Genomic DNA, 121,896 nt, shown 5'->3' with positions numbered 1-121,896 from the left:
AGCACAAATAGATACAATTCATTATGGTTTACAAAAAAAGAAGTTGTGCATCGAGTTATGTATCAAGAAGTGATTGGCTAATGGGAAAGCAAAAGAGCAAAAGAGGAAGAAAAGTGCAGAATCGTGTTTATTCTTTTAAGACTTGGGAGTCACCTGCACAGAAGCAGCCATAATTTCCCCAAGCATCTAGAAGTGATTTTCTCTTTCTCCAGCTTCTTCCAAGGAAGCGACAAGACCACGCAGGCTGTGGACCCCATGCAAACATTTAACCAGGAGCAAGTCTCGTTGGGCATCCTGGCACTCACTTCTGAACATGTTTAGGATGGTGCTGTTGGTGACAAGGGCTTCTCTCTGGCAACGCCATCCCCACCCAGATACTGCATGTGTTTATTCAGAGCTTAGTCCCAGCATATCCAATGGGGCTTCTTACACAAATGTGGAGACCTGGGATAGTCACTTTACAAACCGAAGCATGTTTACTCAGAAATAAATCCGGGTGAGCACAATGGATTTAGACTGCAATTCTATACATGGGGCATTTAACTTACTTCTCACCGGATCTGCAACCTCTGAGATGTCTCCGGGCTACTTCCAGCCCTCTGGTTTTCCTAGAAGACAATGCTGACCTTAACTTGCTTCTTACGCCCCGGGTTCTTCTTAGGGCCTTCGGGGGCATCTTGCCCTCCACTAAGCAGGAGCAGACGAAGGCAGGCCGAGCCTGGGCCCGCTCCTCCCCCCCCCCCCCCGCTCGCCGTCCCCTTGACAGACACCGCCGCGGGCTTTCCAAGCCGGAGCTGCCCGGGAAGCTGGATACGGCAGGGGGAGGATGTTCGAGGGCTGAGCTGGCCAGAGGGGAAACATGAGAAGGCGCGGCTATTCACGTTCCGGGGCCCGTCAGCTCCTGCCTGGGCAATAAAGGGCGAGCGGCGGCCGCGGTCAGAGCTTGTGGTTCAGGAGCTCTCAGGGGCTGCTGCGCGCGCTGACAACGGGCGGCGGGAGCGGGGATGGGAGAAGGAGAGGCCGGGCAAGCGAGGAAGCGAGGAAAGCGGCAGCCCGCACCCACCTCACCACCAGCGACCCTCAGCCGCAGGCGCCAGGTACGGCCACGGGACCCTGCCTCGGGCATGGGGGGGGGGAAGGTGCGCGCGCGTCATTTGTCTGACTGAACCCGACCAAACCAAAGGACGCCGGAGCCCGGGGGGGGGGTTGACCTCTCCACCTTCCCACACTCGCTCGCGCAAGGCCAACCACCACCACCACCAGTGCCCCGGCTACAGAGTCGTGCCCTCCTGCCCCCGCTCCTTGGTCGCGCTCCCTTCTACTCCCCTGCGTTTTGGGTCCTTAGTGGTTTTGCCCCTTTGTAAAAAGCGCCGCCGCGAGAGGGCAGCGTGCAGTTGCCCCGCGCGGGGGGGGGGGGCGGGAGCGGGCAAAGCGCTGTCGGCGCTGAGGAGCCCAGAGGGGACGCGCGCCCGCCCGCGTAACTGCGGCTCGCGACGCCTATGCTGGGCACGCGCGAAGGTAACTAGGGTGTTTTAAACTGGGTTGAAATGGCATAATTCGGCGGGAAGGAGGAGGTGCGGCCACTGAAAGCGATTTGAAAAGAGAGAGGGACTCTCTCCGTGGTGTGTTTTAAGCGGCCCCGGAATGGTTTTGGTTTTCGTGTGGAGCCCGTTCGAGCGCGCTGGCGTTCCCAGACGCGCATCCTTCTCATTGGATGCCTGCGCGGTGTCTTGTGAAAAGCGACCCAGGTCATTCGAGGCGAGTCCGCTTTGCGCCGCCCTGGGTTTCCGGGGCCTCTGCGACCCAAGAGAGGCGCTCGCTTGTTTGTCCCCCTTCGTGGCGCGGGCGGCGCTGCGTGGTCGGTCGCCTGCTGTCCTGCGGCGCCGGAGGAGCGGATGTGACCGGCCTGCCGATGGCGCCCCAGCGGCTTCTGCGGAGCGACGACCTTTGCGGGAAGCAGGTCTCTCTGCAGGCATCCCGGGGTCGTGGCGCTCTGCTCCTTTCCGAGTCCCCGGGAATCTGGGGCATTGGAGTTCGAGTTGTGCGCGCGCGTGAGTTTGCAAAAGCCATAAATTAGGATACGCGTTGTAGGCACCGACGTGCTGTGTGTTAACGAGGAATTAGAGACGTCTGGCTGCTGCTGCTGCTGACGCTGGTTCAAGGACCTGCTCCGCTCCCCCTTCCCGCCGCTTTTGGTTCCTATGTTTTTGTAAGAGCTCATTGAGACGCAGTTTAGTGACTGCTTTCCATCCCTCTCCTTTCCTATTATCAGCGTGGTTGAAATAGATTTCTTCCAACATCATCTGTCCAAAGAGTGGGGATTCTCCCTTTTGACAACTGTGGTCCTTGCCTCGGATTCATACGTGGTCTCTGTCTACACGGCTTGTAACGTGGGAGCCCCCCCCCGCCCCCCTCCTGAGCTAAACCTAAGCGACGGTGGTGTTGGACGGGGAGGGGCAGGGCGAGGCTTTTTCCTCGCAAAACAAGGAGGGGAAAAGGGACCACCTTCCTACAAACGTTAGCAAGGAGCCATCCTAAAGGGACAATTTCTGCGGTTGGGTGGGATCCAAAAAGGCGGGCAGAAAATCCCGCGGAGCAGGATAAAGAGGCGCTTGTAGTGGGCACGCATTCCTGTACACAAAGTCACACGTCGCTCATAGACACGCGTGTCCAGGGGGAGAGTTGGTCCTCAACACGCGCGGACTTGGACTGGAGCCCTGGCGAATCCGGCGGCGCGCGCGTGTGTTCTTAGGATCTCGGCCCTGCTCGTTTTTCATGCGCACTAGTCAAACAAGAGTCTGAACGACATCCTTGCAAATATTGACAGTGGCCCGTCGAGTTAATTTCTCTGGTTACTCGGACGAGGAAAAGCGGCCGCGCGCTGACTGCTTGGCGGAGAAAGTGGTACTTTCTCTCTCGGGGGATGGGGGGGGAGGGGGGAGCAGCCCGAGGAAGAAAAGGGCCCCGATCTTGTTTTTAAAACCACACGGAAACCGGACCCCCCTCCCGGATAAGGAGCCGTTGCTCGTGCTGCAGCGGATGGCTCGGATCCCGCCGGGCTGCGAGGTGGGAAGAAAATCCTCGGCCTAGAGGGAAAGAGAGACGCCGGGGCCAGAGCTGGGCGGCGGGCGGCCGCATCCTGCGCAAGAATCAGACAGCCCTGCGGCGTGGATTGTGCCTGGACACAATGGTCGAGGTGTGTCAGGGTGCTATGGACGCCGGCTTGAGACGGGAAGGGAGAGGCGGACGGTCCCCTCTCCAAGTGTAAGCCAGTAGAGGAGATCTTGGAGCCACCCAAATACACCGCCGCGAGAAGGGATGCTTTGGCCCCGGGGGGACGGACTGAGGAGCGAAGCAAAGAGACGCCCCTTCGGGTGGCTGCCGGTCCGGTTCTCAGGAAGATGCCCGCCAACCATCATCTTCAACTCCTGGTCACTGCGCTCTCTCCCGTTTCGGTCTCCACAGCCACCGCAGGCGCTGTAACTCGCCAAGGGTTTGACACCCCCCCCCCCAAGGCGCACTGCAGACAGACGGATGCCAACAGCTACAATTGTGTGTACACTATATGGTTATTACACTGTTTTATCCCCCTCCTTTACGTCCCAAGAGCGGGTATCTGTTGGCCCCTTTTGACAGGTCCAGTATCTTCCTCGTCTGCACTTGAGAGGGTTGTGCGCACGCCTCCATTCCTATATTTCCTTTCACTTTTGTGCGCTATCCCCCCGTTCAGTTTGATGGCCTTCCATCAAACGGGTCCCTGAAATCTAGAGGATGCTCATTTAAAGCACAAGTTGAACTGGGAGCCCGCTCTTTAAGATGTGGAAGGTGTTTTTTAAGCGTTGGCTCTGTGCGCGCACACGCGTGAAGGGTCTCAATGCATTGCAGCCTGGGTCATATGACGGAGGTTTTCGGGTCGTCCGCTGGGCTAAAGCTCCGGCACCTCGCAGTTCCTCTAAACCAGGCATAGACAAACTCAGCCCTCCATATGTTTTGGGACTACAACTCCTATGATCCCTAGCTAACAGGACCAGTGGTCAGGGATAATGGGAATTGTAGTCCCAAAACATCTGGAGGGCCGAGTTTGCCTGTGCCTGCTCTATGCGCCTATGTGTTTTTCACGAGAACGCCTTTTCACACGTTAGGCTGAAATTCTCCCTTGAGCTTCCCCTGTCAAGACGCCTGGCCCGGAGGACCTTCAGAGAGAGACAACGTTGGAGACACGTCTCGCTGTCCCAGACACACAATGCCCCTTACCAACACGTGGCGCAAACAGCAGCAGCGAGGCGCATTTGACACCGCAGATAGAAAATGCCCTCTCGATCTTTACGCATCTGCGGTTTAACAACCCGCTTTCAGACCTCTCGGCTGCTGCTTGTGACACCTGCTCCTTAATAAGGGATTGGATGGGAAAGAAAAGGGATAAAGCAGAGCCTTTTTACACCTCAGTTTTGGAAAAGTCTGAGCGCCCTCACACCTTTCCAAATGTTAAGCGTTTCCATCCTTCACCTGGAACGCCTATTATAAGATACATTCATTTGATTCCTGGCTTTCCACCCCGCTTTTTGCCCCGTTTCAACAACCCCGTTTCAATGGGTCCAGCGGTTCTGTCTGACTTTCTTCGCCCGAGAATGGCCAGAGGGGAAACGGACCGTGGCCTCTCCTCGTTTCCACCCCCCCCCACCCTTGAGTTCGCGCAAGGAGAAAGATTGGAAGCCTATGGACGCCTCAAGATCCGCGGGGAGGAAATGTTCTGCCTATGTCGTTTTTGTCGACTTCGACGTGTACGCTTGAGGCTTTGTTACAGCGGATGCTGATTCCCCGGGGAAAACGGGACACTCCGCCTGCCCTCGCCTCCACCTGCCTCTCTTCCTCCTTAAAACCAGTCTAGAGGGTGACCGGGCTGCCAGCTTCCTCCTCTGTCGTCTCAGTGTTGCCCTTCAGTAGGGAAGAGAGAAGATGGAGTCAAAGTCACTGCCTGTCATTGGCTCCGCCTCTGGGCACCAGCCATCACTGGGCTTTAAACCTCAAGCGATGCTTTTTGAAAACAAGATCCCGCCCACCCCTTCTGCATTAAAGGCAAGTGAGTGTAGTTCAGTCGTAGAGCATCTGCTTCCCATGCAAAATATCCCAGGTTCAGTTTCACGCAGGACTGGAACCCTGGAAACTGTCTGTGTGGGACCACGCAGAACGAGAGGGGCCAAAAGGTCTGACTCGATATAAGGCAGCTTTCTAGGCTGAGAGAGGAGACAAGCACGCCAACGCCAAGATCCAGGAACGCTGGAGGGTTGCAGTAAGAGACGCTCACTCCACACCTGCTAGACCAGGGCCATCACTTAAGAACGAAGTTTAAATGGCACTTTGGACTGGAAATGGAGGATTGGCTTCCCACCCACCTCGCCTTGCGTGTGAACTTGGATACGACTTAAATTTTGTGGGCTAAAGCTCCATTCAAGAAGCGGCCAAGTTCCTTTATTTTTTTGAAGAAAGATGTCATGTGTGTGTGGGCAACCTTTGAGGGTGGGTCCTGACACCCCAAGCCACCCCCCTGTGGCTTCCCAGATGTTGCCGGACTCCAGCTCCCATCTGCCGCAGGCTGCACGGTCCATGGTCAGGCATGATGGGGACTGGAGTCCAGCAAACATCTGGAGGGCCGCAGGATCCCACCCCACCCCCACCCCTTGATCTGCGGGGACCGAAATGGCTTGGGCTGTCAACTCTTCCCTTTTCTTGCGAGCAATCCTATTCGGGAATATGGGAATTTCCCTTTAAAAAAGGGAAACGTTGACAGCTATGCTCGGGACCCATCGGGCTCTTAAAAGGCCTTCGTGTGAACGCATCCTCTAAGACCGAGTTCTAACAGCAGCTCTGTGGATGGTGGGTCAAAAAGCGGCGCGCTTGGAGTCCTGCTCAGGTGGGGGGGTCAGATAGGGATGCGCCTTACTTCCCTGAGTAGGGACGAAGGGCGCCCTTGCTCCTTCTGTTGCAGCATGGGACCCTGGGCATCTACCCCAAAGCCCCCCCCCCCCGTGCCTGCTGCCCCCAAACCGTGCGCCCTGGCTCTGGCGCACTGAGAAGGGAAGCGCGCTCGTTTCCGGGCCGCTCCCCCTTCCCTTGCCAAACCCTCGATCTCCTCGGCTTTGGCGTCTCCGGCGACTTCAGCTGCTTCCCCCACCCCCTCCAGTAACCCGATGCTTCTCCTCCTCCTCCTCTTGCAGCGCCCGTCGAGTCCTCGGCGCCCCTGAAGCGCAAGAGCGCGCGCCTCCTTCGCCCCGGCTGACCAGACTCTCCTCAGCCCCGGCCGCCGGGCTGCCCGCGCGCCCGCCCCGCCACCATGAACACGATCGTCTTCAATAAGCTCAGCAGCCAAGTGCTCTTCGAAGACGCCGCCAAGGAAAGGGAGAGGAGCAGCAGCCGGCCTTACGCCGGGGTCTTGGACGTGTCCGCCCACCCGGAGGTCCTCATGCCTGACAGCCCGTCCATGAAAGACAACCTCAGCCTTCGACATAGGAGAACAGGGTAGGAGCCCCCAGGCCGATGGTTTGGAAGGCGAGGGGTGGGAGAGACGCAGCTCTGATCATGTGGGAAGCTTTGCATTGTTGGATTAATCCTAATTATGTTCCGCTTTTCAGCCGGACCTGAAAACAGTTCAGTTTCTCAAGGCAGCTCACAAATAACAATAAGCATAGGCTCTTTTTTGTTTTTTAACAATAACCAAAAAAATGTTGCCTTGTAGGAATTCAATCAAGCCCTTATTTGCCTTTGTAAAACTTTGCCCCACAAACATTCCCTTTCTGAACAGCTAGGGCACTTTAAATAGCTTTAGAGAACCCACCCTTTTATGAGGACTTGTAAACAAATCCCCATGATTTGCATTTGCCTCCATTGATGTTTGTAAGATCCTAGTCCAAAGGTTTATGTAAAATCCCGCTGTGGTGTTCAGTGAAGCTGTCTTGCAGAAAGAAAGAAAATGTTTATGGTATTGCAGATAGTGGTGTAAAAATATTGGAGTGATTACAGACAAGTGTATCAAATTTAGGGCTTCATTTAGAAACCGGTTGCTCCCTGCATATGGTGTGAGTGTGAAAGAGAGGATTAGAGAGGGTGCTGTCTGAAAGTTAAGTAATTTAAGGGTAGATTTAAATCCAAAACATGAAATCTGGAAGTAAGTAAACTCTAGTGATAAATTTAGAATTTATAGCAAAATACTAAGAGACAGGCCATGTGGTAAGCAGCAAACCACCAATGGACAGTGTAACAGACAGTAACTGAACCAACTAACGAAAGAGTTCATTGGATTGAGGACATACCAACAGTGACTGACAAGATTATTGCTGTCTATAGTTCTTGCCGGGGGGTTTTAAATATAGAAAATGTATTTTGCAATAGGATCCAACTCCTAGGAGCCGAGGTCCCTTTGCTCCCCCAATAAAATATTGGGGGGCACTCCACCCCCCAATTGATGGACATTCAAATGGTGTGTATGTGCCATGTCTTGTGATTGATGATGCAAGGTGGGGCTCAGCTGGGACCCCACCCCCAATTATTTATTCAAGTTGGCAACCCTGTATTTTGCAAAAGCATTGTTTACAGTGTATTACAAAAGTTTATTAAAAGTTGCCTTCTTCCAAAGAATGGAACACAGGAGTAAGATTGTTTTGTATTAATTGCTACAACACCTATTGCACCCTTCTTCAATGTGGTGACCTCGTGTTTTGGATTACAGTTCCCTTCAGTCCCAGCCAGCAAAAACTGACACGTTGGGATACACAACGTGCTTTTACCCAAGAATTCATCTGCTACACACTAAGGCTGGAATCCCAACTCCATTTACCTGGGAGTAAGCCACACTGAATTCAGCAGATACAGTTAGGATAGCATTGAAAATCACATGCCCCAAATAACCCAGTTTTACTCTGCTTGCTCAGGGACAGGCAGAAGGGAGAGAGGCGCCCCCATTTCATCTTTCAGCAGCATAATTCTAGACACTCTTGTTTTTGCATGCAAGTTCCACTGAACAAAAGGTGAGAAGCCTGAGGATAAACATGTGTAAGCTCAGGCTGCGCATCTGTAGTCAAGCGATAACTCGATAAATTTAATACGGTGCTTAAGAGATGTCCAGAATGCTAAAGACTGAAACAATATATTTTATAGCTGAGTTACCAATTTTAAAAGATTGCATCAGCTCATACTTCTAATAGCATTTCAGGTTGGCAAGAGGGTGATTGTGTTTCATCAAGATTTTATTTCCAGCTGATTCAGGCAGAATTAGATTTCAAATAAAGTGTTAGAAGGCAAAAAGCCCAAGAGGCTAAAAAAAAAAAAAAAGGTGAGAACTGGGAATTTTGGGGAGGGGGGGACAGATATGGAACAAGCCGCAGATGTAGCCTGAGAGCAGCACCTTCTGGAAGTGATTTGGTATTACAATCTCAAGCCGCAAGTCATTAGGGTAGCAGAATGGGAGAAGGACAGATCTGACCCGTGGAAGCTATCCTGCACAGGTCCTAGTGAAATGAATCAGAGCCATGCTGTTGAGCAGCTTGAAGATATTAAAACAGGGCTTGTGTGCAGCAGAACATCCAGGTGGATTATTCCTCAGCCTAAAGTGAGTGAGTGAGTGTGTGTGTGTGTGTGTGTGTGTGTGTGTGTGTGTGTGGTTTTTCTACTTTGGCCATCAAAATATCCTTGGCTGGTTCTCTGTCAGGAACAAACTTCCCTTTGTCTCTAATCAGGTTGTGATTAGATATGAACTTGTGCATGCGGTTGTTTAGGGCACTATGGCTGAAATCCTATGCAAACTCACGTGGGTATAAGTCCCACTGAACAATGCTCAAGACTGGGCTTGGCATTTGTTGAAATGTGCCAGAAAAACCAGCAGATGTCTAAAAAGGTTGTTAATACCTGTCATTGGATGGACTTCTGTTGGTGTAGGAATGTGCATTCATTCCATCAAGCAAAACCTTCTCCTTCACCCAGTGAAAAGTTCCAGGTACAGCTCATTATCTGGTAACAGATATCACGTCTTCCATTATGAGTGTTTTATTATCTGGAGCAGAGCTAAAATATTAATGGCCTATCATCACTGGATTGTGAGTGAAGGCCAAATTAATTCCACTTAAGATTGGCTTGATCTTGATGTGCAAATTCCTGACATGTGAGGAAGGGTGGTGCTCTCGTGGCAACTAGACCATAAACAGATGTGTGCTTGGGAGCATTGGAGAGGAGCATGGGAAACGGACTGCTGCAACATGTTGAGTAATCCGATGTTCAGACGGCTTTAATACCAAAACAAGCTGGACTTGGATCTTCCTTTCCTGTTTTTAAAAAGTCTTGTTCTAACAGTCTGTGCTGATATTAATTGTAGATAACTGGGGGGACGTGAAAGGGACAGTGGCAGAGCTTCTGTCTGGAATTTAGCTTTTCTTTTGGTAATTCATAAGCAGTCAGCAATTTTTGCAATAAGCAATCTTCTACAGGAGGAAGGCTATGGTCAGGCTGGCCCTATTTTGGCTCCTTGAAGTTTTGCAGGACCCCTGCACTAGTTACAGTTACCCCTTCTACTCCTCTGATGAGGAGTGAACAAGCCCGCATCTTGGGAATGATCAAAACCGATTCTGCAGCCCTCACTGCAGGTTTGCTTGCCCAGTCTGATGCCTTCCTGGTGGTGTGGACTGCAACTCCCATCGTGGGACCCCATCACGGTCCCAACCCTGCTGGCGAGGACTGATGGGAGTCATAGTTCAAAACATCTGGAAGACACTAGGTTGGGGAACACTGCTTTATATATCGCTCTGGAATGCATGCCTTGCTGCACACAGAACCCACCCAAGAACTTGAGCCCCAAGTGGGATGGCTTGAGGAGAATGCAAAGGACTGAATGCATCCCTGTGCTTCCACCTCTGGATTGGCACTTAACCATAACCAGTAAGCTGACTTTGCTCCCATTGCTCTACCAGAGTAGTTTGTGTGCAGCAGCCCAGTGCTAGGTTCTTCCCATGCCTCTGTTGGTACATGCTTTCTTGTGCACCACTGATGGAGAGCCTTGGTGAGTGGGAGCAGCTGCCGAGACCACATAACACCAGTCTTGAAAGACTTACATTGGCTCCCAGTACGTTTCCGAGCACGATTCAAAGTCGTTCAGCCCGGACACTGAGATCCAGAGCTGAGGGCTTTCTGGCGATTCCCTCACTGCAAGAAGTAAGGTTACAGGGAACCAGGCAGAGGGCCTTCTCAGTAGTGGCGCGTGCCCTGTGGAACGCCCTCCCATCAGATGTCAAGGATATAAACAACTATCTGACGTATGGAAGACCTCTGAAGGCAGCCCTGTTTAGGGAAGTTTTTAATGATTGATGTTTTAATGTATTTTTAATATTCCGTTGGGAGCTGCGCAGAGTGGCTGGGGAAACCCAGCCAGATGGGCAGGGTATAAATAATAATAAATAATAAGTTGTTGTTGTTCTTGTTGTCGTTATATAAGGCAGAGTTGAAGGAATGGCCTGTGTGTGAGAGAGAGTGTTCATCAGCTGTGCTGTACTCGCTTGCTCTGACTCCTGACTTACCTTCAGCTCTCTCCCCTCCCAAGGCTCACTAGGGGAATCCCCCTCAAAGTCTGCAGGCTCGCCCAACATAAAAGAAGAGGCGAAAGAGTTATTTATGTCAAATACCAAGTGTTTTCTGTTAGCAAATGCTGTTTTGTCTACCTCTTTAAGAATTATTATTTTAAATGGCTCTTCCAAGGTCAGGCAGCGTTTCAGCAGCTTCCTTACTCGGGGAAGGCTTGTTGTTTTCATAAGATGCTAAGAGACCATAGGCAGGCTCCAGAGCTGCAGTAGCAGAACAGTTCAAGTTACTGAAGCCTTCAGCTTGGCAGGTCCTCTGCCTCTGGCCCCTGAGCGACGGCCTTGAATCTCGCTTGCTTATTGCAAACAAATGCAATGCGTACGTAAATATTCCTTAATGTCATTATGGTGTTCCATGCAGGCTAGGAAAAAGAAATAGAGATGTGGCAAGTCCTTCTCCACTTATTTGTGACTAGTGAGCACCTTTGGTGGAAAAACCTGAAAAATGCATACTTATGTATAATTTGCACATCCAGATTCTCACCTATTCCTTTAATGCATGAAGCAATTTAAAAGTGGGGTGGGTTTCTTTAGACCCTTGTAGAAAGAATTCTTGTCTGCTTGTGGGCTTCTCAGAGATGTTTGGAAACATCTGGACCAGATGGAATTTGGGTCTGATCAGCCAGGTTCTTTCTGTTGCTTCCAAGGGTTGCTGGAAATAGTGTATAGTGGTAAGGATATCTGGGAGCTGCAAGTACTAACAGACACTAACTAAAAGGCACTGAAATCCTGGGAGCAAGTCCTATTGAATACAGTGGGATTCACTTCTGAATCAACAGGGAGATTCATTTAGCTAAAGTCAGATGTGCTCCACTGAGAGCTATGGAACTGAAGTCGTCCATAACTAAGGGCCCATCTGCCCTATACATTTAAAGCAGTATCATGCCGCTTCAAATAGGCCTTCAGGTGCCCTCTACCAGAGTTAAGTAAGCACAGGACTTGTACAGCATTTATCTCTTTTTCTCCAGCATCTTTTTCCATTTGGCATGGAGGATACCCCCGCCCCAAGACATTCCCCTTCACAAATCCCCAGCTTCCCCACCCTACATCTGATTTGGAGTTTGACTGCCTAGTGATTTTGTGCTATGGTGCTGAGAGTAAGGAATATAGGAGACAACAAAGCATGCTGACAGGCCCACCTGGCTATAATCCTCTCAAACCTACCTCTTTCTCCTTGCACTGTACAGCACCCGACAGAACAGTGGGAAAGTGAGGCACAAGCGCCAAGCATTGCAGGACATGGCGCGGCCACTAAAACAGTGGTTGTACAAGCACCGAGACAACCCATACCCCACTAAGACCGAGAAGATCTTGCTGGCTCTTGGCTCCCAGATGACTTTGGTGCAGGTAAGAATGAGCTATGCCCTGTTACCTGTGTGACCCACACCATCTCTGAAGATGGGCTGGCCTGGTTGCCCCACTTGTACTGAGCATCTTCGGGCTAAACTAGGTGTGATTGCAGCAGACCTGCATGTTTTTAAACCAAGGTGTGACATAATCGCATTGGAGGCATCTCCCTATATCCCACTGCCCAAACTACGTCCTCCTCAGCCAGGCTCAGATTTTGGAAGGGAGCTCAGGTGGGAGAAACAGATATTGGGTGGAGGATCAGGAAAGGTGAGTCACAGCAGCTTTCGGCTCCCTTTGCAGGATTTCGGTTTGCCGGAACAAAGGGATTTCTTGGGAAAGGAGCAGGCTCCTTCCTCCAGTGGTTTGCCTCTTCGTCCAGGCCATTTTCTCCAAACCGAGCTCCCTTCTCGTTTCAGATAAGAGAGACTGCAAGAAGGCCAGTTATATGAAGGGAAAGGCTTGTTACTGAGAGACAGCCCTGCCTTTAAGCAGAGTGAGATGACCAACTTAGATGGCAGCAAGGCCTTGGGAGGAGAAATTGGTTTGTGTGTATCACGTGGCCTTTCTGGCCTAGGCTAACCTGCTGCCTTCAGGTGCAAAGGAGGCTGCTCCCTCATCGCCAACACTGAAGGAAGATTCAAGAGAGAGGCTGTAGCTCAGTGGTGGATCACCTGCTTTTCATGCAGAAGGTCCCAGGCTCAGTCCCCAACATCTCCAGGTCGGGCTGGGAGAGACCCCTGCCTGAAATCCTGGAGAGCTGCTGCCAGTCAGTGTTGACATTACTAGACTAGATGGGACAATGTTTTTACTGTGTGTAAGACAGCTTCTTATATCACCCATGCAAACCCATGCAACTACTCCAGTCTGCAGACCTGGCATTGTTACAGGTTCCACGTAAAAACTGCTCCGCATTTGTGACAAATCAATGTTTCGGTCCTACAGTACCCATACTTTGAGACTCCCTGCTTATTGATATCAGGCCGGCAGCTTCCTCCACTCTTTTCAATGCCTGCTAAAAATATTTTTGTTTTGGCAAGCCTATCCAGACATGTAAAAGGTTGGCATATGTTTTAATCTGGGTTTTAGCCTATTGTTTGACTGTTTTTTTAAATGTTTCAAATAGTTATTTTAATCCAAATTTTATGGGTTTCTTCTTTGTGTAAACCACTTTGAGGTTTTATTACAATCAGGCTTCTGTACATGAAATGGGGAGCACCATCTTATCCTTTGCTTCAGGCAGCAAAATTTCTTGGGTCAGTCCTGACAGTGCCTGGTACCCCCACACCCCTTTTAAAGGCAAAGATCGAGGGGTTCCTGGAGGACAAAGTTGCCTTCCGCAACTAGGTAATGATAGCACAAAGTTCATGGCGGCCTTTCTGGAACACCCTTCGCAAAACACTGTCCAGCCTCCATTCATTTTAGGAGAACTTGGGTTAGAGAGCACTTAAGGGCCAAAGTTTTTTGAACCATGCCTTCTTGACTTCTCAGGGATTATGTTCTTCAGAAATGAAATGGCATGTTTGGTAAAAGAACACTTCCTTTGTTGTCTGCAGATCTGTCTTGGTTGACATGTAGTCCAAAAGCAAAAAAAACAAACACAAAAAAAACATAATAATCCAGATGCTCCTTCCACACTTTGCCCAGAAATGCTCTCACATCTGCATGAAAGCACATCATTCAAGGGAAAGGAAAGAATGAAGTTGTGGTCCAGAGCAGATTGCTGCTTACAAAGAACTGATCCTCCGAGACACACAGGCACTATCACAAATCACACCGGAGTGATTGCAGAACAGCCCCACTGCAGTCAAACTGACTCAAATTGACAGTGATGTATCTGTGAGAACTAGGTCATGTTTTCACATCTACTTGGAAAAATTCGTTTCTTGTTCCCAAAAGCTGCACACTCCAGATTATCAAATATTGCTGCATAACTGGCTTTAATCTAGCACTGTAAAGTGCCAGAACATTTCTGGAGGAGACCAAAATAAAATGTGTTTTCCTGATTTGTATTTCCTAGGCTTACATTCCTGAAGCTTAGATTGGCCTCCTCCTTTTCACATCAATCTGTCCAATTCCTTAACACTTGCTGTGTTCCTTTTATTCAGTCCTGCTGTCCTTTGTGTTTGAGCCACAGCTTTATGTTAAGTTGTTCTGTCAAGCCTTCCCTTCATCACAGTATCTTTGTTTGTTGCATGCATACCACTTCAAGAAGTGTTTGCTAACAATTAAAAGCTGGGCAGCCAACTTGTTACAAAAAATTGATTTGATGAATCATGTTAGTTTTTAGCTAATTAACTGGTTACACCTGCTCATATTTGCATATAAAGAAAAATATAGTTTTAATATTTAGAGACTGTGAGTGTGGTCTTCGGGGACATTTCCACTTCTGCCTTGCACAGGACAAAATTACTCAGATAATAGGGTGGCTGCTTAGACACTGATAATTGGCACAACAAAAAATTGCAAGAGGATGCAGATTATGTAACATCTGTATATGGTAATTTATATGGGTGGTGTGCAAATAAATAAATCTACTACTGCAAGGACCTTCAGCTGTGCAAAGGAAATTCCTCTCGTTGTGTCTGGTGACACCTAAATTGGTTACAGGGTTTCCACCAGTCCTCTGAGGCACATTTGGGGAGGGCATCTGGAAAGGGAGAAGTTAGGATGTGCACGCAGAAATCCTTGGGCTAGCGGATCTATTTAGATGCTGCCCTGCGCATAGATCCAAATTTAGAAATAATGACTGTAAATTAAATAGATATGCATCTTCCCCTAGTGGAGAATCATAGAAATGTAGAATTGGAAGGAACCCCAGAGGTCATCTAATCCAACCCCCTGCAATGCAGGAATCATAGCTAAACTGCATGTGCATGTGTTTGTTTCATGTAATACATGCATGCAGAAAATGAGATTCCCGGTGCGTACTACTGTTGTTCCAGATACAACATTGTGACCAGGTGACCTGTGTGCCTACTCAGTCTGCCATCCAGGTGTTAACCGTTGATGGTCAACTTCAAGGCCTTTCCTGCTCTCCCATCTAGTGGCACTTTATCATTAAAGCAGACATAGACTGCACAGGCCTTCAAAGTGAGCGAGGTCTTCAAACAGCGAACATTATCTGACAGCCCTTCAAACGGAGGACTTGTCATCTATCAGCTAGGATGCAAGGCCACCCTTTCTTTACAATGTAGCTTGTCTTGTTATTGCATTATGGTGGCTTTTAAAAACTACTCAACTGGGGAAATTTTTCCAGTCAAATCAAGATGTGTTGAATCAATTAAATGTAGTTAGCCTACTTAAAAGATGCGCTCTCCTCTCACCCTGCCTGTGGCCTCTCTTCTCTTCTGTGCTGAGTACTTTTGGCTGTTTCCTCTGTCCGTATTGTCCCTGCATCCCCAAGGTTTTTATTTTTTGCCTTCTGCTTTCTTAACGCTTGCTTCAGTTCTATCTACATTAACACACATACATACATACAAAACCAGTTCTCATGCACCAAGGAAAAGCCTGCAGAAAGTTAAAATAGTGTTTCGCACTTCCCTGAGTGGAGGAAGTTTTACAGTTAGGGAGGTGTGTGTGTGTGTTTATGAGGAATCATAGAGTCTTACAGTTGGGAGGGACCCTGAGGATCATCTAGCACAGCCTTTCTCAACCTGTGGGTCTCCAGTTGTTGTTGAACTACAGCTCCCATGACCCCTAGCTAGCAAGGCCAGAGTTCAGGGATGATGGGAGTTGTAGTCCAACAACATCTGGGGACCCACAGGTTGAGAACTGCTGATCTAGCACAACCCTCTGCAATGCAGGTGTTCTGTGTGGGGATCGATCCTGCAATCTTGACATTATCAGCACCACACTCCAACCAACTGAGCTATCCAGGCCCCTGAGGAAGTACTGTACTAGAGACGTATGTTTGCATGGCATGTTTGCAGTATTGATTTCTTTTAACTGTACAAGCCCAGAAAGGGGGACTAGGCAAGCACGCAGACAAGTGCTTAGCTGTAAAAATGCCATTAGTTCTCCCCAAACCAACAGTGTGCCTTTTGGAAGACCCCCTGGTTCCTTTTCACCAGTCAAATGTAAAAAATTTTTGGCTCCTGTTGGCTCTCAAATTGTTTCCCTTAGCCCCAGCCAAGTAGATGGAAGGTGTCCAGTGACCACTAGCCACCAACCGCATGACTTGGTCCACTTAGCGGGGTGTGGAAGCCTGGCCAGTGGGCGAAGGGAGAGGTGTGGGGTGGTGATGTGTCCTATTTTATATAGGGCAGTCCTCTGCTGTGCAGTCCAAGTCTGGTTTAAAGATGAAGTACTATAAGAAGCTCCTGCCAACCTAGCAGTTCGAAAGCACATCAAAGTGCAAGTAGATAAATAGGTACCGCTCTGGCGGGAAGGTAAACGGCGTTTCCGTGCGCTGCTCTGGTTCGCCAGAAGCGCTTAGTCATGCTGGAGACATGACCCGGAAGCTGTACGCCGGCTCCCTCGGGCAATAGAGCGAGATGAGCACCGCAACCCCAGAGTCATCCGTGACTGGACCTAATGGTCAGGGGTCCCTTTACCTTTACTATAAGAAGAGAGCAAGAGGGCCCTTGAAGTTGCCAATCAGTAGTTAGCACCACCTGGGCAGCCGACGGAGCAGTCGCCTGGTCAGTTTTCTCAACTATAGGGAGGTGTACTGTATTTCTATTTAAATTATAGGAATTTGCACCAACTCAATTGGCGTATGCACACAAACATCATCAATTTTGGTGATGCTCTCATTTATTCATTTTTAGGCAATGTGTTAAGTGGACACTCTAGGTGCAGACGATATGGTGGAGGACAAAACAAACGGCAAAGGCATTCTGCAGCTTCCTAATTTGTCTTCAGTGCTACAAACCTGGCTGAGAGTAGGAAAAAAAACTTTCAAGAGGGGCAAATGGCCTGTACAGAAGAGTTTGGTAGGTCCCGGGGTAGGTGGCCAATAGCATGCAGGCTGATGGGATGCCCGATGTATGTTGTCTATTCCTGTGGAAGCTGATTCTTTGGTGGAAAGGAAATTTGTAAGGGCCCCAGGCCTCTAGAGAAGACTTGGGAAAAAGAACCACTCAGCCTAAACGTAGTAGGCTGAATGCTGATTATATTCATGCAACCCTAGCAAAGCCAATGGAGCAGTATGTAGTACAAGTTATTAGCCGCCAGCCCTCCCGTTTTGCTTTAGAGTTCGAAACCTTATACTCCTGAAACTAGCAGAACTGGAACAGGAAGCCATATCCGTCTAAAAGCCACAGCCTATATTTATCTCGCCAATTAGCCTCCAATTTGGAGGCTAGCAATTTGTCCTGCTAATTTGCAATGAATATGTCATGTTTTCATTTGCCCTATTCCCGTAGGGGTGGATTTATTTTATTTTAAATTTGGGTTTAGCCATTCCTATGAATTTAAGGAGGGGGGGGATGAAGGAACATTCTTTCCAGAAGGGGAAATATGAATGGCTTTATTGTTGAATTTGAAGTTATTTGCCACAGTATGACTAATGGACTGGTTCTGGCTTGCTAAGGATCATGCAATATTCAGGTTTTCACATTCATATATAGGATGCAACTTACTCTGAAAGGGGGAGTATTTTAAGTTACAGTCCCCTTCGTGATTATTAACAATGTGTAGTATGGGATGTGGTACGATGATAATAATAATTCAACCAAAGAAGATAAAGATAGGCACATTATATTTGCTGTTTTGGAAAATGGGGCGGCCACTTTTAAATGAAACCAAGCCCAGGAAACACATCTGCTGAGTGGAAACACTTTATAGTAGTAAGTAGCAGGAACTAAGGAGTTGTAAGTAATTTCTTTTATTTCTTTTTTTACATTTTTTATTAGTTTTTACAATTTACATTTATATTCAAATAGTATTCGTAATAATCACACGCATAAAAGATTCCCTGAATCCTTGAACTTCCCTCTACGCCTCCATGGGTTCCATTTACATTCCCTTTTTCTTTCACTGCATCTTATAAGTTCTCAATTTTCTTGAAATTCCCTATTTTCCCACAGTTCTGGTTACAAGTGTTGTTACAATCCTGCCAAAGTTTTTAGTTGTTTACAGTGTTCTCCAAGATAAACTATATATATAAAAAATTCCCATTCCTTAGTAAAGTTTCTATCTTCTTGATTTCTGATCTTCCCGGACAGGAGTTGTAGGTAATTTCTATTCCCTTAGTTTAGTCACGTCTCCCTAACCTGAAAAGCACAACACACATTTCTGTGCGTGCACACCTTTATTTATATCCTGCCATTCTTCCATGATGAAACTCAAGTTGGTATTACATTGGATTCTTGGGCGGAGATCTCCCATACAGGCACTAATCGAACCCAAGGCTGCTCAGCTTCAGCAAAGTGGCTGCATCACATGCCTTTAGGCTGGGGGTAGCCAATATGGCGCCAGACCATATTGACCACCAACTTTGACCATTAGCCATTCCGGCTGCCGCTGATGGGCATTTTAGTCCAACAAACATCTGCAGGGCACCATGTTCGCTACCCCTGCATCTTGGACATATGCCTTGCTGTTTAAGAAACTGTGTGTGAAAATGGCTACTGAGTGTTTGCTTCCCAGGCCTGGAAAGCCCCGTTCTGGGAGTTAGGGCTGCATGCCCAATTATTTGTATGAGAAGAGAGCAGGCAGCTGAATCCATCCCTTTCCTCCCCAACTAGATGATTGGTGCTATAGCCAGCAATCTGACTGTGCTGCTGTGGGTCTGGAACTATATACAACAACCCACTGCTGATTTTGCATGATGCTGGGTTATGGCCAACTAATATGAGACATATTAGTCTGTCACATTATATAATAGGGATATATTTCATGCTTCAGCTGTCCTTGTTGGCCAGGGGGCTGTTGCTTTTTTCTTTGGGGGGGTTGTCAAAACTTGGCTGTTTACTAACAGTTGCTACTCTTCAGGAGATAGGTCCCTCGGGGGCTCCGGAACCTAGAGAAAAGTTTGACCCCCCAACCTAAAATGATTAATTTTTTTTCTTTTTCCCGTGGGGGCAAGTGAGAATCCAAAATACAAATCTTTGGGGATTCTTGTTTTTAACAGCTATCTTATTTTATTTTTGAGATTTTTCAGTCTCCTGGAACGCTTCAAAGAGGAGCTGTTCATATTCGCATGAATAATGCTTGCGGTTGACATGGAAATGGTGAGAGTGCGGTGTTTGCTGCTGGCCTTTTCAACCAAATAGTAGCACACGCACATAAATCACACTCGTTTTTATTGCTTGTTGTAAAGAGCTCTGTGGATAATACCCTACTTTCTGTTGTTGCACGTGGCAGTCTGATAAGGCCAAGGTATGCTTCCGTGCTGCTCTTTGGCAAGCGAATACATTGCCTTTGACAACTGCTGCAGACATTAAAAGTATCCCGCTGGGATGCTGAGCATATGAATGGTCTTAGACAGAGTCGGAAAGCTGGTCAGTCTGCCTAGTGTCAGACTGTGCTTGTGACTTCCAGATTACAGGGTCTTGTGCTAGCCTCACAATCCTCTCTGTCAGACGTATGAATTGCATGCCCTATGATATTCCTCATATGAAAATAGGGACATTTCTCACTGCCCCCCCATCCCTCCCCCACACAGAGTATTTCCTATCAGAATAAGGGCGAGTTCCACCACTGCTACATCATCATCATCATCATCATTTTTTATTTGTATGCCGCCTTTCCACAGTTAAAAAAAACAACGCTCAAGGCGGCTTACAGCATAACAAGATTTACATAATTACAAAAGTCATAAACAATAAATCACATCAAAAAAATACACAACCAAATGGGAAACAATTTCCACATAAATCAAAATCTAAAACTAAGAATACATCATTAGTATCACAGTTTAAAATGACATAGGTAAAAAATGGCAGCAATTTAAACAAAAACCAAACAATGAAGCACATCCTCCATTGAACTGAGTAAACCCCTTAATTCCAATCTTATTCTATTCTTTGGTGGATGTACAAAAAGAAAAACACACTCCAATAAACACATTTTAGAAAGGGGCAAGATCAGAATGGATGCACAAAGTATTCTTATTTTTATATCGAGACTCTTTGCGCTCCGCTCCTCCTTGCTTGCTCTCCAGCAGCCACTACAAGCTGCCCAGGGGAGGAGCCCAGCAGCAGTGGCCAAGGAGAGGTAACGGGATGCTCCTTCCCCATCGCTCAGGACAAGCGCTGGCTCATCCTCCTTCTTGAGCTTGGCGGCGGCAGCAGCACTGGCAGGCGAAATAGGGACATTCCAGGATCAAATCAGAAGCTGGGGTGACTTTCATAATCCTAGGACTGTCCCTGGAAAATCAGGACGCTTGGACGGTATGGAATTGATCAATAACCACTGCCAGCGGAAGGTCACGACTGCATGGCTGGGCTGCAGAAATTGGAAGTGTCAAACCACCACTCAGAACCCCTGAAACTGCAGCTGTGCTTCATGTTTGTATTGTCACAGGAAGTGCAACCTGTTGCATCCTCCTTGCTGAAAGAGGGATAATGCATTATTTTGTTCTTCCTTGTTCCTCTGAAACAACAGAAGTGCAAGATGATATAGACATGGTCTTGGGATGAAGGTTTAGGCATATATTTAAGCTGTTTATCTTAAAACCGTAAAGGTGGCTTCTAATAAAGTTAGATTAAGTACTAAATATTTTCAGTGTTCGTACTGCTTTCACTTCGGCTTTTGCTGAAATAAAAATGCGAACAGTCTACTTGTTTCTCTTTCACGTGTCATAAAACACACGCCAGTGAGAAAACTCTTCAGTTCTCTCTTGAAGGAGGGAGAAAACTAATGCATTTTGTCTTTTATTTAGGTGTCAAACTGGTTTGCCAATGCAAGACGTCGCCTTAAAAATACTGTCCGGCAACCAGACCTCAGCTGGGCTTTGCGAATCAAGCTGTACAACAAGTATGTTCAAGGAAATGCTGAAAGACTTAGTGTAAGCAGCGATGATTCATGTTCAGAAGGTTTGTTTTCAATATATATTTTTGTAGATGTCCAAGCAAAGCCAGTAAAATTGAAAGTGGCCGGCAATTCTCAAGGGGCTGGTGCTCTTGCAAGCTGCAACACATGTGCATGCTAAAATTTAAGAAGCATCCATTCTGGCTTTGAGGAAGTTGAAATCCTGGAAGGCATAGGGCTTAGGCGATCCCTACTTTCTGTACTTTTTATTTCATTTTACAATGTTTTTATGACTGGCTATCCAGGCAGCTGATGGCTGTAGGACTTCGGTGGAAGCAACTGCTAGGCATCAGAGCCTTGGTCCATTTTGTCTCCATTTTGGCCAAATGATGTCAGTTCAAGGAATTCTTTTGCCATCTGCTTCCACCCCTTCAGAATGAATTTAGGTAGCCACTGTGTTTTCTCTTTTGCAAGGTGGAAATTATCCCTTGACAGATTGGGCTGCAGTTTCTAGGGCTATCTTTGCTGCCACAGACACCCCAAAAAGTCAGGTCCATCTAGGCCAGGCATAGGCAAATTCGGCCCTCCAGTTGTTTTGGGACTACAACTCCCATCATCCCTAGCTAACAGGACCAGTGGCCAGGGATGATGGGAATTGTAGTCTCAAAACATCTGGAGGGCAAGTTTGCCTATGCCTGATCTAGGCTCTTGTGCTACATTACTCCCTAAAATAATGGTGGTGATCACTCTGACAAAACACCAGCAACACTCCCTCATGTCATCAATAGATGTCCTTCAGTATATAAAACATATGCTGATCATAAATCACTCCATGTAATTCTTATTGAAGATCAAAAGAGTGCTCAGGAAATACCCTACCCCTTCTTCTAGTTTGAAGAAATAATCTGAAACTGGTTTTAGATGAGGCAGGGGAAGTGACTGGTGGCATCTTAATGGATTTTCAAAATGGCTCTTCTGATCTAGTCTGATCTCACTTATCCTCTAAAAGATGAATTATGAATAAAAATATTTTTTTTTAAGAGACATAGGTAATGGTGTTCTCTGATGGGTCTTCTCTCTTCAGATGGCGAAAACCCTCCCAGAAGCCATATGAATGAAGGGGGATACAGCACGCCCGTTCATCACACCGTGATTAAGACTGAAAGCTCAGTAATTAAATCTGGAGTTAGACCAGAAGGAAGTGCCAATGAGGATTATGTATCGCCCCCCAAATACAAAAACAGCTTATTGAACCGCTACCTGAATGACTCGTTGAGGCATGTCATGGCCACAAATGCAGCCATGATGGAAAAAACAAGGCAAAGGAATCATTCAGGTTCGTTTAGCTCCAACGAATTTGAAGAGGAACTGGTGTCTCCGTCATCCTCCGAGACTGAAGGCAACTTTGTTTATCGAACAGGTAGGGTATAATTTCCAAATCGGTCGTGTTTTGTTAATTCATTCAACCTGGAAACAAATGTTATGGCTCCTTGTGGTGCTAATTGGTCTTCTCAGAGTGTTTATAATTCATGGCACTTTTAATATGGCAAGTACCATGAAAATGCAGCCATCTCATCAGACCTAGTGAGATAGGTCATTGTGGGGTTTTTTGCAGATGGATGTTTTCGGATGAGAGTGAATGACTTGGTTAGCCTCCCAAGTGTTCCTATGATAAACTGTGAAAACCAGTCAAAAGTTCCAACATGAGGACACAGCTCATTGGTCTACTTTGGCTCAGTTAAAACACAGTGGCTTTATGGGTGACCAAGACTCATCCAGAACCTCTTGGATAGCCATGATCAGTACTAGATTATGAAATACAGTCTTATTAATTTGTGTATCCAAGCATGTGTATATACACTCTCTGTACTGCTTGTTTTTTCCTTCAAGAAAGGCACAAAAGAGTTTGTGTGACCGAAAGTAGGTGCTGGTGGAAGATATCTGAGTTTAGGCCACCAGTACTGAAATGGGTACTTGAGAAATATTCCTGCACACCTTTCGACAGATAAATCCATATACAGATTGACAGCAATTACCAGTTAGCTGGGGTATTAATCATTCCAGCCATGGAAGATAGAAGTGCCTCATTCTTGAAGACCTGTGGGGAAGGGGTTGGTAAACTACAGATAACTGAAACTTTCTAAAACTGGATCAGTTCAGGGCATCCTTTGTTTGATCTTATCACATATATGGTATGCTTGGATTAATACAGTCATAACGTGGTTCTCGAACGGAATCCATTCCGGAATTCCGTTCGACTTCCAAAAATGTTTGAAAACCAAGGCACAGCTTCCGATTGGCTGCAGGAGCTTCCTGCACTCAGTCGGAAGCCAGGTTTGTGGCGTTCAGGAGCCAAAACGTTTGAGTTGCAAGGTGTTCGACAACCAAGGTACGACAGTATAGTCATCATCCCTGACCACTGGCCATGATGGTTGGAGCCAATGTCCCACAACATTTGGAGAGCAACAGTTTGGGGAAGGCTGTTCAAGGCTTTTTGTGGGGATTCTGAAGATTGCTTGGCTGGATTTTAGACATGCACGTTCTGTTTGGGTTAATCCTCAAGATTTCTAGAACTTCAGCAGGTCTTCCACTTGAAGACTAAATGATCACACCTTGAGTTGAGGGGGTTGGCTGGGTGCAGTATAACATAGTGCTCTAAAACATTTTGCGTAGAGTAGGAGCTGTGGTTGCATAGTTAGTGTATTCCAAGTGAAATCTCTTGGTTTTTCGAAAGCTATTTTTCAACATTCCAAGTGCATTTGGTCTACATTATGTGATAATCGCCTGCCAAATTTTAGTTTTAAAATGAGTGTTGTTCAAATGAGCACACGGTAACTTAAGACAAGTAAACTTCTGGTTTTCTATACTTACACAACTGGAATTTTTAAAACGGGCATAATCTTGAGTAATCAAATTGTTACTGGACTCTGTCTCTTGCCTGCCAGCATTTTAGCTTTGAGTGGGGAAAAAAGGCTCTTTTAATAGGCTGCGGCAGCTGTACGATAACCGCTGCAGCATTAACGGGCTGAGCATTTGGAAAAACAAGCTACAAATTGTTACACGATCGCTCTAATCTCCCTGTTTTTATGTGTGCAGAACCTCTCCTATTTAGCATGCAGTCACACTTACCTTTCACTGCAACACTTTTTTTATTCAAAGCGCAAAGCAACAAAGAGGTAGATTCATAGCATGTTCATAGCTGCAAACAATTCTAGTGGGTTCCCCACCCCCCACCCCGCGCATACTAAAACTGAAAGAACAAAATTTATTTTATACATGGCTTGGTGTTGTATTGAGCCCTTGCATCTACTTCTAAAATATATTATATTCCAGAATTTATTTTACTACTATCTTTTATAAACATCTTAGCCATCTTAGATCTGTTCCATAAATGCCATGAAGATAACTTGCATCTTTTTTCCCCCTCTCTCTTTTTTTTAAATCCTCAGCAACATATTATCATTTTCTGAGGTCTTCCGAAACGTCTGTATATAAAAACCCTAGTGGAACTTAACAGCGTGTGGCTATTTTGACCTCTTTCCATGCATACAGTTTGGATTACAGAACCGAAAACATTTTCCAGAGGGGGAGCCATATAAGCCTGTTGCAGCAAAAAAAGGTCTTGTGGCACCTTTTTAAAGCCTGACACATTTATTATGGCATAAGCTTGAGTGGCCTGAAGCCCACTTCATCAGATGTATGAAATGCAATCCTAAACTGGCAGGCATTTAACGGGATGGGCGGGGGAGTGAGGTCAGAAGGAAATGAAATGCAAAAAGAACAGACAGTGGCAATTATGTAAAAAGCAAAATAGTTAGCGGCCATTAACAAAGCCTATTTTCCAGAGGGCATTTGGAGGAGGAGAGACCTAATTGCCACTTAGTGGCTCCTTGTTGCACGTTCTAAATGGATTCTGTGTGTTTTTCTGGATTTTGTTGTCTGTTTGTTTCTGTTGTAAACCTCTCCTGTGGCCTGTGCAAAATGGTTCAATAGAAACCAAAGAAAGAAAGAAAGAAAGAAAGAAAGAAAGAAAGAAAGAGAGAGGTGTTGGCGATAACGTAAACTGTCTGGTATTCCAAGTCAGTTTCTGCCACGTTAATTACATCCTGCAGTGTTAGTTTGGAATGTTGGTTTGTGCAAGCTATCTTAAATCACAATTATTAGCATCCATACCAAGTATGTATATATAGACATATATTTATTTGTTATACTTTGCTGTTACATGAGACTCCCTACTGTTCTCCTACCATTCATCTTGACCCAAGTATAACATAATTGTTGCGATGAGACTGTATTGTTCGGAGTGATTGCCACTGGGGCCAGCCAATCAACATTCTGCACAGCCAGCTTCTGAACTCAGTTCTCTTAAGAGGGTTATGCCATCTCCATCTGACAACTCACCAAACAGTGTGACTATAGCACGCTCTCTACTCGTCCTAATGTCTGTGTGCAAATCAAAGTGGCAAAATTCTGTTCATCAGCACTTCTTGCGAAGAGCCAGATGATTAAAGCTTCTGAACCAACCACACTACCACCCAGCATCTCGATTTAGTGTAGTTGTCAGCATGTAACGTGGCACCCCAGGGCTATGCTGCCCATGAGGCAGAGCAAACCAGCCACTGCTGGCAGTGGAATCCTGTGGGGCAGTGCCCCTGCGGGCATCCCATCTGCCCCTGCTGCCACTGCAGTCGCATGATGTTCCACTGGAAGCTGCCATTGGAGCCACACAACCCCAGTGAGCAAGGCTTCAGTGGGCAAGGAGTGGGGCTGGGCAGCCAGCACTGTTTGGCCTCTTTGCTATGACGCTTATCCCAAATACAGTGGTACCTCAGGTTACAGATGCATCAGGTTAGAGACGCTTCAGGTTACAGACTCCACTAACCCAGAAATAGTACCTCGGGTTAAGAACTTTACCTCAGGATGAGAACAGAAATCACATGGCGGCAGTGGGAGGCCCCATTATCTAAAGTGGTACCTCAGGTTAAGAACAGTTTCAGGTTAAGAATGGACCTCCAGAATGAATTAAGTTCTTAACCCGAGGTACCACTGTAGTCTTTTGCTGGGCTGTAAGCGATAAAAATTGTGTTTGATTGCAATTTAGTGGAGGATCTGTGATTAAAACAACCAAGATGGATTGTTTGCTTAACAGCCGATTGGTACATGGAAAGGATATACTCAGAAGTTTCAAGTAGTGTTGAGTGGGAAGATTGTGGCTTTTGCCTCACTGGAATACAGAAACCAATTTTTATGTATGAATCGTGTTACCCAGATTGTGGTAACTATGGAAAATGCATTGTATTTGGGTTTGATTTGTGTTGGATCTCAGGGCCAACACTTGGTTTTGATATCAGAGGTTATTCCTGGAACATAGCAAGTAAGAATAGTTGTGAATGCACAGAGTGCATTGCCACTGGGTAGCCATAGCATGTCTGAGCTGAATTGAGCTCCTGATGGTATACATTGCCTCCTTAAAGCTCATTATTTCCCTCAAAGAATTTTGGGCACTGTAGTTTGTTAACGGTTGCTGCGAATTATTCTGTCAGGAGTGTACACTACAGTGCCATGAATTCTTTGAGGGAAATAATGTGCTCCAAAGATGTAGTGTATACACAGGCTTCGTCTTAACAGAAATTAAACTCTTAAGAATTTCAGTCCAGAGCTTATTTGAAAGCAGCAGCTCCAGATTGTATTGAGAAATTAAGAGCAGTGGACAACAGAACAAAGGAGAACTGAAAAGATGGGGCTGTCGTTGATTTTATTTGCATTTGTGTTGGTAGGGAAGCCAGAGCAATTAAAAATGAAGCAATTTAGATGGGGAGATCTTGAAAAGGCTGTTTTTGAAGACTCTTGCTTATTTTAGGTGTTTACATTGAGGGGAATTTGTGGGTTTTGGATCTCTCCTCACTTTCTTATTGACTTCCCTTTTTGCCCCTCTATTTATGGCGCTTGACCTTTAATATGTTCTGTAGCAATAGATGCAGCACCACAATTCCCAGTGGTTCTTCAGAGTGCTCTACGTCTTAACTGAAAGACTGTCCAGAAGAGGCCAGATTCATAGGTATACTGTCTTGTCTGCCTTGCCAAATTTTGTTGTTGTTTCCAGTTAACTTTTACAAAACTTAACATGTATTTTATTTTTTAAAATTTTGTTTTTTAAAAGGGCAATAAGTGCTACTCTTTTTTCCAGGACCATTCAGGGGCTTGCAAAAAAAAAAAAAAACAAAAAAAAACAAAAAAATCCAAAACCCTCCTTTGAGCCACTCCTGAACATCTGAACTGCATTTTTGTGAAATGTGTTGTAGATTTCTCTAAAGGAAAGGGGTATTGTCATCAAATGCCCACCCCTACAAAGTGCAAAACCAGACTCATGCAGCAGGAAAATGAGAATATCAAATAAAGCATGAATTCACATTACTGATATGTAAAGGACGTGTAATACTTATGGGATATTTGTAAAAAAAAAGAAAGAAGAAGTTGGCTAAAAGGCGTTTTAAAGCATTCTTGTTTTTTAAGCTCTTAGCTTTAATTGCCACTGCAAGATGAATATTACAGGCTCTGAAAACAGGTTGTATTTTGATACTACTTAATGAGACTGATGGTGGCTTCTAGGGCAAGTGACAACCAAGTAGTTTCTATTGATTTTTTATTTTGATTTTTTAAAATTCATCTATAGAGTCAGCTAAACCATTTATGACGTCAATCAGATTTATCCATTTTGGAATGGATAGGAATCTACTATCCTTGGTAATATAACCTGCTCCTTGGCAATATAAAAGATGATACATGCACGTGTAACTCCTCCCTTTATAAAACAGTATTCTGACCATGCATCCAAGATAGTGCTGAAATGCACTTGTCTTATTTGCATATCTCTCTTGCCCTGTCGCTGATGCCTGGGTTCGGACATAATAGATAACATTGGTTTTGTGCTACGTGAATACATGCTCCTCTCTCCTTTTCCTTCCCTTCCTGGGGGGGGGGGAGGATGAGAATCATCTGCTTCTGGTTTTAAACTAACCACAGTTCCCTGTGATACTGGAGCTTGGAATTGTGGATTGTTTAAACAATTATTACAGAATCAAACTGAGGTGTCTTTTTTCTTTTTTTGGTGAAAGTTATCATTTAAAGTAAAGGGTTTCAACATCACAGGGAAGTGTGGTTGGTTTGAAACAAGAAGCAGATGCTTTTAATCTCTTCCTCCTGGTGTGTGGATGGGGGAAAGCAGCAGCCAGAGGCTAGCAGCTGCTTATTAGTCATCTTATTTATTTTATTTTTATCTTGCACTTATAATCCTGCCTTTCTTCCACCGTGCAATCCAAGGAGATGTACATGTGGCTCTTAGGCAGCCTGCCACCCAGGCACTGGACCCAATGGGGGCCTCATCTGCCTTCAGACAACACTCTAGGATCATTTTCAGATCCATCCTAAATTATGCCTTGAAGAGTTCACAAGAAATAATAAACACATAGGTTCAATGGACACAATGATATATCTATTGCCGTAATACTTCATAATATAGTGTATCTATCTACATTAACATGATAACGAACACCACTATTTTTCAAAAAAATCCTAAATTTTTGCACAGGAGTGGGAAATTTGTGCTCCCCCCCCCAAGTGTTGTTAAACTTCAACAACTACAGCCTCAGCCAGCAAAGAATTGTATTCCGCAACATCTGGAAGGCTAGATTATCCCCATCCCTGTTTTAGCAGGAAACCATGGTTTCCTGTTACCCCAGAACTGGGATTAAGTCTCAAGGTGAGCAGCTACCACAATATATTGTTTTCATATTATTCACTTCCTTTTCTGTTTCTTCTCCAAATCTTTTGGACCAAAAAGGTAGCACTTAAAATAATTGTCGGGGTGCCTCTAAGAGCAAGTCGGCATTGTCACCTGGAGTTAAGCTAGAACAGGTTGTACAATTTTACCCCATCACGCCTGCTCCTTGGTCTAGTGATACATTATTTCTTCCTGCTTAATGTAAGACCCGCTGGAAGATAATTTTGCTAGTTTTTAGCTGCTGAATTTCTTCTCACAACCCCACATACATGCTCAGACTTGGCAATGGTAAGTATTTTTTCAGAAGAGCCCCCTCAATTTTTATAATCCTGTGACGTTAAACTTTTGCAGCCTGTCACTGAACACACACACCACTGTCTTCCTTACTCACCCCAGGGACAGAAAATATCAGAGGATTTCATCTCCCAACTTTCAGGATGCTCTTGAGCATAGGGAAATAGATAGCTATGGCGCCTCCAGTCCAACCGCCGTTGGCTGTGCTTTGGCGAAACAGAACAGGTGAGACACAGCAGAGATCCATGACTTTGAGGGGACCCTCTACAGCAAAGCAGCAGTGTGGGAGGTTTTATATATATAATTTTTATTTGTTTTTGCACACGTATTCCAAATATAACATCGCATCTTATACAATATAACAAACCTTTGACTATCACAGCCTAGGACTTCCATCAGCCTCAACTAATGGTTTTCTAACATTCTTTCTGATTTTGCATTTTATTTTAATAGTTATTGCTATAAAATCCAAACACTAAATAAACTCCTTCTTAGTCCTTTTTTGCAATAATTCATATAGTTCTCCTTACAAAACTTCTTGCAACCCTGCAAGCGACGTCAGTTGATTACAACTGTCTTTCAAATATATTACAAATTTCTTCCAATCTTTCAGGAAAGTCTGGTCTTGCTGGTTCCGAATTTTCCCAGTTAATTTTCCCAACTTGGCATAGTCCATCAGTTTCATCTGCCAGTCTTCCTTTGTTGGTAGTTCTTCTTGCTTCCATCGCTGGGCTAATAGTATTCTTGCTGCAGTTGTCGCGCTGTGGGAGGTTTTGTACAGGATGATGATGCAGCAGAGAAGTGGCAAGCAAAACCCCAAAGCCATTTTTCCTCCCCCTGATGGCAACACCTTGTTAAAAATCCAGGTTCACCTGTCTGCAGAAGTGCCTTCCTTTTAGTTGAGCACACTTCTGGCATCAACATTTGGCTAAGGATAAATAGCCTAGATGACTATAACGGAGAAGTGAAGCTACAGGGCGGGGAAGGGTTTGACATTCCTTGCTGTGTGACTGGGGTGAGTCCACAAATCTGTCTCCATCCCCTTCTAGTTGGCCCAACACACTTGCTCCAATGGGGCTCAGTCATGACTTCACTCTTCCTGTACTGGGGCCAAGAAGCTTTCTAATCTCCATCCAGTTAAGGTGTGTAAGGATCTGGGCGATATTAAAAAAGAAGACTTCTGTAGTCCTATGGAGCTATTCTGGCCTCCGTGAAACTCTTCCAGCACCTGGTCCCCATTTAGGATTGTGGCCAACCAAATTTTGTAAGAAAGCCACCATTTTAAAGATAGCATATTTAAAGAGTGTGAAACCTGGAAAAGAAAACGAGACCCCGAAGAAACAATAAATTGCTAGTTTAATTTTAAATCTTCTTTAAGGCCAGGTGGGTTAAAATGGTTAATTCATGTCCCACTGGATATATATGGGTCGCATATCGTATTTCTTACTGACATTACACTCACACTCACCTAGCTTGCAAAATTTTGAAAAGTTTCCTCTTAGCTTAGTGGCTTTGGTGCAATCCAGTTCAGTTTTGTTACAAGCAGATGCCACTAATTTCATAGTCCCATGGGGAGGACAATTTAAAGGCCTGGTGGGCAGCTACTTGGCTACCTCCCTATGAAAGTAAATTGGAACTGAGTGATTCAGGGGGCAGTATATGCAACCTGCTTGCTCAGTGGAAGTGGCTGCCTCTTGAAGATGCTCAGCAGAGAGGTTTCCTACCTTGCCGTGAGTTGACGCTGCAATTTATTCCAACAATTTGCATACCACTTAATCACAGTTGTCATTAAGCGGTGACCCAATAAGGCTAAAAATGAGTTTAAACTGTAAAATCAGAGTTCAATCAAAACACCTGCTGGAATAAAATAATAAGTTCCATTGTGAGGGGCCCAGTTTGACCTCAACTGGAAGGGAGCGCCATAAAATTGGGCCCACAGTACCGAACGAATGGCTCCTGGTAGATACTCTGCATCCAAGTCATGGGGCAGCGCTCCCCTGAAGATGGTAGTGATAGAGCAGGAATATAAGGGATTGGGCAGTCCTCAAGGTATCCTGGACCCAAGTTGTTAAAGGCTTTGTAAATGAAGAAGAAAGGCTTGAACTTGGCCTGGTAATGTATGGGCAGCCAATGCCTGCTTATGAGCACTGGCGTAATTATGTACAGCATCATTCACCCTGGCTGTGCATGGATGTGTAGGAAAACGTATGTGTGCAGAGAAAGCGCCATGATTCTAATTGAAGTGAAAATACAGAAGATGGAGAAAGCCACATTCTGTGGAATCTTTGCACGTGAGGTGTGAAGGGGAGATGTGCAAGCCGCCATTGGCTGGGCTTCCCAAGTATATGGCTAATGAGTGCATGGGGAATCCGCTTCATTTTGCATTGTATTTACTGTGGTGAATACTGTTTTGTTTTGGCTGCTGTGTAAAGTGTCTAGCAGCAGCATGATGGGCAAACGACATGCGATGCTAAGTGCACCACTAGAAACCACATTGGTTTTAAGAAATCTTTAATAGCTTGTGCGCTTCCCAGATTTTCATTGGAACTGACTGCAGCATGTGGTCCTCTCCCTGTCTGCTGAAGTTCCCCCCAAAATGGAGGCCCCTACACCTGCAGTGAAAGTTTTTAAAAATACTGGTGTAGTTGACATGTTCAGGGTCATGCACAGTTTGACCCTAAAGTATATGCAGGAAGGGGTCATGCCTTCACTTTGAAGAACTGCCCTTGAAATTGCACACATTAAACCCTTCCTGAAAGACTCTTTGGTTTCTAATATTGCATGCCCAAAGCTTAATGTTGAAAACGATTAAGCTATTTTTCAATTAGTGCTTTGTGTTGATCATCTACCTTCTGCCGTGCTTGGTTTGAGTGTTCCAGTTCCTCCTTGTGACCGCTGGACAGGCATTTGTGTGTGTGTACATTTTAGTACACTAAAGCCTGTGCATATGGATAAAATACAATTTTCAGGAGTAGAGCTCTCCCTTTTAACAGGATTTTTTTTCTTGCAGAAGAATGTTGTCACCCGACCATTCGCCACCCACCCTGTGTTTGAAGTAAAGCTTTAGTGCTTAGTTGAATGGAAGTGACACACATACATACTCACGAGGAAGCAAGAGTATGATTAACGGAAAGCCCAAAATGTTAATTCTACAGTAGCGTGGAGGGGGAGTTAGATTTGGGGAGACTGTAGTTCTTGGCAGTAATATGAAGGGAAAGGAGAGCCCGTAAAGACTTCATTTCTTTCTGGAAAAATGTCTGACTTGAAACCTTATACCTGGGAGGTATTTTTGTAGGTTCCAATCTATTGCCACTGCTTGATGTAAATAAGGCAATGGCGACTAACAATTTGTTAAATTCTGCCTGTGCCTCTGTCTGATCGGCCCATGCCCCTTGTGTAAAATTAGGCTATCATGGTGCTGTTCGTACCACTGCGTTTAAAGGTTGTATCAGTATTTCCACAAAATCCTTTTTTTAAATATACATAGCCAAGCTTTTATAATCCAGCTGTAAAAATTCAGTCTGGGTTGAAACTTGGCAAAGCACCGGGCTTATTCTCCCATCTGTGCTGAATGGATTTAAGCAGGTACCTCTCAATGATATCTGTCTGTGCATTAATGCACTTGCAAATCTCTTGCTCTTTGAAGGGGGAAATAAAACTGGAGGCAATTTGCAGAGAGTAGACGTACCTGAAAAAGAAATAATAGCTTCCCCGGCAGACCTGGTATAAAATGGGGGTTTTTAAAAGCTTTTTACTTTCTAAAAGTGCAGCGTTTTTCAGCCAGTTACATTTCCCCTTATTCTGGTTTTAGTCGGATTGTAGATGTTGTCTACGTGGGCCATTTCCCATTTCATCGCAGACCCTCACCTTTAGTTGTGATTTCTGCTACCAAATTATCAGATTACCATATTTGCTCTTTAAAAATACTAGACAGTGCCTGTGTGTCCCCTCCCTTCTAATAAAGCTCTCACCTGTGTTCCAGTGTCCTACCTGGATATGATGCCAGGGATTGGACATAAGACTTTCTTCGTGCAAATAGATGCACTGTGGCTCTTCCCACTGTTCAACCAAACAGTGGTCGCACATTGATGCAGGGTTCGTACTCCCGGAACAGGAGCACCCAGTCTCTCCTGGGAAGAGTAAGAGGGCATTGGGATTGAGTCCAGATACCTCACCTCTTCCCCAGTGGCAACAAGGGCCAGTACTGATCAGCTGCTGGAAGTGAGGCTACATGACTGTTGGCTTTGTCCCTTCACAGGCAGAGAAGCTGTTTGGGCTTCCAGGCTACTGGTGGTATCATTTGTTAAAATAAATTGAATCGGGTGCATTTGGAAATAAACAGCATTTTGTTTTGCAAACGTTTTGGTATCTCTGGACTTCTGCAGTTTCTTTCTAACAGCCATTTTGTCTCATTCCATTTTAAATGATTGTGACTGATGGTTAAAGTGAATTACAAGAGGGCTTTCCCTAAGAGTACCTTTCCCAAGTGGATTTTGAAAAGGGTCAAAAATGTTCTTATAAGCTAATACTCTTCACTCCTAATAACAATTTCCTAACTTACCTGTCTGAGTTAGGTTCTTTGTGACTTCATAGACTGTTTCATGCAATGCCAGAGTTGATGGACCAGTATATCCTCATGTTTGAGCAAATCCTGTGTCCCTTTATAGATCTGAGGTTTTGTGTTTTACCTACCATGATTTTAAGAACTGATTTACGTATTCTGCTGAAACTGGCCATTTGGCCATAATTGCAACAGCGGAGAGACTCCATGATGGAAGTGCTTGGCTGAGCGAAACCAGAATTTCTTTAGTATGTATCAGTGGATCTTCCAAGGAGCGCTTAGGGTAGGATCTGCATTGCAGTGAAGCAAAAAGAAAAGAAAATCTCCCTGATTTTAACACACCATAAAGCTGCGGGTCTTTTTATCCCACTCACCTTCAGTTCTATGTTCTAATTGGCAATACTTCACCAGTTCTGTGAAACCTTTCAACAGATTTGTCTTGAAAGGAGATGAGTAAAACAGAGTTACCACCACCAACCCCTTGTGCTCCAAAAGGGTATGTTCAGACTCCCAAACAAGTGTGCATAATATTGCAGGCTTTGGGTGGAAGGAGTCCAGCAGGTATTCTCTCACTCATGGAAGAATTATTGATCCAGCATAGGTGTCAGCTAACAAAAGCGGGAAGCTGTTTTATTCCCTCTACAATTCCCCCCCCCAATTCTACCTTCCACTTTATTTCAAGGGGTCCCCCAGCTCCATAGGACTTATTTTTGGGGTGGCAGAAATAGCAAAGTCACTTTCCCTCCTCATCTGTTAATGGACACCTCCACAGGGGTCAACAGCCCTTCCATAAGTGCAAGCACACCAGCTGGGTTCCAGTGAGGTCTGAGAATGTGGATAAGGTGCTAATAATAATAATAATAATAATAATAATAATAATTTATTTATACCCTGCCCATCTGGCTGAGTTTCCCCAGCCACTCTGGGTGGCTCCCAATCAAGTGTTAAAAACAATACAGCATTAAATATTAAAAACTTCCCTAAACAGGGCTGCCTTCAGATGTCTTTTAAAAATAAGATAGCTGCTTATTTCCTTGACATCTGATGGGAGGACGTTCCACAGGGTGGGCGCCACCACCGAGAAGGCCCTCTGTCTGGTTCCCTGTAGCCTCACTTCTCACAATGAGGGAACCGCCAGAAGGCCCTTGGCGCTGGATCTCAGTCTCCAGGTTGAATGATGGGTGCGGAGATGCTCCTTCAGGTATACAGGACCGAGGCCGTTTAGGGCTTTAAAGGTCAGCACCAACACTTTGAATTGTGCTCGGAAACATACACCAGTATGTGGTTTCAGCACAATATGTTCTGTTGCTTCTTGACCACCGTGGGTGGTGTAGCTAGCTTGGTGAAGCCAGATGGTTCAGGGAGTGGTTGACATGTATCTGCATGAGGGGTTGGTGCCTGATGGTTTATAGCAGGCGGTAATGTCCCTGATCACAAATACCCATTTTTTGATAAAGTGTTTAAAAGGGTATCCGTGGTACATCTGCAAACAGTTGAAGGAATTTGATGATACTGATCTTGGTGTAGGCCTGGGCTTGGGGCAGAATCTGTCTTGGTTGCCCAGGTGAATTACCTTTTTCGGGAGAAAGGAGGAGTTTGATCCTATTGGTCTCACTTGATCTCTCAGTCATTTTACTGTTGACCACACTACCATCTCAGACCAGCTCTGTGAGTTGGGAGATGGTGGCACCTGTTTACAAAGTTGGGCACAGACAGAGTGCTGTTTTGTCTCCAGTGCTCTTCAATGTCACTAGGAGATTTGGGGCATGTTATAATCAGTATTCTGATGACACTGAATGGTATTTCTTACATCTGAGTCTGGAGATCTGTGATTGTACTTAATCAGCACCTGGGTTCATTGCTGGGCTGCAGGAGGGCCAACAGACAAAGACAGAATCCTGGTAAGACAAAGACTCTGTGGCTGAGCAGCTCCCAGCTCTGGTCAACTTGGATTGGTGTCACACAGTTACACAATTTGGGTGGGGGGCTGCTCCTAGATGCATCTGTGTCACTGGCAGGCCAGGTAACCTCCTTGACTTAGGTTGATATGCCAAGTAGACTCTTTCCTGAACAGGGATAACTTGGCCACCATGATTCATCCATTGGTAAACTCATGATTAGATAACAGTGGTCCCTCGGGTTACAGATGCTTCAGGTTACATACGCTTCAGGTTACAGACTCTGCTAACCCAGAAATATTACCTCGGGTTAAGAACTTTGCTTCAGGATGAGAACAAAAATCGTGCAGCGGTGGCGCAGAGGCAGCAGGAGGCCCCATTAGCTAAAGTGGTGCTTCAGGTTAAGAACAGTTTCAGGTTAAGAACAGACCTCCAGAACAAATTAAGTTCTTAACCTGAGGTACCACTGTACTGTAATGTCCTCTGTGTGGGGCTCCCTTGAGAGTGGTGTGGAAGCTGGTGGTGGTGCAGAGTGCTACTTCTAGGTTGTGGAGCGGAACTGCAGCAGCTGCCACTGGGCCATGTTCAAGGTTTTGTTACTAGCATTTAATGCCCTGAACAACTTGGAACTAACCCTGTAAGATCACTTAGATCATCAGGAGAGAAAATTAGTTGTGGCACCTGACACTACAGAATGTCACAGCCTGGTGATCCCCTCATGGGTATTTTCTGCTATTGCCCTCACTATGGAACACCATATAAAGCATCATCCATCAGTTGCTTCAGACCTCTTAGGTCTTTTTGTTCAGGTTTTTCCTGACCTGTAAGATTGGACACCGTTGTTGCTTCTTCGCTCTTTATTGTCTCTGTATTTATTTACTTATTTACTTACTTACTTACTTACTTACTTACTTAATTAAATGCATATCTCACCCTTCCTTCCAAAGGCGTCCATGAAGCTATTTTGCTTGTGGGATTTTGGACGGGGGGTGTTTTTGGATTGTTTTCATTTTGTAAATGCTAAGAGATTTTAAATATTAAGCATTTTGGAAATTCTTTTAAATAAATATATAAACTCCTTGCGTAGATGTACTTTTTGAGGTCTTTTCATATAAACTTATATCCCACTTTTTTTTATAAATACATAAAGCTGTTGACAGTGAAAACAAGAAGATGAAGATTATAATAATGAAACACAATAAACAGAACATAATGACAACTGACATCAATCCTCAACGGAGAACCTCATTTCCAGCAGTGATAAAATGAACAGCAGCATTTTGAAAACAGAGTTGGCCTGAGTCAGAGCAGCCAAAAGAAATCTAACAACCTCACCCAAAAGCTTCCCCCCCCAAAATAGGTGGTAAAAATAACCATTTGATGTCAGTTATTTGTGGTGATAATTTTTGCAGCAGTCAATTAATCTGTTATTAAAAGGTAGCACAGGTTTTATGAAGAGTTACTCAGCTTATTCTCCAAGAGTTACAGTTATTCTCCAAATAATGAAGAAACAGGACAAACCCTCCATATAACTAGGAAGCTAGCTGACTGGTAACGATTTTGGATATCCACATTATATATTCAACTTTCTAGGGGGAAGTGCCAAATGCCTGCAATAATATTTTTTTTAATGCTTTCCCTCTAAATTCAATACAATGATTTTTTCCCCCTAGTCCTTAATTGACGAGGCTCTCATATTTCCCAGCAAAGTGTAAAAGAATTCTTTCTTTCAAATCTTTCATTGTAATGGTAATATTTTTAGGAGCAGGACTTTTGATCCTTAGTAGTCCTCATTGTTTAGATATGGATGAAGACATTCACTAACCATTTCTAATTAAAAAGCAATGCTCCATTATTGATCTTCTCACCTGACAGCCAAAGTTTTCCAGGAAGGAATACAGTTTAGATGTTGCTGTTTTGGTGGATTACGTTATTTCACTCACTGTAAGACACCTGGGCCAACTGGTAGGTTATAAGAAAAGTGAGACTGGTACTTCATCATTTGTCTCTGGAGAAGCAAATTGTCTTGTTTGTGGTGACCATAGGTCACATCCACACCATACATTTAAAGCGCATGACTTCTCCCAAGGAAGCTCGGGAGCTGTAGTTTGCTAAGGTCCTGGGAATTGTAGCTCTATGAGGGAGAAAACTACAGTTCCCAAGATTCTTTGAGGAAAGCAGTGTGCTTTAAATTTATGGTGTGGAGGTGACTTATATTGCACTAGCAGTAGTATTCTATATTCTGTACATTCCCTATGCTCCTGTGACCCCACATTAAAATCTGTGCTCAGATGCTGCTATGTTTAGAGGACGAGCTCACTCGTGGTTAAGGGGAATTGATAATAATTTGGTGGTTCAGATGTTCTCTGTGTGCTTTTTAACACCACGGTTCTCTTTCCGATTGTCCAAGGATCTAGGTTCTGTTGTAGCAGATTGCAGTAGTATTTTGGGTTGATATAAGGAGGTGCCAGGCAATATAGAAAATGTGATGGTCTCTATAGTATAAAGGGCTGTGCTCTAGTATTAAGTGGAAAGGTATGATAACTTCATATCACATAACTAGATGTTATGTGATGTGACTCATAGATTTATACAACTGGAAGGCTTGGAGTTTGAAGTGTGGAAAATTCATTTGTGTAAATTATGTGCAAAATTAGACATTCTAGAAAAATGCAAGCTTTATCCAAGTCTTGGGGTGAACATCCTTGCTTGCTTAGACATAACGGGAGGGTTTTTAATCTGTCTTGCTTCTACAAATTCAAAAGAGCACAGTCTGTTCTGTGATCTTGTTGTGCTACAATATGCACATGTCAAACCTTTTAGGAATCGTTCCATTTTTCTTTCAGTGACATCACTTCAGTGTAAAAATATGAACTGCAGGTTTTTACGGAAACCAAGAAAAAAGAAAACACAATATCAGAGTCCTCTGATAAACAAAATGTCATAAATCTTAGAATTGTAGAGTTGGAAGGGAACCCAAGGATCCTATAGTCCGATCCTATGCCATGCAGTTATAGTTAGAAGCACAAGAATTGAATTTGTGAAAATATGTATTTGTTATTTATAACAACATCAGTTATGACAATAACTGTATGATTGGCATCACTGACATTAATCCCATGCTTCTGAAATATGTCTGGAGTGTAAATGTATACTGCTTTTATGTTTTATTTCAGAATGGTAGATACACATTTTCTGTTTTGCCTTTCCAATAGAAACAAAATGTTTTTAGTTTAACTCATTTTAAAAATATTTTCCCTTGAATAAATACAAATAACCCTACACATTTCTGACAATTTATTTACCTTCCTTGAGCCCAAGTAATGCAAACTTGCGCAGCAAATTCCATACATGTGTTATCTTTCTCCCTTTTGAACCTAATTTTCTGTCACTCCAACAGTTTCTTTTTTAAACAGCTGTATCAAAAACAGAGACAAGAGATTGTATGCAGGGAGAAAGAGTAATTTTTTTCTAAGTCCTTTGGCATTATGAAAATAGATGTCTTTACTGTGAGAAGTAATGAAAGACAAGAGTTCTATATTTACTTCTCTCTTCGGCATTAAAGAAAACCCCTCCTATTTGCCATTCCAGCCTTCCTCACAGACCTCATTCCTTTCTCTTCTCCATTAGTTTTCTCTGTTCCCTTCACCCTATAGTTTTGCCAGCAGCATGGCCCAAAGATCGTTTGGCCCATATTTTTGTCTGGCTCTAGCTAAACAGTGATCTGACATTAGAGTACTTTTCTCTGGGTTTTCCTTCTCCCCCCAGGGAACAATACTTCAAGGGCAACCTGCTTGTCCAGCATATGAACATGTGGAAAAATCCACTGCTGTGCAGTAATGATTTTCAGATGGCCCATTGTTGCTGAAAATCTTCTCGAGAGCAGCCGCTTCTCCTACTGTCGCACCTCACCGCCTTGCCAAAGTGGGGCTCTGGAGAAAGCCCCATATTTTCATTTTGCTCAGTGGTGAAATGTGCTACGTTGCACATACCTGACGGAGAATCATTTGATTCCAGCAAAACGGAGTAAATTTTCCGGCGAGGGGCTTGCGTTTAGCGGAGCGTAATGTGTATTTCTGCCCCACCTTCTCATTCCAGCCTCGCTGCTAAAATTCTGGAAAAAGTCTGGTTGTGCCAAATATCCACAACGGCAATGGCAAAAGCATCCGAAATATTGTTCCACAAATGAATGATTTTCACATATTTTTGCTTTAAAGCATTCAGAGAGAGGGAGGGCCGGAGAGAGAGAGAGAGAGGGTAGCCTTTCTGTGGAGATTTTGAAATCCAGCTACTTTCTTTTCACTGTTCTACTTTGTGAGAAAAGCGCGTTCCTTTAAAAAGAACTTTCACTGCTTCATCTTTAATTAAAGGCAACATTTTCTTTTAATTTTAAAAGGCTTGCCTTGGACTAAAATAACATGGAACATTTTTAAAACTCGGATCCAAGCTGCTGTAGATACATTTTCTTTAAACCACGGAGACTGCAGTGAGATTCCTCGCTCTGCCAAACAGACTACAAATTGTTACTGTGGGCAATAGGGACTGACTTTCTGAATGCCAGTCAACCAGACAAGAACGCTTGTTTTTCTAGAGTTGTTCCTCCCCTTGGATCCTGTTCTTGAATGACTTAAACCCTGTATATAACAAAGTGTGGTCACCTCCATAAGATAATTATGTAGATAGTCTCTCCTCTGTGTTCCTTTCATGTTTCCTTGTCTGAGGTACTGAATAGCAATCGATATGCAAAATACGGAAGCAAAATGGAATTAAATAAAAAGCAAGAGGAAAAAAATAGAGGAAAGAGATACACAATTCCGAGGAGACCCTGGACAGATTTCACTTGCTTAAGCAATCTTGATTTAAGCTGAGAGGGAGTGAAATATGTGGTAGTAATTCTTAAATGTTTGCCCTATTAAGTTTCCAGTGTTGCATTTGTTCAGTGTGTGGGGTTTATCCTCCCCCACTTTATGTCTGAACCACAGTGGCCTCTCTAAGATTAAGCAGATAATTTTTTTCTGTTCTAAATATTTTAGTGGAGATTTCATCCTTGTTGTAAAAAGAATTCCCCAGCTCAGTTGTCATCTTAGATTTTATTTGGAAATATAAAGAAAAGTGGAAGTCTGAGTGTTTATGGTCAAAGTCTGGCTGGGAGTAGCTGCTTCTTCATGGTATTTTTTAATTTTATTTTATTTTTGAAATTTAAGGATCAAGTGTGCAAAAGAATTTTTTTACTAATTACTTCCAAAAGTGAATGGCGTTTTGGGCTAGACTGCATATTAGGTCTGATAAAATGCTGAAGGAATATTTTACTCTGTCTATTTCTATCTAGCCCATGTTGCTTATGTGTTTGCTGTCCTGTTTCCATCCTATTTTCACATGAACCTACAAAAACTTTTTTAAAACCGGCATAAAAAATGTATTTAAATATGTATTTTTAAACGTATTTTCTTTCATCATCCACATTGCTAAGCATGCCCCCCCTCCTCAAAACATGAATTTTTAAATTTCGTCTTGGTACAGTTTTTGTGCCAAGAAGTATGTCCAAACATTTGGGAAATATAATTATCTCTAAATGACTTCAGATCCACAGATTAGTTTGAGAGGTGTGGATCAGGACAGCACATAAATGAATTCACAAAGATCAAATCCCTCAAGCACCCTTAATTTTAAATTTTCCTGTGCTTTTAATTTCTTGTTTATTATTGTCAGTACAAAAATTCCTGTGACACCCAAAGGCCTGAAATTGAGAATTCCTGCCACAAACCTAGTTTACAGTTTGGATGCCTTGCAATACCTTGACTGGGGCTGTACATGTTTAGGGGGTGGTGGTGTTATATTCCACTTTTCCAAAACTGGGCAGCTGAATTTGCGTATTATGCAAAACATTTGCTGATTGTGCAAAACTCTTGTTTTGCTTGAATAATTTTGCATGTTTTTGAAAAATCTGAAAATGCAACTTGTCTGCAAGTCAGTCCAGTTAGTTGCATACGACTGAACACTGGATTTGGGCTGGAAGGACGTTGGACCTAGACTGACCCTTTGCTGCAACTTGTGCAAGTATGGGAGAAGTTTAGCTGGAAAAACCAAAGCAGTCTTTGCTTAGAATTTGCGGTGATTTTATATCTGTGGGGGCTCTTCCTGTGCTCTTTTCATTTAAATGGGTGGGGCTTGTGCTAGACTCTGTAAAGGAGGCCCAGGGGAGAGACTGAGAGGGGAAATTTTCAGCACTTACTCATCTCTGTGATGCTTATATATTGAAAGTATTGGTCTCCGTCTCTTGTAAAGTGAAAGAATGAATGATCACAACTGGAGGTCAGTAGCTACAGACATGCTAAGCAGTTGGTGAGCAGCCTATGGGTGTGGATTTTCAGCGACAGGTGAGAATGGTAAAGGTGTTGGCAGAGTGAGTGTTCAATGATGGTTTCCTGCATATGCAAAAAGGTTTGGACTGACCCTCCATATAAAACCTCAGCATGCCACATGCCTGTAGTTATACTTATTTTAATTAGTGCCTATATTATTTAAATCTGTTTAAACAAGGTAGCCAATCAATAGGTGTATTTATAGTATATAAACCTCTTTCTCCATTAATTTCATTTTAAATTTAAGCCATTCCTCAGGGACTACTTTAGAGAACAGAATGTTGAAAATTGGTGTTTATTTGTTTAATAAATTCCTAGCCTGTGTTGCCACTGTGAAAGTGATATCGAGTCAGCTTACAAACAGTACAGTAAATACTAATTTAGCTGCTAGCAGAGGGGTCCACCAGTGTTTCTTGAGTTAGACTGGGATGCAGTTGACTTTAGGGGTCTCTCCTGAATTAAACTGTTGGATAAGTTCCACTGCTTTGCTAGCTGAAACTGGTGCCCAGGTTGGCAATGGAGAAAGTTCTCCCATTGGAAAGATCCATTGGGATTAGACCTCTGATTCTGGAGTCATCTAGAGGACATCCTTTGCTCTTCGTGGAAGTGACAAAGGAGTGGAACATCTTCCATATGATGAAAAGGCTTGAGGTGTTTGATAGTTTTAGAAAAGGGGGGTGGGAGGGTGGGAGTAGAATGCATGTTTTAAAAGTTATGAATATTGTGGAGAATTGATTCCGATACAGCAAGGTGCTGTACATTCTCAAGCAAGAGTGCATACGCTCAAGATCACTTAACACCAATGAATTAACAGTTACAAGATCCTAATATTTGCCCTTGGTTTAGAAATTTAAAACACATATGAGGACCACAGGGATCTTAGTATTACACACAGAGAAAGAGAAATAGAGAACACACAAGATTGACATCAACCCACCCTTTCCTTAAATGTGCAAATTGTGATTTATGAGACTCTTCAGGTTCATCGTGCTTGGTGACTCCAGTAGCAGTCAGACTGTCGCCATGCTGACATTGCACCGCCATTTCCAGCTTCTTGTGTGTATTGATTGCCAATCCTGAGGTCTCCAGGGCTATTAGGCAAAACTTTACCTTCCTGGAAGCATATGCCATTTGTGAACCAATGTATACAAATTAACACTGGCCGGCTTCCAATTATGAGGCAGCTGGCAACTGCCTGTGCCAGTGTGCTTCAAAACAACATTTGCCTAGTGTGAGGAGAAACCTTAGTTTAGATTATATCATCCAATAGTGCAAGAAATATGTGCTATTTTTTTCTCACTGTATAAATACCTGCCAGCAGAGTAAATAAGTTTCTGCTTAAAATACATAGATTTTGTAATTAAAGCACAGCAAGGTGCATTTGCTTGGGTTTTGATCATTAACATAGGCTTCAGTCTGGGCTCCATTCTCGGGAGATAGCTGAGTAATTTATAGTTACATGAGGGTTGTTATGATACAGAGAGTTTCCTTCTGAAAGGAGTGAAAGCCATCACTCTTGTGACATTCTGTTCTGTTTGCTTTGCAGTTTTTTGGGCGGGAGCCCATGAAAGCCAGTGGGAGACACACTATTGATATTTGCTAGGCTGAAGCCCAAATCCTCCAGCCACCATCTTTCACCAATGTACTGCGATGCCCCTAAACAAAGAATTATTCTTCGTGAGTCTCGCACGTAGTGTAAACCCCATGGAGGTCAAGGAGGCCAATCCCTTTGTTCAGTAAAAATATTTATGCTCAGATCCCCAAAACGTTATGAATCATTTTTGGTGTTTTAAGGTCAGGATGTGGAGTAAATTATTCCAAAAGTTATAGTAGCCAAATATTATTCCCTCCAAAGGTTTGTGTAATATCTGTTTATCTGTGGTCAGATGACTGCCATGTATAATTAGAGGCAGACTTTGTTAAGTTACAGCTACGTCAACACAGCTGAATATAAGTTGAAGTTGTTGGTGTACTTCTTTTTTTATTAGCTACCAGAGGACCAAAAGTTTTCAAGAAGCTTCATTTAAATGGATCCAGACCAACAGACTAACAAGCCCCAGGGCTTCTAGGTCCTCTGTGGAGGCCCAAGCAATTAGCAATGGGTGACTCTTCCAAGCTCACCTCAGATTAACTTGGAAATGATGTGAGATCTTTCCTCAATATGTTGAAGATCTCAGATCATTTCCCCAAGCCAAGGCACAGAAAAATGGCCCGGCTCTCAGATTCTTATATACCCCCATTCAGTATAATGGAGCAATGTTGAACTATTAGGGAGAACATTAAAAACTGCAAGGGCTAAAGCTGCAGAGGGCAGGAAGCTCCCAGCCACCCCACTGGTCCTCTGCAGACTGAGGAGAACTTCACTCGCATCTCTACAAGCAATTACAAAAAGAGCCACAAGCTCTTTATTGATCATAGTTCTGCCTGCCCCCCTTGCACTGTGGCTCCCCACTTAAAATCTTAGCACAAGCGACACAGTTCATGTTTAGCGCAGCAATTCATAGGATTGGGTGCTACTCATAGCTCTAATGCCAGAATTTGTGCACTTTTCAAGAATCCAAGGACTTGGATGAAGGACACCTCACCAGACCAACCCAGAGGGCAGTGCTGGTTTTGAATGAGAGCCAAGCTTAGCTCTCATTGCCAGCCACCATTTTAAATTTCCCAAGATGTAATCCCTTGGTTTCTGGATCTATGAAATGTATTTCTATAATTTGGGTAGAACATGCATGACTTGGCCATACCTTGGTTGGCATGGTGGGGGATCACTGAGTCCAGGACACACACACACACACACACACACACACGTCTGACACCAGCACTGGCTGCTCAGCTGCTTTTTACATGTATTTGATTAGATGTGATAATTCACCTAAATTCTAACCATATTTCAGGCAGATTAGGAAGACAGAACTTGCATGTTTATATTAGCCAACAAGTGCTAATGGAAAACTTTTGAAGCCCCTGTATTTTCAGTAGAAGCAACCTGTTTTTGCAACAATGTTCTTCCTCAACAATTCATTGCTTGGCTTTCGGAGTGGTATTATTCAGTACTGCTAAATATATAAGTTTCGATTCTGAAAAACAAAACAGCTGCTTCTTTTCACTCTCAAAAATATTTTCTTTGAAGGACATCAAAATATGTAACCCACAAAAACTTGATTAGGCGTGTACATAGATTTTGTGTATATCTCAGTTGTGTTTCCTATCCTTTCACATTTACTGGTATTTTGCTCTTCCCCATCAGTACCTTATTTCAAACTAGCAGAATATAACCCCATTTAACACAGTAGGCTTTAAAGATTTATAGACTGCTGCCAGCATTGTTAAAAACTTATTTAGTAGCCAACTACTTAATGCAAAATCTGTACACGTGTCGGAAAGGCTAACATCCATTTTCAAATCCTCACTTTTGATGAGGAATTCAGTGCAAAAATTTGCCTAGTCAGCTTCAATGGTTCAGGACTACAATACCTCAAGGGCCACCTCTCTCTGTAGAGTGAGATCATTCTCTGAATACCTTCTTTGTGTGCCTCCTCCACAGGAGGTCCAGAGGGTGGCAATACAAGAACAGGGACTTTTCTGCAGTGGCAGCCTGTTTGCTGGCCTTCATTATAAATCTTTAGGCACCGGACAAAACATTCCTCTTCAACCAGGTCTTTGGCTGATTGACATCTGATGCCCTTTTAAATGTGGGGGGGGGGCGTTATTGGTTTGTTGTTTTTCTTATTTTTACTATGTATTTTGTGGGTTTCATATTTTAATTTTATGTTGTGAACTGCCCTGAGATCTATGGATGAAGGGTGGTATACAAATTAAATAGATGATGGTAATAATAATAATAATAATAATAATAATAATAATAATAATAATAATAGGCATTACATCCACCACCACATTCACATGTTTTGCCAAAGGAGAAAAGCCTTTGTTATATGCTTTGCCTGACTTACCATTGTCTCAAGTCCTCGCATCAATGATCAGTATTTTGTCCTTTTCGGCCAGAAACAGATTTAAAGACAGCACAACTTCCCATTCTTTAGCATTTACAATGTATGGGAGAGGGGGAAATAAGCAACATGTATATTCTCTCAGCCATTTGATAGGTCTAATAAGTCAGTGTCAGAGAAGCAAATCATTCAAGAAATTTACAACCAGTGCACTAGAACTCTGACACATGGCTGCAAAGGGGACTGTCTAGACAGCGCAATTTGGCATGAATAAAAATGGTGTAAGGAAGATGATTGGGAGCAACCAGGCCCCTTAAGCGACATTTTGGCCCCATGGAAGAAAATATGTCATGGGGTCTCTCTTTCCCCTCCTGCTCATCACTGACCTTGACTCCACTCCAGAAGGACCTCATCTGCAATGATCATTATGGTTTGAGACTTTTTTTTATTTAATGCAGCACTCTTAACTACACACAGCCCCAGACCCAGCAATTTTGCATCTGGGATGCAATCCAGCAGAGTTGAGCATGCATGAGCTGATTCATTTCAGTGGGCCTAATTACCAGAAGAATTATGGCATTAATCTTTAAATGGAGCAAGCGATCAGTTTTGAATAATCTGTTTCTTTTTATTGGAGTACATTGGTAAGAGACAAGCAGAGAATTAGAGCAATTCCCCTTACTTTGCAGCTCTTTTATGTGTGAAGAAATCTTAAAATCACCTGGTTGTGTGCATTATAGAGAATACCTGCTTCCATATCCAGCTAATATAACTAAATCATATTTTACTGCTACAATGTCAGCATTAAGGATGAAATATGGCTTTGAAATCTATCCTTTCCCCCTGCGATTTAAAGCAAAAAGCAACAGGTGTGTATATAGTAGTGCCTATCCTGGCTGTATTTTAGAATTTTAACTTCTTAACTCTTCTTAGTTCTCTTTTGCACTTTAAAAGTTTTCCGCTGCAGTTTTCTAAAACAATACAGGAGGAGAGAATGTGACTCTTGGCTCGACCACCAGGAGCTGGAGTTAAGAAATTGGCTGCTGTATTTCTTGATTTTCTTTGTTTTCGGGATGTTTTGATTGGTTTTACCATAAGCAGACTGAAGAATAGACAGGATATATAAATGTACAACCAGTCAGTGAAAAAAGAGTTTTTGACACCTTGTGTGCAATCGTATTTCTTCATGGTATGTATTCTCACACAGGGCAAGTTGCAAAGTGGGTTTCCCCTAGCAAAATAAAAATAAAGAAGAATCCCATTGAAGGGATTGGAATATATGATCCATATCAAGGATGGGAAACCTGTGGTCCTGCAGGTGTTGCTGGACAGCTTCTCCCATCACCCCTGACCATTGGCCAGGCTGTCAGGGGCTAGTGGCAGCCAGAGTCCAGCAGTGTCTGGAATGCCACAGGTCAGCCATCCCTGTTCTGATGCACATGATCAAGAGGGCTTAATGCTTCCTGCCACCTTTGTGCCAGATGTGCTGCCATTACACTTGTGTGCCTCTATCACAACCAGGTACTATGCAAATCCCTAGAAAAGTTTTAAGTGCTTGGCTGAGATGGAGTGAATGCACCGGCTTGGCTTCTAATGGAGATCCACTCTGCAACTTGCTCACACTCTTAAAACAGTGTCTGCACCAATAATAACAACAACAACAATTGTACCCCACTCTGGGTCACTTCCAGCATATAAAAAATAATTTAAAAACATTTAAAACTTCCCTATACAGGGTTACCTTGAGATATCTTCTAAAAGTCGGATACAGTGGACGCTTGAGTTGCGAATGTGATCTGTGTGGGAGGCACGTTCGCAACCCGCAGCGCTGTGTCTGCACACGCGTGGGTCGCGATTCAGTGCTTCTGTGCATGCGCAAGCACCAAAACCCAGAAGTAACCCGTTCCATTACTTCTGGGTTCGGCACAGTGCGCAACCCGAAAACACACAACCTGAAGCATCTGTAACCCAAGGTATGACTGTAGCTGTTTGTTTCCTTGACATCTGATGGGAGGGCGTTCCACAGGGTGGGCACCACTACCGAGAAGGCCCTCTGCCTGGTTCCCTGCAACCTCACCTCTTGCAATGAGATAACTGCCAGAAGGCCTTCGGAGTTGGACATCAGTGTCTGGGCTGAACGATGGGGGTGGAGATGCTCCTTCAGGTACACTATTTGTCTCAGCTTCACCTAGATGGGAGGCAGCAATGCTGCTGAATGCCAGTTGCTAGAAATGAAATGGGGTGTGTGCTTAAGGGTTTCCCACAGGCTGCCCGCTGTGAGAACAGGATGCTGGACTAGACGAGCCATTAGCCTGAAGCAGCCGGCTCATCTTATGCTCTCACAATTCTTCTTGTGGGTTTGTCAGTGGCCTACAAGTCATAGATAATAAATCCTGGTGTACTTTTCCCAGGCCTACAAACTGGCCCATAATGCCAGACGTTGCATCAGGACCAGTCCTCACTTACTTGGTTTCATTTGCTCTCGAACTGTAGCAAGACCCAAGAAAACGTCTATTTTGATATGTTCCTATCGGTAATGGACTTAAAAGCACTAAATAACTTGGCTCCATCTAGTAGCGAAGCCCCTATTTATAAGTATCTGGCTTGTATATTAGCTTCTTTAGCATATAACCTTTGACCACATTGTGAATAAGTGCAGTATCCCCATTAAAATTTGCCCAGGCTGGAAAATAATCTGAGCATGTACTTCCTGGTACCTTAAATATTGTAATGGTGCCAGGGACTGAGGGAAATGTAGTTTTTTCCTGGAGCGCCTGAGTTCTTAGCAAGCACATCAGGAACCCTCTTAATACCTGGGGTGCTGCTGAGTGCCTGGCACCGACACTAAGGACTCAAATGTCCTGGGAAATGACATATGAATGATTCACAGTGTCAAGGAGTGAGGAAAACCCCACTTATTACCAGGTAATTGGGGAGGCAGAGCAAGTTGCAGGGGCCCTGTGCTGGAGGAGGCTTCAGGGATCCATTGTGGCCCCAATGATGTCTGCAGGAACACACCAGTGTCTGAAGTTTAGAATCAGGCAGGGGGGGGGGTTCTGACGTTTCCTTATAGCTCAGTTGATTACAGCATGGTGCTGATAACACCGAGGTCATGGGTTTGATTCCCGCAAGGGACAGCTGCATTTTCCTTTATTGCAGGGGATTGAACTAGAAGTCCCTTCCAACTCTGCAATTCTATAATACTTTAAGAAATAAAAGGTAAAGGGACCCCTGACCATCAGGTCCAGTCGTGGCCGACTCTGGGGTTGCAGCGCTCATCTCGCTTTATTGGCCGAGGGAGCCAGTGCACAGCTTCCAGGTCATGTGGCCAGCATGACTAAGCCGCTTCTGGTGAGCCAGAGCAGCGCACGGAAACACCGTTTACCTTCCCGCCGGAGCGGTGCCTATTTATCTACTTGCACTGTGACGTGCTTTCGAACTGCTAGGTTGACAGGAGCAGGGACCGAGCAACGGGAGCTCACCCCGTCGCGGGGATTCGAACCGCCGACCTTCTGATCGGCAAGTCCTAGGCTCTGTCGTTTAACCCACAGCACCACCCATGCCCCTACTTTGAGAAATAGCCAAGTCCAATTTCAGATCGGGCAAGGTGAGTGGCCATCACTACCTCCATCATAACTGAACATCAGACTGTCCCATTACAATCCCAAATCAGGATAGATAATGTCTTTCATTATCATTCAGTATCAATTTAGGATCAAAAGGGAACCTGGGATGCCTTCTCCATGGCATGCCCTCCCCCTGTTAGTTACCAGGTTCCAAGTCCAATTGATACAAGAAAATATCACCAAGGCAACTATCTGTAAACAAACAATAAACACCCATAAAAATAGCAAAAGTACTGTAGTTTCTTTCCAAAATAGGTTTCATCTTGTTTAGTCGTGTCCGACTTTTCGTGACCCCATGGACCAGAGCACACCAGGCACTCCTGTCTTCCACTGCCTCCCACAGTTTGGTCAAACTCATGCTGGTAGCTTCGAGAACACTGTCCAACCATCTCACCCTCTGCCGTCCCCTTCTCCTTGTGCCCTAGGTTTTATCTTAAATAATTGTGAATGCAGTAAATAACAAACTGAAGGTCTTTGTTCTCTTTCTATGTTCCTCCCAATGGAAACATGCTGATGGGGACAGATACACCCCTGCTTTAAGTCGTTTATATATGTATATGATTTACTACAAAGCTTGATAACTAAGCCCTTTGGGGATGAAACGCCTGATTAGCAGAGTGACGTCTGAGCACGGAACAAATGATACGTCACAAGTGGACTCTTTATTTACTGCATTTGCAATTATTTAAGATAAAATCTATTTTGGAAACAAACTATCTGTTTGTTTGCAAATAGTTGCCTTGGTGATATTATCTTGTGCCTATTGCAGTAGCCATTGTATCACCAGCCTGTTTATTGTTTTATTGTAGATTCCAAGTCCAAGCATTCCCCCCAAACAGGGTGGCCTAAAACTTGAATATAACAAAAGAACGTTATTCATTCAGATGTTATTAATCTTAAACCATATTTTAGTTTTGGTAAAATTCCATGTGGACTTTGGTTTTGGAATCCATATGAGCATTTGTGACATTTCTTCTGAAACAACATGATTTTATGAACTCTGGTTCACCCAGCTTTGCCCTTTGCTGTTAACACTGTTAAACTTTATGATGCATGCAAACCTCATTTGTGCCTCTAAACTGTGGTTTGGGAGAACTGTGCATAACCTAGAAAACTACACTAAATCATAGCTGTGTGTGCTGTTGAGCCTTGCCTTGCTATTTTCTTCCTCCCACTCTTTCCTCCTTCAGGTTATCTGGAAAATCTGGGTCAACACAGTCATCTCCAAAAGTAACAAAAACCAGTTCACACGAGATTTGAAGAGAAATAGTTGAACGTGCTCATGCCATATTTGATATGAAAATCAGAATTGCTCAGTACACTGCCAAACATACACTCTGTACTTTACTTTTTCTTTACTTCTGAGCTAATGTTTGCCTTCAAGTTTTTAGAAGAAACTAATGCAGGGTTGTAGAAGGCACTGCTGTTCCAAATTTGCCCTGCCACCTTCCCATCCTTGGTGGTGTGGAGCCTTTGGTCCAACACAGCCCCGTTGATACTGTGTGCAAGGACAAGCTCCACATTTTGGCTCTTCTTCAGCCTTTGGCCTAATTGTAGTCATTCCAGCAAAGGAGGGCTAGGTTGGAGTGCAATTACTTGTTGAATGTTTTGAATAAAGTATAGCAGAGCGAACAATGAACGTGCACAGTCGCATGGCAGTAATTCTCCAAGGTGCAACTTGGGGGAGGCTGAGGAATATTGGAGTATCTGAGTGCTAGGAGAAGCCAGGTGACATGCCCTAAGACAAGGGGTGGTTAACCTGCGGTCCCCTCCAGCTGCGGTTGAGCTCCCAATTCCCTCCAGCCCCAGCCAGCATAGCCAGTGATCTGGCATGATGAAGGGCATGGTGGAAGGCCACCAATTAGCCACCCCTGCACATGAGCTGCTCTAGCCTGGTGTTGCTGATTTGGGGAAGATACCAAAGGGCTTGGGGGAGACCTGCCAGAGGAAACAGGCTGAGAAGTCTGTCCTTTGAGTCTGGAGAGGAGCAGTTCTTGGACCAGGGAACTGAAAGGTGTGGCTCCCCTCTGAAGTGTGTGTGTGTGTGTGTGTGTGTGTTTGAGAGGGAGAGAGAGTGTCATTGAAAACTGCCTTCTGACAATCACTAAATACATGGGACCTTTTCATTTGTGATGGTGAACATGCTCAGCTTTTTGTCCTCATATAAAGTGTGCATCTATTGTGGTTTTAACTTTCTGCATGTTTTAAATTATGCTTGTGATTTTTTTTTTAGTGAAGGTTTTATTGTTTATCTTTTTGTAAACTGTTTCCTACAACCAAGTGGTATATAATGTTTTAAAAAAATAAATAACTATAGTATTTTTATCATGTTCCAAATACTGGAGCAAGAGGTGTTATGTCCCCTGTATCCCGATCCCAGTATTGTCCTAAAGAGGTTTCTGATTCAGAGGACTCACACTTGGGGATGGGCAGCTCTCAGCACCCTCTTCTATACTGTCTTGCAGTCCCATGCAGAGCTTGTCTGAGGCCCAGGGCAGGAGTTTTATTAGAATAAAGTTATAAACTCCCACTAAAAAAAGCAGCCAATCCCTGGTGGGCCCCCCACCCCCCTGCCAGCTTAGACCTCCAAGGCCTGGGGCAACTGTACCCAGCTACACCCACCCATCACAGGCCTGATGTCCTGTCTTGGGGGCATGGCTCTTCCATGATCCTCAGAGTGTAAAGATGACTCCTTTATAGCTTCTCCTGCTCCACAGCCATGCAGGAGCATGGGAATGCAAAACTGGCTGTGGGCCCTTTGAGAATTGTGGAGAGATCTCCAAGGGGCATAGAGCTGTTTGAAGAGCCTTCATAAGCCTTTGGATTCCTTTGAGCCACTGAGAGAAAATCTTCCATAGGGCACCTAGGAGAGCCTGGAGCTGCCCAAGGTCCTGAACTGCCAGGCTTGTAGCAGAAGGAGCTCTGGGCACTGCTTCCTGTTCACCTGTGAGCCCCAGCAGAGCAGGACAGTAGGGTTAGATTCCATATATTATACATAGCTTTAGGTGGAGCATTAGATCTGTAAGGACAGAATGGCAGACAGCAGGAAACATTGAAGGGAGTAGCAATGGAAAGCTTTGCCTGAAAACTTTGACCCTGGTGCAGCTAAAATTAGCCACAATCAATAGAAATTAAACAAGATGTTAGTCTCAGTTCAAACAAGTGCTATTGTTTTTAAAGGTACATAGTCATGGCTAACTAACTCAACTGGAGCCTTTTGATTTTCTGATGTCATTACTGACAGAAACATCAAAATAGACATATACTTGGGTCTTGCAACAACCATCTTCATATTTTTACAGTGTCCCCCATTTCAAAGGAGTTAATGTTGTTATTTCAATTAAGCAAATCCTTATTGCGCTAAAACCTGTTCCTGTTGCAGATGTGGAGGTGGATGAGCTAAAACGGTAAAAGAACAGAAATGGGAGCCATTTTAGTGAGGAGAATCACTTCCTCCAACAGCAAACTTGGAGCATTTTCAATAACCCAATAAAAATATCAAAATTTTCAAGCAGAAGCAATACATTAAGTTAATAAAACAAATTTCCAACAATAAAAACCATAGCCATAAAATGCAGTGACAGCAGTCAAGACAGAACAATGTATCATAAAGTAGAAAGCCAAAAAAAGTAAACTGCCCTGAGGTGGTCAACAAGGTTCGCACAATGCGCATGTCTCAGAGTGGGGAAGTCCTCCACAAATGTGGGGCACTGCCACAGAAAAGAACCACCCTCTGATGCCCCCAGATATTTTGGGCCACAACTCTCTTCCGCTCCACCCCAACCAGCCTGGCAAAGTCTGATTTGAAGAGTAGGGCCTTAGTGCATGAATAGTGCAGTTGCATACAGGAGCAGCTTCCTCTCTGGGCAGCAAGATGCCAAGCTGAATAGCATGCTATACATCACTTTGATTTGTGCCTGCAAAAAATTGGAATTGTGTGTGTGTGTGTGTGTGTGTGTGCGCGCGCGCATAATAATATGTATGTATAATATTTTATTTGATGTTCTTTTCAAAAAGGGATCACAAATACAGAAATATTATCTAGCAACATAGTGTGTAAGATTACATATTCTTTAATAAGTTTATATTTCGCAAAAAGAGGAGCTGTAACAGAGGCAACCCAGCAAGCGGTATCCTGCTTTGTTAAAAGGATGGTCCTTTTCAGAGAGAAAAAACAAGCCAAGGCACATCTGGCAAGCCTAACGTACACCAAGAAATGTATAATTTTGTGGATGAGTGACTTATTTAACACTTGCATTATTTAACTCAGCTGTGGTATAATTCAAGACAGCATTATTCCATTGTTTAAATTTTTGCAAAATTCCACTGTTTCTTTGTACACCATTAGTGTTCTTTGGAGTAGTGAGCAATGCATAAAACTCTCAAAATAAGCACTGTGCTGTGTTCCCAGGAGGCGACGTGAGTGATAAGTCTTGGATTTTGGTATTTACTGAAGGAAATATATTGGAAAGTTATCCCAAAAAAAAGAACTTGCTTGCTTTCCCCTTCCCTTTCTGCTGTGCTTTGTACACATAAGAGCCTCTTTGTGTACAGAGTCGCTTCCCAATCCTCTTGTGCATCTCTCTTTGGGTGGGTCTTACACACAATATCTCAGAATAGGAGTATGTATTAAAATGGGAACTGATAAATGAAGTGTTGCAGATTTTTAGCTGGGTGCCATATAAATGAGGATGCTAACAAAATTTGGAATATCCTAGATTTCAGTGGCAGATTCTGGAATCCCTCTCAGGATATTTGGACAGGCTCCAGGGCTTACTGGACTCTGAGGAGACACAGAAAAATATTATTCCCTCCATCAGGGACTTGCCGACAATAACCGAAGCAGGTTATTGCCATGATCAACCCTTGCCAAGGTTCAGTGTCTCAGCCTTGGCCTAATAAAGCTCTGCTTTTTTAGATGATTTGCAGACACCTTGGAAAACAACACAGAAGCTTTAATTTTCCAAACCCGATAGGAATAGGAAAGGACTATCTTTAAAAATTGGGGAAGGGGGTACAAAAGAGGACACAGATTTGCATGGAATTTCAATGTGCTGGTTTGTACAAAAGGATGCAAATTTAGGAACAGTTGCTATAATGTAAATAGAAATACATTTCTCCATTGTGTGTATACATCTCCAGCATGCAGGTTGCTAGATGACTTGTGTGCCTATTCAGGGCTTGTCCGACCTAGAGCAAAATGTGGATCGTCACTGGCCTGTCTCCCCGTTACTTTAAGGGTGTCCACATGGCAACCTTCCCACTCTAGTATTGTCCTAGGGCTTTGCCCCTTTTCAATCATTGTAAAGTCCAAAGTGGCCAGGGTTTGGGGGGGGCACATTTAATGAGGTAAAGGTCTGGGACAGCACTGGGATGAGGTCCACATTTTGCTCTGGTGTGGATAAGCCCTCTATTTGCTGTCCAGATGCTAACTGCAGGGGGTTGCCATGTGTGGAGTAAGATAAATGCCCCCTTAGTTGGCACCAGAGATGATTTGCCTATCTTTATAAACTACCTCTTCCCAATAGCTGGCTGTAATAGTAGTATTGTACCTTAGTATGCATCTGCAGCACTGAGAGTGAATTTTAGCATAATAAATATATGGTACTGAAAAACAGCATGTTGCAACACAGAGCTAGTATTGACCAATGACTAATTTCTGGGCACTGAACGCTACAGAGTTAGTATTGTCACATGCTGAAAAGGTCTATTAATAGGGCGAAGAACTCGGAATGGTAGGAGATTTATAATCCTCTTGGAAGCAATAGGCAGGAGGCAAATGATGGAAACAGGATGAGGCCTTCCTAACCAACCAGAAAAATAGCACTCCCCTGGTGTTAATGAAATGATGAAGTCTTGGAGACAAGAAGGAGGGGAAAACAGCCAGCAACCAGTTACTGCATAAGAGTGTCTTTCATCCTCAAGGACTCTAGGAAGTGATCACTTCCTCCATCAATGATGAATGGTGCCACCTTTGAAAATGACCTTTCTGTCTTCCGAAGAGACTGCACTCTGAAACATGTTGGATAGTCAGAACTACAGTGCAATGAAGTCAATGAGACATGAAGGTGACCAATTCTTAGAAGCATCAGTTCATCAACTTTGTTCATAATTTGGTCTACAGCAGGCATAGGCAAATTCAGCCCTCCAGATGTTTTGGGACTACAACTCCCATCATCCCTAGCTAACAGGACCAGTGGTCAGGGATGATGGGAGTTGTAGTCCCAAAACATCTGGAGGGCCGAGTTTGCCTGTGCCTGGTCTACAGAGTGGACGGTGTCCACTGTCCTCACTGTTAGATTTCATAGCTTTTTTTGTAATGCCTAATAAAGGTTTGGCGAAGTGAAGTCATAGCTTTCATGGTGCATACTGAATAATGATTAAGAGTTTTGCAACCACAAATGCACCCTCCAGTGGCCTTACAAAACATTTCCTGTGTTGCAATATTTAGTCTGGTCTTGCTTTTTCAACTCACTTTTATTTTATAGTTCTTTCCCCCATTGAAATGAAATAGCATGCAGCTCTTATGAATTAAAAACTGCACTTACCTTGCTTTAAAAACAGATTAACAGCCCGTTCACACAGCAGATGCTAAACACATCTAGATGACCACCTTCATTGCTGAGGTTATAAGACACAAAGAGAAACGCAACCCTTGAATAAGGCTGGTACCAATTAAAAAGATAAGTTCGCAAAGTGTACAAACCAATTTGACCTCAGGCCAGCTCTAGTGGTGTATGACTAGTTGTGCAAGAATTTGGATGCAAATTCTATTGCATCCTATTTATGCCCAAAGTTCCTGATCTAGATAATGACTCTAGATGCAGTGTGACTTACCTGGATCAAGGCAAATGTGTTTCAGCAAGAATCTTCTAATGAAAGCGAATCCCAGTGGTGGCGTTTTTTCTTCCTTCTTCTGGAGGTCCAGCATAAGAACATTAATTCTCAACAGGGATGTAGTCCTGAGGGGGGAGGAATATTCCCTTGCTCTAGACTCAATATGAATGTTCTCCATTAAGCCATGCATTTTCAGTGTTGTGCAATTCAGAGAGTTGATGGGATACCTTGGGAGCAAAAATGTGTCTGAAACTATGGCTGCCATCCAAATGCTATCCAGTGCTGCTTTAAAAATGAATGAATGAAAATGGTGGATTGACCAGATTATTATCTCCTTTCAGAAACTCTGGAAAATGGACCTAGCAAGTGTGAAAGGTGAGTAAAAGTTACCTTTGCCAGTTGCCTATTTCAGAAGTGTACATAAGGTGCAAGGAGTGGGGATGGGCAAACATTGCCCTGTTCACCTCAGGTATTTGGCAAGCAAGCCTGGAGGGGCTTTGCAAAACCCACATCTTATGTGCATTTGACTTACACGATTTCAACCATACCTGGCTGAAGGTGGGCTGGTGAGGGGAAGGACCAGAGGTTCCAGGCAAGGCCTGCTTGGCACACCTGGAAGTAGGGTGACTTTGGCCAGTGGCACCATGGCTCTGGGACTGGTGGGGATTTGCCGTGAGATCATGCAAGAGCCAAAGGCAGCTCACGCACAGGGCACTTCCAGCAGGCCTTGCCCAGGAAGAAAGGTCAAGGCCTGCCACGGAAAGAGATTTTCAGCTCTCGGCCTTTTTTCCCAGGCAAGGTCTGCTCAGTTCATGGGAGCATCCCCACAACTCCCAGAGCCACTGTGCTGCTGGCCAAAGATGCGCCACTAGCAGGGTGCGCCAAGCAGGATTTTCCCCCTCACTAGCCAGCCTGTAGAAGGCAGGGTGGCTCAAAGGGTTAGTTTGGGCTGGGTGCGATTTTCGCTTGATCCTCAAAACCTAGCCGTCACATAAGAAGCGATTGCTCTGTAATAAAAGAGAACGTGTGCAGAAACCGACTCTTCCCCATTTGCAAGCTGAGGCATGGGAAAGGAGGGGAGTGGAAATCCCTTAACTTTGAGGGAATAAGTATCTTATTTCACACACACACACACACACACACACACACACACACACACACACACACCCTTATCTTAGACAGTTCATTCATCCCTGTGCATCCTGCCCTCCTTGTGTGCAAAAAAGGTGCAGGAAATGAATTTGCAACTGCTGCATGAACAGGTAGTGAAGGACAGTAAGATGGGAATTTGGAGAAACTTATTGTCTGCTCCAAGGTTCGCTTTCAAGTTGTTTTTTTTATGTGGTATGTTCTTCTCAGGAGTACTGGAAATATTAATAAAATGAATCTAAGTATTGTTTAATATAATATAATATTTATATAATTATAGTGGGCTGTGTCACTGTAGTTCAGTTTCTCCATCTCTCTCTCTCTCTCTTTGCCTTCTGCTGTTTTATCTTGGTAAAAAAAAGAAGACGACTTATTTAAAAATGAAAATGCTTTAAAATGCATTGCCTCGCTTTCTAAGTACTTGACAAGAATCATCATCAGACACGGAAACATTTTTTGTTGCTTGATTCTAGTGCAGCTAACAGAAAGAGATCAAACAAAGATGAGACCTATTGGAAGGAGATCAACGCAGCGATGGCCTTAACAAACCTTGCACAAGGAAAGGACAAACTCCAGGGAACAACCAGCTGCATCATTCAGAAATCGTCACACATATCAGAAGTCAAGACTGTCAAAGTGCCACTAGTTCCACCGTTTTAAAGAGAGTTGTTGCTTTTCTTTCCAACACATGTGGACATGTATTTTTCATGCCATTGGTTTCCCCCCCGTAAGATCAGAATGAGAGGTCTGAAGCAAGAATTGAGAACCAGGTTCCTTTTGTAGCACGGTCAGTAAAAATAAGAATGGGAAGTTCTCAAGCAGGCATGCTTGAAATCAATGGCAATCTCTCAAGAGCCTGGGCGTGTTCTCGTACGATTCCCATTCGTTTCAGTGTTGCTTGTGCAAGAGACATTCCCAATGAATTATGCACAAAGATGGCAATAAAGAAGTGCTCCCTCAGGCTAAAATATTTTGATTTCTGGAATAAAATATAAAAGCAGTTCTATAAAGGGCATGTAAATTATGGGTGGCGAAGCCTCCCAAGTTTGTTTGTTTTTTAAGTCAAAACTATTAACTTATTTTATTGTATTAATCAAACTGCACATTAAGTGCTGCATTGCTATAACAATAAGTGCCTTGCTTTCGTACAATAAGCTAGAACGTGGGCATAGCTCAATACAACTGTGCCTCAAAAGTGTGCCAACGCCACAACGCTTAACCTTTGCATGTAATTTCTAAATGCATCCTGACCAGTTCAAAGCTGACCTCAGAAAGGGTAGACGTTTCTCAAAAGCCCTGGAGCATTTGCCTTGTATGGATTAAATAAATCTTTTCGGTGAAATTGCTACATTTTACAACGGAAAAGTCCACTAGGTTAACAAGTTATGTGGGGTTTTTCTTATTCAAATGGGGGAAACGTTGCTATGCCTCTATGGGTCCGTCCCCCCCTCCTGACTGCATTTGCCATATGTTACAAAATACAAAGAATAATTCCTTTCATAAGTGCAATACTGTATGTGGGGGAAGAGTCTCATCTTTTTTCAAGGAGAATCCTGATTACGTACATTAAAGCCGTTGCTTCAGTTACAGTGGTGCCTCGCAAGACGAAAATAATCCGTTCCGCGAGTCTCTTCGTCTAGCGGTTTTTTCGTCTTGCGAAGCAACCCTATTAGCGGCTTAGCGGATTAGCGCTATTAGCGGTTTAGCGGCTATTAAAGGCTTAGCGGCTTAGTGGCTAAAAGGCTATTAGCGGCTTAGAAAAAGGGGGGGAGCGAAAAAAATTGCAAGACTCACAAGACGTTTTCGTCTTGCGAAGCAAGCCCATAGGGAAATTCGTCTTGCGAAGCGCATCGAAAAATGTAAAACCCTTTCGTCTAGCGGGTTTTTCGTCTTGCGAGACATTCGTCTTGCGGGGCACCACTGTACTTTGCAATGTGAATGTAAAAAGGAAAAAAAACCTCCAATAGCCACAGGTGGACAAAACCATTATAATGGAATTGCCCAGTCCCAGAGCTTTTTCTTTCATATGGACTAAAAGGGCTGCCTTTGAGTGTGTGTTTTATGTGAAGAAAAATGTACGTTGACCAGAATGGTCATTCACATTACTTATAATGCCTCTTCTCAGATTGCCTAGTCAGTACATTGACAGAGATTGGAGGTTAACAATAATAGAGAGTTCAAAGGGATTTAAGCCTTATATAAGAACAAGCTCTGATTCTTTTATGTAGTTCAAATGTTTAACTATAAAAAGACTCATTGTGATAGTTTAAGTCGTCATCCCAATGATGAAACCATCAGTAAATCCAGTTGGGATTCCTTCCTTTTAAGCTCTCCTTCTGACTTATTGAAACTGTTATGTAAGTAAACAAAGCAGATCACTTTTCTGGTACCAAATCAACCTATGCTTCAGTTTGTTATTTATACTGGAGCTCAATAACTTTCCACGACGGAAACTGTTATTGCCTTAATGCGTCCAAAATGTTTTTATTTTGGTACGGAATGTATCAAATGAAGAAAATCCCCATTTCAATGAAGGGGGGGGGGAAAGAAGGCATAATGAAATCTATATATTATATAAAGCAAATCATTGGAATTAAAAACATATGGGGCACACACAACACACCAAACAATTGTGGCACTGAAGCAATTTAAAGTCAAAGTAGATGCTAAATTGGGCATTAGAAACACCATTTTAAACTCCTAAATTTGACTAAAGCAAGTATACTTTGCTCCAACCATACGAAAATATTCTAATCAGGTTTACACTCTTGAATAAGCAACAGTAAAGACAAATATAGCTTATACTCGGGTCAGTAAAATAAAACTGGGAAAAGAGCTGATTGTCCAGAGTCCAGTTCAGGGGAAATGGAAACCTAGCTTATTTTCCTTAAACCAGTTTTAATGTAACATCTGAATAACAGTATATTTGTAAATCTAGTTAGAGATCCTAGTTTGGAAATGAGTTCTCAGTCCAGGAAAGCTGCTAATCCTGTTTTTATACTCAACCCAGTTTGGTACATTTAAAAAAATTGACCAAACCCTGTCTGAGGTGGGCAGAGTCACAGCAAAGATCATTAAGCAAAATGCCTAGAACCTGATCCACTTCATCTTCTATGCAGGTATTGGGTGAGTTCAATTTTTCCGGTGGAAAAAGCTATCCAGATGCAGAAAGAGGGATAGTTTCAGGACCTTACATGCATGGATCAGCGCAAAACACAGTGTGGAACTGGATGTCCTTGTAGATTTGCTAGTTTGCAATACAATAATGAGGGTCAGGCAATGCAGCCAGAGCAAAATAAACTACATTTAGATTTAAAATCTGAACTGAGTCTTTTTGTTTGGGTAACCTATTGGAATTTTACTCCGACCCCTTCTGCTTTTAATAAGACCCAGTGAACTTCTAATAAGGCCCATTCCTTCTTTACTTGACATATATGGCAAACTCCCGTATAGTGAGGAAGATCAAAACCCTTGGTGAAGCTGACTTTCAGGTATGTAACGCGTTGCTCAAGCATAGCCAGTTCCAATTGCACTAATATAATCTAGATAGCAGATATCAAACCTCGATGTAACATGTAGAACGCATCTTGATGTAACATAGCATTTTGTGGTTGTTGTTGTTTTAAAGTGTACAATTAAAATGATTTGATATGAAAAAATATTTTGTACATAAATATATATATTTTTACTTTTTTAAAATTGCTATTTTGCATTGACATAAAAAGCAGGAAATATATGTTACGACTGTATGAACAGTTGAAGGATACTTTTGGTTGACTTGCATCTTCGTGCAAAAGAGGTCTCCCCCCACAACAGTGACTTTCAGTGACCTGATCAACTAGACTTTGTCATAACAATGTGAGTTTTTAAAGAAAACAGAGTAAACACTTCACTCTAGTTCATACTATTATAAGTTATTCTGTTATTAACTATTTTGTGACAATAAACTGTCTTGCCAAACTTTTCTGTAAGACATATTCTCTCTGCTTTTTATTTGGGTGATTGGCCACAAAACGGAAGTACTAACAGCACAAAACTAACCATGCTTACTCAGAACGGCATCGGACTGAAAAGAACGAAAGCCACAGGACTTGCTAGTATTAAAGATTCTGTGTGCAAGTGTGTATAAGTTGTTTTATAAGGGGCACCTATGAAAAATCAGGTACTCTGAGAGGTGTAATGTTTCTCCAGAGTGCATGGAGCATCTTGGATTGTGTAGTGCAGCCACTTGGGGGTAGCAAGTATTTCTGGTCCATCCTTTTGGTGTTAGGGCCAGGCTGGAACTGTGAGCAGACCTGGAAAGCTCAGATTTTCAGCCATGAGTCCCTGAGTTCAGGGATCTAACCTGTTGGAGCTGAGCTTTGAGATGGGCTCTAGAGCCCAAACACCACAGACCGAAGGAGTGTTGTGGGACAGCCTGCAAATGCAGGTTTCTAACCACAGATTTTGTTCCCCAGGTCTATTTAGTATCAAGCCTAGATCCCACCAGAGCCCAAATCAAAAATGTGCCTGTTTCAGGGCAACGTCCTCCCTGGAGCCCTCCTCAATGCCAGTTTCCTTTTGCAACTGTACCTCAGTGAGGGCATCACAGGGTGAGGTTGCTGCAGGCACCATGATGGGGCTTCTTTTAGGCTATGAATGTTATTGTAAGCATGCATAGCAGTATCTAGGGCTGCCAGAAAATATGGAAAATGTGACTCCCAAGGTACTTTGATATTACTGCAAGTCATCCATTATGGTTCAACCTGGCATGGGGAGGGGGCAGTACACATGGATTCTGGGAACAATGAATACTGCATTTCACATAATATATTGTGGCCCCAAATGATATGTCTAAAGGGGGGTCCACTGCAACATCCACCAGGAGCTGTCTTTGTCACATTATCTAGGTTTGGAAGAAACCAACAGGGGCAGAGTGAGGTTGATCAGTACTGACTGAATCTAATTTTGGGCCTAGGTAATGTTGCCCAATATTTAGAGCGTTCTTCAACATGGGTTTGTAGAAGTTGGACTCCCAGCTCCTATTTTCTACAACCAGCTTAGCCAATGGTCAGGGATTATGGGAGCTGTAGCTTAACATTGGAGCCCAAGACTGAAGAACCTTGATCTAGAGCAGGGTCCCCCAAACTTGGGTCTCCAGCTGTTTTTGGACTACATCATCCCTAGCTAGCAGGACCAGTGGTCAGGGATGGTGGGGGTTTTAGCTGGAGACCCAAATTTGGGAAACACTGATCTAGAGGAAGTTCAGCAACAAAATTAGGACCTCCCAAATTATTTATGGTGTAGAATTGGGGGATCCACACATTACTCATCAGAAGGAACTGTTCTTTGTCAAAGTAAGGGCAGGAGATCAGGTGCCCAGTATTTATATGAAGCCTGGACAATCCAGTGGATTCATAATGCATTGCAAATGGACAGGCTGATGTTATTCACACGAATTCCCTTCTGTGCCAAGAGTATGCAACCACACACTCCTGAAGCCCATTAGCTGTAAACACTTGCGACTGCCAGTTGATTTCCACACATAACAAACATTCAATTAGACCCTAGAGTTTCAAACTTAAGAGACACTTGTCCTTGTTTTTTGTTACATTTTTACTTTAATTTAGTCTTCTTGTTGCTGCATAGTTTCTTGAAACACAGATTTAAAAGTTTTCTTAAAAACGCAAGAAGCATGCTCAGTGGTGAGCCAACAACTAACAGAGTTTCAGTTATTTATGATGTAGAAAACCAAGCATCATTAAAATTGCTGGTCTTTGTTTGAACATATGTAACCATTTTAATAAAATAAGTAACTTGGTTTTATTTATAATAAAAATAAAAAACAAGCTTGCCATTTTGGAAATAAATGATCATTCCTTGGGCCATAGATTTCATATGCATGTTCTGTTCGCATTAAGTTGTTGCTCAATATCTCAGGGCTACAATCCAAAAGAGTGTTAAGCACGCTTGAACCCATTGATGTCAATAGGTTTAACTTGGTACTGGACTCTTGCCCAGGAGTTTATGTGGAATGTGATACAGAAATTGTTCTAGGAGTAGGAGGCAGCGGCTCGCTGCAGAGATCTGGCACATGGTAGCTGATTGTATCGTCGTGATAACAGATGCACAGCAAGATCACATCTAATTTGTGCTCAAGTATTTAAAAGACAGGGAATAGTCTGTATTATGATATAGCAATTCTGTGCCAGGTCCTTTGGCTGCTTAAAAGGATCATAAGCACATATGCTTTGTATTCCGACCTTCGAGTTTAATGTCTTTGGTTCTGGCTCGATAACACACTGTTTGCCTTCAGAAGTTCACTGTCAGTTCAGTTTCATCACCGGGTATTTTAAAAAGCTGCCAACGAACAGCGCTGATCAGCCCCAGAGCTACCACCGCACCTGCTACACCAAACATACCCTAAAGGGAAAACATTTTCCAGAAGCCTTTTGTTGCAGGAAACGAAATGCAGTTTTGAAACATGGGCCTACAATGCGTTCCTGACCTTTCCTGGCTCTCACAGAGGGAATCAGAAAATTGCAGAGTTGGAAGGGATCTTGAGTCACCTAGTCCAACGTCCTGCAATTCAGGAATCTCACCTAAAGCATCCATGACAGATGGCCATCCAACCTCTGCTTAAAAACCTCCAGGGCAGAAGAGTCCACCACCATCTGAGGGAGTCCATTCTACTGTCAGACAGCTCTTAGTGTTGGACATTGCTGGGTTTGGGGGGCAGTTTTGATAGGTAGGGGTATGTGGAGGTGTGAGCTGAAATATTCAGATACTATGGAGTGCCTTGCCAGTCCATGATGCTTCAGGTTTGAGTCACTTCTCCATAAATCAAAGTCTGCAGATTAAGGTTGAGCATCATTGACGGTCACCTAGAAAAACTAAATGTAAACTGAATATTTGGCTTTCCCCAGACATCAGTGATTGTGAGACCGACCCTAAAATAAATAATAAAAACCAACCCTTGGGCACATTGCTAAACGCTTCCTGTTCCAGAAGAGAGCAGAAAGAGGACCACGATGAAAATACGCATTAAGAGGAAAAATTGACTAAAAGAGAAAAGAGGCCATGGACACGTAAAGCTGTAGATTCGCCGTCGCCCCCCTCCCCTTCCCCACCCTCAGTCTCCCCTCCCCAAACTCTCTTAAAGCAACTGTTATGTCAGCTTGGCTTATTGGCAGTGGATGTGGTTGTTGGCAGTGGATGTTAGGTCTGGCTCAAGACAACTATAACTCACGCACCTGACTTTTTAAGCAGCTGAGGTCTGGTTTCTTAATGGATGTTCTCTTTTATTTGTCTTGTTGGTTCCTTCTTCAGATATTTTTACTTTCCTGTTCAGACTTTTTCTGGACATGATCCCTCCACCCCACTTTAATCCTCCCCCTCCCTTTCCTGGAGAGAATATTACAATATGCTGGTTCTTTACACCAGATGATATTCTGCTCACTTTTATCACAGAACAATTAAAAGTGTTTCTTGCTGGCTGATTGTCTTTTGCACTCTCGGAGCAAAGGTAGGTACCATGTTTTAACAGATGTTCAAGATAAAACATCCTCCTTTTGCCCCAGCACACACTCTGAATTATCAGGTCTGCAAGTTTTCAGTGTGTGGATAAACTGACCCAAACTGGCTACAGACAGTGGTTTGAGCTGAAGCTGCTTCCCTCCATGATAACCATGGCAGGTTACAGCTATTTTTTAAAAAAGAATAAGCTGAAGGAGAAAATATACACATCTAACTGTGTCTATATTTTTAAAAAGCTACACAGCCCATATGTCAGTGCAGAAGCAAAACTAAACACTGAAGCAGAAGATGAACTGCTGATATGCTTGTCTATAAAGCAAACTGCAAATACAGAATCACACTACTGTGACTACTATTAAAATGTGCATCTGTCTTCACTCTCATTGTGATATACTGCCCTGTTACTTCTCTGGGAGTGCAGGGTTTTGTTTTGTTTTTTTACCTCAGTAAAGGCCACTTCCTTTTTCACTGTCATTACCTCACAGGAACAGAGACGGATGTAGCAGGTGACAGTGTTTATTTCTCCCACCTCCCACGTCAAGTTCTACATTGCTGGACTTAACAAACACAGAACAATTTTGGAGGTGCTAAGACTTCAAGAGTGTGCTGCAAAATTGCCTCGACCGGCAGACTCCCTCATCTATCGCTCTGTACTTAACTACTACTGCTTTTGGCTATCTTAAGTCCCTAAAGGACTGTCATTCTAACCATAACTACCTAAGACCTGCCAAGACTCATTTTATGAGCTGCTGCTAAGAGTTTAGCTATTTAAGGCTGATTTTTAAACAATTTTCATTGGCACTTGACGGTACATACTTGATTTACAGTGCCGTAAATAACCACAAATAAGGGACATCTCTTTCTTTTATGATATCACAACGTTACATTATTTTGAGGGGGAGGAATGACAGGTTTCTCAACAAGCTCTGGAATTTATTTCCGGTTCTGTGATTGACTTCTGAGGTGGCTGTGCAAAGTGCTTTCTCTTTCAAACAAATATAAATATGACTTTGTGATATGCAGTAGAGACTAGACTCTTCAGATGTTGAGGTTCCTAAATATAGGAAGGCTGTGAAACGCTGTGGGGTTAGTGAACCAGAGGTTCTGAAAATTTGGCCTCTTGCTATGGCTTCTTTAGCTGCCTGAGTGCTGTGAAGTTGGCCAAACAGCAAGGAATTTCCCATTCACCCATCCAGCAAATGTTCCATATTGCTGGGCCACATACATTACTATATGTAAGGAGTCATTGTCTCTCTGCAGACTTTTCAGAACTTTTCTGGTGACTAGTACCTAAAATAAAGTAAATGAAAACCAGAAAATTTCAGGACCCAGTGGATGCTAGTCGGTGCAGGACCTCTTTGGCAGCATGCAAAATGATTGAGTATCAATTAAGAGAGAACCATGCTGTGTATTCTTATCCACAGCAAATGAATTTAAAATAGACAGTTTTGGTTACAGATAATAAAATGCACCAAGTAAAAGAAGCCTTGATGCAACAAGATGCTTACAAGTGTGCAGTGGTCCCTCGCAGCAATTTGGCATCTAGCTATTTTGTCTATGATTGTCAACAACAATGCTATCTGAATCTTACTAGACTGCACTGGGGCCTAGGAAGCAGAAGATCTCAACTGTGTGCACATCTGCTGCCCAACTTCTCTCTCATTTGCAGTGCTCATAAACATGCTTGAGGGTAGTAACGTACAAGGGTGGAGCAACCCTGGCACATTTTCAAATGTTCAGTAGAGGCTACCAGTAGGATGATGAAGAGAGTTGAATGATCAAGCTTAGAACTGCTAGGAGGTTCCTAAATTTCAAAGGTCCTGCTATGGACACAGCCCAGAATAACTAAGGAGATAGTACAAGAATACTTGGCTAGTTTAGATGTATTCAAGTCTCCAGGGCCAGATGAACTGCATCCAAGAGTATTAAAAGAACTGGCAGTCATCTTTGAGAATTCCTGGAGAACAGGCGAAGTCTCGGCAGACTGGAGGAGGGCAAATGTTGTCCCTATTTTCAAAAAGGGGAAAAGAGAGGACCCAAATAATTACCGCCCAGTCAGTCTGACATCAATACCAGGGAAGATTCTGGAGCAGATCATTAAGCAAACAGTCTGTGCGCACCTAGAAAGGAATGCTGTGATCACCAATAGTCAGCATGGATTTCTGAAAAATAAGTCATGTCAGACTAACCTGATCTTGTTTTTTGACAGAATTACAAGCCTGGTAGATGAAGGGAACGCAGTGGATGTAGCCTACCTTGATTTCAGCACGGCATTCGACAAGGTGCCCCATGATATTCTTGTAAAGAAGCTGGTAAAATGCGGTCTTGACTATGCTACCACTCAGTGGATTTGTAACTGGCTGACTGACCGAACCCAAAGGGTGCTCATCAATGGTTCCTCTTCATCCTGGAGAAGAGTGACTAGTGGGGTGCCACAGGGTTCTGTCTTAGGCCCGGTCTTATTCAACATCTTTATCAACGACTTGGATGATGGACTCAAGGGCATCCTGATCAAATTTGCAGATGACACCCAACTGGGAGGGGTGGCTAACACCCCAGAGGACAGGATCACACTTCAAAACGACCTTGACAGATTAGAGAACTGGGCCAAAACAAACAAGATGAATTTTAACAGGGAGAAATGTAAAGTATTGCACTTGGGCAAAAAAAATGAGAGGCACAAATACAAGATGGGGGACACCTGGCTTGAGAGCAGTACATGTGAAAAGGATCTAGGAGTCTTGGTTGACCACAAACTTGACATGAGCCAACAGTGTGATGCGGCAGCTAAAAAAGCCAATGCAATTCTGGGCTGCAACAATAGGAGTATAGCATCTAGATCAAGGGAAGTAATAGTGCCACTGTATTCTGCTCTGGTCAGACCTCACCTGGAGTACTGTGTCCAGTTCTGGGCACCACAATTCAAGAAGGACACTGACAAACTGGAACGTGTCCAGAGGAGGGCAACCAAAATGGTCAAAGGCCTGGAAACGATGACTTATGAGGAACGGCTAAGGGAACTGGGCATGTTTAGCCTGGAGAAGAGGAGGTTAAGGGGTGATATGATAGCCATGTTCAAATATATAAAAGGATGTCATATAGAGGAGGGAGAAAGGTTGTTTTCTGCTGCTCCAGAGAAGCGGACACGGAGCAATGGATCCAAACTACAAGAAAGAAGATTCCACCTAAACATTAGGAAGAACTTCCTGACAGTAAGAGCTGTTCGACAGTGGAATTTGCTGCCAAGGAGTGTGGTGGAGTCTCTTTCTTTGGAGGTCTTTAAGCAGAGGCTTGACAACCATATGTCAGGAGTGCTCTGATGGTGTTTCCTGCTTGGCAGGGGGTTGGACTCGATGGCCCTTGTGGTCTCTTCCAACTCTATGATTCTATGATTCTATGATTCTATGATTTGAGAAATCCATAGAATTCTATGATTCTATGGATTTCTCAAATTCCTGCATTGCAGGAGGTTGGACTAGATGACCCTTGGTGTCCTTTTCCAATGGTACAATTCTATGTTTCTAGTGTGATCCTTCAAAAGAGGATCATACACATGGGGAAGGTTTGCTCATGTAGTGAACTGAACCATCTCTTGCGCTAGTGTAACTGCCCAAGTCTAAGTATGCAGACTTCACAAGCAGTTCATCTTGTCCCGTCACCTATGCCATTCTGAATGAGATGATTCTATATACTAAAATTAGACAAATTATCCATCTAGTTCAATATTAACTACATTGACTGGCAGCAGCTCTCCAGAGTTTCAGAAGGAAGGCTTTCTTGGCCCTGCCTAAAGGTGTCTGCCTCTGAGGCAGGACCCTTCCCCAAACCTAAATATTTGCGCTACAACAGAGAGAACTGAGGAGGAAGAAGCAGTACTGTTTTAATCAACTGGCAAGGAGAGGATTTATGAAGCTACAAGAAAGCATTGTTATTCTCCTTGCTTTTGTGACCTGAAGGAAATTCCTCCTTCCCTCCTCAGGTTTGCATTCTATGAGGCCTGGATAATTTGCAAATCTTCCTTGGATTATGCTGAAATGAAGATGGTTTAGGTGTAAATTCCATGTCTGCTCCAGGGATGGAAATTCAGTGTCCATGTACATTCTTGGGGATAAGTTACCCTATTGTGTTTGCTACATGGCAAACAGCTCCATGGGAGTCTGAAATATTTGTGGGAGGGTCTCCAAAAGCAGCAATGCCTGGCACGTGCTTTGATTAAGCATTGTTGCTTATTGGTGCTGTTGTTCCAAGGAAAAGGTTTAATTCCTCAGGGGCTATTACTGCACTGGCCTGGAGGGAAAAAAATTAGTGTAAGGAAACGCAAATTAGCCAAATAAGCATTGTCACTTGCACTGTTCTTCATTAAGAATCCGTAGTGGAAAAATGAACTGACATAGGTAACAGGAAAGGAAAAAAGGAAGTGTACTGTTACAATATCATTACCTCCAGTAGAACCTAATCATCTGCATGTTTATGCAGAAGTAAGTTGAGAAGGAAATTAAGCTTTTAGGGAGGAGAGGGCCATTAGTCATGAGGGCCACATTGCAAATTAAAGCAGGGAGGACTCTCAAAAGTCATTTGTAATGTGGCATTGGCAATGTGTTTGCCGTTTTAAAATCAAACATCACACACAAAAATCCTATTGGGCACAGAAATCCCTTCACTCCTGTGGGTCCTCTGCTGTGATATTGCCATGCCAAACGTGTGTGTGTGTGTGTGTGTGTGTGTGAGAGAGAGAGAGAGAGAGAGAGAGAGAGACCCTATGACACCCCTTAATGTGTCCATTAAAAATATGTATTTTACTGACTGCTCCTGCAGGTCCCTTGTTGTTGTGATGCCAAAAAGCAAGACCTGCCCCACTCCAAATTTGTCCATGTCTATATTACAGAATTTAATAATGAATGATAAAAACATAAGTTAAAACAGCAGCACCTTCTGGAAGGCAGCCTTGAGAGCTTTTACATGTTGCATCCAGAAACTTAGCCATAATGAAGCTCTCAGCCCCAAGAAGGTTAGCTACCTCTGTTCTGTCTGACAGTCCTTCAGATGTCTGAAGATGGCTGCCATATCACTTCTTCATCATCTCTTTTCCAGGCTAAACAAACCCAGCTCCTTCTACGTTTCCTCACTGGACTGAGTCTCCAGGCCCTTTGCCATCTTTGTTGCCCTCATCTGCTCATGTTTCAGAGCCAGGTAGAAACATACTTGTTCCATTTCTTCTTAGCAGGAAAGCCAACATGTCCTGGTGTTTCCAAAACACATGTTTTAAACCGTTTAAACCCTGTCTCCAAGCAGTGAGAGACTCAGGGGTTCCAGCACTTACCCAGACTTTGGTTACCCTGGAATGAAGGTCAACAGACTATGGTGACTTTACAATATATGGTTTTAGTTACCCATCTGTACAACCAGATCACAGGATGGAAGGGTTCATAGCATCACAACTCCAACAGATCTTACTGCCCATTAGGTTTCCCAAGGACAGCCCCAAGCCACAGCCTTGGGTCCAATACAGAGTAAGACAAGCCACTCTGTCTCCTTTCAGCTCCCAGCATCAACCAAATACACACAGCCCTGGCCTCTTGTTCTCCCTTCCTAGGATTACCTAGGTGAGGAAGGTGGAGAGATGCCTCCTGGAAGAACCTTCATTTGCCACTGTGGCTGGATCTCAACACATCAAAAAAGTATTTCAGGAAAACACGTTGTAAACCTCAAAGTGGGAAATCGCATTGGCAAAAGATAGAACTTCACAGCACCACCTGGTGTCACAGCGTTATAAAGCATATAAAACGCTTTTTCTTTACTAATGTAGCTGAGTCCCATGGCAACACGTTTCTTACCTAACCCATTAAGATGCTTATGTGGTCAACCAAGGCCATTATCTCAGCAAAAGAACTGGCTTGACCAGTTCAGCAGGCTTTATACAAACAGCCCCCGAAAGACTTCCTTTTATAGGAAGGCACACATGTGACCATTTTGGAATTTTCTGTTCTGCATAAATTGTTCCGAGTTCTCATCATTTCATTGAAAGGTATAACATGGTAAGCTGTTAGATGCCGATTGCTTACATGCCATGGATTGCCTTTTAAACAAAACTTTCCATTATGTTCTCAGTTTCCTAGAAAAAGCAGTTTTTCTCCACTAATGCTATCTTAACCACAACAGCTTAGAGTAAAGCATTTACCACATCATCAGTCATAAATAAAACACAACATTAGATGTACTCTTAAGCAGCATTATGCGGGGGCCCTTCAGAAACAAAAATATAGGCAGCAGTCTTCGTTTTACAGTTTCCTCGCAGGCGACAGAGGTGGGAATTTAATCTACAGCTTATATTATAAAATATACCTCAGTATCTGTTTCACCGTGACATGTACCAGCATGAAAATGGCATTTAGTGGAGCAGGGATTTACAACTGGACATTAAACATGGGCATGTGGAAACATTATTAGGTGAATTTATACTTAGCTACCCTTTGCTGCCTTCCCATTACAGCAACAAAATGGTAGTGCAGAAGAATTGTGCCAAGTACAGCATTTTAGGCCCTTTTTATGGAATAGCAAAGAAAGCAGCCTAGTGAGGAAGCTGGCTGACTAATTGCCATATATCTTAATAAGAAACATCCAAGTGGTTTACTTACATTATAGGTTAACATTCAGCTATGCTGTAATGAGTGTCAGGTAGTACAGCAGCTCTGAAGTAAGAAAGTCAGAGTAATAAATAACGTTTTGTGCTTCAAGATCCTCAGTTTGTGTTCTGGTCCTGTTCTCCTCAAATTCACTTGGTGGAAGCTTCACTGAAGATTTCCACATAACCAAGAAGAAGCCCTGTGAAATTTTACAGGTCACTGGAGGTTCATAAAACACTAATGAACTTCCTGGGTTCTTTATTTCTGCAGTTCATTTAGATTATCCAGCCATTATTTGTGAAAGAGTGTGCCAATCCTCTCATACTCTATATCCCCAAAATGCAAAACAGTGACCAGGCCTCTAATCTATACAACCTCTATACAATTTTTTCAAAATTCAAAGAATGATGGGATGGGTTAGGAATATGAACTTGAATCCCTCTTACAAAATACTGACAGTCTGGAAGCCACCTTGAACTCTTTTAGAGAAGAATTTCCACATTGATTTTGAATGTTGCTTTCAGGTAACTGTCGTGGCAGTTTTGCTATCTGGATCCAAAGCTGAAAGAAAATGTTACAGAAGCATCTTGTTGGTTGTGCTGATATAGCTATCTCATCCCTGAACCCAGTACTTATGTTGGTTCATGTAGGTCAGGTTGAAAATTGTTGACTTTTAATTAAAACATGGGTATGGTTTCCTGGTTATTTTTAAATGTTTCCCTTTTGGGAAGATGGGACAAAGAACCCATGTTACAAATGGCATACAAAATAGGTATTAACACTTTCCCAAGTATTTTTGTTTAATGAAAAGATTTAAACGCAAAGAACAAAAAATAAATAAAGAAGGGGAAGAACAAAATAAAAGTAGCACACAACCTCAAAGCCAAGAGACATAAGATCCCAGCAGAATGAAATGATTCACAACATTACTGGCAAATTCATTTTAAGTTCATATTCTGGATCCAGTAATTAAAAAAATATCGCCACTTTTGTATCAACAGAGGGAAACTCATAATTAGGACTATATCTTATTTGATTCTTTTAAAATGTTTTAGTTAGCCATTGGCTATTTAAACAATCTATGGCCTTCTAAACTGTGTGTAGGTGGCTTATTGTTCTTGTTTGTTACCATGTTATGTATTTAAATGTGTAGAATGAATGAATTAGTGGAAAGGTTTGTAAACACCCCACAAGCAAATCAAGATGAACACTCATTGGCATATAACTAATCAGAATGAATGCTTGATCAAAAAGGCACACAATCTAACTACCGTCTAAGCTTTGTGCAAGCAAATTAGGATGAAATCTGAATAAACAGGCTGTCTGGAAGAGCTCTAAGCCCTGTTGAAATGTCTCGGGCAATTTTTGTCCACTCCTAGTAGTTACATTGGCACAAACATTTAGCAGTAAGTTTACATCAACATTCATATTTGGTTAATATGGTCATTCTCCCATGTCATCCATACCAAAGGGACCCTAGAATCACCTATTAGTACGTAAATATTGGCATTCTCTGCCCCCCCCCCCGCAAGTCTCTCTCTACCCGCCACCCCACCCCCATTGGAACTTAGTGGGCAAACAGCCTAAAAAGGCATACATATCTGCCAGAGTGTGAATTTCTGACCAGCATTGCATATCCAACTCCAGCCTCAAATCATAAGTCTGGAATGCTCTCCTACTGCACCTTTCCAGTTCTCGCTCTCTCTCGTTTGCTATAATGACCATGACAGAGAAGCATGTTTCAAAAGTGCAAAAGTTAGCCTGGTGGGAAATGTACCAGAACTACTCTCTTTCCACTTACACATTTTCAGTGGTCCAAGAAACACAATTAATTAGTGTTATTGAGCCGCTTTGCTCCCTAATAAAATTATTTCAGAGTGGTTATATGACGAGCCGGGAGTGCCATAGTCTGCACGCTGAAGTAATTAGCAGGACCTTTGATTATATTACGACAAGTTGAAACACGTTGTTTGGAACACTACACACATGGAAAACACATGTTGCCTGGAATCCTGTACATAGTCGTTTAGATTAAAGGTGTTGATGAATTGTGTGGAAATTATTACACCGTCTGGTGGCATATTATGGGCAACACATCTATGCACTTCCCAGACACATCATTTGAAAAAAGCAGACCTTCCTTTTGTTTTTAAAATAGAAGGAACACAAAGAAGTGCCAGGATCTGTGTTGTTGTTGTTTTAAAAAAATCACATTTCTCCATAGTCCTTTCAAACAGACAAATGAAGAATTGCAGAGAGTGCTGCAGAGACAAATTTTAACACAAATACAAGGGATTTCTGAAGAGGAATATCCACAACATGAGTTACATCATAGTTGAAACAGTGTGTTATTAACTTGGTGTTCTTACTGCTAAACGACTGTTTTGTCTTATACTGCTGGAGGGTCAGCCATAGGGTCTGGGTCACAGCCATTGCACCATGATCAGTCTGGACTCTGGAGAGCTGTTCCAGAAAACAGTAGATCATATTTTCCTATTTCAGTTGAGGTATTTCTATGCTACGAATGGGAACACAGTAGAGCTCATGCACATTGCATTCTACTGCAGGCATGAAAAGGAGGCACACACCTGAATTTGCTTGTATGCAATTGAATTCCAGCTGAAAAGAGTGGTGGCCTGGAAGTGTCCCTTGACAAACTTTAATATTCGAATTTTAATATTTTGATCATTCCAACCAAGACTGATTATAGCTATTTTATATTTTCTGTGCCTCCGTGGCCTGCATAGTGTGTGCATGTGCATTGTAATCTTACAGTAATACAAAGTGGTTGAGGACTTTAAAACTATTTTCATCTTTATCTAGTTTCCCTAAAGATAAGAGGCTTTCCAAAAGGCTAGGAAGCATGAATCCTCCTGCCAGAAACAGGCATAGCACTACATTATCCCACAACATTGCTTCCAGGTGCTGGGTGCAGAAGGGATGGCTGCCCCTGTGTAATGATGTAGTGACAGTCATATTCCCCCCCCACACACACACACAGTCCTTGGAAATGACATTGTGTGAGCGCATGGTGCCCATTTCCAGCTGCATTTGAAAGTGTGCAGCAAGAGTCAAGTTTATTGGCCTCTTAGAGAGGCTTTTATCTTTAAGGAAGCTTAAGAAAATGATTTAAGAGCTCTTGGCCTACTCTGCGTTACTATAATTTTAAATCTGAAGATACTTTGAAATCTTGTAATAACAGGGAACTTTGGTCTGAGATTATATAGCAGAAGAAATTCATACAGACCAAGCGGGCTTTCTCCCGGGCAGACATTTGTCTGACAATACGAGGAATATAATTAATATTCTAGAAAAACTACAAGTGAATATCAATACTAAAGCAGTCTTGATATTCGTGGATGCAGAGAAAGCCTTTGACAATATTTCTTGGAGTTTTATGAAGAAGAATCTACAGGGGATGGGGGTAGGACAAGGTTTTGAAAATGGTATAGGTGCAATTTATTCAGAACAAAAGGCAAAATTAATTGTGAACAATGTGATGACAGAAGAGTTTAAGATTGAAAAGGGGACACGACAAGGTTGCCCAATTTCTCCATTGCTTTTTATATCGGTCCTCAAGGTTTTGTTAAACATGATTAGAAAGGATCAAGAGGTTAAAGGTATACAAGTGGGAGCTAAACAGTACAAACTGAAAGCATTTGCTGATGATTTAGTATTGACTCTACAGGAGCCAGAACCTAGTACTAAAAGGGTATTGGAACTGATTCAAGAATTTGGACAGGTTGCAGGTTTCAAGTTGAATAAGATGAAAACCAAGGTTTTAGAGAAAAATTTAACTATGAATGAGAGAGAGAAGTTTCAGGAGGAGACAGGACTAACATTGGTTTAAAAAGTGAAATACTTAGGGATTAACATGACTGCTAAAAATGTAAATTTATTTAAGGATAATTATGAAAAATGTTGGATTGAAGTGAAAAAGGATTTAGAAGTATGGACAAATTTGAAGTTATCATTATTAGGCCAAATTGCTGTGATAAAAATGAATGTGCTGCCAAGGATGTTAGTTTTGTTCCAAACATTGCAAATTTGGGATAAGATGGATTGTTTCAAGAAGTGGCAGAAGACTATTTCTAGATTTGTTTGGCAGGGCAAGAAGCCTCGAATAAAATTTAAGATACTAACTGATGCTAAAGAAAGAGGTGGATTTGCCCTGCCAGACCTTAAACTATGAATCAGCTGCTTTTTGCTGGCTGAGAGAATGGCTGCTTCTTGAAAACACTGAAGTGTTGGATTTGGAAGGTTTTAACAATGTATTTGGTTGGCATGCATATTTGTGATACGATAAGGTAAAAGTACATAAAGTGTTTAAAAATCATATTGTTAGAAAAGCATTGTTTAATGTTTGGATAAGATATAAGGATTTGTTAGAAAAGAAAACCCCAAGATGGTTGTCACCAATGGAAGTGAAGGCACAGAAAAAACTGAATATGGAGGCCAAATGGCCGAAATATTGGGAAATTCTGGTGCAAGATGGCGATAGAATAAAATTGCAGAGCTTTGAAAAATTGAAAAACAAAGTGCGAGATTGGCTCCATTATTATCAAATAATGGAGGCATACAAACTGGACAAAAAAGTTGGTTTCCAGGTGGAAAAATCAAAATTGGAAACAGAATTGTTAGATCCAAAAACCAAGAATTTGTCAAAGATGTATAACTTGCTGTTGAAATGGAACACTCAGGATGAGACGGTGAAATCAGCTATGATTAAATGGGCACAAGATGTTGGACATAACATAATGATGGCTGACTGGGAACGGTTATGGACCACAGGTATGAAATTTATGGCATGTAATGCCCTAAGAGAAAATTTAATGAAAATGATTTATAGGTGGTACATGACACCAGTTAAGCTTGAAAAAAATTTACCATTTGCCCGATAATAAATGTTGGAAATGTAATGAGACTGAAGGTACATTCTTTCACCTTTGGTGGACGTGCCCAAGGATTAAGACATTCTGGGAGATGATTTATAATGAAATGAAAAAGGTATTTAAATATACCTTCCTTAAGAAACCAGAGGCCTTTCTCCTGGGCATGGTCGGCCAATTGGTGCTAAAGAAGGATAGAACTTTTTTTATGTATGCAACAACAGCAGCAAGAATACTCATTGCGAAGTATTGGAAGACACAAGATTTACCCACCAGGGAAGAATGGCAGATGAAGCTGATAGACTACATGGAATTGGCGGAAATGACTGGCAGAATCCGAGACCAGGGAGAAGAGTCGGTGGAAGAAGACTGGAAAAAGTTTAAAGACTATTTACAGAAATATTGTAAAATTAAGGAATGCTAGAAGAATGTTGGAATGAAGTGATATGGCTTTAGTAGAAAGTTTATAAGGAATTAAGTACAAATAGATTAATAGAGTATTAAAAGAAAAATAAGGTTGAAATGTGTTAAGATAATTATAGGATAGGAAACAGGGGAAGATGGAAAGGAATTGCTGAAATAATTAATAGAAGTGGAATACAAAAAGGGAGGTATGAGGAGGTCGTGGAAATATGTGAAAGAAAGATAAGACATTGAAATTTATTTTCTTTTTTCTCTTTTCTTTTCTTTGTTGATGTGTTTTTAAATTGTTTTTGTTTTGTCTTGTTAGTTTAATGTTTTAGTGTAAGGCAGTGTCTTTGTATTGTAATGTATTGTTTTTTCTTTGTTTTGTTTTTTGTAGTGTTTAAATTGTTGTAAAAGCAATAAATATTATTTTTTTAAAAAAGAGATTATAACATTGGCTCTCGGTGAGCAAATGATAAATTATGGTAAGATCCATTCAACCTTCACTACCAGCCACATGCTGTGCCCCAACAATGTGGACAGAGAAGGGTGTGTGACCAACCAAAGTGAGTGTGACAACCATTATATTCCGGGTAAGGTGTAAACTGAGCCTGAGGGTATGCTCTCATCTGTTTATTTTATTTCTTATGTTTAAATCACTTCTCCGTACAAAGCATCAAAAGCAGCTTATAAAAAAAGTTAAAGCATGTCACAAAAATAAATGCAAGGTTAAAACAAGGCAAATCAAAATGCAAATTACAAGTGGGTATTAAAAGCAGGCACTGCCCAAATGAAAATGGGTATCAAACTCTAAAAGCTAACCAGAACAAGACAAAACAAAAGTGTTAATCAAATGTCTAAAACGCACAGAGAGGGAATTATGCAGAAATGGCAAGAAATTCCACAATCTTAGTTTGGCTGCAGAAATAATTCCATCTCTTGTAGTCATCCACCTAATTTCATAAATGAGCTGGACAACGAGCAGAGCCTCTGTCGCTGATGTTTAGGACTGGAACTTTTTTAAAGAGCAGACAGACATTTCGTTCAGTCTTAATTTGCCAATCCCACCAACTGACCGCAGTGAACAGATGAATATTGCAACAACATTCCCCTCCCCCTGTTTGCAAACTCGAACATCTCAACAGAAAGTTTAGAAGCATCTTCGACTGTCACAGTATCTATAAACTCCAGAAATATAATGGGCCTTCATCCACCCCACCTTCTTCTCCTTTTGGAAAGGCCACCTGCAGAACATTGGTTCTTGCATCATTCAACACTATGAATGACTGATGAGGCTTTTTCTATGGCAAGAAGAGCAGACCGTCCAGCTGGCAGAAACCTGCACAGCAAATCACCCAAGGCAGTGGAGAATTCCAAGAGTTTGATCAAAATCCCACCCTGGCTAAAAGCAGAAAGTATTCCCCTTCTAGAAACTGGCTCAGGAGATCCCTTGCCTAATTAACTTGCTGCAGGTGGAGGAATGTTCATCTCCCTAGGTTTGTTTTCACAGCTATCACACATGGTTGGGCTGAAAGGTTGCTCTCCTCCATTAATTTGACACCTCTGACACGGAATATTTTGGGTGATAACTATCGTTCCCTATAACCACACACAAGAAACTCATTTTTAAAAAACTAATCTCTATCCAGTTATGAGGGAAAGAATTAGAAAGAATATTAAAGCATAAGGTGTTACCTGGGCTTGTTCCATTTTAATTTAAAAGCAATGGTTCAAAGCAAAGCTTTATTTTCCCAGATTTCACACTTTTTAATAGGTTCATAAAGATCACCCAGTCCATGCTCTCTCAAAGGGTTCATTCCGACTCTGGATAGCTTGGGAGTGATAGGGAATGGTGTGGCAGTTATTAGCTGACTATTTCTATCATTCATTAAGCAGAACTAATGCATTTATTTTAATTTAAAGTTGCCTTGTCCAATTTCCCAAAGGTACGCAAATCAGATAGCAACTTTTACTAAATCCAAGCATTATGAGTGCCTTGCACTCACACATAACTGGCGCCCCAACACATAGCAGTATTATCCCATGATCTGCATAACCAGAATAGTCTACATCAGGCTTTCTCAACCTTGGCCCTCCAGATGTTTTTGGCCTACAACTCCCATGATCCCTAGCTAGCGGGACCAGTGGTCCGGGATTATGGGAATTGTAGTCTCAAAACATCTGGAGGGCCGAGGTGGAGGAAGCCTGGTCTACATAGCTGGCTCTTCACTAACAAAGCAGAGAAAGCATGGCATTCTTTCTGTCCTTTTGCACCATGGACCTAAACTGATATAACATAAGTTGGCCTGTTACTGTGGACGTACCTCAAATTGCCAAAGAGGCACAATGTTGGGCAGCTTCAGCAGTTCTTCCCCATTGCTGCCTTGCGGAGCTACCAATTTCTTGGCTCCAATTTCTTGCCAACACCACCAGTTTCCTAGCAGTCTGGGACCAAGACCACGACTTCATTTCCCATCAGCCCCTGCAAATGCCAACAAGATGGTAGCAACATCTCTGTTCAACTCTGAGACAAACCAGTCCCCTTGCCTTGAATGTTTCTACAGCCGTTAGCAACCCATAAACCATAAGCTCCTTGATCTTTAGAAATATGTTGTACAGAAGCCAAACCCACTTGTCTTTCTATAACCACCCAAGCGTTCTCCTGCTTCTCTACTGGCAATTGACCTTCCCCGTGTTGTAAATAACCCCCTGCCCAAGTAAAGATGTTTTATAAATTAAGCATCTCCTCATTTGATAGGTTACAGCCAAAGCTTTTTACGAAGCTTGTGGATTTCATTCACACTTCTTACATGGACTTTCCATTAGTCTTTCCCACTGGGAAATTCCATCGACTGCCTTTACAACAGATTCTTCATGCCCCACCACATGATAGGGTTTCTGGCTAACATAATCTAAGTGTAAGACCTGGGGTCCCACTGTTCTGCATCTTGTGCCATAATTTGCACCTGTGCGAAGGGGAGTGGGGTAAACTCATTTTATGTTCATCTGATACAAGTGCTCATGAGAAGTCTCTCACAGCACCATAGCAACTCTCTAATACCCAAAGCATTTAAGCCCAAACAGCTGAAAACCAGTAAAGGCATTTGGGATGTACCAAGGTCCCATCTGCACTATACATTTAAAGCAGTATTGTACCACTTTAGACAGTCATGGCTTTCCCCAAATGATCCCAGACCCTCCAAGTGTCCCTATTTTCCAGGGACAGCCCCGGATTCACAAAAACAGTCTCGGTTTCTGATTTAATCCAGGAATGTCCCACTTTTCCTTAGGACATCCCTGTTTTCACCAGAGGAATGTGGGAGGGTGTGTCATCCTGGGAACTGCAGTTTGTTAAGGATGCTTTGAGTTTTTAGGAGACTCCTATTCTTTCTCACACAGCTGCAGTTCCCACTGTGATTTAACAGTCAGTCCCTCTTCCCAGGGAACTCTGGGAATTGTAGATTTGTGAAGGGAATATGGGTCTCCTGACAACTCTCAGCACCGTGAATAAACTACATTTCCCATGACTCTTTGGGGGAAACCATGACTATCTGAAGTGATATGGCATTGCTTTAAATGCACAGTGCAGATAGGGCCTAAGTAGAAAATGGAGAGAGAAGTTTATCAGAATTTATTACCCTCTTTGGGCCTAGATGTGATCACCATTACTGGATAATGGAGCCCAACAACATGTAGAAACACAAACAAACAAACAAAAAGTGATGAGTGCTGTGGTATCATGAGACAAGGAGGCAATCTAACATACTGTAGTATTCAACTAAGTTTTACTCAGAGTAGGCCTGGGGTCCTTCCTATACAACTTTAGCTTGCAGATTGTATGTCTGAAAGCTACCCAATTTGAAAAACGCCCTGCTTATAGAAAGCTTGCATGTCTGAGGGCAGGCTGGACTAGAATGTTTGTCATAAACACACTAACTTTCCCATTTGTTTTTTGAAATTGTATAATCCTGAGAATATCATAGCATGTGAGTCTTTTAAACGTGTAAATCAGGGATACTGGGTTGTTGTTTTTTAAGCATCCGCTGGTTCCCAGAGTTCGCTATACTTTCTGTCCATTCCCATTGGACTGGAACAATTTACTTCTTCAAAAGAGAAGTGAGATTTAACAAATGGAGCAGCCTGGGTAGCACTGGGCCAGGGTGCAGCTGCTTCGAAGGTGAGGTTGAAATACAACAGCAACAATATGCTAAAGTAGGGACTCACCTCTGGCACAGGAACCTCTAGTTACAGCTCTGAAAATGCCTTTCTAATATCTAGGCAAAGAACAGAGGGTTGGCTTACCTCAGCCAATAAATGCATTACCACAGAATTCAGCCCTGCTCATTGCTGAAGCACAACAGGTGCTCCCATTTGTTTACATTGCATTAGCATTATATTACTTTAAGAAATCACTTGGAAGCTAGGTCATACCAACTTTGCTTTTATGAACTCTTGAATCTCTGCAGAATTGCTTACTCTCCAAAAACATAAATCTGTTGGCCTTTGTCAAGCCTCTGAAAAAAACAGGTTAAGGGCAATAATCACCACAGAGTCCCTGTTGAAAAATAGGGAGGTGTGGATCTTGTAAAGCAGGTAGATTTATTTCACTTCAGAGCTGTGTTTTCAATAGCCCTTTTAAAAAGGGGGGGGGGTAGTCTGCTTAAACTCATTCATCTTATTTCTACACCTGGCACTGGCACCACCCCTAGTTACCCCCTTATTTGACCCTAATTACAGAAACCAGTAATAACAGGAAATACATCCAGGTAAAAATTGTTTTCCTAAGCTACTGGAGTTTCTCTGTAGTGAAGCGTGAATTTACTGCTCTTGATAATATAACCTGTGTTTTGCTTCTGTTAGAAAAGGAGCCTTGGTAAGCAGGGCTGGCCCTGTCATTACACACAGTGTGGCAACTGCCTCGGGTGGCAAAAGCTGGGGGCCAGGGAATTGTGTTGAGGTGCTGGAGGGCAGAACTGGGTGTCCCCTTCAAGGCCTGTCCAGCACCATCCAAGCTAGCTTGCGGCCCTTAGATGAGGCAGAGGACACTGTTCTGGTGCCTCTGTGGAAACAAGATTCGAGCATCTAGTCTGGTTAGCTTCAGGAAGCAAAAATACCTTGGGCTGGCCTGTTCAGCCAATATCTATCTATCTATCTATCTATCTATCTATCTATCTATCTGGGACTGCTGCTGCTGCTACCACCCAGGAGAACTCCCCTGCTCAGCGCCTGAGGGTCCCAGTCCTGCCACTCACCACCTGGCCCAGGGCGGGCCTGATGGGCTCTATAAAGGACTGCTGCTGCTGCTGCTGGGCAGAGAGGGCTCCATTTTGTTTGGTTTTTTGTTTAAATTGCTGTTATTTTTTACTTATGTCATTTTAAAATCTAAAACTAAGAATACAGCATTAATATCACAGTTTATTTATGTGGAAAATGTTTCCCATTTGGTTGTGTATTTTTTGATGTGGTTTATTTATTGTTTATGACTTTTGTAATTATGTAAATCTCATTGTTTTTAACTGTGGAAAGGTGGCATACAAATAAAAAATGATGATGATGATCTATCTATCATCTATTTATTTGGATTTATATCCTACTTTTTCAACTAGAGTTTCCCCTGTTCAGCTTTCATTTTGTTTTCTCAGACCTCAGAAAATCAAACTTTTGTTAATTCAACGCAACAGCTGTACAATTTCCCCCTGTGTAGATGGCCTATCAGGCTGCCAGGTTAGAATGATCAAGCCAATCTAGCTACTTTCTAGATTGTTCTCTACTCTAGCCTTTCCCACAGCTTAGTGGGTAACTTGGGGCTAATTTTTTTTCTCCTCTTTTGCATAAACTGTCAATTAACAAAAAGTAGCCCACAGCCTCCCCATGTTGCACTCACTCCTGGGCTGCAGCAGCAGTTCTATAAGATCAATCTATTATTTGTATAAATACAGCACACAGTGCTATAAGAATGGGGAAAACTTGAGAAGTCTGTATTTCTTGTGTGTATAACATGCCCCCATTTATAAGATGCCCCCTATTTTTGGGGACTCCAAATTGAGAAAATGGGGGGAGATTGTATCCATGTCTAAGACGACCCAAAATTTTGAACTGTTTTTTAATAATAAAAAAACAGTCTTATACACGGAAAAGTACGGTATTTCATGAAACTACTACAGGTAGAAAGAACGTCTGGAAACTAATGCCCAAAGAAACAGATTATTATTGTTGTTATCATAATCATCATCTAATATATTACCTTTCTTCTATTTCATCTGACATGTGTCAGATCACCATTAGTAGCACATAAGAGAAAACTTTACATTGGCTCACTCACTTCATTAAAGCATGCTGGATGAGGCCCAAGGTATATGATTACCAAAGTGGTGGAGATTGAGGAAAGTTTGTTCTACATTTCAGGCTGCTTTGTTTGGCTAACAGAGTTCCTTGTCTTGGCATTTCAAATACAGCCCCCCCCCCCACAGGTGGCTGATCTGATCTGTATGTATGTGTGTGTGTGTACCCTAATATAAGCTGCATTCTACCCTTTAAGCCCTAAAAGGAGAAAATAAACCCCAGTAAACTTAACCGATGGCTTAAATGTATGTCTGAATCAACAAGAAATGCACCTGATAAGTTTTCACTCCTTTCTGTTTTCAATGACTGTGTGAAAATTTATGGGTGGGTGAATTTTCCCCTTGTTTGAAAGAAATTCACACATCTGGTTCTCCACTCGTCTGTCTGGCCACATCTGTTTGCACTTGTGCTTCCCATCCATATGTCTGCACAAGATATAGCAGATTTAAAATATATAGCCTTTTATAGATGTCACGGGGAGAGGGGGAGAGAATAATAGCCATGGCAGCTACTGAACCCTTGAGGCTGCTGAAGGCAAGCCAATAAGAAAGGTTTGTTTCTTTTGCTTGTATATGATTGGTGAGCTTTAATTCTTCCTGTGTATCAGCCTGGCTGACACTTATTCAGTAGGTAGGCACTCATTTACGTGTGCCACTTTAAGGCAAAAACCTGTCCCTGCACCTGTGCTGTTAACAAATGAACCAGGTGAAGCTTTTTCCAAGCATGAAGATCTGGTGGACAATGCTCTAGCGGCTCAACCCCTGCATGCCAGGGTGTTGCTAAATGAACTGGGGCAGAACCTGTAAAATACACTCCTCCTGTCTGCTCTCGTGCTCCCACTCCTCCATCTACTTGCCACCTCTCCCCCTCCCCATGTCATGCTGTACCCACTTTGGTGTTTTCTAGAAATACAGTAGACGCTCAGGTTGCAAACGTGATCCGTGTGGGAAGCACATTCGCAACCCGCAGCATTTGCAACCCGCATCTGCACATGCGCAGGTTGCGATTCAGCGCTTCTGCGCATGCGCGACTGCAGAAACCCAGAAGTAACCCGTTCTGGTACTTCTGGGTTTCGGAGGTCCGTAACCCAAAAAAAACACAACCTGAAGGGGCTGTAACCCAAGGTATGACTGTAATTACTAGAAATACTTTATTGTCACTGTACCACTTGTTTACAGTGAGATTAAACGAGTCCCCCCTCCCTCCCTCCCTCCCCCCTCCCACAGTCTCTCAGTCCTTGTTACACTCTGTGTGCTGTCATACGACTACCAACCCTGAACGTCAGCTGCAATGTCGCTGTCTTCCATTCAGCAGCCTCATGGCCCACGGGTAGAAACTGTTCTTTAACCTTTTGGTGCGGCTTATCATGCTTCTATATCTCCTGCCCGAGGGCCAGGGTGTAAGTCATCCCTGAGAATGTTCCTCGCTCTTCTGAGGCAACGGTCTCCTTGAGGCCACGGTCTCCTGCAATGACATCTAGCAGACTCAGGGGACAGCCCATGATATCGTGTGCTGTCTTCACTGTTAGGATATCGTTCCGTTCCACCTTAAAAGGAACAGGCATGACTGTTGTGTGTCACATGCCTGTTCACTTCCAGCACAGGCTTGCTGGGAACTTCCGTTTGTATATTGCTTTTGCTTTGCTGTTTGCTTGGACACGAAGGGAAGCAGGCATGTTTTTTTACTTTGTTCCTGAACTATGCTGAATAAATGCCTGTAAATAATGCTTACACATGTCTCCGTCCGCCACTTCCGTTCTGAGACGTTACTCACTCTGCTGACTAGTGTGTGCCAAGTCTCTAAAGGTATCTGAGGCTTATGTCGCTGTCTGATGCTGTTCTGAGGACTGGAGATCGCTCGGCTGCCGGCCAATGGCTGGAGCCATGCCCCTGTCTCCCCAGCAGTATCCCAACATTCACCACCCTCTATAGGGACTTTCTGTCCATGGTTGTCAAACCAGCATACCATAGCAATTTCATAGCAATTTTTCTGACTTGTGAAATGTCACTGTGAGCATTCTCACTCTCTCCTCCTCCTGCTATCCTGCCACTGGTCCTTAGGGACATAAGAAGCTCATTTATATACACACACATATATTGGCTTATGTGGGGCGGAGGAGTAGTACCTCTGGTGGGGGGACATTTGGTCCCCATTCTGCACTCATCTCTCACCTGTGGCTTCTAGAAGCTGTCAGCAGACACACCCTGGGAAGAGCTGTGACTAACCTGCTAAACCAGGTGAGGGTAGCCAATGGGGCTCAAACCCTTGGTGAGTTGAGATGAGACCAATAGTGGCTTCGATGGTCAAGAAGGGAGTCTTTGTATATGCTATAGAGGGGAGTGAGGGGCAGATGGAGCTCATCAACCTGGGAATGTAGCCCATCTGGGGGAAAGGAAAACTCTTATCCTAAACCTCTGTTGCCTTGCAGGATATCTTTGGGAAAAGAAAAGGCTAAGGAATAAACCCTGCACATATTTGGAGTAGGCATGATGACTGCCCACAAACAAAATAAAAAAAATCCTTCCAGTAGCACCTTAAAGACCAACTAAGTTAGTTCTTGGTATGAGCTTTCGTGTGCATGCACACTTCTTCAGATACACGCATGCATGCACACGAAAGCTCATACCAAGAACTAACTTAGTTGGTCTTTAAGGTGCTACTGGAAGGAATTTTTTTATTTTGACTATGGCAGACCAACACGGCTACCTATCTGTAACTGCCCACAAACAGTACATCTTGTCAGGATTCAACTTCAATTTATTGTTCTTCATCCAGCCCATTACTGCCTCCAGACAGTGGTCCAGCAGTACCAACCTGACGGTACAAGAGGGCGGAGTTGGATATCATCATTGTACTTATTAAACTTTTCCTGGCCTAACTCTCCTACCAGTTCCATGTAGATGGAAAACAGCATGGAGGACTTTTGGACCACTATCAAAAAGTCAAGGGGTCTGAGCAGAAGTCCCTTAAAGCCACTTTCTGATAACAGTATTAAACTGTATTAAAACCAGAAGTGGAACCATCACACCCAAAATCCTCCCCACCAGGCTGCTCTTCCTATGGGTATCAAACAATCCATTCTTGCTGTGGCATTTCAGAGCATAACTGTTGCCTCTTAGTGGAAATGACAGCACACCAGGACGTGTTTAAAAAGGTGGAATATCTGCAATTTGCTCATAGGATGACACAAGCGTCTGCACAGCGTGGATTAATAAAGTTTTGCCCTGCGAATTACTGGGGAGAAAGCCAGAGTATCTTTTCTGTTAGTGAAATAAAACAGCCTACTTTTAAGACAGTCGCAAATGTAATTTGTTCATTTCTCAAGTCTAGCAACACATGCAATCTTTTTGTAAAGTAGTCTGATGTTGGGGGTTGGGGGGAACAAACGTAAATCTTGGCTCTAAAAACTGCATATTTATCCAGTGGAATGAAGGCCAGGAACCCAAACTCCACAGCAGTAGCAGAGCGCCCTTTTTTAGAACACAGACATAATTTAAACATTGTTTACTTACCGTTCAAAAGCAAAAAATAAAAGAACATCTCCCCACATTTACCATCAAAATATGCTCCCTAAGTTATTCCCTGCTTTATAGTCCAGGCAGACTCTGTTCAGTGTAATTTACAAGTATGTTTCATAAAATAAATTACAATCATTTCAAACACAACAGCCGACACAGAACAGAAAACACACGCAGCAACAGCAGAAAAGGGAGCCCAATAATAAATTTACTCTGCCATATTAGCTTGTTACCATAAAGGCCTTTCAAACTAATTTATAAAAGTATTTGACAGCTTTGTGAAACTCGAAAGAAATCAAGCCTTGTGACCATCCCAGGAGGAATTCCATAATTAAAAAGGCACCACAATAAACAAGGCCCTGTTCCTTGTGGTCTGAAGTCTAAATTCAGAATGCAAAGTTACCTAGAACAGGGTCCATCAGATGACTGGAATACATGGGACAGTTTACATGGAAGAAGCAAATCCATGAAAAGTCTGTGCTGCAATTTCACTATATGGTTAAGACTTTCAGAAGAAGATGTTCAGTTGCTTAGCCTGAAGGCCAGATGAGGCCATAGGAAAGAGAGCATCTGCATTGTTCACTGAGTCCTACAGAGGAACTTTTGTGTGCTTCTTTTTCTGATTACATAAAATGTAACTGGTTTCTCAGGGGGGCCACTAGGGGGCGCATCGGAAGATGGCTGACAATAACATCCCTCCTTACCCCCCCCCAGGATGGTGGGGGGGACTGCCCTTGCCTGCTGTGCCCTACACCACCCCCGAATTTGTGGGGGTGGGGGCACTAGGCACAAAGCCCTCCTGTGGGATTCCGGCACTCCTGGACGCCGTCCCTGATCCGCGCCACTAGCTGCAAGAACTTCAAAAGAAACAATTTGGATGAAGCTAATTGCACATGTTTCAACGAAGAAGGGGGAGTAAAGACTGCTAACAGAAGAGATTTCTGATAAAACAAGACAAGAATAAATCATGAGAAGATACACCAAGATATGGTATGGCAAATGACTGATGGGGGAGGGGGGAAACTTTCCTTTCTTTCCTTATGTGATTAAACAAGAATCCCCTCCCCTCACGAGTCATAAATGTCGCTTTAAGGACTTAAGCTGTGGATTTAAGACTGTGTGGAGATAAACTTTTGAACCAAAGCATGTTTTAAGAAGAGCGTGGAATGTACAAGAGCTCTGGAATGACGCAGTTAAAATTGCCGTCACCATATTGGGAAGTTCTGTCGGAGGTCTCGAGTCTGGGAGGAGAAATAGAGAAATAGAGCTGCTTTTATACTGTGGGTGAAACTCCTCAGAGGGACTTAAGAGCGACAGTTTTGCGAGATAATGATGGAAAGAGCGATGTTATCTATGAAGGTGATGATATATGAAAACCATCTCAATTTGAGGATTGGAAGAACGGAAAAGTTCACACAGGATTAATATTGGTGTTTATCGGCTTAAGGAGACTATCAGAAGAGATCATAAAGAAAAAAGAGAAAATATATGTACAAGATGTGATGTGGAAACAGCAAGATAAGACTGGATAGAATTATGAACTCTGTTTGGACTGATTTGGTCTGATCTGGACATTAATGCAGTAGCAAGAAGATGATCAGAATCCCCCTTCGGATCTTGAAATATGGGTCCCCCCAACAAAATTTAAAATTTGGCTTTGTAATTCGGAACTTATGTGATGTGATTTAATTTGATTTGATTGGCCGGTTAATAAAAAAAAATTAAAAAATAAATAAAATAAAATGTAACTGGTTTCTCATTCTCCCGCACCCAATTGCTGCTGCACATGAGGCTAGGTGTGTCGGTATTCTAACCTCTCTTACCATAGTGCTCTGTGCCAGTCGCTAACAAGGCCTTGCGGAGCATTTGATTTCATCATTTGTAGAGCGGTTGGAAAAGCAAAAGGCAGATTTATAACAACAGTTGCTCACTCTAGTCCAACTAGCTTGGCACAAGAAAAGAGCTCAGCTTTTCAGAACAGCTTTTTGACATTCCATTGTGAGCTAAAGTGTTTGCAAATTACAGTTTTGAAATGACCAGATGTTCCTGTTGAAAAAGAAATAGATGGCCTAAAAAAGGAAAGATGAGGCCTGCTCTCAGGTATGTTGCAAACTGTCAACTCTGCAGCTAATGGATGGCATTCTATCATCTTAAAACTACTAAATTTGGGTGATTAATGCATTGATATTACAGTTGTAGTATATTTATAACTTCATCCATCAGTGTGATGCCATTTGCAAAGCATCAATGTGAAAGGTGAAAAAGGAGGAAAGGAGATTAATCTGTCACCCTTGTACAGAACAGCAGCAGTGGAAAGGTTCTCTTCAGACAAGAGTTTTTCACATGAAGCAGACTATTGGATTCATGTGTTTCGTTCACAGCTTGACCCTTTGTATTAAAAACAAAAAGAAGCGGCTTATTTCTGTTGTATCTGTTTCTGTTTTCAGAGAGAACCGAAGCTCAGTGGGAGCCTGTATGATTTTGAGTTTCAAAATGTCTGAGCAGGGCAAGATAAGAAAGATAAATAAGACTGAAGACCAATGAAAAGAAAGACAAATAGACTGGAGACCAATGAAAAGCAACAAGGGAAATCTCATCGTGGCCACCCATGGTGACTTAATTGGAATAGCCTGTCTAGGAAACAGTGGTGCCTAAATAAAATGTAATGCTTCTCTATTGCTCAGAAATGGAGCTGGCTTTCCGTCTCTCTGTCATTAAAGAGGGGATAATGGTACTAATTAAATGGGCAATCAGCATAGCAGATCACATGAGCCTGTTTGGATGGTTAGCTACCAAGAATATGCCTAGAGGTTCATCCATCTGTAGAATCACATAGCTGAAGCCAGTTTTTCACTGCAGAAACTGGAAGGTTGGCTGCACGGCTCACCTGGACCACTTGCCAGCCTGGCTGCTGTGTTTTGAAATCTCAGTAGGCTCCAGATCTTTATTTCCTAGAGAGAGAAAATGACATGTAGACCAGCTTTCTGTCAAGATGTCTGACGGATGGGAGGCCCCCTGCCCAACTCTTGTTTTTCCACAGGCAAATAGGCAGCTAACCAAATTGCACAGAGAGGATGTTCCTGGCACCACATGGCAAGTAAGGCCCATAGCAGCACCAGAGGAAGTGGGAAGCCTCACTGCACAACTGAGCCTCTTCATTTAAAAAACACGACTGTTTTGGACATTTCTCTTAAGGTTATCAGATGGGCACTCCACCTATTTATTATTCTAATCATTTATTTCCTGCTTATCACCATAGCTTCTATCACTTCAGATATCTTCACACACACTACAAGGAGGGCACTGGCCAGACCCTCCATGTCCCTATTTTCAAGGGACAGTCTCAGATTTACAGAAGACATCCCGGTTTCTGATTTGATTCCAGAAATGTCCTGCTTTTCCTTAGGATGTCCTTATTTTCACTGAAGAAATGTTGGAGGGAAGCTACATTTTTGGCTTGGGTCTTGGGGAGATGGCCAAGACCATAGACAAGCACCCACCATTTGAATGAAGGTCCCTGTTTCCTTACACTGCAAAATCTAAAACAGGATAGGCATTGGCCTTCCAGAATCATTCGTCTTAAAAAAACAACAAACCTATTCCTGGGTCAGTAGTATCAAACACTGGGTCTTTTACATATCAGGGCGTGGTCATAATGGCATCCCCACAACATTCATAGAATCACCGCACCACTGGTAGGGCTGGTAAGCTGATACCTTCAATAGACCAAAGAGTTAAGAAAAATATTGTGCACATGTTGCTGTGAGACTTAGGCTGTTTCACATAATACATTTAAAGCACATATTCCCCTGCCGCCGCCGCCGAATCCTGAGAACTGTAATCTACATCTTGCAGAGCTACAATGCCAAGTGCCCTTAGAAGAGTTTGGATTTGATATCCCGCTTTATCACTACCCGAAGGAGTCTCAAAGCGGCTAACATTCTCCTTTCCCTTCCTCCCCCACAACAAACACTCTGTGAGGTGAGTGGGGCTGAGAGACTTCAAAGAAGTGTGATTAGCCCAAGGTCACCCAGCAGCTGCATGTGGAGGAGCAGAGACGCGAACCCGGTTCACCAGATTACGAGTCTACCGCTCTTAACCACTATACCACACTGGCTCCTTAATTAAACCACAGTTCCCAGGATTATTTGGAAGTGATGGGAAATGTTCTTTTATGGTGTATACACAGATAGAGCAGCAGCGAAGTGGGTCAGGATGAAAATGGGGATCAAAATGTGGCTCAGGCCCCTGGGTTTATTTTATACATTTTTAGGAGGTGGACAAAAAGTAAAATGCACCGCAAACAGAATAACCACACATTTATTTATTTAAAATTATCATAGACTAAAATTATTTGAATTAGTTGTGAAAAAATACTATTAACATATAACAACATCAGCTGTGCCCGTGTGCTTTTACAAAGAAAAGGTAGTCCAAATAAGGTATCCAAAAAAATCTGTATTGGATATGAAGGAAAATAAATCCAAAATGAATGGAAAAAGAAACAATTGCTATCAATGATGTTGCATAATCCACCAAAGCTGAAGGCAAAATAATAGTCTGATTCTCCCTGCAACCCTGGACAATGAGGGGTTGCAATGCCAATGTGATCAGGTTTAGTTTCACTTGGAGGAGAAAGTGGACTAGAGACTCAGGGTGCTTCTAAAGTGACCCATATTTGGACCTGATTTTTCTGTGTATGTGTTTGGGACGTTGGTGTTCTTCCATTCCCATTTTTTTCTCCAGCCTAGGATAGTCATTGCTATTCACATGTCATCCACACCAGTAGGGGGAGCTAGACAGGATTGCATATCGAGGAAGGAGTTGTTCCTTCCCTCAGTCACTTTTGCCCTCTCTCCACTGCCTTTTTCTGTTCTAGGCACATGTGCAAGTATTTCTGTGCAACAGGTCCCCTATTCCTAAAGTGACCTTTGCTTGATCCAATCAAATGTTTGACTAACTATTGTCAGATTCTGGCAACTGCAGATAGCATCCAAACAGGTGTTCCCAAGGCAGTTTTCATCTTTCTTCTTGAAAATTATTGGTTGTGCAGAGACAGTCGAGTTCTTCAGAGATCAGATCAGTAGTTTATTAAGATTTTTCAGTACCTGTAACAGCAATGAATGAGAAATTTATACAACTATAATTGATTAAATTAATTGTATATTGCCTTTCTTTTCAAAAAAATGTCTTTCCCCCTTTAAAATCAAACAAAAGCTAGTGGATCTGAAAAGCAAATGCCATTCCTTTGGGTGGTACAAAACTACTGGGAAGAAACGAAGCTTAGAATAATTAAATTATGTCCTTGTTGATGCAGCGCTCGGCCTCTATAGAATTATTGGAAATACGGTCTTATGTTTTGAATCAGATATGTAGGAAGATAAAGATGGATAAAAGGGAGGGAAGAATTGGGAAGGATAATTCTTCAAAGATGACTGCAACTAACTTGCTCACATGAAAAGTGTCTCTTTCTACACCATGTAAGCTTTTTCTCTCAATATTCAGGGATCATGTATATTTAAAAAAACCCTTTTCACACACTCATTCTGAGATATTGATTAGCATCTTCTCCATCCTTTCCTCATTCAACACCTTTCTCACCTGTGGTTTTGCAAACTTATGACTGAAAAGCTTCGTCACAGCTTCCACAGTCAGGTTTGTTAATTAAGGAGATGACTGCTACAATTTCTCATGGGATAAGTTCCTTGGAGAATTTGATGGCGAGAGCTACCTCCATAGCTGGGAAGCGAGGCACTTTATGTGAAGGCGAATAAAGGGGAACTTGGTGGAGGCATTACTGAAATCAAGAGTTATTGCTGAGCTGCATATTATCCAGTAATAAAAAGCAGAACTTGGTGCTGCTACAAAGTCCAGCTCTCTGTCTCCATGTCTGAGTACCAAGAGTTCCATTCATTGCCACCCAAATCCAGACCATTACGCTATATCTAAAGGCTAACAGCACACATGCGGTTTGTTAACTTTACTCTTCTTGGATGCAGTTGCGCATGGCGTGGACTTGCCTATAGCTTTAATGGGAATCAATTGCTCTTGGGGCCTTGTTGCAGCAGACCCATAAAGCTGCTGCTTTTGCTTCTGAAGAAAATGTCTGGTCCAGCTTGACTGGCTCTTCTTCCAAGAAAGCAGGCAAAAATGCTCTTTAAAATCTGGTTGAGATTATGCATTTTCTGCTTTAGGGGTTTGCTAAGCTCATTATAGAAGCAGAATGAAATTCCACAGCACATTTAACATTTTTATTGTTATGATTTTCTGTGCTTTGCTGAGCTAATAGAAAGTGACTTAGGCTGCAGCTGATCCAAGAGGGGAAGAAGCACATGAATTCTGCAAGCCTGAATGGCATCACAATACGGTGACTACCAGTTTGGCTACTTGGTTGCTTGGGCTATTCCAAGGAAGGATTAAGAGGATTTCGGGGTCCAAGTTATTTAAAACATACAGACTGAAGTGAGATCATTTTGCTACATATTTAAGGTGGAATATTTGAAAAGCTGTCAAAGTGGATTGGACAAATAGCCGATTGCGTTTTATAAGGTGTCTGCCCCTAGATACTTGCTTGAAGAAGCCATTCAACTTTTCTTCTTCTTCAGTCATCCACTTATCACTAATGATCTCCCAAATGTTTTCATTCCCTTCTCTGTTCTCCTGAGCTGAAGGTAGTATTGGAATTTCAGATTATAAAACCACCTTGAAATGTGTAAGAAGCTGAGAACCAATTCAAATGAAACCAATTATTACTTTGCATCCCAAACCCACCAATAATAGAATGGTCCTTCTAACCACAAAATGGGGGAAAGAAAAAAGGAGTGTGTGGTGCCAGTTATGTAGAAGATTCCATGGATACAGTGGTACCTCGGGTTACATATGCTTCAGGTTACATATGCTTCAGGTTACAGACTCCGCTAACCCAGAAATATTACCTCGGGTTAAGAACTTTGCTTCAGGATGAGAACAGAAATCGTGCTCCAGCGGCGCAGCGGCAACAGGAGACCCCATTAGCTAAAGTGGTGCTTCAGGTTAAGAACAGTTTCAGGTTAAGTATGGACCTCTGGAACGAATTAAGTACTTAACCCGAGGTATCACTGTATAGATAGCCCATTCGGTCCACACACCAACTTCGTAAATGATAAATGATGTCAGGTGTGGAGCCTGTAATGATATAACTGAGCTGAATTAAGAAGGTTGCTAAAATTACCCAGGTGTGTAAGCAATACTTCTATATGACTGGAACTAAATGTTACATCTCTAGAAACCACACTATGGAAATGCATCCTCTGTTACTGGTTGGCATTATGGCATAAACTTCCAAATCTCCACTTGATACAGTGTCTCTGGAGAGATGACTTCCCTAGCCCCTGGGCAAAAATAATACATGGGAAACTTGTGTCCCTAGGACTATCTCCATCTGTACTATTAAAATTGGATTTAATTTCTGCCAAAAGAATTATAACTCACAAATTAGAGGAGATGGATTTACAATTTAATATTGTGACAGGTGGTGGCACCTGTTCGCCGATAAACCTTGGCTTAACACCACCAACAAAACTTCCATCTTACTTAACTACCTTATCTGTGGTGACGCACAGGTATGCCTTTATAAAGGCTAGATTCAATGTTTTCCCATCAAACGTGTTGGGTAACTGACTCTCCAACGGTCAAGATCTCACTCGTCTGTGACTGTAAAAGTGGATCTATAGAATCATTATATCATATAATCTTCTGTTGTCCATTACATTCGGCTGCACGGTCCAAGTTTCTGGCTCCATATTTATCGAGAATTGCTGATGGTCCTCAGGAAGCCCAAATAATATACTTATTAAACGACGAAGATACAAGTAGATCCCTTGCAGTCGCTAGATACCTGATTAATGTTTTATTTCAAAAGAGGAGAAATGGATCACTGTATGTCTCCGACAGCTTAGCTAAACTTAAGAACCATCAATAAGTGCCAGAACTAAGGCGCATACCCCCCAAAATCTGATGGATCTGAATGGCGGTTTACATAGAGGGAGCTTATTGTGTATAGTGTTTACTTAACTGAAGTAAAATTGGTTCTATATGGGTGTTTTAACTTGGAACTGTTTAAACTGTATTGTTTATGGATAAATTCTGATGTATTGTTTCGATATGGGCCAATGGCCGCAATAAATCTAATCTAATCTAATCTAACTGAGCTGAAATCAAGGTCTAGCAGAAGCACCACCAAATATCTGAATGGTGATACCTGCAAAGCTTTGTGCCTTTTTATGTGCTGCTGTGGTTATTGGAACTTGCATAAGTACAGGGCTTTGCAAGCATGGAGATTCAGCTGTTTGCTGGTGCCTATAAAGCTGGACCTTGGCCTGTGCAATTTGATAGCAAAGCATGCGGGCAAAATAAAATGGGTCACCTGACTTCATTAAGATATCAGTTGGTTGACAGGCAGGAGACTGCACCTACTTGCAAAACTTGGCCTGTGGAGGGTGAGGGACAGGGACATGGAAGTATCCAGCTCCAGTTCCCTACAGATCTGCTGCATCCAGTTCCCCTCGGATTTAAATATGTCTTTGTTAAAAGATTTTAATGAGCAACAAAAGTACATTTGGTGTCTCTGTTTTCAAATCTTGGAGTATTTCATACAGGACGACGACATTCAGTTTGAGACATTATTGTTATAGACAACATGGGGTTGTGGGGGAAAGAGAAGTGGGGAGAGAAAGAAGAGGGGGGGAAAGTAAGTGGGCAATTCCCTCAGATTTACACCATCTGCCTGACCCACAGTTTCTTTGGATCACCTTCCTACTTTCCTCTAGCTCAGAGATTCGTATCAGGTGCAGTTTATAGTTGTTTCTTTTAATCCACAAACCTATGTGCCACTATGTGTCTAGGCCTGAATATGTAGAAGCCACTATACTGTATATTGTGGGGGATGCCCTAATTTCAGTTCCAACCTGATTGGCACTCAACCGCCTTAGTTCACTGTTGGAGGGAATAATGATTTGGGCATTGTTCTACAGTAATTCTTTGCAGAACTCTCGATAATTTCCATCACGGGGCTTGGTACAACACTGTCTACACAACAATGTCCAGATTGTTTTAATAAGGTATACAAACTGCCACAGATTTCTTAGATGGCACTATTCAAACTTTGCCCTGGTTGAGTATGAATGAAGGCCATACTGTCTTCCATTTCATATCATATATACTCATCCCATGTGCAGGATATTAGTCAGGATGGTAATAGGATGGTAGAGGAGTCTGGGCAATCACTTTACAAAAATCAGAACATGATGTGTGTCTCCTGATCGCCATTTTGACATGTAATTTCCACATGGCACAAATCTGTCTTTAAAGTGATTCTGCACTCAGCCAATCTGGTGCTGATTTTGACCTTGTGAAAGTAATTTTTGTCTGTAATGTAATAACTAGGGCTGTATTGTTTAAAGCAAGAGGACCGTATTGCTTAAACTGCTTATTTCAAAGTACGAAACCTGATTATTTCTTTGCACATTCTCCAAGTAGAATATTTGCTATTGTACATAAGCTATCTATTAATACTGGAAAATAGTTTTCTGGCTTTGGATAAATTTCACACAAAAATATAGAATGACCATGGAAAAACAAATATAACACTGTGGATTGAAAACTGCATCTACTTTGTAGCTGTTGATTCGTGGAATCCTAATAATTGAGTAAAAGTCAAATATCACCAACTGATATGGTGCCTTGAGAGCACTCAGTGCTGTCAGGAGAAGACCAGAAATAAACCACCTAAATGAAGTTGACTCTTTATTAGAAGAACCAAGGTCTGCTCAGGAGGCCAGGCCCAATGAGCAGAGCAACTCTTAATGGTAGGTCTTGCCCGTTTCAGACAGTTTTGGAGACTAACGGTCCCCACCTTCCCACAACTGCCGAAGTCTTCCTCCCCTCCCAGGTCATTCCAAAGCAATCTGAGACTACACCAACATGCCTGTCTTTGCTCCTCCCACTTCATACCTCTCCTGCTCCTGGGAGACCAGGGGGGAGATGAGCTTGTCACAGCAGGAGGGGGAGACAGCCTGGCTTCTTCACCAGCCTGATTCATCTCTGCCTCTCGGCCTCCCTCCTCTCCTCCTTCTGATTCTAGACTTCTCTCTGCCGCAGACTCTCCCTGCTCACTAAGCCCTATATCTCTTTAGCTTCCAACACCACTTCCTCCCAGTCTTCTCCATCTTCTCTCTCTGACCACCCATTGTCATCCCACCACCACTCTCAGGCTCTGAGCTTTCTTCCTTCGGGGGATCCCCAGCTGGTTCCTTCCACTATGCCTCTATATCCAGCCAGTCCATGACACCTACCTAGGGCCAATCCAAATCATATCTTTGGTTCATGGCAGCCAATAGAACTGTGCCATGCAAATTTCCTTCAGAGGAGAGCGTAGATTCCAGACTCAAGATCAAAATGAAGTTTGGGGACACCCAAGGCTGTCTTTGCTATGCTATTTTGATCCTGAGCCCATCCCAGAATCCGTGGGTGTATCGGTTGTTAGAATTGCTACTTATGTCCAAGATAGTTAAAAGCGCACAGCTTCTCTGCTTGTGTTTAACATCCATTCTGCTGTTTTTGATCAGTGGGGCATCTGGTGAACTTTCCATTTGCAGAAGCTGCGACTTCTGCAACCCACTTCCCACACTGAGGAGGATCTGCCAAGTGGTTGCCTTCTCACAAAGAACACCCTCATTGGGTAAGAGCAAGGGGTAGCCACCCCAGGGGCACACATAGAAAAAAACTGCAGCATCCACAAACAGGGTGACTGTTTGCACCAGTTTTCAGCGTTAAATAACACGCTCAGGAGAAAATTCCTGGATGTCTTTTGGAATACAGAGATGAGTGGCAGCTCATGATTTAGAAAAGAGGAGGCTGAGCTGTTGTGGTTGGCAGTGGCTGTGACTTGAGTAATCTGAGGTTAGGTGGGATATAAACATTGCTCCATGAGCCAGTTACTTCTAATTCGGAGAATATCCATGCTTGGCCTGGCATAAAGGATTGACCTTCTGGCCTTTTAGCCTATCACCATGTATGGAATTTTGCTCTGATTCCACATCAACCACTCAATGAAGAAAACATTTGATAGAGCTATATTCTGTTTATTTGCTTATTTTAATTTCGAGCCTGCCCCACGCACGAGGCTGAGTGAAGTAATAGTTTAACCGTTTTATATAAACTGTCAGTTAAAAACCATATTTAAACTGAGAATATTTAGTTAACATAATCCTAAAAGGATCCTCATGGACATTTTGGTCACTGTGAAAAGGACTCTCTCCCAAAAGGGATATAATTATTCACCAAGGCTGCAAGCACACTATACTTTTAAAACACATTCAAAGCACATTCTTTCCCTCAAAGGATTCTGGGCCCTGTAGTTTACTCCTCACAGAGTCACAATTCCCAGCAACCTTTAATGAACTACAATGCCCGGAATTCTTTGAGGGAGAAAATGTGCTTCGAATGTGCTGTAAAAGTATAGGTTTGTGGGGTCGGTCTACATGATGCTCTGAGTCCCTTTCCAATTCTTGGTGACCTGTGCCCAGTTAAGGTAAAAACGGATGGAGGATTCTATTGCTAACTCAGCACTTGTAAGATAATGGCTTTATCTTGCCACTTAAGTACCTTCATTAGTATAACCAAAGATGTTGCTCTGAGCTAGAGGGAAAATGTGTGCGCCTTCCCCTCACTCCACAATAACCAGGGCAGTTGGGTATGAGCTGAGCTGGGAGAAGGCTGCATGCCAAGAAGCTGAGACGCAGAGACATAATTCATTTTCTGCTGAATCCAACCTGTGGCTATGAGAAAAGCCCTCTTGGGGTGTCAATGCTGTGAACTCCTCCATCTTAGGTTTGAGTTGTGGATATGTGTAAATAAACCATATATCCTAAAGACACGAAAGTCTCTGCTGACCCTCGTTCCAAGGAAATCAAACCGAGGGTAAGTGCTACAAACCCCAGAATCTCTCACTGCTTTGAGACTGGGGTGGCATTCAGCTAGAGTATATACACAGCCCAAGCCAGCATGCCTTGCCTTGAATAGAATTAATCTGCCCACACTGATGCCATCAGTTTCGCTCTTATGTTTAAAAAAAATTGGGGAGGGAGGGGGAGTTATTGGGTTGTTGTTGTTGCTGCTGCTTTTATTTGGAGTATCTATTTTGTGTTTTTATATTGTGATTTTATCCTGTGAACTGTCCTGAGACCTGCAGGTATAGGGGAGTATACAAACAAAACAAACTAACTGACTGACTGACTGTCTAATCCCTGATAGACTGGCAGGGCAATCCTTTTTTTTTTATAAGATTTTTTATTGGTTTTACAAATTTTTTAAACAATACAAACAAATAAAAAGACATACAAACATGTATAATTTCATAACCTTTTTTTCATATCCCTCACTTCTCGGACTCCCCCATACCTCCCCTTTCTGCATCCCAATTTCCAAAATTATTTCAGCAACTTCTGAATAATTTTATCAAATATATGTCCTCTTAATCTTTTCTTCAACTTAATCTTATGTCGCTGTAGTCCCATTTTCTTTCTCAAAACCTCGACATTTTAGCATTCATCAATTTTATAATAATTCTTAAGATAGATTTTAAATTTCTTCCAATCTTCTTCCGCCGTCTTTTTCCCCTGATCACGGATTCTGCCAGTCATCTCAGCCAGTGTCATATAGTCCATCACTTTCATCTGCCATTCTTCCAAGGTGGGTAGATCTTATGTCTTCCAATACTTTGCGATGAGTATTCTTGCTGCTGTCGTAGCATACATAAAGAAAGTTCTATCTTTCTTTAACACCAATTGGCCGACAATGCCCAAGAGAAAGGCCTCTGGTTTCTTAGGGAAGGTACATTTAAGTACTTTTTTCATTTCATTATATATCATCTCCCAGAAAGCCTTAATCTTTGGGCACGTCCACCAAAGGTGATAGAAAGTACCTTCAGTTTCTTTGCATTTCCAACACTTATTATCAGGCAAATGGTAAATTTTTGCTAGCTTGACTGGGGTTGTGTACCACCTATAAATCATTTTCATAATATTTTCCTTTAAGGCATTACATGCCGTAAATTTTATCCCGGTGTTCCACAACCATTCCCAGTCAGCAAACATAATGTTATGACCAATGTCCTGTGCCCACTTAATCATAGCTGATTTAACTGTTTCATCTTGTGTATTCCATTTCAGCAGCAAATTATACATTCTTGACAAATTCTTAGTATTGGGTTCTAACAGTTCAGTTTCTAATTTTGATTTCTCCACCTGGAAGCCAATTTTCCTGTCTTGTTTATACACCTCCATTATTTGATAATAATGGAGCCAATCTTGTACTTTGGGTTTCCTGGCAGGGCAATCCTGACTCATGTTGCTAGGTAGTGGGTTAAAGTACATTTTCCCTCCCCTTAGCTCCACTGGAAACTCGTAATCCTTTTTAAAAAATGCATCTAAGCTAGAGGTCATCTTCTCCCATAAATAGGAGCTGAAAATGATTGACATGGCTGTTACTGTGCTGGTGATGGGGACTGAGTTAAGTTCCAGCACCTTTGGTAGAGTTACTCAAAAGAGCAAGGCATCAGTCACATTCCTGTGAGATGTTTTCTTAGAGACAGGAATACACTGGGCGACATCATGAGACAAGAAACATTCCCAAAATTCCATGTAATATCAGACCTCTAAACACGACCCAAAATGTTAGTGTTCTTTGCAACTAAATCCACTGTCAGCCTATCCAGATCTTCAATCTTTGCACAGTCAAACTGAATCATGACCAAGCTATAGGAAGCATCCTACCAACTTAGCAATCAGTGGTCAGGTGTAATTTATTAACTGGGAAGCAAAGGCTGTGAAAACTGGCTACTCAGATGGATCAGAAATCCTTTTCTCTTGGCTATGATCAAGCATAGGGCTTATTTCCATATGTACTAATTGCTTTTAAAAATCTGAGAAAAGTCCAGATGATAATACATTTTACATTTTTTTAAAAAAAATGGTACTGGAGCTAGTGGGTAGAAGTTGTTTAAGTATAGGCAAACAGGGTGAAATGGAAAATTGATAAGGTCAGCTCATTTTTTCCCTCTTTGGCTGTTTCAGGATTTGCTTTTTCTTAAGGATCATGGCTGGCATTTGAACAGCTTGCAAATTGAAACTAAATACACTTACATGACGTGTGATTTTATTGTTTCTATTCCACATCTGGAAGCTGTAATGTAGCAACACTGTTGTGTCATGCAAATTGATACGAACTGAGAATTTTACTAGGACAATCCAATTGTCATATGCATATTCTAGACACATACTCACATGTAAATAGATCTACTGTGTCCATAAATCCAAATAAAATATGCCACAATGTAAGCTTTTCAAGCTATTCTTTGGAGTCACTCATATGAAAATAAGCCTTAAACTTGATCTCAGCCAGAAACGAGCAGGCGAGAGAAAGCCTTATGCGCAGCCAGTTTTCACAGTCTTTCCAAAGCTCTACAAGTAATAACTAACACCTGACAATTAGAACCAAACTACTATGTTCCAGAAACAAAACTTCACAACCAAATTAAGCCAGCTAAGTGATAACAATGTGTGCAGGGACAAAGGACGCACACTTACCATGTCAACATACAGCGGCAAATCTTTACATGCAGGTTGCTTGACCTGTGCAAAGTCCTCGTGCGAATTTCAGTCATATGCTAAGCTATGAGGGGCTAACCTACAGCATGTATATCTCAAGTGGCAAAGAGCATTTGTGGTCTGATGATGGGACAGGGCCTGGGCATTGCAAAGAGTCAGGTTGTGCTCCAAGACATGGAGACCAATGTATGCACTTATGCTGTGCTGTTCTGTTCTATAGAGTGACCCACTCTCATACATGTGCCCTAACTAAGCTCTGGGTTTGTTTATTCATTTCCCCCTCTAATATGTGCCATTGCTCACTCACTTGGCAGGGGTGAGGAATCTGTGGCCCTCTAGATCATGGGTGGGCACACTAAGGCCCAGGGGCCGGATCTGGCCCAATTGCCTTCTAAATCCGGCCCGCGGATGGTCTGGGAATTAGCATGTTTTTACATGAGTAGAATGTGTGCTTTTATTTAAAATGCATCTCTGGGTTATTTGTGGGGCCTGCCTGGTGTTTTTACATGTGTAGAATGTGTGCTTTTATTTAAAATGCATCTCTGGGTTATTTGTGGGGCATAGGAATTCGTTCATTTTCCCCAAAAAAATTAGTCTGGCCCCCCACAAGGTCTGAGAGACAGTGGACCGGCCCCTGGCTGAAAAAGTTTGCTGACCCCTGCTCTAGATGTTTCTAGACAGGTGGCTGTTAGGGGCAATGAGCAGTTGTCCTCCAGCAACGTATGTAGGGTTGCAGGTTCTTCTCCCCTGTGCTTAAGGAATCTGGGTTTTGTTTTATTAAACATATTCCTAAATCAGACGTTAGCAAACATTTGAAATTCAAGGATGGGTTTACTGATGCTAAAGGATTTGTGATTGATGGAGTTGGGAACCGTGACCAAATGACTGCTTTTTAAAACTGCTTTTTAAAAGAAAGTCAGTGTGGTGTAGTGGTTAGGAGCAGTGGACTCGTAATCTGGTGAACCGGGTTCGCTTCCCTGCTCCTCCACATGCAGCTGCTGAGTGACCTTGGGCCAGTCACACTTCTCTGAGGTCTCTCAGCCTCACTCATCTCACAGAGTGTTTGTTGTGGGGGAAGAAGGGAAAGGAGAATGTGAGCCGCTTTGAGACTCCTTAGGGTAGTGATAAAGCAGGATATCAAATCCAAACTCAAAATAACTCACTAGACCAGATCCATTACCATCAGCAAACTTATATGGTCCTAAACAATCCGTAGTGTGAATTTGCTGGGAAGGACAAAATATTACAAGCTACCGCAGCATGGTTGTTGAGACCTATCACCCCAGGAGCTTGAAAATAACTCAAAGCCTAAGAGGTACCTGTATTATTATTATTTTACTGTTTTAGCCAAATTCATATCATAGTTTTCCTTTTGAGAAACTACTCAGTTATTGCAGCATTAGAAGACTGCAGAAGTATAGTTATGGTGCTTCCTCACATTTCCAAGAGTGGAAAGATCAACAAAAAGAGTATTATGGAAACAATTTCTTTTCATGACATTATGTCACAAGAATTAGACAAACATTTTCTCTTCTGTTGCTGAATGTGTCCAGCATCTTAATGAAGAGCTGCATGGAACTGGTATGAGACTCAACCCCAAACCAAGATTCCTTCTTCACAAAAACCATTCTGTTCGGTTTTGCTGACATGTGCATGTCATCATCTAAGGCCAACACTGAGAGGGAAATGCCATCATTAGCCGCTGTGACACCGCCATGAAGATGAGTGCAAGCGCATATTTCTCCACACAGCACATTTGATAACTATGAAAGAGACGAGAATGTGAAAAGTACACAAATGATAGACAACATGCCACACACATCCTCAAGAACTCAACCTGAGGGGAGAATATGATATGCTATTTTTCAGCTAATTAGATCGGAGCAGAACTGAACAGATGGAAATGTGAAATAGTTGTGGAGTGCTTACCTAAACCGTTAAAAGATACGGAGTGCTGAAAATGAGCCCAAGCTCAGCCAGGGAGCAACTGCTTCGCATGCAGAAGGTCACTGGTTAAATCTCTGGCAACTCCAGGGTAGGCATGGGAATGTGTCCTTCTGAAACAGTGGAGCACTAAGTTAGATGGATTGATGGTCTGAGTTGGTTTAAGGCAGCTTCTTATGTTTCTATGCATAGCAAGAGAGATGGTGGTTCTGAAAGCATGCAGTTCAAAAAAATCCAAGTACCTCTTTTCCTCCTGAGGTAGTCATTGAATGATCCTCAGTAAGAAACATGGGGTTGTATCCAGTGTTTATCTATGAAGATTATTTAGACCCAATGAAATTAATGGAGATATCTAACTAAGGTTTGTTGGTTGTCTACAACCCATAGTTTCCCTTCCTGTTATTGAGTAGCTAACTAGAAGCCATTTAATCTACTTCTTTTTTAAAAGTTGTACACTTTTTTTAAAAAAATAACTTTAAAACTCAATTGTAGACAAAAATTAGAACAAAGTCAATATATCAGCACCATATGACAGAAACACAGTGTGGTGTTTTTTCCATGAGATGCCTTTTTCACCTATCACATTTGCCACATGTGCAGATGAGCCTCATGCTCACTTCTCATGTGAACACCATTTTATTTATTATCAACTACTGGTAAAAAAGGTCATTGTAAAAACTGTGCAGCCTTAAAAATCCAAGGAACTATTTGACAGAGGGCTGTGGGATGCAACCAGAAATATGTGCAGCTATGTGGTGGGAACCCTTACAATAATTGCCAGCAGAAATCAGAGGGGAAAAACTAACAAAATCCTTACCCTTCTTTATTTGTCCCACATTAACAAAATAGTTAGCCCAGTAAGCTGGAAAATTTGCAAAACAAAAGGCTTATGTTCTCATATGTGGTGGACCCACAAAATAGTCACAATATTTTTGAGTAAGACCCTTACAAAGATATCTGAACTTACTGATCAAAATGTAAACCCTGATACTAGGCTAGCATTATGCTTCATGTTTAATGTTGCTGACAATGACACCCTCCATAAATTTCAGCTGACCCAAGGACAGTGAAAAGAAGGGAAATGTGACTGTCAACATGTGGAAAACCCAGAGGAAGAGAATGTATTACCAAAGCAAATTGTGTGGCAAATCTGCTTGTTTGATTGTTCTTAATGACAAAAGTGGATTAGACCTATGGTTTTCTGGAACTCCCATAATGTTGCACCAGAAAGTCAGATGTGAATGTTTTGCCAGAAGTCTATTATGTCTAGCCAGTATTCAGTACCTGGAAGTTCTTGTCACTCTCACCACTGATTGCTCCATTCCCCACTAAGATCACTGTTTAGTGCGTAATGAGGTGAGCGGAAAAATGAACTCACTTTATCACACACGGAAAAGCAATCTGCATGAGTGACAAAGTGATCAAACGACCTCTTTGCCACATGTTCAGATGTGACTCACATTCACTTCTCATGAGATCACAGCATGTGACTCATCGTGATCATGTGACTTGGCCTTCATTTTGTGAGCAACTGGCTAAAGCAGATGACCACACTTACTAGATTAATGGAAAGATCTCCTGTTAGTGAGAGCAAAAGGATGGGAATGGCGTTGGCGGGAGGCATATGTTTTGCCTCTGAATTATGTGTAGAAAAACAAACATGACATTCTTTATAGCAAATATTGCTGGTTGGGATAGAAAAATAGGTATAAAAGGAGAATATCCTGGATAATTAAAATCCAGGTTTGGGACAGATACTCTTCGGTGAAAGAACCCCAGCAGAGATTTAAAATCTCAAAACATGGACATATAGGCTATTAGACCTTTAAAATATGCCCTTCTAAGTTCCTTCCAAAATTCCCTTCTTTCCTCTGCATAGAAAAAGACCAGACATTTGGTAAGTTAAAAATAATTTACTTACAAACTCTTCAAAGGTCAGGTTCATGTGCTTTTCCATACAGCAGTCAGAAAACATAGGCAGTAAAACTTATATTAGTTCCAGTGTGGTGAATGTTCCTAAATTATTTGTATAGGAACACAACAATGGCTTTATAAGAAAGCTATGTGGTCTGAGCTGGGAGCAACCAGCTCAGACCTCTTTACATGCCTGAGTTCACATGGTAGATGAAGGGGAACAATAAGACTTGATTTCCTTCCTCCCAAGGTGCCTAGCTAAGCCTGGTAGGACAGCTTATTCTATGGCATAAACCTGTACGTGCATTAATTAGACTTAAGCATTTCGGTTATATGAGGCTAGTTATCCTACAAATATAATGCTATAATTATCACAACTAGATTAAGATTGTGGGGTTTTCTGTCATCATGGCCTGGTTCACACAATACACTTACCTTGTTACCTTTTCTTGTCTTGAGGTGTCTCGTGAGAGTCTGATTATTCTAGACATTTCTAGAGCTAGATTCCCCGAACTTTTCTCTGTTCCACTTGGATGGAAAGTCTCAGTCAAGTTATGAGCTAGTGAAATCTTTCACTTTGCAACAGACCTTCACCCCAACGAAGGAACCATTTGTCACCTTCACCCCGGCGCAATGTATGTGTGTTACCACAGACCAGAGGTTGGCTGAACTGAAGGAGAGGGTTCAGTGCAAAACCCTATAAACAGGCCCTCACTCAAGCACAGCCACTAGCCCATTTTAATGGCATGCAGCGATCTGAGGACAGAACTGGGCTAACTCCAGGAAGTCCTGAGCCAGTCATTATTTCCAGGAACATAACCCAGAATTAATACAGTAGGAAAAATACATCTAATAAGTCCAACTCTTTCTTCTTTTGCTAACTAAAATAAACATTTTTCTAACCTGTATTGTTTCTGGCTCCATTTTCTTCTCCGCCTCTTGCGAGAGTTTACTTCAAAGTTCCTCGCTGGGTGTTTGGCAGCTCAGGCTTGATCTATGGTGTGACCTAGCAATACACAGCATCCACAGCGCACACCATATAATGCTCTGTAAAGTTCAGCTTTTATTGGAAGTGAGGTTGCATAAATAAACACTCTTACCTTAATGTGCAGTAAAACAGTCTGAGTTGCAAACTTACTGCAGGGTTTGTGTAGTTTAGCATATACTCAAGAAGCAAAGAGAAAGGGGAAATCGTGGACGGGCACCTATTTGACTGTGAGCCTGCCTGAAGTCTGACTGGTACCATGCGCTTTCTATGCCATTTCTGATGAAGTCTTGTCACCTATCTGTCCTCTCTAACATGCTTATCCTAGCACTGTATATTTTTACACTCCTGATCCTACAGACTGCCTTAACCTGCACAAATGCTGTCAGTATGGTGTAGTGGTTAAGAGCGATGGACTCGTAATATGGTGAACCGGGTTCGCATCTCCGCTCCTCCACATGCAGCTGCTGGGTGACCTTGGGCTAGTCACACTTCTCTGAAGTCTCTCAGCCCCACTCACCTCACAGAGTGGTTAGGAGCAGTGGACTCGTAATCTGGTGAACTGGGTTCGATTCCCCGCTCCTCCACATGCAGCTGCTGGGTGACCTTGGGCTAGTCACACTTCTCTGAAGTCTCTCAGCCCCACTCACCTCACAGAGTGGTTAGGAGCAGTGGACTCGTAATCTGGTGAACTGGGTTCGATTCCCCGCTCCTCCACATGCAGCTGCTGGGTGACCTTGGGCTAGTCACACTTCTCTGAAGTCTCTCAGCCCCACTCACCTCACAGAGTGTTTGTTGTGGGGGAGGAAGGGAAAGGAGAATGTTAGCCGCTTTGAGACTCCTTCAGGTAGTAATAAAGTGGGATATCAAATCCAAACACTTCTTCTTCTGTGATTCTGTTCCCAGAGAAAGAAGTCATCAGCTTCTGTGTCGGACATACTACAATGTCATTAACAGCTTTCCCTGTTATTATTTATCTATTTATTACCTGCCCTTTACTCCAAGATCCCAGCTCAGAGTCACAACATTAAAACACAAAATTATCAGGAAAAGCTACACTGGCTACAAGTTTCTCTGCTAAGCATATGCACTGGGGCGGCAGGTGCCTTAAAAATTATTTTTATAGCTTATTTATTTCATAAAACGTTCCTCTGCATTTAGTGCTTTCAGAACACGCTCATCTATTTTTCAGGCTTCTATGCATTTTTCAGGAATCATTCTTTTCGATGGGAGCTACAGCCTGACTTCTGCTACCTATAACGTTGGCATTTCAAATGTGAGCGGAATAAAATTTGTGTGCTTTAAGATGCTCTCTTGAAGCACCATGCATGCCAAATGTTAGGTAGATTGGACAAAGAGTCCCTATTTGAGATGCAGGTTGTTGTTTTTTGTTTGTTTTTTAAGGGTGACATCCAATAATCTTCACGGTTTTTTTCAGTGTAGGGTTCATGGAGAATTCCAGTGAAAGCAGGAGTCAAAATTGCTAGTGTTTCGAGAGTGGATTTCATGCTCTTTAATCAGCTCATAGTGGTGAGGAGGAAATCGAAGTTCCCCCAGAACGTCTGCTTTATATACATTATTTATACAATGGGCCCCACGTGATTGGCTAATTCTAGGATTCACCTGTAGGCCAATCAGGTTGCAGATTCACTTCCACCTGGAGCTGGATTGGGTGGCTCCTGTGGACCAATCAGACTGCTGCATTCTGGACCCTATTGTTCTAGGACCAATCAGACTGCTGCCTTTTGGATCCTATTCAACTCAGTACATAACAGTTTCTTAGGGTGCTGACCTCACAGAACTACATTTCCCAGCACCCTTTAACCATCCTTCCCAGAATTCCTCACAACTGTTTGAGGTATAACACTGATTAAAATATATGGTGTATGGAATCATAAAATTGTAGAGTTGGAAGGGACCCCAAGAGGCATCTAGTCCAGCCCCCTGCAACGCAGGAAAAGGTGGGACTCACTGTTCTCTTCCTCCCTGTTTTATCCTCACAACTACCCTGTGAGGCTGGTTTGATGGAGAGACTGTCTGGCCCAAAGTCACGTGTGAGTTTTATGGAAAAGCAGGGATTTGAACCCTGATCTCCCAAGGTCCTAGTCCAACACTCTAACGACTATGCCATACTGCCTAATCTGTGGCCTTCCAGGTGTTGCTCGGCTGCAACTCCCATCCCCCTTACGACTGGGTGTGGCTGAGGGCAAATGGAGTCCACAGATTCTGGAGGCCTACAAGTTAGAGAACCCCTGATGTGTAGCAATGTTTTGGTTTGAAAGAGCTTTCATCCAAGCTAAAATATGGATGTCTGACACAAAAATAGAAAAATAGATGTGACTTAGTAGAAATGTACAGGACTGCACTATAACTGGAGGCCACATTCTCCTGTATAATCGGCCAGTAGCGACGGAAAACGCTTGCTTTCCTTAGGTCAGCTCTGGCATTGGTACTAATTCCAATAAGTGGCTCTTTGTAGTCTCCTCCAAACCATTTAGCATTTCTGCATCAAATATTTGTAGCAGAATGCTTTCATCTGCATGCAACGCCTCATACACAGGAGAGGGCCTTGTACATCTGAGGCACTTTTCTGCTTCCACTGAGACATTGCAATGTCACGGCTGAAATGTTTGAGAGTGAGACGAAGCAGGGATGCCTAACCTGCCTTCTCTCTGATCATCAAGCAGCGTGGTGAGCTGCCCCAGAAAATACTATGAAAAACAAAACAAAACAAAAGAGCATAATGAAGAACACAGGGTCAAGAAATCAACGAGACAGCAGCCTTTCTCTTTCCATTTTCTACTTCAAGGCTATGCCTACAATAAGGATCCCATTAATGACATACAGACAATATTGCAAAATTGCACATTCAAGATGTTATTGGAAAAGCCACACCACAGCTCTCTGTCTCTTCCTCATAATGAAAACTCAACGTTGTTTTAAATTGCTGTTCACAAAACAATAATATCTCTACATTTTTAACCAAGGGATATGTGTGTGTGTGTGTGTGTGTGCATGTGTGTGTGATTCTGTGTGTATGTGAGGTGAATAATACGGGGAGCTGTATCCAATGCCGTTTGAAAGCACGTCAAAGTGCATGTAGATAAATAGGGACCGCTCCGGTAGGAAGGTAAATGGCATTTCCTTGCCCTGCTCTGGTTCGCCAGAAGCAGCTGAGTCATGCTGGACACATGACCTGGAAGCTCTATGCCGGCTCCCTCAGCCAATAAAGTGAGATGAGTGCCGCAACCCCAGAGTCGGTCATGACTGGACCTAATGGCCAGGGGTCCGTTTACCTTTACCTTTACCTTTACCCAATGCTATTCCTCATCAGAGTAGACACATTTAAATTAATGACCATAATGAACAGAGGTCTAAACCACTGAGCCTTTTGGGCTTGCTGACCAAAAGGTCAGCGGTTCAAATCCCTGTGATGGAGTGAGCTCCCATTGCTCTGTCCCAGCTCCTGCCAATCTAGCAGTTCGAAAGCATGCTGGTGCAAATAGATAAATAGGTACCACTGTGGTGGGAAGATAAACAATGTTTCCATGTACTCTGGTTTCCGTCACAGTGTTCCGTTGCGCCAGAAGCGGTTTAGTGATGCTGGCCACAAGACACGGAAAACTGCGGACAAATGCCGGCTCCCTCGGCCTGAAAGCGAGATGAGCGCTGCAACTACATAGTTGCCTTTGACTGAACTTAACTGTCCAGGGGTCCTTTACCTTATTCATTTCATTGGGTCTCCTCTAGTACTGGAGACAACATAATGTCACACAACAGTAGTTTCTGATCCAAAGAAAGTACTGCAGAGCCTCATTTATCTGAGTGGCCTGGAGTAGAAGTGGATAGACGTCAAGCTTGTGGGACCTGCTTTGTTTTTACTAGACTTCCAAGGTGCACCAGCCAGAGCCAGGTGCAAAATTGTGGTGAGGGGTGAGGACCTGATGCAAAGTGCTGTTTAAAGGAGTTGGGCCAATGATCTCTGCTGCAACTTAGGAGTCATAGCCTGTGACGATCCCCATATACAAGACTGCATCTGAGTTACTTCGGAAGGGGGAAGAAATTTTATTTTGTTTGCCTTTTAAAAAAAAAATTAAGCCCCACCTTATCACACATTTGAAACTAACACATGAACTAACACACGCTTGCCCTTCAAAATTCACAGTTCTCTGAATTTTGTGGTGCGGTTGCCCAATCAAACACTGTGTATAAAATTGTATGCTGTAGGGAGAAGTTTGCATTAAGATGCATATATTAGTGAATACAGCATACAAAAATGGAGAATTGGGAGAAACTGCTTGCACAAAATGTGCACATTAGTCAAAGCAGCATATGAGGAAATGGCAAATCGCTCCAGATGTGTGGAGATCTAGATTGGAAAAAGGATAAATTGAGAGAAACCAAAACAGGCAGATTAATCCACCCCAAAAGCTAATAGAATTCAGAGATTCTAATACCCTAAAACTAGGCATCAGAGTGGTTAGTAGCAGCTACTTTATAGGAGAAAGGAAACCTTGAACACCCAGTGGTCCTCAGGATTCCTGCAAGGCATCTACTGTGTGTCTACCTGGAATTTGTGGTTGAAGATAGGAGATGGCACAACCATCACATTAAATAGTCCTGTTGATTTTTAGTTGCAATTTTTATTGCTTCTTTTATTTCTTATATTGTATTTTACAGAATTACAACTGCTACAACAGGCAGAAAAATCATGAAGTGGTCTGCTAACACCTTCAGCAATTTTCAATGGTCTTTGAGTGGGGGAAGGTTACTGCAACTCAAAAAGTCTCCAGTTAGGGAGCAGGGCAGGGAACAGCTGCTACCATTACCATCCATAATGAATGGTGGACACCTAATTTAAGAAATGTCTTAATCAGGAAACTGGGAAAGTAGCAGAGAACAATTACATTTTCAAAACCTTACTGAAACAAGCAGGGTTGGTGGTTTGGGTGCTTTATTTGCAAATGTATCTTTACAAATATTGCTGAGTTATATATTTGTATTTCCATGTTATCCTCCAATCTGAACATTTGGTTACTAGAAAACAATAGAAATGTCGCATGTTGCAGACAGACACCCAGCCGCACAATAAGTAGCTGATGACACATTAGAACACGCCCTTCTCAACAACAAATCAGGCCATGTCAACAGAACTGAATAAGTCAGATGGCTGAGTATTAGTAAGTGCACAAATATTCACATAAATAAAAACAGATTTGAAAAAAAAAGAAGTCTTTCTGCTGCTGTTGCTGTTGTTGTTGTTCGGAAACAGACAATAATGCACATTCAATTATGTGAAACGACACTCTATAAATACAGTGGCTGCTGCCAGTGGGGGATTGTGGGAGCTTTGTAAGGGTGGGGTCACTTGCACAGTGCCAACAAAAGAGGAAACGTATTCCCCAAAAGGATGACAAAAGATGAGACGGATATGCTAATGTACATTTAGGGATGCAAATTTGGAAACAATTACTATAGTTCACACAGAAACACAGTGGTACCTCGGGTTACAGACGCTTCAGGTTACAGACTCCGCTAACAAAGAAATAGTACCTCGGATTAAGAACTTTGCTTCAGGATGAGAACAGAAATTGTGCTCTGGCAGCGCGGCGGCAGCGGGAGGCCCTATTAGCTAAAGCAGTACCTCAGGTTAAGAACAGTTTCAAGTTAAGAACGGACCTCCAGAACAAATTTAAGTTCTTAATCCAAGGTACTACTGTAGAGTAACATCCCACAGGTGACCTGTGTGGCTGCTCAACTGCTGCTGCTGTCCAGGTGATAAATGGTGATAAACGTCTTCAAGGCTCTGCCTTCTGATGGTTCCTTCTCTTTAGACTTGACAGCCCTTCAGATACAGGGCTGTCCTCTGAAAAATAGGAGCGCCATATTTGTGGATGGCTCACCAAGCTGTTCTAGGGTCATGTAATGTTTCCAGCCCTGAGGTGGGACAATCATCGGGTCAGGTAAGTGCCATGGTAAGCATTCCTTTCGTTACAGGCCTGAGGTACAGAGGGACCAGCAGTTTCTTCACCCAGTCCCTTTCTCCCTACCTTGGTGTGTCTTTGCCTTCAGCAACTCCTTGATGCACAACTCCTCTTTTCCCCCACCACGACTCAAGGAAGTTCCTGCATCTCCAGGAGCCCTTGTTCCAGCGGCAAGCCAGCAGTCCCTGGATCCTAGAGTTGCACCAGCGATACCCACCCAAGCAGCAAACTCAGGCCAAGAGCCTAGGTTTCCTGAGAGCTGTATTTGCCATCACAACTGTGCACATGGTAAATACTTTCCAACATTTCTCTGATGAAAACAGGGACATCCTTAGGAAAACTAGGACATTCCATGATTAAATCGGAAACTGGGGCTGCTCCTGTAAATCTGGGACTGTCCCTGGAAAATAGGGACACTTGGAGGGTCTGATGGTACTGTTTAGACCCGATAAATGCCTGTCATGTGGCACAAGTACAAAACTCTGCAACATCAGGGCCATCCATACTAAACTGTCTTCTTTTAGCATATGTTCTGTTCCCACTTCAGTATCTGCATGCATTTCAGGACTGCGTCCCCCAACCATCTATGTGTCTTATTCTGTAAAAATTCCACAACATATTCACAAAGGATTGGGCATTGTGTATACCTTTTCAACAACACCCAAAACCCATTCATATCCAGCTGACTACTGCGGCCACCACCCTCCTTCCCAGATGACCCTGCCAGTTTTTTTATTGCTTTTCTCCAGCTAAATCATTGCTATTTAGTTATTAAACCATCTGCAGCTTTTTTCCTGTGGCATCCTGAAGCCATTTAAAAGATCGTCCCTCTGCCTCTTAATATCAACATGGAGTTTCAACCCTGCCCTATTTAAAGCACAAATGAAAACCATCCCATGTCAGGGTGAAACTGCATGAGGATTCAGAACCAAGACAAGGATCCACAGGCTGTTCATTCGTATGCAGAGTCTCTGATGACTCTTCCAGCTCCCAGCAATTTCGCACAATTGCCAAGGGCTTGAGGTCTGGGAAGTAAACCAAACACTTCGAATATGGTGCTCACTTGCTAAGAAGCAAGCAAGTGAGCTGGGATGTTTCATGCTCTAAGAGGATTTTACCACCACATGGGATTTTCCTCTGCATTTATGCTGAAAGTGCAGCCAGGGTCAAGCCACCTATATGATGAATGGGACATTTGTCCCAGGAACTAGCCTTTGTGGCGTCAATCCAGAGTAAGTCAGTCATACTGAGCCATTGAAATTAGAAGGGCAATTTGGATGCAAATATAGTGACAGTTGTGCCGTCCAAGCAGTGACACCCTGGTTCTGAAATTTCTTGCCCCGTAAAATTCAGCGGGCACCTGTTTTCACATTTAGGCACCAGGTAAAACATGGCTTTTTATACAGGCTTTTAATGTTTGCCACTAATGTGCAGCAATAGGATGCTTCATATATTGTTGATTTTATTGGAGTGTTGTATTATTTTAGGAGGCTATTGCTACTCACTCCAATAGCTTTTGATTAAAGGTGGATATAAATATTTTAAATGAATGAATAAATAGTTGCCAGTATGCCCACTGGTACATCCTGTGGCATATATGAAACATTGCAGTATATATATCCCCTTAAAAATTCACAACCCATGATAGACTGCTTGCTCCTCCTGCTCAGTTCCTGCTTGCAGTGGTTTGGCCTCTCCTACGTTGAACATGCTTCCTTGAGATGTGTCCCCATTTCATCAGATGCTGGGATTAGACACTCACCCTACTTTCTGATTTGAACAGAGGCAAGGGGCAAATAGCTCTGCTCTGTGTGAACAAGTGTGGTGGTGACTGATATATGGGTCTTCCCAGCCCCACACTAATATGTGGGGTGGGGGTATTGGGTTGTTGCTTTTATTATTATTGTGTATTTTGTATTTTTATATCTTGATTTTATTCTCTGAACTGCCCTGAGACCCCTAGGTATAGGGTGGAATAATAATAATAATAATAATAATAATAATAATAATAATAATAATAGGGCTTATGATGTAGGGGCTTCACTTTTTTGTGGTCCTGTTTCTTTACTTTTTTGTGGTCCTGTTTCTTTTTCTCCAGCAGCCATTTTTTGTATAGTGAGCCAGTAATAAATCACATAGGGACGCGGGTGGCGCTGTGGGTTAAAGCCTCAGCGCCTAGGGCTTGCCGATCGAAAGGTCGGCGGTTCGAATCCCCGCGGCGGGGTGCGCTCCCGCTGCTCGGTCCCAGCGCCTGCCAACCTAGCAGTTCGAAAGCACCCCCGGGGGCAAGTAGATAAATAGGTACCGCTTACAGCGGGAAGGTAAACGGCGTTCCGTGTGCGGCTCTGGCTCGCCAGAGCAGCGTTGTCACGCTGGCCACGTGACCCGGAAGTGTCTTCGGACAGCGCTGGCCCCCGGCCAATAGATGTGAGATGGGCGCACAAACCCCAGAGTCTGTCAAGACTGGCCCGTTCGGGCAGGGGTACCTTTACCTTTACCTTTAATAAATCACATGGAATAAGTGAAATTAATTCTGTATTAGAAGAACCAAGTTCTGCTCAGGAGTGCCAGGCCTAATGAGCACAGCACCTTTTCTTGCCCCTATGAGGCAGTTGCAGAGACTGAAGGTCCCCACTTTCCCACAGCTGCCTAAGTCTCCTCCTCTCCCAGATCTTTCCCAAGCAAGCTGAGACTACTCTGCCACACCTGTCTTTGTTCCTCCCACTTCATACCTCTCCTGGTCCTGGGAGACCAGGGGGGAGGTGAGCTTGTCACAGCAGGAGCGGGAGACACCATGGCTTTTCCACCAGCTCAACTCATCTCTGCCTCTTGTCCTCCCATCTCTCCTGGGATCCAGCCAGTCCATGACTCCCCGCATCAGCCATCTTGTGATAGCACCCACAGCAGTACCTCAAAATCCCAAATGTACTCACTGGCCCAGAAAGATTGCTGACTTCTGAAATGATTTGATTCCTTTTTTATGTGATGGATGGGCTTTTCATGGTTCAGTGTGTCCAGGGGTGGGGTGAGGTGCAACATGGATGCTCTTGCTGAGATTCCTGCATTGCAGGGAGCTGAACTAGATAACTGTTTGGTTCCCTTCCAACTTTGCAATGCTGCAATTCTATGCTTTTAGGTAATGCAGGCTGGTACCAGCCAGGACAACATTCTTCAGTGGGGCAGATAAGATGAAGAGGAAAGGAACTGAGGAGGAAAAGAGGAGGTCCAGGAAGAGAGAAGAATGGAAGAGGTGCAGAGCCAGTCTCCGACTCGCATGCGACTAAGGACAAGAAGGCCATGCAGGTCAGACATAGAGTAATGCCTTCCAAGCTGCCTTGTAGCTATACCCACTGCTGTCTGGTCAGCTAAAAAATAACCAAGACAGAGAGGAGAATAAAACTGGCAACTGGGTGCCACGTCTGGAAACTTTCACTCTCCACTTCATCTCACAGCTGCCGAAAATGAGCCGCCAAAGCAGTTGTCTTCAATTACAGGTCGAGCTGGAGAGACAAAGAGAGTAACAAGCAGTAGAGGAAAGCTTGCCAGCTCCTGGAAGACCCCATGTTTATCCATGGGTTCCTGAAACAGCCAATGTTTCCAAGGGGACTCTCGACTTTGTGTACGTCGGAGTAAGCTGCAAGCGCTAAAAGCCTAATCGCTCTACCCAATGTGGGTGCCAGCTGTTGTGGGTGAGCCATGATGGTGATGTTTATAGTCAATCAGAAAGCTGGAATCCTGCCTTCATCCCAAAGACACTGGATTTTGACGTAATCAAAGCAGTAAGATCTATTTTCCACGACCGGCGCTAAGACTGGAAACAGACCGTCTATATTTTTAGAGAGCATAAGGTGTTAAGATAAATGCATCGCTACCCATTACATTCTCCCCTCTCTTCCTATAAGGTTACGGGTATTATTAATAATTAATTCTTTCCTGCTCTCCACCAGAAGGTCCCAGGTCAGGTTATAAAGTACAAAAGCACAATCAAAACAGCAAAGAAAACAGAAACTCCTTCCCATAATACCCCCCTTAAAAAAACAATAATGCATATAACACAATACAAGGAGGACACCAAAATCAATCCTTCTGTTTTCAAAGGCCAAGAGTTGCATTGTCAGCAACTGGTGGAAGCTGTAATGATGGTGGCAGATGAACGTCTGGGAGAACAGAGTTCCATGTTTGGGGGGCCATCACCAAGAAAGCCCTTTCACAAGCCATTACGCCACAAACCTCTGAGAGCAGCTTCTACATCCCCATAATCTTGAACTCTCTTGATTTCCCATTACTTACAGGGAGTTTTGTTGTGATAAAGAACATCAAGAGGGTGAGACCCATGTATGCCACCTTGAGCTCCTGGGTGGAAAGGTAGGATTTAAATGCAACAACAACAACACCTTTTTAAAAATTAAAGTGATGTTGTGTTACCTTGAGGTTTACTACTGGAGTCTCTAATACGGTATTAGAGTGTTCTTCAAGAATTCTTGCACTCACTTTTGTATTAAGGCTGAGATACTGATTTTCTTTGACAACCACATAAATAAAATACTTATCCTGTGATCTTGCAGCTTTCTATTCCCTTGGAAGTACCATCAAAGACACTGGCACTTCTGAATAAGTTCATTCAGCACCACAGTCTAAGTATTTCCTCTCTATTCATAATCACGGGGTCCAGGGAAGGGTTATGTTTCTAGACTGGTGCATTGTCAACGGATATTTCCATCTATCTATCTATTTATTTTATATAATCCACAACAGCTGACAAGTTTTTAGAAATCTCATGGAGCAGCATCACTTAATCGAAATACAAAGTCACGCTCCAAAACCTCAGAGATGTTGGGTACAATCACCATCAACAACTATATTTAAATATGTGGTATGCAGAGAGCCGTGGTGATATCATTTTCAGCCAAAGCTATAAAGGACCCAAAGAAAAGGATATAGATGACAGGAGTAAATCTCTTTCTCTCCCTCTCTCTGGAAATGTATCCTTTACTTTCTGCTCACACATTCAAAATACTGTTGCGTGCACCCTGAGCGAGAGACTTCCGGGGCCCATGGGTTTGGCTTCCTTGGAATGAAGGTCAATTGTGGTGCCTTTAGGATATATAGATATATACGGTAGTTTTATTTACACTTATATACAACCTCACCATAGGATGGAGGAGCTCACAGAACCCAACACCCCAACAGTTATTGATTCCCCGTTAGGGTTCCAGAGAAACCCCAAACCACAGCTCTTGAGTAACCCAGAGTAAGATGTTTCTTTCTGTCTCCAGCTTCCAGCATCAACCAGATTTCATCCAGACTGTTCCCCCCTTTAAAAAAAACCCTATAACAATACTGTTTGTGGTATGGGCCTCCTCTTCGGTGCTGCTACAGATTCTTCTTCAGTTGGGATTGTCAAATGGTGGTTCATGAGCTACATTAATTGTGCAGTGGGGACATCAGAGAAGGACTTCGGGGCAGAGGGCAGGACCTCACTCAGCAGAATGAACAGGAGGACTACCACACCCCGAAATAGCAGGGCTGGCTTACATTTTGAAGTAAACAAAGTGAAATGAATTAGGGTGTATAGACAGGTGTTATAAGTCCATTGTCTAAATAACTGCCCCACATTTGCATTGTAATAATAGAACGATGTAGAGAGATGTGTCTAGAAATCTCTTTCCCCCTAAATGAATGTGTTATTCTTAAAGTGTGTGAGAAGGAAAGAAGACCCGTTCCATTGCATGAGTGGCTTGGCTTGGCTTCTGCTGTTATTAACAAGCTGATTAATCCCATGCTTCAAGTTCTGAGCAAAACATAGGAAGGAAATGGTTGTATTTTCAGATCAGGCTACTTGGAACTATGTGTATACCAGATTTCAAGCTCTCTGTCTGTTAATGGAGCTACCTTAACAATTTAGCTACTCGATGAGTCCCAAATCTGTCTTTGCGTCTAAAGTGAAATAAAATAAAGAATCACCCTATCTAAACAAAATGTTTCTGAAACTCGGGATAACACCTCTTGCATCTGATGAAGTAGACTGTAGTCCATAAAAGCTTTTGCCATAATAAATGTGCTATGTCTTCAAGGTGCCACATGGCTGCTTTTGCTGCAGCAGACCTACAGAACTATGCCTCTGGAAAAAGAAATGCTTTCTATAATTTCCTAATGGCAAAGGCTGGTGGAAACAGGGAGCAAAATCCAGATTCCTGGGTCCATCACCATAATATCCGTGGTTCCATCTCATCATTTCAGGACACTTGAGCAAGACTCCAACAGGTGATTTCAACAACAAAAGGATCATATGGGGACAGGCATATTCTGCAGGATGCAGTGCCCAGATGACAAAGGGTGATGCTTTAGAATCCGTGTTTCCCAAACTTGGGTTTCCAGCTGTTTTGGGACTACAACTCCCATCCTCCCTAGCTAGCAAGACCAGTGGTCAGGGATGATGGGAACTGTAGTCCAAAAGCGGCTGGCGATCCAAGATTGGAAAACACTGTTTTAGATGCAGATGCTGCCCCAATAGGTTTTGTGCTGCTAATCCTAAAGAAAAAGCCTCTTCAGAAAAAAAGTCCCTACCTTAAAACAAAAGGTTCTGTTGACACTTTTTGCCTTCTTTCAAATGTCAAAATTACAAGAGCATAAACCGAAGACAATATTTTTTTTATTTAAAAAAAAGTCTCCATGGTAGAGCATCTGCTTTGCATGCAAAAAATCCCAAATTCAAGCCCCAATATCTCCAGGTATGGCTGGAAAAAGCTCTTTGTCTGAAATCCTAGAGAGCTGCTACCAGTTAGTGTAGACAATACTGAGTTAGATGGATCAATGATCTGACTCACTAGAAGGCAGATTCCTTTGTTTATGCCGCCAGTCCAGGCAGAGTTAGATGGTCTGATTTGGTCTGGCAGCTTCTATGAACAGACTCCGTTCTTACCTCTGCACTCTGCGAAGGATAGAATCTATACCTCGCGGATATCAAATGAAGTGGAAGTCCCCCGATATTAAACCTTTCCAGCCCTTGTATTTCCTTCCCCCCACCCAAAGGCTGCAAATAGCATTTCCACTCTTGACAGTTCAGTGCTTGATTTTCTCTTTGTTAAACTTCATTTAGTTGCTTGGAAAAATGCTGGAAACCTTGAATAAATAAATCACCTCAGCATTGTTGGAGAACAGATTCTTTTGGTGTTAATTAGAAACAGTACTTATGTTCCCCTTTTACCTGATACTGTTTATTATCTGATAAATCTATTTCAGAAAGTTAATTTACACTTTTATAGAAATCATATGTGGTCAAATGAAGAATGCAACATGCACGCGCACACACACACAAAATCCTCCTAAATATAATAAACTCTATTTATTTACTTTTAAAAATCTGTCTCGCCCATGCAAAAAACATAAAATGTCATTTAAAAATTCATTTGAAGACTCTGAACTAGAAAAATAAAGGCTTTGAACATTGGCTTACAATACTCTCTAATTATCAGTACAGTTTTCTTTAGTAAGTGTCTGGTTTCTTACTTTAGTTCATAACCCTCTGAATGTTCTCCCTCCAGGACAAAATGAAAATTCTGATGTGTAAGCATTTTTATAACACATTTTGTTCTTGAGCTTTCTGACTTCAACTGGCATTCTATCAAGTAGCAATATTTATTTATTCATTATCATTCACATACCACTCAATTGTCAGAACCTCTAAGCAATTTACACAGAAAATATTATATATACATTAGAATTATCCATAAGAGTCAGAAGACAAAAAGGAGTAGACCTAAACAAAATTTCAAGTATACATGAAATCAGCAGTTAAAAATATACATCTATTAATAAAAATAAAAATATCTCTTAAAATATATAGTTATTATATATACTTATATATACTAACTACAGTATTTCTCTCTCCCCCCCCTCACTCACACACACACATATCTCTAGGATAGTCTTAAAATCCCATCTTTCTGACTGCATTAGAACCAATTCTGCTAATCCAAGACGCATTAATCATAAGGAGATGGCAGAGTTATCTGAATTAAATTGAAATATTTTCTCTCTCTAAGGCTCACAGGAATATATAAGTTTTATCTATGTTAGCTAAATCTTGATCAGATATCAGGAAAGAGAAGCAAAATTCCCAGCAGGGCAATACATCACCCTACTATTTGAATATGTAACGTTTTGGAGTAGCTCCACTCTCCAATGAATTTATTAGGTGGCTCAGCAATCTTATCTTATCCATATGTAGCTAAGTGAACTCTGTTGATACCAGTTCTTCCCAAAGAAATACGCTTGAATGCCTCCCTCTGTTCAGACTTACTCTTTCTCTCTTTCCTCCTTGAGAGAGGTTATCGCTAATAAATATGGTTTTAATATTGCAAAAGTGAGCCATCTGTCTTTATCGTGGATTAAAGTATCAGAGAAAGGTACACAATATGCACCCAGCAGTGTTCTTAAAGTCAAGCTAAGCAGTCTGCCAGTCTCTCCAGATGGTTCTCATAACACGGCATAGAGAGAGCTACATTTCACTTCACAATCTGAAGAGACGACATTCAAATAAAAGCTTGCCATAGCCAAGATACTTTCCAAGAGTCCTTACAGGTATTCTAATTATGTAACATATGTAGTTATTTGGGGTACATAAATTGGATTTTTATTGCCATACGTGGATTCCTTAAGGAACTCCCATCTTTATACGTGGATAGACAGATATGAGTATGTGGTTAAAAACAGTGGCAATGCTCTTTCAGTACAGTAGGCAGAGATCATATATGTTTCCGTTTTGCTTGTTAACCTTGTTCTTTGCACTATACTAAAAAAAATATTATCAGAGTTGTATCCAACAAGGGACATAGTCAATTGCGAATGTCTTTTGTGCAAGACCCACTGAAATGTATGAGAGCTGTGAAAAATATGTGCTGCTTTCAAAAAATTTCATCCATTAAATGTAGAGAAAACTCTGAATGGATTGTGTCCAAAATTTTGTTGTATTGTGCTGCATTAGGCTGCACTATTGTCAAGCTTTCTTGCCAACCTAGCAGTTCAAAAGCACATCAAAGTGCAAGTAGATAAATAGGTACCAATCCAGCAGGAAGGTAAACGGCATTTTCGTGCGCTGCTCTGGTTCACCAGAAGCGGCTTAGTCATGCTGGCCACATGACCCGGAAAAACTGTCTGCAGACAAACGTTGGCTCCCTCAGCCAATAAAGTGAGATGAGCACCACAACGCCAGAGTCATTCACGACTGAACTTAACTGTCAGAAGCCCTTTACCTTTACCTTTATTGTCAAGCTTGGTGGCTATAACATTGGGTAATATCCAATGTCATAGTCAGAGGAGACCAAATGAAGTTAATGGATGCATGAGTATTGCTGTGTACAACACTCCTGTTTACTCTGCATCCAGCAAGCTCCCACTGCTGGTTTGGGAAGAAAATGAACCACAGTCCTCTACCCTGCAGATCACCCTGTGTTCCCCCCAAATCTGCTCTGACGTTAGATCAATCAAAGGACAATAATCTACAAAAGCTCTCTCAAATGAATCAGTCTTTGCTGCTCATCGAAACACAAAAAGCAGATTGGCTGGTTGGCTGATATGGAGGAAGGTGATTCTTAAGATGTTCTTGCTCCAAATTGTATATGGCTTTAAAGGTTAAAATCAGCACCTTGATTGGAGTCCATAATGAAACTGGCAATCAGCAAATCTGGTATAATATGATATACATCTCATCTAGCTCTAATCGGAATTCTGGCAGCTGCATTATGATCTAATTTTATTTAATTATCCCAGATCATGCAGCTGGATGGACTAT

The 121,896-nt window shown here is 42.8% G+C and overlaps 1 protein-coding gene and 1 long non-coding RNA gene across 3 annotated transcripts; one reads left to right on the top strand and one right to left on the bottom strand.

The window, feature by feature from the left end:
- The first annotated feature begins 756 nt into the window (after nucleotides 1-756).
- Nucleotides 757-61,310, top strand: MKX (mohawk homeobox). 2 transcript variants are annotated; one of them, XM_082193817.1, is made up of 7 exons: nucleotides 757-1,097; nucleotides 6,216-6,516; nucleotides 11,804-11,963; nucleotides 20,794-20,947; nucleotides 21,967-22,302; nucleotides 56,532-56,565; nucleotides 57,818-57,986. In XM_082193817.1, exons 2-7 carry the CDS (start codon nucleotides 6,332-6,334, stop codon nucleotides 57,819-57,821), a joined length of 873 nt encoding a protein of 290 aa, XP_082049943.1. In that variant the 5' UTR covers nucleotides 757-1,097; nucleotides 6,216-6,331; the 3' UTR covers nucleotides 57,822-57,986. The 2 variants fall into 2 exon arrangements, with proteins under 2 accessions (XP_082049943.1, XP_082049942.1); XM_082193816.1 differs by having other exon boundaries at nucleotides 759-1,097; nucleotides 57,813-61,310.
- Nucleotides 52,507-56,523, bottom strand: LOC309515730. Its single transcript, XR_014212637.1, has 2 exons — nucleotides 56,191-56,523; nucleotides 52,507-55,365 (listed from the first exon to the last, which is right to left on the bottom strand). It is a non-coding gene; the product is annotated as an uncharacterized lncRNA (long non-coding RNA).
- Nucleotides 61,311-121,896: the final 60,586 nt, after the last annotated feature.

This window comes from Podarcis vaucheri (assembly GCF_965113315.1).
Source record: "Podarcis vaucheri genome assembly, chromosome: 12".
Classification (NCBI taxonomy): Eukaryota; Metazoa; Chordata; class Lepidosauria; order Squamata; family Lacertidae; genus Podarcis; species Podarcis vaucheri.
Note: the sequence above shows the minus strand (reverse complement) of the source record. Positions and strands in the feature narration are given on the sequence as shown.

Coding starts and splice junctions, on each gene's coding strand:
- MKX (XM_082193816.1), top strand. CDS start 6,332: ATGAACACGATCGTCTTCAATAAGCTCAGCAGCCAAGTGCTCTTCGAA. Junction 22,303..56,531: donor CAACTTTGTTTATCGAACAG/GTAGGGTATAAT, acceptor ATCTCCTTTCAG/AAACTCTGGAAAATGGACCT. Junction 56,566..57,812: donor GGACCTAGCAAGTGTGAAAG/GTGAGTAAAAGT, acceptor GCTTGATTCTAG/TGCAGCTAACAGAAAGAGAT.